The sequence below is a fragment of the Pollicipes pollicipes genome, unplaced genomic scaffold (genome assembly GCF_011947565.3).
Source record: "Pollicipes pollicipes isolate AB1234 unplaced genomic scaffold, Ppol_2.1 Scaffold_7231;HRSCAF=8579_pilon_pilon_pilon, whole genome shotgun sequence".
NCBI classification, from domain to species: Eukaryota; Metazoa; Arthropoda; class Thecostraca; order Pollicipedomorpha; family Pollicipedidae; genus Pollicipes; species Pollicipes pollicipes.
In genome coordinates, this window is record NW_023597034.1 from 24,793,369 (window position 1) to 24,923,005 (window position 129,637).

The 129,637-nt window shown below is 48.3% G+C and overlaps 6 protein-coding genes and 1 long non-coding RNA gene across 8 annotated transcripts; all 7 read right to left on the reverse strand.

Annotated features, from left to right (window-relative positions):
* Positions 1-19,613: 19,613 nt before the first annotated feature.
* On the reverse strand, positions 19,614-21,400 carry LOC119109177 (uncharacterized). Its single transcript, XR_005095405.1, has 3 exons — positions 21,312-21,400; positions 20,748-20,903; positions 19,614-19,636 (listed from the first exon to the last, which is right to left on the reverse strand). It is a non-coding gene; the product is annotated as an uncharacterized LOC119109177 (long non-coding RNA).
* Positions 21,401-37,579: 16,179 nt separating this feature from the next.
* Positions 37,580-43,330, reverse strand: LOC119109594 (peroxisomal (S)-2-hydroxy-acid oxidase GLO3). Its single transcript, XM_037233283.1, has 7 exons — positions 42,244-43,330; positions 41,153-41,288; positions 40,514-40,665; positions 39,884-40,004; positions 39,562-39,696; positions 38,758-39,233; positions 37,580-38,007 (listed from the first exon to the last, which is right to left on the reverse strand). Exons 1-7 carry the CDS (start codon positions 42,341-42,343, stop codon positions 37,943-37,945), a joined length of 1,185 nt encoding a protein of 394 aa, XP_037089178.1. The 5' UTR covers positions 42,344-43,330; the 3' UTR covers positions 37,580-37,942.
* Positions 43,331-44,278: 948 nt separating this feature from the next.
* On the reverse strand, positions 44,279-47,314 carry LOC119109884 (hydroxyacid oxidase). Its single transcript, XM_037233635.1, has 3 exons — positions 47,302-47,314; positions 45,634-46,053; positions 44,279-44,758 (listed from the first exon to the last, which is right to left on the reverse strand). The coding sequence occupies exons 1-3, from the start codon at positions 47,312-47,314 to the stop codon at positions 44,694-44,696; spliced, it is 498 nt and encodes a 165-aa protein (XP_037089530.1). The 3' UTR covers positions 44,279-44,693.
* An 11,429-nt stretch (positions 47,315-58,743) lies between these two features.
* On the reverse strand, positions 58,744-79,111 carry LOC119109886 (peroxisomal (S)-2-hydroxy-acid oxidase GLO3). Its single transcript, XM_037233636.1, has 6 exons — positions 79,098-79,111; positions 78,378-78,529; positions 61,503-61,623; positions 61,180-61,314; positions 60,450-60,925; positions 58,744-59,572 (listed from the first exon to the last, which is right to left on the reverse strand). Exons 1-6 carry the CDS (start codon positions 79,109-79,111, stop codon positions 59,508-59,510), a joined length of 963 nt encoding a protein of 320 aa, XP_037089531.1. The 3' UTR covers positions 58,744-59,507.
* Positions 79,112-84,034: 4,923 nt separating this feature from the next.
* On the reverse strand, positions 84,035-96,700 carry LOC119109595 (hydroxyacid oxidase 1). Of its 2 annotated transcripts, none has more exons than XM_037233284.1 (7): positions 96,625-96,700; positions 87,807-87,942; positions 87,287-87,438; positions 86,676-86,796; positions 86,354-86,488; positions 85,624-86,099; positions 84,035-84,754 (listed from the first exon to the last, which is right to left on the reverse strand). In XM_037233284.1, the coding sequence occupies exons 2-7, from the start codon at positions 87,938-87,940 to the stop codon at positions 84,690-84,692; spliced, it is 1,083 nt and encodes a 360-aa protein (XP_037089179.1). In that variant the 5' UTR covers positions 87,941-87,942; positions 96,625-96,700; the 3' UTR covers positions 84,035-84,689. The 2 variants fall into 2 exon arrangements, with proteins under 2 accessions (XP_037089179.1, XP_037089180.1); XM_037233285.1 differs by lacking the exon at positions 96,625-96,700 and adding an exon at positions 93,658-93,680.
* Positions 96,701-98,987: 2,287 nt separating this feature from the next.
* On the reverse strand, positions 98,988-103,765 carry LOC119109596 (hydroxyacid oxidase 1). Its single transcript, XM_037233286.1, has 7 exons — positions 103,644-103,765; positions 102,831-102,966; positions 102,327-102,478; positions 101,716-101,836; positions 101,393-101,527; positions 100,585-101,060; positions 98,988-99,621 (listed from the first exon to the last, which is right to left on the reverse strand). Exons 2-7 carry the CDS (start codon positions 102,962-102,964, stop codon positions 99,557-99,559), a joined length of 1,083 nt encoding a protein of 360 aa, XP_037089181.1. The 5' UTR covers positions 102,965-102,966; positions 103,644-103,765; the 3' UTR covers positions 98,988-99,556.
* A 4,739-nt stretch (positions 103,766-108,504) lies between these two features.
* LOC119109887 (serpin B4-like) lies at positions 108,505-110,545 on the reverse strand. Its single transcript, XM_037233637.1, has 4 exons — positions 110,515-110,545; positions 109,100-109,323; positions 108,709-108,797; positions 108,505-108,649 (listed from the first exon to the last, which is right to left on the reverse strand). The coding sequence occupies exons 1-4, from the start codon at positions 110,543-110,545 to the stop codon at positions 108,505-108,507; spliced, it is 489 nt and encodes a 162-aa protein (XP_037089532.1).
* Between the last annotated feature and the right edge of the window lie 19,092 nt (positions 110,546-129,637).

A 129,637-nucleotide genomic window follows, 5' to 3' on the forward strand; every position in this document is an offset into this window, starting at 1 on the left:
GCTGTCGTGGGGTCGAACAAATAAAAACGATGAGTTAAAAGTATAAACCCCTGTTGGATACGTGTGTTGTGCTGGCAGCTGACAACCCTAAAGTAGACCTATCGAATACTCGCCGTCGAATTCATAGCGCGAGACTTACGACTTTTCCCGGGTCGCTCCGTGCTGGGCATCTCGCTACGGACGGGCCAGATTCAGTTAGCAATATGCCATCAAGATGTGATTTGAACAACAAGGTCATGTTGGGCGATGAGCCATTTACATTGCTGGCCGATAATTCTCCCACACTGGCATCAAGGGCACGTGGTCGTACCCACCGCGCACGAATAAAATAATTATGTTTTGGACGCCTTGACTTTGCAAATCGCAGCTCAGACACGACCCAACCTTGAGCGAGACGCTGCCGTGGGGTCAAATAAACAAAACGAGTGCCCTAATCGTACAAGCGTATTGTACTGGCGGCTGGTAGCCCTATAAAACCGCTATTGAATGCACAAAGTCACACTTTTCTCGCGTATTTATGAGCATTTTTGGCGCGCCGCCGTTTGTTTCCCAAGACGTTACGAGCCGGCCAGCCGCAGTTGACGTCGCTCCGCACATGGGGTGATTTGGACAAAAAACGTCACGCAGTTGATCAAGCGATTTGCATTTTTAGCCGATAGTGCTCCCATTACAACACCGTAGTCACATGGCCGTGCCTAACGTGCACGTCTAAATGCACTTTTAATTTGACGCTGAAACTGTGCAACTCGCTGGTGCGATTTACAAACTTATAACGATCGTCTCGCTCACTTGGAATAAGGCGCCATCAAGAGCCGTCGACCGAATCAAATGGATGTCTTAATCAGACAAGTGCATTGTAATGGCAGGCAATAACTATACAGCTGCGGCATCTGACGTACGCATTCCAGCGTTTTGCGCGTGGTACAATTTTTCCGGTCCGCCTTTTGCTAGCCATAACACCACAGGCCGGCACACTGCAGTGAACATTGCGCCGTTAATGGCGAGAGGGGATTGAACAAAAAGTGTCGCGTTGGCCGATGAGCGAAATACAATTCCGGCTGATCGAGTTCCCACAGAGACATCGTGTGCCCATGCTCACTCTCGCTGCGCACAGCTTACACAAACTTTAAAATAGATGTCATATCCTTGAAAACCCTCTCTGCGCGCCAGCTTTGGGTGAGACGCTGGCGGGAGATCGAACAAATAAGATGCGTGCCGTAATCAGACAAGAGGGCTGTACCTGACGCTGATATCCCTAAAGCAGCGCTGCGGAATGCACAGAGTCTCACTCTTCGCGCACGATCATCAGTGTTTGCGGCGTCCACGTCATGCTTGCTATGACTTTACAGCCTGGCTGGCCGCATGCAGCAATGCAAAACAGTTCATGTCCTCCGAAGAGCTATTTATATGACCGGCCCGTAGTGCTCCCACAATGACATCGCATGCATGTGGTCTCCGCGCCACGCGCGACTGTAACCATTTTACAATGGACGCCCTAGCCTTTGTGAGTCGCTGCTGCAGCCGGCCGCCAGCGTTGAGCGTGCTGCCCTTTGGAAGGACGGAGGTAGACTGAATGAAATGAATGTCGTAATCGAATAAGTGTGTTGTGCTGACAGCTGATAGCCGTATGAAAGGGCGCTAGGCAAATATGGCGAACAGCGAATAGCGCTGTGAACTGCTCACTGTCGCGCTATTTGTGCGCGACTAAGTGTTTTTTCTTGGAACGCCGTAAGCTGCCACCAAGCTGCAGGGCGTCCAGGCGCAGTTATCACTGCGCAGTCTAGTGGTGGCCTGAACACACAAGATCGCGTCAGCCGATGAGCGATTTAAGTTGCCAGCCGATGGCGCTCCCCGGAGGACTGCTGTGCATGGGCTTTACCATAAGTCAGGTTGCCATCCGCTGTATGCACGGCAGTGACGTCACTTGTTTACGTCAGACATCCGGAACATCGGAAATATTCGTATAGATAATGAAGGCGCTGATAACGGAATGGCATGAAAGTGGAATGCGTACGCGCAAGAATTATACAAAATAGGACGGCCACAACATCGACATCTTTGTATCGATAGTGAGCAGACTGTTAGCGACAGGCTGATGAGGTCAGCAGGCCAGCTGCATGGGATTCGACGTCGAATATTGTTATGTGCTTTGCAGGCTTCTGCGGTTAGCTATTTCAATGAAGTCGGCGCGGGAATTAAACACGCTCATGCACGAACTGCTGCAGAGATGGGCGGCCAAGACATCGGCTGCCTTCGTGCCAATAATGGACAAACTGTTGAGAGTAAGTGCACATAGGAAGCGATACGAATGCGGAAATGTCAATAAGAAGAATGGTGATGTGTTATTTGCAAGTTGGCATGCTAAGCGGGTGAAAATGCAATCAGAGTGAAAAGCGAATGCGTTTACGAGTGAACTGTTGTAGGCAGGCGGCCCGAACTTCGGACTACCTTTTCACCAGAAACGTAAAATGCAGATTATTACTGATAGGTACATACATTCGGAATCTGATTAGTCAAAAATAAATCCAAGCATGATCATATGGTTTGCGACCTGATATTCAGGCGAACCTTAAAAAAAGAACAAAAAAATGCAATGGACTGAGAGGCTAATAGCCTACCAAGTCAAGACGCAGCGAGAATCGTCGGCCGGTTTTACCTCGGCCATGTACGGCTTTGGTGATCCGAAAGTGGCATTGCATACACATGGGGCTGCACCCACCGCGCAATCCCAAAGGTGTATTCAATCATACGGGTTGTTTTTAATCACTGTTGCGCGACTGTGTGAACTGAGATGCTGTCGTCTGGTTGACCGAATGCATGAATACGGTTGCTGGATAAATGTATCGTGTCGGACTGCTTTCGGTGTGTTCTGGGCCGAATGCTCCACGTGAAGTTTGACCTCAGCTATCAAATTAGCATGTTGTGCTTGCAGATGACACTCGTAGAGCAGCGCCATCGAATGTACACAGGCCATCTCTTCGATCGCGTTGTTGAAGGGAGCATTCCACATTTGTATGACATTTTGAACTGAAATTGCCACCTTGAGGACATTTTGATGCGTTTCACGGATATGCCCTTTTCAAGGCCCAAAGCGCTCTGGTTCTGAGTTACACGCTCGCAAAGTACGAAAAGTCTTATTTAGAGCCTATTTCAAAATCGCCTTCTGATTAATGACGCCATAGGAGCGTCATTGGATCCCCGTGATATTACAGCCTGCTTTTGTTTATGGCCAAAACAGCATGACCACTGATACAGTCGCAAAGGCGATGATGTTGCACATGTGGTACAGCCCGCGGAAGATGATTGGCTGTTGGTAGGATTTCAGTGCTGAATGCGTGTTGCGAACATAAGCGTGAACAATTTCGGGTTGTGCGACACTCGTTGTGAATGGGTCATTTTGTCTTGTTTCTAGGCCACAAGTCAATGTTAAAAGTACGGCACCCAAAAAATGGACACTCCCGAAGTTACAAAAAAGGCGCGACGGCAAATCTGTATCTTTTTCTCCTGTTGGCTATTTTCTTCTACTAACGTATTTTACAGACAACTCGGTTGGCGCCCCGTGTACCGGAGCACAGAACCTTGTACGGGTTTATGGGTTAACGCAGCGTTATGAAATTAAGGAAACATTACAGTGATGTTAGATATATATATATATATATATATATATATATATTTCTCTAAGTATTTTGCACGTACGATACGACAAATTTAAATCTTGAACAAAAAATTGTGCTTCACAAGAATAACCTCTTGACCCGCATTACCATGAACTCCTGTTGGGACTTTGTTTCGAAGGGAGGTTGCGGTGAATTCCGGTGTTGTGACTGAAGGTCTGTGCGGGAATTGCGAGAAAAACTGCAATTTCATAGTCCCGCGAGCTGTGCAAATTTCCGATCCCACTTATTTCACAAAAGAGTGTGAACCGGGGGCTCGAAGTGCGTGTGATCCCTGGTGGTGTGTGCCAGTGGCTTGTATTGGTGTTGATGTGATAGGGAGTGTGCATGCGAGGTTTGTTCTTCTGAGAGAGAACACTGTATTGGTATTCTTCAGTCTCTCTACCCCCAATAAAATGTGATATATTGTCGCCTGATATATTGATGCCTGCCTTTACCCTTACGTTTGTGTTTGAACATGCCAAAGGAATGCTGGCAAACTGAGAGAAACACTTTTATTGCAAGGGTGTACAAAGGCAAGTGCTGGTACTGATACTTTATGATGATCTTGGCAACATTGTGTACCAATTTAGGCATTACAGCATGTAATTAATCCATTACATATCATTATATCAGCAATTAATTTTGGCAGTAGGGGCTGGTGTGTGCAGCTCATTAATGGACATGCTCAGTAAAGGCTCACATGTTGCTTTGCAAAATTGTCTCTCCCTAACAAATTCTGAAAATATAAAGTTTTATTACTACTGATGCACATTGTACCGTCTTCACAAATCTTGTATGCAGGCGAGTATTGCTCCTGAGTAATCAATGTCATAGTTACTGCAACTTGCGTGGGATGCTGGGTGTTGAGAAAGGTGGAAAAGTATTGCTGTTGATGTCTTAGGACAGCACTTAATAATATGTTTATCATGAGCCTTGTGTGCACTGGCAGCTTCATCACTTCCTTGCATTTTGCCCATCCAACCATAACTACATTCACTTGTCATGTCTCCAGCTTGTGCAAGGTCAGCATGTTTGCAGTGTCATTTCACCACATGGAAAATTTTCCTTTTAGTAAAGCAGCCTGATGAATGCAGTATGTTGCATAACCATGGAAGTAAAAGATGTGCTTGCATCTTTCTCAGTGAGAAATTCTCGCCTGCGTTTTCTGAATTCCCGAAGCAGGCTGAACAAGTGATGCCACTTATTGGTTGTCTGCTTTGCTGAAGGTGATTTGTATATTGTATCGTGTGTTTTTGGTCAGTCATGTGTCAGATGGAAAGTCAATACAAGAGCGCATGCTTGACCCATCTTTTCATGCTGGAATCTATTATGAGAGCGGCATGGATTGCAGCCGAAAAACCATATTGTTGTTTATTATGTCATGCCACAGTACAGCACCGAAAACGTGTCACAATGAAGCTATCGACGAATGCCATTACCCAATGTACCACATTGTTTGAGTACTATATGTCAAGCCTATGAGACAGCAGCTTATAATTTACAAATGACCGGTAAAAAATATATTTAACAATGCCAAAGGACTGTCTACAGCAAGAATGTTGTTGCACCACAATGGTAATACCAGGATTAACTTTTAATTGCATGAACAATCCTAGGCAAAACAAAATTGGTAGCCCAACCTTACCATCTTTGCCATAGCAATAGCAATGCCTTGAAAATCAATGCTTGGCAACGTTACAAATTTATTAATTTTTGCATGACACCACATTTCCAGTTACAAACAATAAAGACAATGTTAAAATTTATTAATTTTCGCACGACACTCCACTTCCAGCAACAAACAATAAGGACAGTGACTACTGTACACATCGCATGATATCAATGTCAGAACTACAGCATTGCGCGCAACGATGGGTCGACAACAAAGTATTGCCAAAATCATCAACAGCAAAGTAGCAACAGCAGCAGCACAGCATATCGTGCTTTGACATAAATAATCTGCCATAAAAGCTGGCAATCGCTACGTTGCGTATGTCAAACTGTCCACGAAAGCTTGTCTTACGGCCAGCACCAAGGCAAAAAATTCGCTAATAACCCACCCATTAATCCGCCCCCGACACAGCCCCGCGACGAGAATGGCCGGTTGGCGTCAGCTTTCAAGTGTTTCAAGGTATTCTTTAGGTTTGGCTGCCAGATACTGCCAGGTTTTGCTGTCGTCACAAACCCATTCCATGACGCCATTAAACAATGACGTAATGGGGTCCATTTTTATCAACTTTAAAATTTTGCAACTTAGTGTCGTTTTGAACCTTGAAAGCCTACCAATGGTTACAATGAAGCATTGCCCATCATACCTGATGCCTGACTCAATATCTTCAAATGTGGAACATTCCCTTTGATTGTCAAGGTATTGTTATTGTTGTGGTAAAAATGGATACGATAAATCACTAAGCTTCTGTGTAAAACTGATGCAAGGATTATGCACAGCAGGCAAATACAGGTCAAAAATCCAGCATTAAGACACTCAACATTCCTCGACAAGTTTCGGTATGAGATTTATAACAATATATGGCGGTTTTCACAGCACACCGTACGTTATATATAAACTGCCAAAAAACTGGTGATTGCTACGTTGCGCATGTCAAAAAGTTCACCAAACTTTTCCTTCGCCCAGGAACAAGACACAAAAAATTTGAACACTGCTCACTTACCCTGCACCAGACGCAGCTGTCACCACGAAAATGGCGGCTGGCATCAGCTTTCGTGCACTTAGAGGTGTTCCTGAGGTGTGGTTACCAAATGGAAACAGATGTTGCTGTCGTCACACAGCGAGCCCATGAAGCCGTCAAACAATGACGTGATGGGACGCATTTTTAGAACTTTCAACTTTTGCTACTTAGGGTCGTTTTTGAACACTGAAAGCTTACCAACAGCCACAAGTAAGCCTTTCGCATCACATCCGATGCTTATCTCAAAATCTTCAAGTGTGAAACATTCCCGGCGGATTTCTCGGAATTGGCTACTCTCGGATTCGGTGGCGTGACTGCCAACGAGTACTTTCGCAAATGCGGTGGTAGGGGCGGCCGGGTGGGAAATGGCGGACAGATGGCTAGCATGGCCGGTGCTAGACGCCGGGACGGTTTAACCAAAGTCAACTCCCGTCGTCATTCGGACAATGGCGGTACGCAGCGGTCGTGTTCTGTGGCAGAGAGGTGGTGGTGATTTGGTTTTTCAGGGCGCGTCGGCATCGGGTCAATTTTGCGCCCACTGTGGCAGAGAGGCCGAAGAGCCTGCGGGCCCGATAGGTGTCTTCAGCAGAGCGGACACCAGACGCGGCCTGGCACGCGTCTCACCGGCAGTGAACGACTGAGTTAGGACCAGCGCACTGCTTACCGTCACAAACCAGGCAGACGTGAGCCCGTCTGCTCACGTGCCCGTTACCAGCGCCTCCGTAAGCCGGTGCAGATTCGGCGAGTTCGGCGGGGGGGGGGGAACTCAAGGATTAGGGGAAGTGGGCGCAAAAGTAAGGAGAGGAGAACGGAAAAAGGTGGCGTAGGTGACAGGGCAACTCCCAAACACCAAATTTATATATGTTCCAGTCCACAAAGTCTTCTGCATCACCTTGGTTTTGCTGTTCGAAACCGCGTGTATGACTGGCAGGTATCGGACCCTGTCGCGCCCGGCAATTTCAACTAAGTTCCCCGGCACAGGCTACTAAATGAATTCGAGTTTGTTTCTTGTTCGCGGGTGGGTACAGGGGCGGGCTTTGTAGTTGCTGACGGCGGCAGGCATGTGATACTGCGCCGGCAACAGAGAAATTCGACCGTAGGGTGTCTGCGGCGACACAATCCTATTCAAGCGAGACGATGCTGGCGGTCCCGCCCTCCGACAACTACAATGAACGCTCTTCCCGTTGCAGCAGTTGCATATACGACCACACATCAACCCTGCACACGATTCATTTACAGGATAGGCATTTAGCCATAGCTCCCAACGCAGTTGTAACTGAAGTCGACCTGGTGTTATCGCATGACCTTGGTCTAGACTGATCTTAGTGACCGGACATAATTTTTACATTACTTTTAAACTGTTATGTAGAAGGCATGTCGCCATCATTACCGACATGATGGCAGCGTTTCGCAAATTTTAAAGTGCATTTGTGAGGAACATTATGCGTATAGATAAAACGACATTAATAACTTTATTCCCCAAAGAAGACAGAGGAAAATGGAGAGATAAATATGATATTTCGGCTACATGCGTTCATCAAAAAGAATATCGGTGGCAATTTCAAATTTGTCTGCCGATTTTACTCGACGTTTCAGTTTTTTTCTTCAAATACAGCTAGCCATAGTTTTTACAGACCACCAACATGCAGGGGATCAAACAAGGAGCAATTTGCCAGTCATTTCTGTGATACAGCGCACATCTAACTGATAATTAAAATGCGCGAAAAATACCTGCATATGCAAATGAGTTCAAGTTAACGGGCATCACGCATACCACATCATTTACTTCCGCAAGCGATTTCAAGTAAACAGGCATCTTGCATCACGCATCACTTTTGCGTGCAAACGATTTCAATTAAACAGACATCGTGTATCAAGCGTCAGACAACACTGGCGCATGAGGGCGATTTTAAGCCAGCATGCGTAACACATCAAGACACTTGTCACATTTAGATAATCGTTAATGATGACTCCTGTACATTGAAGTCTGGTCGCCAAGTTCTTATAAAATAGATTCACCATTTTTCCTGTCTGGATGGTCCCGAGCTTTGAAGATACATTTGAGCTCGAAAAGGAAATGGTCCGTACCTCCTTGGATTTTAACCTTAGCGTGCTCTGTCAAGAAGATGGTCGCCGAAGAGTTATTTTTATTATCTGTTTCGTTTTTAGCATTTAGCAGGTGTTCATCACAAATGAAACGAGCAGGACGCATAGACTTCTCAACATAGGCTATATACCTCCCATGTTTTTCGCGCAGTTTACGCTTAAATTTGTAAACCACATTTCTTCGCGTGCAAACCCCCTAAAAGCTGAGGCACTGCATAAATGGCACCTATCGCACCCCGGGCACATATGCTTCGAGATAATATATTTAACCAGACAGTTCTTTAGCCCCTTATCGTTCTTCTAAGCTATCCGTAAGCGCGGTTTTAATTGTGTAAGGATATGTTGAATTTTCCAGAGCAAGTGTTCATCTATGTCATGTAGTGTTAACCCAACTTCTTTACCCAATTCGGCCTTTGCAATGGACCGTACAGAAAGGGCGTCGGCATTTGGGTACACTAGTGACGGTAGAAAAGAGGAACAATCGTACAACGTTAGAAACGGGGCTGCGATCAAGCCCACCAACTCTGGCATGATTCTGCACTGCGAATCTGCGCATCCGACTTCCACTAAACACAATATAATTCGAAATACGCTCCATATGGCTCTAAGCAACTTATCAAGCAGTGAAAAACACGGAAGGAGCATAAAAATATGGACTTAGCTCTTGGGCAATGTATATTCTCCACGACCTTTAGGTTGAACGTTGGAAGAGGTCAAAACATCTAGAGGGCATGGGGGATGCATGCTAGGAAACGGGAACACGCCCCGTCAACCGGCGGATTCTTAACACTACCTTGCACAGCTGAGCACCTGCTTTTGGAAATCAAACGTATCGTTAGGAAATCGAAACTGCGCGTACGCATAGCTTGGACGAACAAGAAGCTAAAATAAGTATAAGGTGAAATATTCTATCTCGAAGCCTAAGTGTCCGAGGGGCAATGAATGCTACTTATGCAAGCCTGGGCTTCAAGGGGTTTGCACGATAAACAGCGGGGTTTATAAAATTAACGCGCGCCCGGGTGGCCGGCACAGTACCCTTCGCTCGGGTGGGAGAGTGTGGGGGGGGGGGGGGGGGGTAATTGCATCCGCTGAGACCTCAGGAACAAGAGAGCTAGAGACGCCAAATTCACAGGGTGTGTTGACCTGTACGTGAACTCACTTACGTTGAAGTTCGAGGTTTCTAGGTCATGATCTCTGGATTAAATAAGGTCAAACGAGGTCAAGTTCCAGGTTGGTCTCCAAAGGGCCTCTGGAACCTAGATAACTGTACCAATCAAAAGATCATATGCTCATGTGAGATCAGTGGCCTTGTGTAACCTTGTGAAAGTCATGGCGACCAAGATCATACAAGACTGCTTTGAGTTTTGCAGTTGGATAAGCGACAAGATTACGCTAGGCAGTATGCTGCTAAAAATAAAGTGTTGACCTGGATCATTTCAGATCAGTGACTTATTCTGACATTTAAGAAGCCCATGGAAGGTGTAAAATGTGGTTTACATTATCAACAAATGTGAAATGAGCACCAGAAACTACCCCATACAGCAAGCCCTCGAGTAATAAAAACGGTTGGTCCTGCCCGTGGTCTGACCTTAACACCTGACCCTAGTTCAATTTCATTTGCTTATTCAATTGTTGTGTATCCTAAGGAAATATCTGAGGTGTATGGCTTCGCTTAACACTGCGTTGTTGGATCAGGCTGAACGATTCTCGAAAAAAATCGCCTTCGATGAAACCATGACCTAACTCTGACCTGCCACAGGTCAGTGGCCTTACATAGTGCATCTAAATGTTTGATGCCAGACGATCCGCTATGTAGTTGTCTACAGCTACGCAAAATCTGGCGCGGCTACGCCGCGCCATTCCGAAATCATTCTATAACAATTTTCGAGGTGGAGTCAGTTTGACCCCACTCGAGCGCGTGTCAAGTCTAAACTTTGTGAAAAAAAAACAGAGGAGTGATATCGTCGATGTCGGCGAGTCTTTTCGCGTTACTGATTTGAGATATAATAAACATCTGCGAGATGCCAATATAAAAACAGGTAATACCATTTTCGGTCGATATTTTTTGGGCAAAACACGCTCGGGTGAAATCCAGGGGGATACGGACCCTTCACCCATTTTAGAGCTCAGGCCCCTAGAGTAAGTGGAAAGAACCCGATACTAACATGATGGGCCTCTGAGCAACTGAGTGTACCCTGGCGTATGACGCCCCGGAAAAGCGTACGGACCCTTTCGGGAAAACGGGAGAAATCCGTGGAGGAAAACCTGATCGATCAAGAGTGCTCAGGCATAGAAGCAGATAGCGCCCGAACAGCGGCATTGGACACCACGAGAAAGTGCAAAGATATCAAGGGTAACGTAGAAAGCTCCCTAGCGATCAGACTGACCCGGCAAGTGGACATATAAGGTCCAGGCAACAGCGCTGTGTCTCTGCACACCGTAATCAACCCCGAAATTTCCCCAAGCAACGCCTTCTCAATCAGCAGACAATCAACTTTATCTGCTCATAAAGTCTTTAATTTTGCCAGTAACCGTTCTTGGTCGTCTGTAGGCCCAAAGACGTCCAAATGAGTTGCATGTAACGTTTTGTTAGAAAACTGCGGCCCGTAAAGCAGCTGGCCCGTCAAGAACATAGGAACATCCATTCAACTAAAAAGTAACCAAAACACAGCATGGAGAGCCTCGGAACGATCGAGTGTGCCCGAGCAGGTAACAGATAGGGGTGCCCCGACAGAAGCGCGTGGCCAGTTCCCGAGCAGGTTATTACATCGGGCCCCCGTCAAGAGCTCAGGGACCTCCATTCAAACAGAAAGTCCTCAAAACCCAATGAAGAGGGACCCCCGAAAGATAAAGTGTGTCCGAGCGTCTTAACAGATAGGGCTTCTAACAAGAGCGTACGGCTCTCCATTCAAATAGGGCTTCCCCAAGACCCAATGTAGAGGGCCCCCGAAAGATCGAGTGCATCCGAGCAGGCTATAAGATGGCCTTGACAAGAGCGTAGGTCCCTACATTGAAATACCCAATATGCTGGGCCCCTAAACAATGCAGTGTGCCGGAGCGCATGGGGCCCCGACAAGTGTGCAGGGCCCTCCACCCAAATGGAAAGTTTCCTGGACTCAGTTTCGAGGGCCCCGACCAACAGAGTGTGCATAAGCAGGTTAACAGATGAACCCCGACAAGAGCGTAGAGCCCTAAGCAAGTGACATAAAATTGGAGGCGCCCTAGACCAACGCAGAGGGCCCATGAGCAAGTGTGTCGGTAGGTAAACCGAAACCAACGTAAACGGCCCCCGAGCCACTGTGAATACCCGGGCAAGTCAACATGTGGTCCCCTGCTGTAGCCCACAGAGCCTTTCTGGCGACTGGAAAGAATCCGTGGAAGGCCTCTGATTGACAAGAGCGCCCCGACACGCTAGCAGGAAGAGCACAGAAACAGTGCAGGGCCCTCCGAGCAAACGCAAAGCAGTCATTATCGGCTGGCCATGTGAATCAGCCGTCGGTCGACATCTCCTGTTTTGTCTAGATGACGTCATTAGGGAGAATTAGCATCGCTGCCGTCCGGCCAGTAGCGCTAACCAACATGCGGCAGCCCGTGAAGATATTTGTAACCTGGCGCGAAGACTGCGAACGAATATATTCTATAACACTGTTGTAGGACTGTCAGCTGGTATTACAACATGCTTGTCGGTCGAAAGCAGCCATTTTAGCTTATTGACTCCTTGACAGCGTGTACCGTTATACCGTGTGCACACAATATCACTGTGAAAGTGCCGTCGGCAGGCAAGATTGAATCGGTCGTCGGCCTGCATGAGCTACTTTGTTTAAATGACCCCTAACGACGCATTTAGAAGTAACCGCAACCAGCAACAATTCACCAATCAGCAGCCGTAACTACCACTAAATTCGGCTGGCCGGCCTGTGGCGTGATGACCATTGTACAGCAGCCCAGGAAAATTTCTTAGAATTGCGTGCGATGACTGCGTCATTCTGTATCTCATAGCACTGTGATAAGGCTATCAGCTGGCACTGCAGCAGGTTGTCGGCCGATAGTGTCATCTTATTTGGTTGATCCCTCTCCCTGAAAGCATATCACTCAATGCTGGCGGGCCGGCCGAACTGGCGATTTGCAATACCGTGGCGTTCAATAGGCACACGCTCTGGTGGGGCTAATTTGACCTCCCCTGAGGGTTTTTCCCAAAGAACTTCCCAATGCCTCGGCGAAACCGCGCCAACCTTTGCTGAACTGTAGGAAATTTACTCTCTGACTTTTTGGTACCAATAAAAAAATCTACTTTGCAAGGTCGCTAAGCTGTGACAGGTGAAGATCAGCCTATGGCTGTTAGCAGAGGCAATCCTAGGTGTTCGTTCAATTTGATGCGACAACGAAGTTTTGCACTAAGCCGCGAAGTCATCCTTCTTTGAGATGGTTTATTTAAAAAAAACATTGGAATTTAGGATAGCTACTTATTCTAAAAACCGTCCGTCAGGTATTGCTTTCAGACAGAGGACAACACAAAACTTCCTTTAAGGCGTAGTTTCCCAAATTTCAAAAAATTCAGATTTCCCATCTCAAATTTCGTGGTCATGGAAACGTCAACAGACATCTTAGTTGGACTTGATACAGTTCGGAAAATGCTACCGACCTAAAACAGCCCCGATCAAGCTTTTGGTTTAAGGAACATGCCACTTAGCGTAAGCCATGGCGCTTATTAGAAAAAAAGACGTGAGTTGTTCAGTGCATTTGCGAGGAATGTTTTCACATAAACAAGACAGTAGCAATAGCCCTATTCCTCCGAAGAAAACCAGGAGAATGGAGATATAGATGCGTTGATACTTCGGCAACGTGCCTTTATCGAAACGAATAGCAGATGTGAATTCAAAATTGCCTGCAGATGATCCTACTCCAGTTTTTCATCCATTTTTTTATCCAGTTTTTCTTTTTTTGAAACAGCGAGCCACAGTTTCACAGTACACCGACACTCAGGAGATTGAACAGAAAAGAAAAGCAAAACATCCAAAACATCTAAAACATTTCTGCTTATCGTTGCTTTCTAACAGGCACTGACCTTAATAAACACTAGTGACATTTTGTTTTAGAGATACCTAACTAAGATACTTAAGTACCTAAGTTTAGAGACACCTAACCTTCGTTAGATGCGGTTGAATGGGGAGGTCCGAGGGCACTTCGAACACAGATTTGGAGCCTTACCTTTTTGAAATTATTGGACCCGACGGTCATGATCTAGGGACCTCAAAGTTCAACAGAGGTGATTTCACACAACAGCCTGCCTACCCTGGGAATATAGTTTCACTAGCTCTATCACTATTCAACATCTCACTGCGAGGTCAAATTACCCCCTCAGTCCTCGCATTCAACCGGTTACCCGAGCGCGTGTCAAATGAAGCTCTTGTTCGCTGCGCGTGTGACTATGTCCACACGACATCGCCGTGGAGCATTTTCCGCTGGCTTTGTACGTCGGTTGTCGGTTGTCATTCATTGTACCGTCATTTCTAAATACGGCAGTGCGGACGGTAACGTGATGTCAAATATGTGGCGGCACGGAAAAATGCTTAAAATTGCACGCAAAAGGTGCGAAAGCATGCATTTGATCGCACTGCTGTAGGGCTTTCAGCTAACTCAGCAAAATGCCTCTCGGCCGAAGGCATCCATTTCATTGGGTTGGCTCCCTAGCAACGCATCAGCGAAATCATCTGAAAAACTGCACTCGAGGCACAGCGGGCTCTTGACTATGGCTCTAGAAAACAGGCGTTGCGTTGCAATGTACATGTGGGCAATCCTATAATTGATCGGTTGCAGCCTGGAATGTACATGTGGGCGTACATCAGTTGCATGGAACTGAATAGAGGGGCATTCCACAACAAATCAACGGGCCGAAGCGTTAATTTTACACCCTTATCTCTTGGATCTTGATGAAGATGAATTACAGGGGTTGTCAGAGGTGCTGAAGACGTCTATGGCATTTTCTGGCCTGTCAGTTAAGCGGCTCGGGATTTACAGCCTCCGGCATTTCTGTGTTTGTGGTGGGATGACTTCATTCGGCGGCGATTTTATCACTACGATGAAGGAAAACCGTATAAAGCTATACGTCAAAATGATGTCAAAACCCTCCAAATTACGTGTGTGTCGTGGTTGGAATCATCACTGCACAATAAATATGTATTGTGGCATTGTGAGTATTTGCAATGCATGTAAAGTAATTTTTTTACCAAGTTTTTCTTAGTTGCACGTGAAAGAGTGTTGTTTTGACCTCATAAACCCAATACAAAAAGGTGTTTATCGGCTTGGAGAGGTTTGTAAACAATGTTTCAAGGGACTACGCCTCATTCGCGCCATCCGTCGGCAGCTGCATGCGCAGCATCTCCCACGCGTCTCCCCGCACGGGCGGCGGAAAATGAGCGCAATGTGAGAAAACACGAAACTTAACAACACGATGGCTTGCATGCGCGTGGAAGTCGACTTAGTGCGCCAGTGGATCAGTCTAACTCTCCCTAACTAATCAAAACTCTTGAGATCAAGCGACCGCTACTTCCCTCTCAACACCTGAATCTAACACGGACAAGGACAGTCTGAGCACTCCCTGGGGCTGCTGTGTGGACCTTCTGTGTCTCAATGACAGTCTGAACACTCTCTGGGGCTGTTCTGTGGACCTTCTGTGTCACAATGACAATGTTGGCCGTATCCAAGCTAAATTTGTCCTCTGCCCGAAGGACTTCTCCTTCAGTACGAAGAAACATACCGTCTGTACATTAGCCTTGCCCTGTCAGAGCCGGCATAGCTTCTCAGCAGAGCGAATACCATCGGACTGGAGGCGCCACAGGCTGGCACTGTCAGTATCCTTTCCAAGATCTCCCTCCCCCCCCCCCCCCCCCCCCACTTCGTCGCAAGCGCTCTTCTCTTCCCTTTCCTCGAGAGCTTCGTTCTCGGGTAGTCTATTTAAAGGTCATCGAAAATTTTACATTGGTGCTATGCCGTTAAGTGATGTCTGGTAACCGCAATTATGGCTTCTGACAATTTGGCCAAGAACTCATCCATTGGAAGAACAACCTTTGTTTAATTACAACGTTCAGTGCTCACACACTGGCTAAATCTGATTTTATCGGCCAAGTTTAAAATGTTCTTTGCATGCACAGTGATGGTGTTAATAAAAAATGATCGAACTCTATACTAGGCGTAGACAGTTCTCACACGCCCGTATCACGCATGATTTCCTATGAACATCCCGCGCGGCGCGACTCAGCAGGTTCTTCAAAGTGGCATCGCAGCAGCCCAAGAGATCCAATCATCAGATGCGCGCTATAACCTTAACAGCACACTCAAATCGCGTTACTGTCGTTGCTACCCATCAGCACGCAGTGTACACAGGGCAATAGTCTTAGGTTTGTATATTTTTCAGAGTACAGAGTGTTTCAGGCTTTGGAAACAATTATTTCGCGAGTATTTTGACAAATGAGTGCACTGCAAACATTGCAGAACACAGACGCCGAAAAAGCGAGGCAAATAAAAGATGCTTCGTTTTTAGTAGTCGGCACAGAGTTCATCGATATTTGTCTCGCAGGAGTAGCTGGTTAAAATAGAAATTCTGGGCTGTTGAGAGGGATTTTGAAAAATCTTGCATTATCGCTAAAATCGGGGATGTCTGGTCTCAATAAGTGAGTACAGAGAAGGTGGCGTACTCCCCTTAAACTTCGCTGTGCACTCGTTTTGTTCTTTGCAAACGGATCGCCGCAACGTCGTTGTTTGAGCGTTGCATTGATGCAAGGCGCTGCCAACACAACCGCGCGCTCCACCCGCACAACAGGGACTGGATCAACCCTCAATTAGTGGGCTTTTGTCTGACTGAGTCGTCCCATATAAGCCAGAGACGACACCACCCTCACGGGACGCCCTTGCCTTCTTCTGCTCCAACTACCCCGCCCCAACAATGCGCGTGAGGTGAGGAGGGGGGGGGGGGGGGGGTCGGGAGGAGGCGGTGCACCGCGTGGCCAGTCTTCGTGCGCCATGCATGATTCGTTGGTGCATGGACCATGTCCCCCCAAGCACATAACCACTTTTTTGTTTTCTGACTTTGAAGAATAAGCTACTCCAGTCAACATGTTAACAAGGAATATTAATATCACAAAGGAAAGTCGTTCGCACTTAACAAAAGCTAATCATGTCCTGGCTATTATTTATTATACAATGATGATTTCAAGAGTGGCGTATAGCTAATCAGGACAGTTTTCTTATCATTTTAACATACAGGTTTGTCAAAGTATCTTTCAAGCGAGTAGAAAAGATCAGTTCCCAAAGTGCTCCCAGACCTCCACATGTAACCGCCTTGGACCTAAATTCCTGTTCTCAGCAAGCGGTCACTGGTGTTGGTCCTGGGTCAGTGACCTTTTTGACCTTTACAAAGTCATGTTAACCAAAAACCTGCAAAAATGTTTTCAATTTGGAATTGGAATGAGAATCAAGGATGACGTTAGGCGGTGCGTTCCTAAAAAAGTTGCTGTGCTTCACTTTACGTCAGTGACCTATTCTGTCCCTCAGGAAGTTCATGGAAGATGTCGCTGTCGATCCCTGTTATCAAGACATTACAACTTTTCGAACAGCCCCACATGGCAAGATCTCGAACACAAAAGCGGGTTGGTTTCAACCTTGCTCTGAGCTTCATACCTGACCCAAGGTCAACGTGAATTATCTTGACGCTAAGACTTTGCAATGCTTGAGCAATGCAAGACATAATAAATAATAAACTGAATTAACATGACCTTGCATGAACTATGTACGTTATATTTGTTAGGTAAGTTGCATTCTATAACGCATTTTTCGGTCACAAGCTTTGCTCACAAAATCGACAATTTCAAATATGTACATGTTTACATCTTTTTTATAATCGGACGCGAAGAGTGTGACTGTATGTATTCAATAGGGCTGCTAAAGAGCTATTAGATTCCCGTACGTCACACTTGCCCGATTAGTCCATCCATTGTGTTTGGTCAGCCACACGACAGCGTCTCATCCAACGCTGGCTGGCCTTCCGCAACAGCGATTTGCAAAGATACGGCGACAAATTTAAGATACATTTAGTCGTGCGTGGTGCGTATAGCCGTGTGCACACAATGTCATTGTGGAAGTGTTGTGGAAGCAATATCGGCATGCTATGGAATTGGCTAATCGGCCGACATCACCATTTTTCCATTAGTTACTGTGGTCTGACCAAGGCCATATAGATACTGAGGTAGGACGCCCTAGTCTCCGTAGATGTAAAACTTCACTAGGGTCTGAGCCTGACTGCTCCTAGCATGACGGCTAGCATAAGGCGGCCATAGCTAAGTTTTTAAGCGCACGTGATATGTAATGCGAAATATATGAAAGTGCGCTTATAAGCGCACTTTGTGCATTCATTAGCTGTTCTACAGGGCTACCAGCCGCCAGCACCATACGCTTGTACGATTAGGGCATCCATTTCGTTTGTTCGGCCCCACGAGAGCGTCCCGCTCAACGCTTGGTCGTGTCTAAACCGCGATTTGAAAAATAACGGCGTCCAAAATATAAGTATTTTATTCGTGCGCGGTGGGTACGACCACGTGCCCTTGATGCCAGTGTGGGAAAATTATCGGCCGGAAATGTATCGGCCGGCTCATCGCCCAGCATGACTTTATTGTTCAGATCACATCTTGACGGCATATTGCTAACTGAATCTGGTCCGTCCGTAGCGTGATGGCCAGCATGGAGCGACCCTGGAAAAGTCGTAAATCTCGCGTTATGAATTCGACGGCGAGTATTCGATAGGTCTACTTTAGGGTTGTCAGCTGCCAGCAAAATGCACTTATCCAATAGGGGCTTATACTTTTAACTTATCGTTTTTATTTGTTCGATCCCACGACAGCGGCTCGCTCAACGCTGATGGGGGACGGTGGTTTTCAAACATACGGCGGCCAATTTGAAATGTCTTTAGTCGTGCGCACGCCGCGGGTGACGTCATGCGCACACGATGCCCTCGTCAGAGCACTATCGGCGGGCAATGTAAATCACTTATCGATCGCCATTATATTTTGCTTTCAAATCAAACAGCGTATCATATCTTGTTCTCCTGATTATCGGCAGTCCATAACCATTGACGGAAGCCTCATGCTCTCAGCTTGACATTGCGGGACACATATTAAGCCTCTTACTCTCTGTGGAGATGCTGGGAGGGGGGGGGGGGCACTTTTGAAAGTACCCTTTCTTGGGAGATGCACACATCCTATATTGTCAAAGTGCAACTCCATCGTTTTCTGTTTGCATAGAATTTGCCACCATCTTACGCCCAATGATCGTAAACCCCTAATGCAGTCCCACATTATCCCCATCTTCTGTACTACCTCTCGGTCTTGTTTATGGCCGCAGCGTGTCACCTAAACGGAGCACAAGGAGTGATAATTCTTTGGGATCAGGTTCGACAGTGAAGCTCGTCGGGGAGAAACGATGGCGGCAACTTTTCAAGCGCTGGACAGGCGCTGTGTTAGTGACCTTATCACCCAACGTGACAGCCTCGCTGCTTTCAGGGCTCCTAATGGTTCGCGGGCTCCGGTGGCGATCCGGTCCCATTCAACCCACGTACCGCTGTATGCCAGCGACCCACCCGGGGCGGCAGCGGCGAGCGCCCTCTATCTGCCAGCTTTCCGCCTGTCGGTGGCACGCGGGGCCTGTTCATCTTGCGCGACCTCAGCCCAGAGCCACCTGCCGCCGACCATCATCGCCTCTCGCATCCGCATGGAGCTTACGTACCTAAGAGCTTACTCTGCGTACAGAAATGGAGAGTTGTGCACTACCCAATTGCTGCCTGAAAATGAAACATTTTGCAGGCAGCATTTTACCAACAAACTAAATCATGATCTCGGTCACCAGATAGGGGAGTGCACTGTTGTAGTTTATTTAGTCTGCAGACGAAACTGCACAATGCCATTGGTGATGAAGACAAAACGTCTCAGTAAACTGTACTCGCCTTGAAAGCAAATTGCGCGTCGCGCAAAGCGAAAGTTTAGCCTAACTAAATATAATACCGGTGCTTCAAATGGTGACGGTATAGAGCTATCAATGTTGCTGTGTTTGTCCAGGATAAGGGCTGGCTCATTCTTCCGCAAGGTTCATGCCATCTCCGCCCATCTAGACGATGTATGTCAGGACGAAGCCCAAAATCTGAAAAGTGAAAATGACATCATGTGACCATGTTGTCATGGAAGCAACGGTGTTTGGCGGCAACGCCGTCAACATCGGCTGCGATATCTAGAGAAAAGAGCTGCGTGTTGAAGAGCTAGAGTAGGGAAACTGCGTATAGAGGAGCTAGAGGAGAGGAGATACGAAAAGAGAAGCTGGAGGAGAGAAGCTAAGCATGCCTCTGTTTCTTCAAACGTTCGGGCGAGCTTCGGTAACATCACACCCATATCAAGGGCTCAGTTGGATGATGTCGGTTGACATGTTTTGGTTACCAAGCAACATGGAAATTTGCTGTTTATTTAAAAATTATGGCTGATAATGACGGTGGTCAACAGGGCAATAGCATGTCGTACCATTACAGATCATAAATGCACCCGGATGCTATAGCCTAAGCATAAATATGAATGGTTCAGTTCGATCAGTTTGCATTTGGAAGCATTCACCGCTAAAAAATTTCATTGGTGCCTGAAGCATGTTTACTTCTATTCGAAAAATCAGATGACCGTAATCGCTATATTAAACATAAAGTTTTGTCAGCTCAGTCCTGCACAGCTTGGCGACAGATGTGTGCAAGTGCAAAAGAGAATGTGTGAACGTGCAAAATAAGTATATCGGCATTTACCATTCGGTTTTTAATCGTGAGCGCCATGTGATAACACTTCCTTGGATGACACTGTACATTTCGAAAACATGCCACATAAAGGAACTTGCTTAGCAAATGCCGTGTTTTTAGTTAAATGCTTAGGCATTGGAGCATGCTTTCTTGCTCCACATGCATCTTTTTCCCAGGAGATTTTCTTCATGTCTAATAATTTTGCAAAGTTTCATCTTAACCACGGGCCGTATAAAAAGTGAGAGCACGTAGGACGGGAGGAGGTGCTTCCACTTTGACAGTGTTTTGGTCCACAGGGTTACGAGCGGAGATAAAGTAATGGTCGCACTATTTGTACGCTCGGAATTGGCTGGAATTAACAGCTCATCACCGAAATGCCCGCGTCTAAGAAAAGTAAAGCTAAAACGACATCATGATGGAAGCGAGTCCTCTAACACGCAGAAACAACACACACTGAGATTCACACGACTCCCATCTCACCGAAAGGATGTTTGAATTCTGGACGATGAAAAAACCCATCACTTCGACACCGAATGGACGTTTAGCCTTTTGTAAGAGCACCTTCCGTCTCTTTTTAGCTTCCTGCGTCATTACTAGCCAATTCATATCCATCAGTGAGTCCGTTAGTGCAGCGTTCTGGAACAGAGGGAATACAAACCACCTCACAATGTGCAAATCTGACGATTATTTCAGGGGTTCTATGCAGGAGTATTACATGTACGGAAAATAAAAGCAAGAGAAGAAAGAAATTGAGGAATAAAAATAGAAGAGGAAGATGAATGAAAGAAGGAGATAAAAGAGAAAGGAGAGACGGAAAATGCAAGAAAGAGAGAGAGAGAAAGAGAGAGAGAGAGAGAGAGAGAGAGGGAGAGAAAGAGAGAAAGAAAGGGAGAGAGAGAAGGGGGAGACACAATAGCGTTTGAATGGCACGCAACATTTACTTGGGAATCATAGATGATGGCCCAAGATGGTTCTTCGTTCTTCAAACCAATCATGTTGAAACATTCTGAATACGCATTCACCTCAATTCATGGTTGAGCTCACCTTTTCGATCATGAAGGTGCCGTCCATAGACATCCAAACGATGCGGAAAAGGAAGAGGCTTACATAGGTGCAGGGACCCACCACCTTCGCCAACTTGCCCTCTGATGGTGGGCCGTTCGCTGCCTGCCGAAATACCGTGACGAGCCGGCCGTCATCAACAGACCCGGGGCATGACGAGCTGACAGAGACGCTTCAACGGCGCACAGTTGCAACTCTCCAGAGTCCTGAGCAGGTAGTTTACCTAAGTTGAAAAGTCACGAAGGAATTGAACCACCCTTTGTTTATTTACGTTCCGGTATGAAACGTGCTAATGGTGATTGGTACCAACATTGACCTTGCTAATGAAGGCAGCCATTCACCGCGCTGTTACGCATGCTTTGGAGGCGCTAGCTGATGACCATTGGACGGGCATGTAAAGTGCAGTAACTTATACGTAGCCTGGCGTGCTGATATCATCGAAGTGGGGCTTACAGCGATCACGTAATAGGAGGAGAGGAGAATAGCTGACATGGCAGCGGCGTGTGCTAAGAGTAACGGCACCCTGCTGATGCTGCTCATGATGACGACAAGCCTGAAAAATGGAGTGCTGCATGAATTGGAAATCGACAGATCGGATCACAGGTCGAATAGCGTGTTAAATGCAGTATCAAAAATCACAAACACGCCTGAAAATGCTAAAACCAGTCCTTGTCGCCAGATGGCACAAGACCCGCTGAGGTTCTCGATGCTCCACAGAGCCTCTCACCTGCAGACGCGCGCGTAGTGCTGGGCGGCGGCGATTAGCGGCTCCACCACGGCGCCGTCTGGAGTCGATCCGTCTGGCTGGCGAGACAGCAGCGGCCAGCGCGGTGTCCCCGGCACATCCCTCTCAGGCGTCACCTCCCACGCGTCGTGGACCCAGTCCCGCCCTGGCTGCCGGCTCTTGGTCGTCTCCGGCGTCGGTCCGTCCGTGTGGTCTCCCGACAACGGCCTGTCGCCCGCCGTCATCAGGCTGCTTGATGCCCGGACTGCTGCCGTCTTCACAGGCGCCTCCGCCACGCGCACAGCCTGGGCGCTGATGTCCACCAGCGTCCTGACGGTGGTCAGATGAAAGCTGACCGCGTTCATCCAGGTGAAGCAGCAAGTCTCGAACGTCATCACCAGACAACAGGAGAAAATCACCAGCACCATCTGCAACACGACGACAGCGGGCACAGTTAAAGGCACCTTGTCGAGATATGGCCGACATGGCTTAAGTCTTGTATGAGGCGCTCCTACCCAGATCTACCACCAAAGTAAAAATTAATTTTGATTGTACACATACGCTACGCGCACCAACCATGGCTATCTAGGCCACAAATACGACAGAAGGCGATGAGTCGCTGGCCGATGATCTCCGTTTCCACTGGTATCTAATATGCACCTTACCAATTTATCATGGAGATAGAATCGCTTTTGAACTAGGGTGGCGGTGAAAACGTCCGTCGCAAAAAGACCGTGCAGGAGTGAAGAAATCAATTCACAAAAGATGGAACTTATGATCTCGTGACTGATGATTCAGCAAAGACATCTTTTTCAAGTTGCCATGGACGTAATATCAGAACCCTCACAACACTGTTTTGTTTCTAACATCTTAGGCCATTTAAGTGAAACAGAATACATTAAAGCATCGTAAGTTCATGACAGTGTAATAAGCATACAAAATTATTAACACCAATAATTTGATGCTTCACTTTGCACTTCCCTCCACAGCACTTTTAACACAAAACAGAACAAAGGAACTCAATAAAAAAATAACACAAGAAAATTCAGCAAGCATAAAACACTCAAAAAAAACAACATTAACGAACCTTGGACTCCTACCTAGCAGCCCAACACCAAGTCAAACACAATAGACATACCTCCGGCTTTTGTTAAGATGGGGTCAGGAAAAACAAGCATTTTGTCACTGATTCTGCAAAATACCTATGCTTATTTCCATGAAAGTAGCCTAGCTATGCCTAACCTAAAGAGGCTTTACTTCATCTTATCCTGTCTAACCTGTTGGTATCACAGCAGCAGTAGTGAGGTAGCAATTCTTGCACAATTCATATTGCCACTTGCCATGCACTTAACCAACTTAACCTTACTTAGAGTAGCCCATATGTTGGACATCATCTCATCTCGTCTGTCAGCAACAGCAGTTGTAATAAAGCATGATAAAGCTAATTTTAGGCTGGTTTCAACTTGCATTTCTAGTCAGTTCATTTGTGTATGCTTGTTGACATCATAAAAAGTTGACCTTTGTCAAGGGCAATAATGGGTATACTCCACAAAGCGATCTCTCTTCTCCAAAAAAAACATAACTTTTAGATGACTATACCAGTATTGCTGCTTGTCTTTTCATCTGCAGCAAAGACATTTATTTAGGCCTGTTTATTCATATCTAATGACAAAGTTTGGAATGTTGGCTTCACATTTTAAATGGGATGGTCTGACTATTTGTTACATGGCAATATTTAGCTCATATCATAATTCCTATGCAGCTTAGAGTATCCCTGAATTAAAAGTATAGTGCATTTATACAGTACAGCCATTTGCCAGTCAGCAAACCATGACAACTGTAGAAAACATCTGGTTTAAGGCGGTCATGAGGGAACACTTTAAGTAATTTGGGGCAAATGATCACGAATATGGAACAAAACAAGCCCATTGCATGCCCTGTGACATCATAATTTGTCTTATGACAAAACTCGATGGAGTAAAACAGAAAATGGCTAACTCTGGTTACAAATCATGTGCTGAAAGCAGGTAAGGTAAGCAATTACTTGGTCCATAGGAGACTTGCTGGCTTCTTCCTGCTCCCCAAAGCAAAAAGTCAGTACCATTTGCATGGGCTGCTGGCAGAAAAAGTGATCGCACTCACCCCCCCCCCAAATATAAATATGAATCATGCCCACCAACCTACGAGATTAAAATGCGAAACAACTAGGAGGCGTGCATGATAAACATCTCCAGAGAGCAGAATTTCGCCATCAAACACCTCTGTACTACCTGCGTCAGGTCTGTCCGAAAGCTTGTATGGCAGCATTAGGATAACATTGTCAGGCAGCCTGGTGAGTAAGACAACCGAAAGGATTAGATTTATCATTATTGAGCACCCCCATGAACCAAGAAAGCTGTTAACCGAGGGTTTGACAGGTCAGAAATGGCGATAAAAATAAATTCCGTGCCTCAAATTGTCTCCTTCATTCCCTGTGAATTGTTCACTCTTGGGTACGTATCAAACATGTGTGGGCGGCTGGCGAATTAATCGAATTGATGTATGAAGTACGTACAAGTTTGCAGTTGGAGCATATTGATGAGAAATTGGTCAACATTTTAAGCAACAGATGGTACCTCTAAAGGCAATCAAAAAGAGAGGAAGAATAAAGTGGTATCACACTGGTGTGGTGCCAAGAAAAACGAATGTAGTTAAATAAATGTAAAGACTGATACTTTTCTGGCATCATTTGGTAATCAGCTGATTTGACCTAAAACCTGTTAACAGAAGTGCTCAAATAATGATATTCATCTTGAAAATTTAATTTAGAAGACAGTTCTTGAATTTTTCCCCTCTGCATTTCGGGAGTGATGCAATTTAGTGGCCACGCTTCCTCGGCAAAAAAGAAATACGCGGAGTAATGTTCTCTACCGGGCCTTGCTGGTATTTTCATCAGGCTCTGCTTTCGTGGTGTGGTGGTGAGACCAAAAGAATAAGGGATGCGTTAAAACCTTGACCATAAAAGCATTGGGCACACAGCTGCCGGTTGTGATGCATCTTGTAAACAAACCAAACTTAATGCGTGCTAGCGGCTAAAGTAGCTGGGATTCTTGGGTTTGAAGGTATCTGGCGCCCTTGCTCCGTGCATACATAGACATGATTCAGATATAAGTGAGGCAGGACATAGCCATACGTGTCAAGGCTCTGTGGAGTCTCGTTTATGCTTGGTGGTTTCAAGTGAGTTCGGTTTTGGATGACATCTGAAAACGTCAGAAAAGGAAATAAGGGTTTCGCATGCGCGATTAAACAGTATCAGGCAGCAGCGAAAAGTTCACATAAAATAAGGGGAAAAGGAGTGAAAAATTCTTCCTCATAATGTGTACGATACACTCAAAGTCGGCAATTCTAGGACACTGCTTTCTCCCAATGTCTGAATGGAGCTGAGGTAAACGATTAAGTATGATGCATATGAAAGTAAAGAAAGGCAATAAAAACATGCTACCGAAATAATAGAGTGGAAGCCAATAGAATACGCCCACGGGGAAATGTGATTGCAAAAGGACTTACAAACACACGGTTGTCTGGACTACATTGACGAGAAGTCCCACACGTCGACCTCATTTGTCCTATTGTCGGCCAAGTTGATGGAGTTCATGGTTCACCTGTCGTACCGTACGCCGCAGCTGTGACGTCACATGGCTCACCCGTCGTGCTGCCGGCAGAACACCACCAGGATTGCGATGGCCTGCAGCAGCAAGCCGTACTCGGAGCCGGCCTCGATCAGCTGCCGCAGGCTGGGTCGCTGCGTGGGCAGCAGCAGCATACCGAGCACGGCCAGGCCGAACACGACGGCCAGCGCTGCGGTCAGGCAGCGGCGCCAGCAGCGCGGCGGCCGCTGCAGTGGGCCCCAGCCGGCGACGGCCAGCGTCCGGCTGCTGAGCCAGGCGTGCAGGTGGCCAGGCTGGGCCATCGCCACAGACGGGCTGACGACAGCGGGCGAGCAGTGACGGCCGCCTGGCTGCCGCTCCCGCGCGCTGATGGCGGTGTAGTATGCAACACGCAGGGGCCTAATTTTCACCAAATCAGAAGTGCTCGAGAGCTAAGATAGAAATAATAAAAACCCATCGCTTGTCTCAATAGCGTCAAAAGTGGGTAAATTTTGAAACGGAGGCAACAAAGTTGGAAAACAATTTTGTTTTCCATTTTCCAAATTCCATTTGGCAGATAATGTGTACCCTTCACGAGGCTCTGAACAAATCCTTAAACGTAGAAAATTATCAACTTTTGGGATGCTGCTGAAACCCTAATGTTTTTTTTATAATCCACAGATATATAACTAGACTGCTACCTACATCGTTTGATATGATAAATAGCCTCTATGAGTCAAATGCAATTCAAATAAGACAAATCAGTTATCTCGATCATCTAATTTCAAGCTGCGCTTATGGAATATTTACAACATTTCGCGTTGTCCCTTAGCTGCGGAACAATGCAACGACGCAATTTCCCACAAAAATAGTCGATAAACTTGGATTAATCAGCATTGTAAATATTATCATTCTAGAGCATTTTGTCAGCGCACCTAACTTACATATCTGAAACTTTCCAAATGATTGCCTGTTTTGTCCTGTAGGTTTGTATCTCACTTCAAACTTAGTGTGGTGCCTCGTTTGGCGATCTAGCGACGGCCGGGTGGACGCACGGGAGCTCCCCGTCTCATTAGAAGAAGGATGTTGTTCGGATATCGCTAGCATTTGAAAGCGAACCAACAATCGCATTCATACTTGTAAGTGTAGCGCAAAATAGCCTGCACCTCTTGCCACCGGGTGGATGTGGTAGGTTTCTTTTCTTGAAAAGTGCATCCGTACATGTTTATCAATTAGACTATTGTAGCGGTCGACATACACGCGATCGTCAAATGTTCTTTTATGCGCCGCAATTTTAAAAGCCGACAGAATGATTAAAAAATTGCGGTACCTACACTGGTAAGGTGGATATGTTTAAACCTCATCTGTAAAAGATGAAAACAAACCCGCAATAACTATAGTCTCACTTTTTGACTGAAGAAAATTGTGTCCAGCTTCTTTTTTCCGCCATCCTTCGATGATGTTCCCGTTACGCGTTCTAGTTTCGCAGCGTTTTATTTTATCTCTAAGTTATCACTTGACTGCCCAAAAGGCAAGTGAGAAGTGTTTTTCGGTGTGCTGTCTCATCTCAGCCATGCGAGAAATTTGAAGAAAGCTTAAAGGATGACGTAAATTTTTATTTTTTTTATTTTCGCGAGAGAAGAAATCGCTACGCTTAACGCCCACACCAATCATGCCCACCGTATGACAGAGACGATAAGACCATAACTGAGCATCGTAGGTAAGCTCTCCTTTCAGACACCATTTCACTGAATTTCATTCGGCAAATCACTGCATCATTTTTAGATTTGGCGCTGAACCACAAAACCTGAAACCTGATGACGGACTGTCAGTCACCTCATCACAGTGCGCCGATAAGTAGGAACAGTAGAAACTCAGCCAAGGTACTTAATATGACATTATTTTCATGTCCATCGGCTTATATACTTCGAGTTCCACAATGACTCCCAGTAATACGAACAGCGATGCATACTAAATAGACATCAGTATTCGCAGTGCTATTGTGCTGTCAAAAATATTACTCCTATTATCTAAGCCATCTCGCCAACATTACGATAGTATTCAAACGCATTTCAAGAACTACCAAAAGTGACATTTACTTCCCAAGCACTTAGTCTGACGTCTTGCGCCTGACGTGCTGACGCACCAGGCGCTCCGGAACACAATACCGCTCTCCACTACTATGCAGGTGCACGTTGCTTTACTCTACCAACTGCTGAATGAGATGGTGAAACGGTCCCTTCCGAGTGCACCAAAACCCATCCTTGTGGAATTATAAAACCCACCCCTGCATGCATGTGCGGCGTGAAATCCCTGTCGGGGCAGACGTTCAGAAGTGCTCCCGCCATGCGTCGCACAAACTGTCAACCCCAGCTGGCTAACAAATGACATAGGATGACGTACTGTACTGCACGTTGAATGGATGGTTCGTATCAGCGGCATGCGTTTTAGCTGATACAGTTTTTATTCGACCTTTTCCTGGCATAATGGGTTCAATTACTGATCTATAACCATACAATCCATTGCCAATTGTAGCTCTCGTTAGGACTGATCCACTGGTGTTTTCCGCAAGGATTCTACCGTAGAGGTTGGAAATGACAGGGAGGGGATGAGTCACATCAATCCTTACTCATATCAGTCCACGCTATGGAAAAGGGCCAATCAGGGTGAGGGTTAAAAGCATTTACCTAAATGCACCGAGTGAAGACGTTTTGTCGAACTGATCAAAAGATCAGTGCAAACATCCCCATTTTGTAAACATGTCTTGTCTTATTTCCTTTGTGGCAATCCCAAACACCTATCATGTGTTTTTGTGTGAGTTGTGATGGCTGGTGACAAAGCTGGTAAAATTGAGGCGCCAAAGAGCGATAGAATATAGTATTTGCTTCGAACGTTGTCAAGCTAGAACTTAGCAGCAGTAGGTACATGTGCTGGCGATTGAAACATGAAAGTATCGGTAACGTTCCATTGGCATTTCATATACGCTCATCGATTACTTACCTCCATGTCAATATCTTCAATACGGAAATAGACAGTTATGACAGACAGGTTATGGTAAGCAGTGTAAATGTCAGTGCTATGTCGCTATGTCACTATTGAGCAAGAGAAGGGACGTCTTCCATATAGCATACATCTCCGTTTTAGGCGCTTTAGTCCTTTCGTGGTCTAAAATTGAGCTCTAAGATAAGGCAAAGCCTTCGTTGAAATAAACAAATGGCTGGAGTTGGTGCCTCCGAATTACTTGAAGCTCACTATTGGTCAACAGGCGTTCAAAAATTGCAACAAATAGTTTTCAATGAGTATTTAACTTCTGCTCATGTGAACCAAGATCAAGGTACTGTGATCTAGCGAAGGATGCAATTTCAGAGACATCTTGACACAGTCTCATACCATTCCTCAAGTCGCTAGTTTTCCAAATGGGACACTTACATAATTGGATTACCTAAAATATATTGGTTATCGACGTGGCAAGGCAATCCAAAAAAGTTGCGCGCAGGCACTTCCAATCCGAACCTAGAACATGACGCCATGGCCAAACGATATCACTGAAACGATTAAGGGGAGTGTTTCCCATTTGAAAAAGTGAAGCAAGCATCAGATAAAATGAAACAAGCTCACTTACAGCCATTGGTGTACTTTTGAAGTGGAAAAGAGTGCTTGAGACAGCACAATTCTTGGTTCTGTAAATATGCTCTTAATGTGTTAGGGTTTGATTACGTATGGTACCTCGCACAATATTGAATGAAGAGCGAACTGACGGGCGTAATATCTTGAAATCGGGCTGACGAACGCCAGACATGAACACCTCGGCAATTATGATTTTTGGCCTTGATTTTGTGGAATGGCAGGATTGGAATGGTGGTGCCACGATGTCATGAATTCTAAGATGACTTTAAAAAATTCTTCTCGATATACCTTTCGCCATTTTTGCAGACGTGCGGCTCAGAAACTAAAGGGGTTTAGGTCTTAACACGGGCAGGGTTGTGAAAAGCATGGAAAGGTCTTCAAAATGGCTGTTTCAGTTCAAAACCCCATATAAATGTGGAACACTGGTTTAAGAAGTCGCTGACTTTTAAACATTTGATGGAAACGTCTTGAATGGCTCGATTTCTGGGAGCAAAGTCAAAGCTTCGAAGCGCTTAACAGTGCAATTCAGTGCACTTAACTTTTCAACACAATTTGCTTTGCTCCGGGGACGTATATTTTGACAGAGACGCATCTACTATACGAATGGAATACTGGTAAGCAAAACATGTCACGTTCGTACCTACCATTTACAAATTCTCGTTTACAAATTAAGCAGATGGCTCAGGCACTGTGGGTCTTTGTACTTTCCTACGCAAGACATAATATTTAGGTAAATTGACGAAACGCCGTATGGCTTGGTAAACAAGACCTTCACTGGGTCCAAGTGAAACCTGATCAGTTGGGTTAATTCCATGCTAGATCTTGGGCTGGATCCTCAAAGAGTCCAATCAGCTAAGAAGTGCTTGTCACCGAGTGCACTCCCGAATCCAGAGCCATTAATAAGGACACGGATGTCGATTTGTATATTTTTGGGTGGGTCACTGGCCTCCCCCCAATGTTTAATCTGGCCTTCCAACGGCGAGTTTGGTCCCCCCCCCCCCCCCCCCCCCCAACCTTCTGGAACCCAAGCTCATGTGGGAAATGACAAAAAGAAGCTCGAAATTACACAACATTTAGAGACGGCTTTTAATGATAGCTTCACGGGTAAAGAAAAGAAAACTGAAATGTACGACATCAAGTCCAGTTTAGTGCCCCTTACTGAGCTAGTCACTCTTTAAAGCATCTCCGTTCGTTCCGTGTTTACTTCAGTTTTTCCCTGTTTTTTTTCCTGTACTGCCGCTGACTATCGATCTAGTTTTGTGCTTTTATGGAAGTGCCTTTAGCATCATTCAGCGATGTTCAAGGCATGTAGACCGCAGCAAGTTGCGTTGTTTTGGTACATCTTATCGGAAAATAGACACAACATGTTATGAAGTTTTTAGCGGCCTACACTTGGAGAAGACCTTGAAATATTCATGAATATTCGATGAAATTTCACGTGCATCTTCGATGAAAACAGTTGTAAAATCTGACGAACGACACCAGCCCCTACGCCGATAGCGGTAATCGTCCGACCATAGCCACCAACACAAACCGTGTGGAACATGCCTAATGGGATCGATGCACCTGCACGACGCCAGGCGGCAATCAGCGGGGATTTCCATAGCAGACATGATTAGTCACGCAAATCAACTTACACTCTGCTCCCGAAGTATTATACGTCCAACAACGTCTGAAGCCACATAACATCCGAAACCTGGCTTTCAACGATCGACGGCAAACAAGATTATAATGATGCGCAACGACACCATCTTTCGTCCGGGAATAATGCTCATTTTTTATATTTCTATAATTTGGTCAGCAACTTTTGAACGCATAGATTTCTGGGATCAGGGCTCACGCTAAGCAGCGCTTGTTGTGTGTGGTCTGACCCCTACCATCCGATCTCGCAATTCCAGATCCACGATAGAATTTGGTGGCAAAAGCGTTCCTTACCGCAATGTTCGGCACAGTTCGTCCTGATCTCTGACGTCATCTGACCTTTTTCGCGGCAGCCGTCACTGGCTGCAAGTCATGCCTGTCAAGGGCAAATAGCGAGCGAGCGCCTCCCCCCCCCCCCCCCCCCCCCTACGGTGGATGAATCGGGAGGTCGGCACCCTAGCCAGCTGAGCCATCGGGACTGACATAAAAGCAAAACAAAAAATCGTGAAATGTCCTGCTTTTTTAGCGCGTTTGACGCTAGTTCTTCTCGCTCGGCCTCACCAATCGTATGTTGCAAGACTCACTAGTGTGGTAGAATCTTAACGGTCGTGACACGCCAAAGATTCGTCACCAGATTATGCTCCAAGCTCATGTGTGGGACTTGGGGCCCATTTACCAAACAAAGGCAGAGCCGAGATCCGCGATTTTCATTGGTCGGGGCCATTCAGTCTTGTGTCAGCCAAGGGACCACGTTGCCTAACAAGGGTTCGTTATTGACAAGGAGCTCAGAATGGGCCTGGGACAGTGTTCAGACAGGGACGCGACCCGAAAGCCAGCGGCCTCGTGCGTTGGCCGAAGCCCCCTGACAATGAAAGTAGAGATAAAAGTTGACGATGTGAGTGCACGGCGCGATAATGGAAGGCGGGGCCCCGGTACCGAATGGGGGCTCTTTATTCTATTCCAGCCACGGACCCGTTATGCCAAACTGTAGTCTCTATGCCAATTATGGAACACCTATAACTTTTTTGCATAAATGAGGACCTTTGCGTCCACTTGGGAAAATATGGCCGGATCAGGAGGCCCCCGGCATCAGGTAGGCGACCAATGTATGATGTATCCCTGTCAGGGTGTCTGTTTTGGCCGGGGGATCCCAGTCCTGCGCCACCGGCATGATAGCCAGCAGGCAACCCCACTGCAACCAAATGACCCTGAAACCCCTGACCAAAAAATATAATGTACCCCTTATGGGTTTACCCATTGGGTCCCTTGCTCGCTAAAGGAAAGCAGTTTCCTTAATGTTCAAAGGAGTGGATTACAATGAAGCCAAAAATGGAAAAAAACGCAAACGAGGTGTTCATCCTTGTTTAGAATAAGCGTGTGAAACTCATTGCATAAAGCAGTTTTGGGCCTCTATGCTCACAACCTTAAGAGCAAGAACACCAATGGCCGGGGTTGCAGCTTTCATGAGACCAGGACGGCATCGGCTGTTGCGGCCAACACCGGGTGGAGAGCGCCTGGCGCCCGAGAACAGCCATCGTGAAATAATGCTGCCGAAAGTCTTTAAACCAATCCGTACCGTTCAGAAATTGAGCTGCGGCGTATATCCCACTTGAATGAATTTAAGCTAATCCTCTGATGACACATACAGCGACAGCAGCACGAAAATAGAGATTCTGCCTTTGGTTGTTCACTTCTACCATAAAAACCTTGAAACGGTTCGCTGAATGAATGCTTACCCGTCTATGTCTTAAATCTAACAATTGCACAGGTGAAATAGACCCCTGAAACATCCTCCAAACGTTCCAATTGACATCATAAAGCGTTCAAAGGTAATTCCTTCAGAAATGTTGCGCTTTCGTCGTCTGCCCGTTGGCCACCGCTCAGTGTTAGACACGGGACCGACGCGGCATGGCCTCTGGAGACTGCGACGCTGGGCACCAGTGGTGTTTGTTTATGTCAGACTTGCGAGAGCGCATGGCCAAAACCAGATTATGCAATTCTTGCCCTAGTTGATCCTGAACAAAGTTGAGCATTCTGAGACCAAAACAGGTTTATTTGACCGCAAATATACGACTTTATTTAAATCTAAGATCTACGTTTGCGATGTCTCTACACAACCCTGTCCCTGTAAAGTCCTGTAGGTACAGCCACTGAGTGTCACCGGCTTGGAAAGAGTTCACTGAAGCATTGTGAAGTGAATGGCACCGGTGTATTGTTTTCAGTTTACTGACTTAAAAATACAAACAGCATTGTATCTTTTAGTGACTTCTGCTTTTTAAAAAGGGTAGGGCTCTGTTCGAAATGAAGTGGTCCATAGCCGATGACTTCTTGTTTTGGGTTGTAGCCTTTTCTCATGGCGAGAGCTTGGTCAACCCTGTGTCCCACCCATCCCCAACCCCCCAATTACCAAGACTCTGGCTGGCTCGTCCCTGCGCTGGTACGCTCATTGGGCACCGGACATGCGAACGTAAGTATCACTGTATGAGAACTGAAAGGTCATCTCAAGTAGCAACGCTGTTACAAAATCAACCTGCACTGCGCATGACATTGGTATGGCGGGTGTTATATACATATACATTTACAAACACACACACACACACACACACACACACACACACACACACACACACACACACACACACACACACACACACACACACACACACACACACACACACACATATATATATATATATATATATATATATATATATATATATATATATATTATAAAACTGATATCAGAGCATTAGGCACGAAATCCGAGAAGATTTTGACTGTGTTCCCTCATGACGACTTCCGCAAATCTGTCCCCCCCCAATCATTTTCAGAACTCGTCTCCCATGAATAAGGAAACCCATGTATAATCATGTGTGTATCGGTGCTTGAAAGGAGTGTTCCACATTCATATGGGGATTTAACTAAAAGAGCCATATTGAACACCTCTCTGTGCCATTCACAAACCTTCAAGAGCGAGAACTTGCTTTAAGAACATCTTAAGATAAGGACGTGATATTTGACGTGTCGAATGAAGATACAATAGTGCGCGCGTGTGCTGAAACAAACCGATTTAACAATGCCGCGTTGCTGAGCATACACGGCAATGCCCGTAAAACAGGTGACGACAACTTGGAACACAGCCCGTGTTATAACATTTGTATAACCTGTATATAACATGCATTTTGATAGCAAGTGATTCGCACATTACTCTGTCTGACGCATGTACAACATGTCAGTTTAAAAATACATTCTGTTGCCTTTTCATGCGGCGTTGATTACAGAGTCGGATAAAAGTCTGCAAGATATAAGTGCGTGTTCCAAAATAAACGAACGAGGCAATATATGACAAGGTGTGTACAACCGAAACCTAAGCAAGGTACGAAGAACTGCGGATAAAACATTCCATGCAGTTATGGTAGGTCAGCTAAACGAGAAACAATTCGCCCGTTGTCGGCAAGACTGACGGAGCACAGAAAGCTAGCCATCGGGGATGAGCGGAAGCCCGCTGTGGTGGAGCACGCATGAACCTGTCGCGACCACTAATCAGCCTGCGGTAAGCTTACCATCACCGACAGACAGCAACACTGGAAACTTACGCAGGTCTAGCAGGCTGTGACATTGACAAATAGATTCGTCAGTAAACCAAACCTATCATCAGCCCGATATGGCTGCCAATTCTGCGAACAAAATCTACAAATACCCATTGGGATGAATACGAGGAAGCTTCAGCAAGGCAAGACTGCCCTTCCTGATTAGTTCAGTGGTAAAATGATCGACGTGTTATTAGAAAACCCCGTTCCGAATCCCGGCGATTGCAATGATAAAAATTGAGCTATGACGCGTACCGGGCTGCAATCCGAACACCAAACACATCCCATGAGAACCCATTAACATTTGAAGATGGCCGGATAATTAAGTGGCCGAGACATTATGCACATACCAACACACCACACGAGGACGATGGCCAAAAGATCTACTGCACCCGTAATGGTAATGCCTCATCTCAATAACGCCGTAAAAGTAGTGGATACGATAGTATGTGCTTCCCACAATGATTCATGGGTTGTCATTGCCGCAATTTCGGGTGAAATCACACAACAATAGCACTCATTTCATTTTGATATGGCAAGGTGTGTCATGTGAGACGATTATTCACCGCACTGCAGTGCCTACGGAGAACTCAGCACAGCCCTAGACAGCGCAACTCAGGCTGTTACTGCTGTTTTATCACCTGGATTTGGTGTCAAAGGGTTATCATCGAGATCTGTAACTTACGCCGCAAAAGCACATACATCAGTAAATGTCTCTAGGACATGGAGTGTCATAAATAATAACTAACCAGAGGCATCTTAAGGATATCTTATCACATTACTGTCAAAACCTATTGACTTCGCTAACGACGGTAAGCGCCGGCCTGTAACAAGGATAGCACAATGCTGACGCATCGAGACCATCCGGCTGGATCAAGGTCAGCGTTTGTTTTTCATGGTTGGTCTTTTACATACTGCTCATTGATGGGTCAAAGCAGCATATATGGCGTCTTGATATGGTAGACATATGACATTGCAATATGATGTTGCGCTACACATCAACGAGACGATAGGTTGCAGGGGGCTAGGTAGGGAATGGCAAGCGTCATAACAAGTCGGATTAAGAGTGGGGGTAGGAGTGGTGGGCGGAGTGCGAGTAGGGTTGGCTAAGTTACGTCACGTTGCGTTACGTTACGTTGCTCTTTGTTAGGCTAGGTTAGGTGAAATTAGGTGTGGCTAAATTTTGGCCCTTTTTCTGCTTTTCTTATCATGCGGTTTTCGAGGAGAAATTGCAGGTGATCCGGGCGTTCCATCTTAAGTTCCAGTTTAAACATGTTCCTAAACTATGCCACTTCGTGCAGCTCCATCTCGACTTATGGTGAAATATCGCTCATCAGGCTGCTTCAAGGATGCTTTATTTAATTATCGTTACGTTGGCCCGCATACCGCTTATAGTCCTCGATGCGCGACAGTTTAGCCACGTCGTAGCGATGGCGCTGGTGGGTCGGTAGTGTTGCATCTCTGAAGCGCTCGGACGTTTGCTATCGTAATTATGAAGGTTTCAAGGTAAGAGTATAGGTGTACGTGTCTCAGATTACTTACGATTTTTGCTGCCAGGAATATTTGCTGCTGTAGAAGACATTTCATTTACTATTATCTTTCGTAACGTATGGTGCCGACGTCTGTGCCTGCCTTGCCTGGTGCCTATGCCTTGTGTTATCATGACATGTGTCATATATTATGGCTGGTCTTTCGCCTTGCCTACCACTTCTTCTTGATGGTTTCAGAACAAGTCTTGCTCCTTTGTAAACTGTGGTGACTTTAAGTATTCAGAATGGATTTTGTGTGGCTCAGCTATAAGCAGAAGCGTTACAGTGCTAAAGATATGTTTTTCTGGCGACGAAAGTATTGAAGGTGTCATGGTAGATTTATTTATGAAGGAGTACACTTGGTATCTGGAAAAGCTATCCATTAAGTCTGTTGCTTCCTTGCTGTCACATGTTTTGCGAAACTTTTCTTTCTATGGTTGGTATTTTGCTTAACAAATATATAATTCATTTTGCATTTGCACTGAACGTACACAATTTGGAAAAATTATCATTTTGAAATCCCGCCATTTTGTTTGTAATACCCGCCAAAAGCCCTGCGGGTCTTTTAAGCCCGCATGTTGTGGGTGTGCGGGCTCAAAAGTGGAAGCTCTAGTTCGCGTTTACCAATGAGAGAGACGATAGTTTTAACACTTGTCCCAAATTTCATCGAAAGAACCTCGCGCTGTAATTTGACAACGTTATATTTCTCGGCGGTAATGATCTCCAGATTCCTAAAAACCTCCAAATTTCTAAACACATGCTTTCTAGAATCCTCAGAAACCTCTAGGAAAAAAAGCACTAAGAGGTATAAAAGCCGTGGAAAGAGACCATTCGCCACATTCCGTCTGTTCCGTCGGGGCAGAAACTATGCACCCCATCCATAATATGATGTGTTGCTTCCTTTTAAAAACTCGTCGTCAACGCCTCACCAACCATCTGTTCCATCAGTCATTTATGGTACCGATATGTTGACATTGACAATTTTCACATACCAGTGTCCTTCATCGGCGACGATGAGTATGGACATTCCGCTTTTCGGCGTATTTTCTTACTGGATAGCACTTCTAACACCACCGGCTGTCACCACGAATACATCGATCAACCTGAAGCTTCAATCGGTCCTTCTTTTGTTGCTGCCTTTTCTTTGTCACCGGTAATTTGGAGATTTACCTCAGTATCTTTCAGTTTGCCTTGACCTGAAACCTGGACGATAACAGCTTTCGCAAAATGGGGCTCACATTCGCATTAATTCATTGGGGGCTGCCACTGAGCAAAATGTCAGTAAAGTCTGAGTTCGGATTTGTTCTGCGAATGTTTTTTTCAATGTTGTGACCATTGGTCCATCTTTATTGACGAATAGAACACCATTGCACCATTCCACAGTATACATTATCGTTCCCCTTCGTGGCACCACTGTCCTGGTGTGTTTTGAAGTACGCAACAGCGTGCCTCCCATGTTCATAAAACATTGCGTAGCTTTTACATGCTGAATGTTCTGCCCTTTTCAATGCTCTTTTAGCCCGGTGTGGCACACCTGTGATCGCTCCAATTTCGCTAGAACTTTTTTCGGTTACCACTCGCCACCTCCGTGGTACCTGTAAAACACATCATTGCTAAACACGGAGAACTGCGTACCGAGCACATCCTATTGCCCACTAGCCCATATCTCTAGTCCCAGGCACCCACAACTTAGTTGACAAATAACATACCAATATCCCGTTCTGCAATATACCACATATTTCATCATCGAAGCGTCAAGGCCATTGTCGTCCCATGAATTATTTGACGGTAAGGATGTGCAGATCCCTAAAACAGACGTTAGCGTTCTGCAGATGTGGAACATCATCAGTTGGTGATGGTTCTTGGGTCTCTTGCATCACAGCTGTGAGCGTTCTGATTGCTCGAAAACGTCTTCGGTTACATCAGCCACCTTCGTAACACCTGCAAATAAAAGCAGAGTTGCAAGCACGGGCACCGTCTATGGCGCACATCCTGTCACATGCCAAGCTACCGTTTAAGTCCTAGGAAGCCCACAACTAAAGGGCCTATGTAGCCCATCGCATGTCGCTAGTCACCACAGACTATGGAGCTTACCTCACAATTGAATGGCCAGCTCCTTAATCCCATGCATGACCTACCACAGAGTCCCTTGGGTACCTCACATGGTCCTCCGTTGTGGTTTATCACAAAGCTTTCTGGTCAGCTTCCCTGTGGTCCCGCATAAAGGGTCACCAAAAAGCACCCTGGCCAGCTCCCTTCCAGTCCTGTACCACGGCCTAGTGCCCAAGCTAATGGCCAACTCCTCAACACTCCTGCGCACATCTCACCGCAGTCACATGACCAGCTACACGCCACCACTCCACTCTTGTTTATAAATCACCATCGAGTGACATGGATCGATCACCTCTAGTCCTGTATCTAGCTCACTTCACAGCTGACGGCCACTTCTTCTCCTGTTTCGAACATCACTCTTCGTCATTGGATCTGTGGCTCTTACGAGCTCCATATACCCAAAGTTCCATAGTCAGCTGCAGTCATGTGCTATAGTCCTCTGCAGAGACCCATGGCTAACTCCCCTTCATTTCTGTGCAATAGATTACCAAAGTTTCATGGCCTCCCATCCATAGCCGTGCTACAGCTCACCGCGAAGGTCCATGGTCAACTTTCCTCTAGTCCTGTGCTATAGCTTACCGCAGAGTCCCATGGCCAGTCGGAGCTCGCTTTGCAGCAGCTGCAGCGCTAGCCGTGCGCCGCGTTGTCCGTCGTGCGCAAGGCCCCAGAGCAGCGGCCGGCCCACGAACACCATGCACGCGCCCAGTGCCAGCGCCTTGAGCGCGTCGGTGCCGCGCCGCACGCCGCCGTCCATGAAGACGGGACAGCGGAGGCCGACGGCGGCCACCACCGGGCCCAGCGCGTCCACCGTCGCAATACAACCGTCCAGCTGGCGGCCGCCGTGGTTGGAGACGATGACGCCGCTGGCGCCGCGGTCGGCGGCGGCGACGGCGTCCTCTGGCGTCATCACGCCCTTGACGAGCACCGGCAGCCGAGTGACGCTGCACAGCCAGCTGAGGTCGTCCCACGTTACAGACAAGTCGAACAAGGCCTCCACGTACTCATTGTCTCCCCGATGGCATGCCTTGTCGACGTCCGATGCAAAGTTGCCCAATCTGAGAGATCCAGCAAGTCGTCATAGGACATGCAACAGCACTCAGTCAAGCATCAATGCGGACCTTTTCGCTGATCACTGTCAGGTCGTCCTTCAGTATGCGTGTTCATGACGTTATGCTTGGATGGCGGTGGTGGGAAAATTGGGTTCGTATACACTGAACAATGATTTTTTGCGTTGTTCGTCGTATGATGTGAAGGTTGGCCTTTGGTACACGGCGCTACCATCTGCTTAGTTACGTGAAGGACATTTCCCCGCCATTGACAACGTCCTCTCATTTATTCCATTCCAAGCTCCGCATTCGCGACTGTTTAAACGTCATTTATTACCTGAGGTGTGAAGGCCTCTGAAATCCGTTCCTGGCATCGGCCAGCCTTTTACCGAAAACCTGAGCGTCCACGGTGAGCACGATGGCCGAGAAGCCGGCCTGTTCCGCCCGCTGCACCATCTTCACTGTCGTCGACCTGGACGGAGGAATACTTTTAGACGGCGCCTCCTGGTTATGCAGAAACGGATGCATTGATCCGACAGCTGTATTCCAGTGAAATCTTATCATTAGTCCACTGAAGTGGTGTTGAATTGTATCGTTTGTCAAGGCCTGGTCCAGCCAGTGTAGTCAGCCAGCCAATAATCTGCCTGACACAAACAAACCTATCCTTGAGGATGTACAGCTGGAACCACTTGATGGCACGTGGCGCTGCGTCCGCCACCTCCTCTATGCTCTTGTTTGACCCGCTGCTCAGGACAAACACAGCCCCCATCTCCTCCGCCGCTGAAGAGCAATGGAATGTGAACAGGGAATCCAATCAACAGTCCTGCCGTTTGATAGCTTAAGTCTTCCTACGGGCTCCTAGGCATGGTGGCACGGTCTGTGCAAAGATTCAGTCAGTGGCTTGGACAACACATGCCTTCATTGCATGAGCATTAAAGCATTGAGCATGAGTTTAGATTATTAATGCTGTGAAACACTAGCAATGTTGGTTTCAAAGCGAGTCGATCATCTTGCGAAGAGACGAAGAAAAACCGCTTCGTCAAGAGCACGACAGTACAGCAATCCATTTTCCTAGCCATTTATTCTCACATTGCTTGCTTCCGATTCCTTAAGTTGGTGCAAGTAACGGCGGGGTCACCTCTTATTCTCACGCAACATGTGCTCAAGGCACCGGATGTTGGATCTTCCGTGCTTGGGTCAGCACGTGCTCTGGCCGGGAAGTTTGCTGGTGCCCTGAACATGTGGCACAGGTACCTCCGACTTGACGACGGTGGGCCAGCGTCACGTACCTCTGGCGGTCGCGCACTCGCCCTCGGGATGCGCCATCGCCTGCATGGCAGTCGGTGCCACGCCGATTGGCATGCTGACCTCGTGACCCAGTACCGTCTGGGTCAGGTCAATGGTGGAGATGTCCACCATGCAGCGTGGACGCAGGCGGTACCTGCGGGCAACGCAGTGTTATCCTCGAGCGATGTGATTTGTTGGCTATTGGCTAAACCAACTTTACCGATTTTTCCAGCCATGTAGCGAAATTCAGGCATGTTAACAAAGTTGAAGGTCGACATTTCATGCCGAGTTGTGGTGATCCTATTCTGAAACCTTGCTATGCCGACATACCATGCCCATAGACAAAAACTTTCCAAGTGTTCTGCATGCCATTGGAGCGACATTCCCTAGATTCCTGATCTCGTGCGGGATGTGTGATACTACTTTCGGGCGATTAATGTGAGTGCTCCATTTCTGAGTCTCATCCTGGCTCTTACTTTTGTAACGCTGTTAGTGGTCCATTTCTGAGTCTCATCCCGGATGTTACCGTTGGAACGCTGTTAGTGGTTCATTTCTGAGTCTCATCCCGTATCTTACCATTGGAACGCTGTTAGTGGCCCATTTCTCAGTCTCACATTTCCGAGTCTCACCCTGGCTCTTACCGTTGGAATGCGGCATTGTTGTCAGTCAGGGTCTGCTCTCCGTCAGCCCCGCTGTTGTAGTAGCCCAGGGCGTTCTTGTCCAGACGGGCCAATGCCGCCTGCTTAAGGTCATCAATGCAGACCACGCGAGACATGACTGCGGCAAAGCCAACAGGTAACACCAATTTTGTTTTGTCTGTGCGTGCCAATTCATTTGGCATGAGCTCAGGAAACCACATGATTGCAGAGACACCACCCATTTGTAACTGACTTTTATATCAGCGCAACATGTAAAGACGATACCGACCACACAATCTTGTTATCGTTGCAGCTTCGTAATATTCATCCGAGGCTGAGCATGCAAACCTCATCATGGGATTTGATTCGAACAGCATTTTTAAGCTAGGCACGTCCAGGTTGTTCAAGGCAGTGTTCCTGGTGACCGAAGCGCGGTAGGCAGTTTGATATTTTACTGAGTCTGTCTGAACCTTTCTCACTCTTGAGGATCAGCGTGGCGCGAAACATTGAGTACCGTTAAAATAATCATTATTTGGCACTGCAATGTCGTTTGATCACTGCCTTGTGATATATTCAAAGTCGTTAACTCAACATAATAACTTTTAACACTGACTGTTTTTAACACTGCTCTCAAATTATTCATCGTGCTCATTTAATCGGTGTAAATGCTGAACACGGTGTGACGTGACAACGATGCCAACTGTACGTGACAACGATGCAAACACCGAGTGTTATTAACACTACCATCAACTTATTAATTTTGCTCATTTATTGGGTGTAAATGCTGAACATGCTGTGGCGTGACATCGATGCGTACTGTAATCATGCCTGATAACAACTGACGGGCCTGGTAACTGGCGGGATTACGAATGATAGCGCAGGACACTTCTGTGTACATAACACGGAAACGAATGAAAAAGGAGATAGCACAGTTAGAATTGAACACCTAAACCTAGGAGTCTTCGACGTCGCTGTATCACATTTTTACAGAGTTGTAGAACGCGACACATGCGAACCACGGGGAAGACCACTGATCTGCATGAAGATGTGGGATTGTTTCCTGTAAATACATGGTGTATCCCAAGTGCCCTCACCTGCAGCGTTTCGGTGTATAAATTCACCACTGGTTGGGCGACTGTCAGACGGAGTGTGCCCCGACGGCCGCAGCGCGATGCACTGTAGAGCACCTCGCATTTCTGCAGTTTTGTTTACACTTGGCGCCGTCTTGTTTGTGGCTCTATCACGTGCGGCGCCAGCGGCGGTTTATGATCCGGTGCACCCAGGGCACAGGGAAATGTGGTCGCAGAGGCCTGGCAACTGAACTGGATCGACCTGACTTAAACTGGATCGAGGGCCGAGGATCGAGGACCAAAGATCGAGAGGAGTGGTAACCACCTAGATCAAGGTGAGCGGGGTTGTTTGATGCACACAAGGAGAAGACGTGACGTGTAACACGTTGAGTGTGCGCTGTATCTCAAGATATGTTCCGAAGGATATGCACTGTTGCGGGGCCTAGACAGATACATGCGTTTCTTGTGCTGCAGAGACCAGGAGCGTGTCCGTGCCTAAACACGTTTTCGGGTGCGGGCAATTGGACCCGACGAAGGTTATTCCGGATTCAATTTCGAAGGCCACGGCGTGGCCGCGCCAAATCGTGCTGAGCTGTAGGCAATTAAATAGCGGAGCGTTGGGCACCAAAAATTTTGGTACACCTTGTAAGGTCGCTGCTCTAGGGCAGATCTAATTCAAGCCATGGTTCAGCGAAGACAGTTTACAGCGAATTTTAAATCTAATGCAACAATGGAGTGTTAGGCGAAGCCATACAAATCTGACATAGTTTCCTACGCAACACAAAAATTGAATTAACGTTCAAAGATGAACTTATTCTTACAAAGATTCTATTTTGACTTAGCTTCACTTTAGAATGACTGGCCTTGTCAACACCAGCAAAGCGATAATTATGCACGTCCGACTGATTTGGGTGAAAATTGCATCTGGAAAATCACTTTGAAGTGCATTTCAGAACGTAAAGAAGAATTAGTTATCAATTTTGAGCAGTCGTTCACCGATCACATATCGCGGTCAGCTGTGCTTTATCCCAGTCCGCGTGTTGCCATGTGACATATTGGTAAAACATTCGCAGACTGACATCACATATGAATGAGTTTGCACGACAATAACATTAGATACTTAAAGAACATTATCTAATGCAACACGGGCATCATAATAATGGAGATGCGTCTTGGTACCTGGTGTACCAATGATAAATTGAGTCCGCAATTCTCTGGTCAGTACTCTACTTGAGCGGGGGGGGGGGATGGGAGTCAGATCACCACTGGGGAGACCGGCCCACAGGACAAGTGTATAAACTGACCTCCTGCATGACGCACAAAGGCGAATAAGGCCACGGAAATCACTACTTCAGAATGAGTTGAAGCGTAAAACAAACGACACATGATTGTTTTGTTTTCTAAACAAAAAGGAGTATTTGGTATACGCCGTGTAGGACATACCGTAATCAGGGGCGATATTATCTAATAATGCATTAAGGGAAATATGTTAAGCGGTCCCCAAACCCAGCTCGCCGACACTGGGGCCGACATTGCCAATTTTTATATACCGATTTCCCTCATTAACGACGGTAAGCATGGACGCTCTGACTTTGGCCGTCTTTGCACCCTGAATTGCATTTCAAAGATCAATGTTCTTCGTGAGTAATGTGTGGCTCAACCTACAGTTCCAGTTCGTCTTTTTTACTGTCGTCTTTTTCTATATCACCGGTACATTCGGCAGTTATCTCATTATTATTCAGTTTACATTTCCCGGGGCCTGGACGAAAATCGCTTTCAGAGCATGGAACTTACCTTCGTCATTTATTTGCCGAGGGATGCCACTAAACAAAATGTAAGTAAAATCTGAAGCCGAGCTTGCATCTTTTTGAAAATGCTTTTTCAATGTTGTGGACACTGGTCCTTATTTATTGACGAATGAAATGCCATTTCACCATTGCATAGTACACACCATCGTTCTTCCTCGCGGCACCACTGTCCAGGTGTGCTTTGAACTGCGTGACAGCATGCCGTCCATGCTCACAGCACATTCCCAAGCAATTACATGCAGGATGTTCGGCCTTTTTCAATGCTCTTTTAGCCCCATGTGATACACCTGTGATTGCTCCGATATCCCTAGAGCTTTTCCAGTTACCACTCGCCACCTCCGTGGTACCTATAAAAACACACCATTGATAAACACGGAGGACTGCGTATCGAGCACATCCTACTGCCTGCTAGTTCACAGCTCCAGTCCGAAGCATGCCACAGCTGAGCTGACAAATAGCATACCGTTATCCCGTTCTGTACCTGCCACCTTCGTGCCCAGTGGCTCATTCTGTAAAATATGATGCATGTCTTCATCACAGCGCCACAGTCCTTGTTATCTCATAAATGTGTTTGACAGTAAGGATGTGCAAATTCCTAAAATAGACGTTTGCGTGCTGCAGATGTAGAAACATCATCAGTTGGTCGTGGTTCTTGGGTCTCTTGCACTAAAGTTGTGAGTGTTCTGATTTCTCTAAAATTTCTTCGGTCACATCAGCCACCTTCGTAACACCTGTGAATGAAAACTGCATTTTTATCACTGGGCACCGTCTACGGCGCACATCCAGTTACATGCCAAACTACCGATGACGGTCCCAGGTAGCCCACAACCAAGATGCTTATGCAGCCCATCGCACGTCGCTAGTAACCACATAGAATGGAGCTTATCGCCCACTTCAATGGCCAGCACACCTCACAATTAAATGGCCAGTGCACCGCACAATTCAATGGCTAGCACTCCGCACATTTCAATGGCCAGCTTTCTAGCCCCACACGCGACTCACCACAGAGTCTCATGCATAGCTCAAGTAGTCCTGTGTTGTGGTTTATCACAGAGCCCTCTGGTCAGCTTCCCTGAGGTCCCATTCAGAACGTCGCCACAGAGGACCCTGTCCAGCTTCCTTCCAGTCCTCTACTACGGCTTATTACACCGGCTAATGGCCAGCTCTTCAACACTCCTGTGCACATCTCACCGCAGTCACGTGACCAGGTACACACTACCACTCCGCTATTGTGTGCAAACATCCACTGAGTGGCATGGATCGATAACCTACAGTCCTGTATCTAGCTCACTTCACAGCTCACAGCCACTTCCTCTCCTGTTTCGAACATAACTCTTCGCAAATTGGACCTGTGGCTCTCACGAGCTCCATATGCCCAAAGTTCCATAGTCAGCTGCATTTATGTGCTATAGTCGCCTGCAGAGTCCCATGGCTAACTCCCCTCCATTTCTGAGCGATATTTTACCAATGTCTCATGGCCAGCTCCCCTCCACCGGTGTGCCACAGCCCCTCGCAGATTAACATAGCCGGCTCTCCCGAATGCTGTGCTAAAGCTCATTACAGAGTCCCATGATGAGCTCTCCTCCAGTTCTGTGCTATAGCTTACCGCAGAGTCCCATGGCCAGTCGGAGCTCGCTGTGCAGCAGCTGCAGCGCCAGCCGTGCGCCGCGCTGTCCGTCGTGCGCCAGGCCCCAGAGCAGCGGCCGACCCACGAACACCATGCGCGCGCCCAGTGCCAGCGCCTTGAGCGCGTCGGTGCCGCGCCGCACGCCGCCGTCCATGAAGACGGGACAGCGGTGACCGACGGCGGCCACCACCGGGCCCAGCGCGTCCACCGTCGCAAGACAACCGTCCAACTGACGGCCGCCGTGGTTGGAGACGATGACGCCGCTGGCGCCGCGGTCGGCGGCGGCGACGGCGTCCTCTGGCGTCATCACGCCCTTGACGAGCACCGGCAGCCGAGTGACGCTGTACAGCCAGCAGCCAGCCAGTACAGCCGACGAGTTGGAGAAAATGTCAGCCAAACCTGTTGCACAATCCGATGTCGTTCCACCACAGCGACAAAGGCGACCGGCCCCGCCGCCCACACACCCATCATTGCAAAATGCATGGCCGTGCCTAACACGCAGCATAATGATTTTCAGGTGGGCGCCCCACGCGCCAACCTACGTACATCCCGAGTAACCAGAAGGAGGTTCTCTCGCCAATGTCTTCGGGGAACGCGTGCGCAGGATGTACGCGTCAGTGATCCATCAGTGGGCACGTGTGGATCTGTATGAATTGCGAGCCTATCCGATGCAATGTAACCAGTGTCTCCTCATCAGCCTCTGGCGCAATATCACCAGATACGAACTCTGGCGAGCATAGGAACCATGAAATGTTGCAGGGATCGGTGCAGGAGGTGTTCTCAATGACCTTCGAGGGTCGCTGTCCGCAGGACCGGGGTTGGTTATTATGACCTCTGGCCAACCCTTGGGGCTCTTTGAGCACCCTAATCGGGTTCATTATATTTGGTTTCTAAGAGCCCTTAGACTGTTTGGAAACAACGTGGAAGCACTTTATCCCTGTGCCCGTTAATACGAATAGATGATCCATCATTGACTGTTTAGAGCCCTTTCTGCCTTGCACATGACTCATTCTGGTCTGTAGAGGGGTTATTCAGATCCATAGAGCCCCTTATCGCCTTAAGTGTTCATTATCCTAGATTGGTTATATCTAGATTGGTCACTTAGCTGTAGAGGGCTCATTCTGGCATGTAGATAATTATTTATCATCGTTGAGGGATAAGTCGGCCCGAAGAAGGCACATTTTTCCCTGTAGAGGAACCTTAATGATCTGTAGAATGTCTATTACCCAATGACAAACTCTATTCTGGCATGCAAAGGGAACACCGGGGTTAAAAAACTTACGATTTACCGGATATGATTGGTGAAAAAGAAAACATTTACCAGCCAAATGCTGACAGGAAACAACTTACAACAGACAAAGGCTGTGCGCTGTCGTTGGTTGTGTTCATATGAAATACGACTGGCTGGAAAACGTAACAAGTCGTCAGTTTTCAATTTGAAGGCAATGCTTTACATTTCAAGATATTGAAGTTACTATCAGATATGATAACATCAGGTCACCTACATCTGTTGTGTCCATAAGGTAGAAAAAACCGTTACAGACATCACAATATCCCTGATAAACATGCTCCTATAAATATTGTTCTTTTGATTACGCATTGATTGAGAGCCACTAGACGGCTGTTATATTTGGCGATAGTACTCACGAACGCCAGGCATGAACGACTGGGCCATTACATTTTGCTTGGCCGATATCACGGCTTGGCTTAGTAACTGCCAGGATTTTAATGACGTTATTATGACTTTACGACTGCCAAAGTGACCTTTATATGCTTCCCCAAATTGCTCTCTTACATATTTGCCGTCTTTAAGCCAAAAAAAAAACAGAGCACTTTAGGTCTTAAGGGCATGGCCGTGAGTTGCATCAAGTGGTTTTCAAAATGGCCGCTTCAGTTCAAAACCGCATGGAAATGTTGAACACTCCCTCTAAGGCACTGTGCGGCTTTTCCAAGGACCTTCCAAAGGGAGCGTCCCTAGTAATACGGTTAAAAACCCCTGCCAATCTAGGAAGCTTGTTGTTTGTGGATACCCGAACAGTAGCTGCAGGGTTCCGCGGGGAATTTGGAGCAGCACGTATGAAGGATTCATCCGGGGCTTTCTGCCGCTGAGAGGAACAGCGGCTTTGAGAAAAAAAAATGCCAAGAAATGCTGGTGCAGGCCTCTCACGCCCATGCCGCACCTCAGACTTAGCGTCCCAACCAGAAGACAGACGTGAGATAAAACGCTATTTTTTGTCATCGTATTGTATATCGAACTAAATAAAGGTGGGTGAGGTGTTCAAAAATGTCGTTTGCATCTGCTGATACCAATGTTGCATAGGTTTCGCACTAATCAATTGGGAGCACGATGGGAAGCGCGGGTTCTGCGCCATCGACGATTATGCAAAGATAATGAAGGTCGCCAACTCTTCCAGGTGGTTTTATGATAGCGTAGCAAAACCAAAAGTGATATTGTTTTGAGGTGCTTGTAGAACAATGTCATCTCTAAATGTAGGGCTTATTAGTCCCAGGGGGGAGGGCAAAACCCTGAACAATTTTTAGTACAGAAATGTAGACGGCCGCCACGTCGAAGACACCGAGGTTTTAGGTGCACTATATTTGATGACCGCCCATCGCCAACACCGCGCTTCAACTCCTCGTGGACGCTGACAGGGAAACAACAAAACCTCGGAAATGGACAGACTAGACCTAGAACATAACAGAGCGGAAACAGACAGAACAGAGACTAAAATTAGCAATGCAAAATGAATACCAAAATAGCATGGATTGACTGACGCTAAATTAGACCTCAAGATAATCGCAAGCTAAGTGACTCAACAAACGAGAAGCGAGCACTAAATCAAACTAGAAATGCAAACGGTGCACCGACTACACCCGATCCTGTTAACCAAAAAAAAAGACATCACTTCGCAATCTTCCTTCGCAGCGCACGATCACAGCACGGCCGCAGAATGCCGACGCGGAGCTCGGCCGCAGAACACCGACGCAGAGCTCGGCCGCAGAGCCCGTCCGCATACATCTCGGCCGAAGAGCTCGGCCGCGGAGCACAGCCACGGGGCTCGGCCACGGAGCCCAGCCGCGGACATCACGGCCACAGAGCTCGGCCGCGGAGATCAGCCGCGGACAGCACAACCGCGGGCAGCGCGGCCGCAGCGACGACCCATCTGCGAACGCTAGGCAAAACACACGACATACGCAGCACACGCCACCCACAGTGCGGTGTAAGTTCCGTGTAATTGTAATAATAAAGGGGGCAGCTTCGGCTTGAGGCATGACTGGGGGACTGGGGGACTGGGAAACAGGGTTCGTGAAGTCAGTGAGCAACACTCCAATGACATGTCATGCCCATGTGCACTGTCCCGTTAACAGGACACACCAACCGGTAGCGCTACACCGGTAGGCCTGCGAAGACATTGCCAAACACGACACCAGAAAAGCACCCAGGGAGTACATTTTATCCCATATAATCCAATTGCATTTCTGCCACATTTAGCCAAACTTAAGACAATTTTAACCAACGGCTTAACTCGGACAATAGCAATCCGGTGGCCTAGAAGCTCTGTCAGAGCGCCGGGGGGCTGGCACAGGAGCAGGGGCCCTCGGAGACGCATCATGGACCAACACAGGAGCGGTCACGAGCCCATCAGGTACCAGCACAGGTGCGGTCAGTGGTCCATCTCCACCATCCAGAGCAGAAACGGGAATATCAAGCACATCAGGGGCGTGCTCACCCACACGTCTCTCCGGAACCGCAGCGGATATATCCTGCACCTCTGACAGAACAGGCATCCCTGTCGAGAGAGGCGCCGGGCCACCCACAGCAACAGCCGCGGTTACCGAATTCTCGCCGGCTGGAAATGTGCCACGAGCAAATGGCGACAAGTACGAGTCGCCCTTCGGTGACGTGCCATCTGGTGGCGGAGGTGACCGGGGTGAAGGCTGATCTCCAACCTCGTGGTCCGCAGATAACGCCGAGCCTGGAATAGTCATGTCTGGGCCTGCGACAGGCACTGAGGGGTCATCGGAACGAGGTTTCAGTCTATTGTGGTGAACAACGACAGACTTTTTCCCTCCCAACACCCTCACCCTGTAATTGAGGTCAGACAGCTTAGCCATAACCACCGCAGGCTTCCATGGCCTGACAAACTTGTAGTACTGGCCTCGCTGAGCTACACTCTTGAACAGATACACCGCGTCACCAGCCTGAAAGTGGTACATGGTCAGCTTCTTGTCGAACAATCTCTTGTTGCGCGCATGACGCTTGTTTGAGGCCTGCAGCTCAAACTTGTGGTTTGATCCGCAGTTTGATTTGACAGTTTGATCCGCTCTGTGAGTCTGGACAGATACTCAGAAATCGTGGAGCACTTGGGGACAGCAGATGGTGCCTGGATTTGCACCGCAGCTGGTAACCTAGGATTTCTGCCAAACATCAGGTAGTATGGAGAGTGTCCCAGCGAAGAATGTACCTTGGCTCTGTATCCGAGCATGAGCAGAGGCAAGTGAGCGTCCCAGTCGCCATGGTTCTCGTCCAAGTACTTTGCCAACATGTCCTGTATCGTTCGCATCATTCTCTCACACTCTGAATTCCCTCAGGATGGAAAGCAGAGCAATGCGTTTTCTCAACGCCCAGCAATCGACAAACCTCAGCAAGAAGAGTGCCAGAGAAATTTGCAGCATTGTCTGAATGAATGCGGCGGGGGCACCCGAAACGCGCGATAAATTGGTTGACAATCACATCAGCAACAGTGGCGGCAGTCATGTCGGGGACCGGAAACACTTCACACCAGCGAGTAAGATGATCACAGATCACCAGAAGATGCTTGTTCCCACCGGCCGTCGTGGGCAGGCCAAATAGAAAATCGATGGACAGTCTCAAAAGGTTCTTCGGCAAGCAATTCACCCATTGAAGCCCTTGGGCGCGGAATAGGAGTAGCTCGTGTGTTGCACTTCTCACACCGGCTGCAAGAATCTTTGATGACGGCGTCCATCCCGCACCACCAAAACTCGCGTCTCGCCGTTGACGTCAGCGACTCTGAGCCAAAATGGCCACCAGCAGGGCCGGCATGTAGGGACGTCGGTACACCGGGTATCAACTGTTTTGGGACAACCAGCTGTAGCTGGTCTTCACCACCAGCGCAAGTCCGATAGCAGCGGAAGACAACACCATCGATAAGTCTCAGACGGTGCCATTGGCGCAAAAGTGGAATCGACTCAGTGTCTACAGAAGAGGATCTTGGTCTCTTGCCCAGAGATGAATGCTTCGCAATCTCAGAAATTGCAGAATCCTGATCCTGCTCGTGTCGCAGGAAACTGTTAGACCAGGAATTCGCAGACACCGCACGCACATGTTCATCAGTCTGGGTTTCGTCGTCACACGTCATTTGGGGACATCGACTCATCACATCGGCAGGGACATTCTCAACACCAGGTCTGAACACTACCTCAAAATCAAATGCAGAAAGTATTTCAAACCATCTCGCCAAAATTCCAGTAGGGTTTTTAAATGTCAGGAGCCAACGCAAGCTGGCGTGGTCTGTGCGTAGCTCGAAACGTTTCCCGATCAAATAATGCCTGAAATGTTCCACGAACACGACACACGCCAAAAGCTCTTTGCGGGTTGTGCTGTAATTACGCTGTGATTTGCTCAGTTTCTGAGAGGCATAGGCAATCACACGGTCCTCACCGTCCTGCTCCTGAAAAAGGGTTGCCCCGATTCCCAGGTCAGATGCGTCAGTATCGAGACGGAACCTTCCCGCACCAGCCGAAAAACGCGGAAATGACACAACAGGCGCACACGACAGCGCTCGCTTCAGCATGTCAAACGCGTTTTGCGTTTCCTCAGTCCACACGAACTTTGTGTCTTTTTGGGCCAAGCGGAACAGGGGGGCAGCGATCTCAGCGAAGTTTCGTATGAACTTGCGAAAATAGGAAGCCAGCCCAAGGAAACTGCTTAGTTCCTTCTGTGTGCTCGGGCAGGGCCAGTCCTACCTTTTGGGCCTTCTCCGGTTTGGTGGACACACCATTAGCGGACACTACATGTCCCAAGAAATTTACATTTTTGGTGAAAAATGAGCATTTCTGTAGGTTCAGGGTAAGGCCAGCACTCTCAAAACGTTGCAGAACCGTGTCGAGTTTGGTAATGACGTCATCAAATCCACAGCCATGCACAATGATATCGTCAAAATAATGAACGCAGTCTCGGGGAGTCACATCTCCCAAAACGATGTCAAGAAGACGGGCACAGGTTGCAGGTGCCCCAGCCAAACCAAAAACCATGCGAGTATAACGATACGTGCCGAACGGTGTGGTAATGGTAGTTTTGTCCCTGTCTTTAGGATCCACGGCAACCTGAAAATATGCGCTGTTCATATCCAACTGGCAGAATGTGTCAGAGCCAGCCAATGCCTCAAGCGAATCATCAACTCTCGGTATGTGCTATGCTGGTACCTTTGACACGGCGTTCAGGCGGCGCAAATCAGCAACCAGTCTGTATGCACCAGATTTCTTCTTCACCAGACAAGTTGGGGACGACCATGCACCATCAGACTCCTCCAAAATACCTTGACTGACTAGCTCACGGAGCTGAGAATGCAGTTCGTCCGCCAGGTGAGGTGGAACACGCCTGGGGGGCTGACGAATGGGAGGATGGTCACCGGTATCAGTCTCATGGGTGACCAGATCCGTAAACCCGATATGACCGTCAAAGATGTCAGCGTGTCGTTCGAGTTCGAGTGGCGACTCTAACTTACTTCTCTGCTCAGGCCACAGGTCGGAACCACACTGGTCAGACCGCAGTCTGACAGTTTGCTCAGTCCTCAGCTCATCGTTCGAACAGTGTGGCTGCTCGGCAAAACCAACCTCCAGCCTGGCCAGGGCATGCTTTTTGGGAATAGTAATGGGCTCAGTCGTCACATTTCGCACAACAAATGGCACTCTGGAGCCAGCGACAGTCACGAGTGCACTGATGACCAGTAAACCATTCAGTTCATCAACGGGTTCGACGAGAGCAGGGCCATTGTAGAAACTATTCTGCAGAAAACCTTTTAAAATAACCTCAGTGCCAGGAAAGACGACTGTCAGCACTCAAAGAAACGTCGCCGATCGTCACAGCGTGAGCGGACGCTGAACGAACGGCCTCGACGGGGGTAACAAAAAGTTGTTTTGCACGCAAATCAATAACACAGGGATAATGCTGCAAAAAATCAACACCGAGCAAACAAGGCACGTCAGTGACATCAGAAACGAAAAATGGTGCGGTGCACTTAACGCCAGCAATGTCGAAAGGCACCACAGTTCGACCAAGAAGTGGGAGCTCAGAATGCGACGCAGTACGGGCCTGTACAGATGTCTTTCTCAGTGTCAGGTTCGGCATTGCATCAAACACGGACTTATGCAACACGCTGATCGAGCTACCTGTGTCAAGAAGGCACTGACAATCCACACCAGCGAGGCGCGCCGTCAGACGCATGTCATCGGTCAGTGATATCACATTCGATGGTGACTCAGACTGAGCGCCATCGGAGTTTGAGCGGTCCGGTCGCTCGGTGGTGGAACGCTTCGCTGGGGACTGCTCTCTCGGCGGCCGGACCCCAACTCGTTTCCCTGCAGAAAAGACTGCTCAGGGCATGTCTGGGGGCACATCACGGCCAAGTGGCCAACTGAGTTACATTTGAAGCACTTCCGGTTCCGCATTCTGCAGCGATCGCGGACATGATTCTGCCCACCGCAGCACAGACATAACCGCGAGCCGCGGTCTCTCTGACCGGCAGAAGTGCCACCGGGACGAGAGGCTGCCTGAACTGCGGCCTCTAAGCTCATCACCCTCCTTGTCAACACAGCCAGTTCACCGTCACAGTCGAGACGGCGGACACTCGGCTGATACTGCTCCAGATATGCCTGTGAAGCAATCAGGTTACGCACTTTAGTGATGGCGCCGTCAAAGGACGAAGTACCGTCCGCAATAACAGCGGCATGTAAGTCAGCGGGCAAGGTGGCCAGGAAATGGCTGAACATCAGTGAGCCCGTATCGGTGAGGGTAGGGAAAGCCATAGCCATCAGCTTTCTAAATCTGATGACAAACTCATCGAGACTCTCGCCCACAGTAAAGCTCAACTCACGCAAGGCGAGGTGATGCTCTGTCACGGTCTTAGCACCGAAAGCACCTCTCAACCCTGCAGCAGCCGTCTCGAAGGTGGCAGCCTGTTGAGTGGGCAAGCTATCGAATGCGTCACGAGCAATGCCAGTGAGTGACAGCGGGAAGATATTTGACATTTGCTCCCCGGTCCATTCTCGGAGCATGGCATACCGCTGAAAATCAAGAAAGCGTCTCAGCGAACCACGTCCATCAAAACTCGGCATCGTCAGACCAGCCATCTCGGATCTCAAATGCGCAGCAGGAGCCACATCAGCCGAAACGGGAGGCATAGAGTCCATGCTATCAGGAAAGCAATTCAGTCCAAAAAAAGATGAAGCAAGACTAGGTACTTAACAGACCATTGCAGCAGCGCAGGTACCCAGACAGTGTCGCCAGCAGCCCGGTATCACCTGGCAGCCATCAGTCACAGCTACTCCCGCTGCTGCGCACGGCAGAGCCGGACCGGCCGTCCGCTCAGACGCAGCGCGGCGTCCCGCGCAGGAAGCACGCACCAGACCGACCCGGCCGGAGGTCACTCGGCCGGCCGGCGGGCGAGTGGCCGCGGGCGGTTGCAGAGGCGCGCTCAGCGACCCCAGATAAGGCAGGCGTCACCGGGCAGGCGAATGAGCGCGAAAACCTCGTCGACGCGGCAGTAGCTGCGACGTGGGCCCTCCATCCTACCGCTGCCACCAGTTGTAAACGGCCGCCACGTCGAAGACACCGAGGTTTTAGGTGCACTATATTTGATGACCGCCCATAGCCAACACCGCGCTTCAACTCCTCGTGGACGCTGACAGGGAAACAACGAAACCTCGGAAATGGACAGACTAGACCTAGAACTTAACAGTGCGGAAACAGACAGAACAGAGACTGAAATAAGAATGCAAAATGAATACCAAAATAGCATGGATTGACTGACGCTAAATTAGACCTCAAGATAATCGCAAGCTAAGTGACTCAACAAACGAGAAGCGAGCACTAAATCAAACTAAAAATGCAAACGGTGCACCGACTACAGAAAAACAAAGAATTAAAAATTAGAACAAAAAAAAAACACATCGCTCAATAGGAGAAACAATACTCCCCCCCCCCCCCCCCCGCTTCAACTGAATAGAAAACCATATGCGTGTAGGCTGGTTATGTTATGTATGCCTTTATCTTATAACTTTATTAGTTTAGTTTCAGCCATCATGCATCTTTGATGGCCAGAAAACGACGCTTTGGTGCAAATGAACCCCCAAAACGAGATGTTTGGTGATTTTTCCGCATTACATTTCAGTTGTTTTTGTGTTTTTGGCACGGTGCTGTTAAAATTATATTGCGTCGGTTGCTGAAAGAATTGGCTCCCGATGACGATTAAGACGGTTCCAAATTTCGTCGGTTACAGGTAAGGCACTTTTCACCGCCGAGGCCCCATTCAGGCCTGAATAGTGTTCATTATTGACTGCACAGTGCCCATTATGACTTGTAGAAGAGCCGTTGTTGTTTGCGGAGGGTCCATTCCAGCCATGTAAGATGCATGTAGCATCTAGGGAGCCATCTAGCATGTAGAGGGCCTATTTTGACCTTAGGAATGCTTTTGACTGCGGAGAGTCCATGGTGACCTGCAGAGGCCCCATTCTAGTCTGTAGAGGGCCTATTATGGTTTGTAAAGAGGCCATCCTAGCCCGCAGAGGGCCCATTGTGACCTGTACAGATTTGAATCGAACCTGCAGTGGGTCCATTCTAAACTTTAGAAGTCCATTTCCGACTATGGAGAAACTATTTTGTCCTGCATAGCCCATTCTGAATCTTGAGGGGCCATTCTCACCTGAAGAGGCCCCATTAATGATTGCAAAAGGCATATTTTGGCTTATAGGAGGTTCACCTTCTAATCTTACAGGTTCCATTTTGACATCCAGTTTTTTATCTCCCCAACTTGAGCATGGTTTCCGCGCCCCCCCCCCCCCCCCCCCTAAAGGGAAAGTTCCACCATTGAAAATATCGAAATGATCATCAGATGCGATGAAATAAGGTCAGATTTTAGCAACAGGTAAAGACAATACGGATCACACAATCTTATGATCGTTGCAGCTTCGTAATATTCACCCGATGCTGAGCATGCAAACCTCATCATGGGACCTAGTTCGAACAGCATTTTTAAGCTAGGCACGTCCAGGTTGTTCAAGGCAGTGTTCATGGTGACTGTTGCGCGGTAAGCAAGGTCCAGTTTGATATTTTACTGAGTCTGTCTGAACCTTTCTCACTCTTGAGGATGACCGTGGCGCGAGACATTGAGTACCGTTAAAATACTCATTATCTGGCACTGCAATGTCGTTTGATCACTACCTCGTGGTATGTTCAAAGTCGTTCACTCACCATCATAACTTTTAGCACTGACTGTTCTTAACACTGCTATCAAATTATTTATCGTGCTCATTTAATCGGTGTGACGTGACAACGATGCCAACTGTGCGTGACAAGGATGCAAACACCGGGTGTTATGAACACTACTATCAAATTGTTCATTGTGCTCATTAATTGGGTGTAAATGCTGAACATGCTGTGACGTGACATCGATGCGTACTGTAATCATGCCTGATAACAACTGACGGGCCTATTAACTGGCGGGATTACGAATGATAGCACAGGACACTTCTGTGTACATAACACGGATACGAATGAAAAGGAGATAGCACAGTTACAATTCAACACCTGAACCTAACAGCCCTCATCGTTACTGTCTCACATTTTTACAGAGTTGTAGAACGCGACACATACGAACCACTGGGTAGACCACTGATCTGCATGAAGATGTGGGATTGTTTCCGGTAAATACATGGTGTGTCCCAAGTGCCCTCATCTGCAGCGTTTCGGTACATACCTTAACCTCTGGTTGGGCGACGGTCAGATGGAGCGTGCCCCGACGGCCGCAACGTGATGCACTGTAGAACACCTCGCTGTTTTGCAGCTTTGTTTACATTCAGCGCCGTATTGTTTGTGGCTCTATCACGAGCGGCACCAGTGGCGGTTTATGATCAGGTGCACCCAGGGCACAGGGACATATGGTCGCAAAGGCCTGGCAACTGAACTGGATCGACCTGACGTGAACTGGATTGAGAGCCGAGGATCGAGGACCAAAGATCGAAAGCAGTGGTAACCACCTAGATCGAGGTGAACGGGGTTGTTTGATGCACACAAGGAGAAGAGGTGACGTGTAACACGTTGAGTGTGCGCTGTAACTCATGAATATATGTTCCGAAGTGTATGCACTGCTGCGGCGCCTAGACGGATATATACGTTTCGTTAGTTGCAGAGACCAGGGGCGTGTCCGTGCCTAAACACGTTTTCGGGTGCGGGTCAATTGAACCCGCCGAAGGTTATTCCAGAAATGATCTCGAAGGCCACGGTGTAGTCGTGCCAGATCGTTCTTGGCTGTAGACAATTAAATAGCGGAGCGTTGAGCACCAAAAATGTTAATACACGTTTTAAGGTCAGTGCCCTAGTGCAGATCTAATTCAAGCCATCGTTCAGCGGAGACAGTTTACAGCGAATTGTTGAATGCAATGCAACAATGGAGTGTTAGGCGAAGCCATACATCTCTGACACAGTTTCCTATGCAACACAAAAATTGAATTAACAAGCTCTATTCAACTAGGGTCAAGTTTGAAGCTCACACCAAGGTCAAAACCAACCTGTTTTATTACTCTGGAGCTTGGTATTTGGGGTAGTGCTGATCCGATTTCAGATTAACAGATCACGAAATGCTGTTTGTTGTAATTTGTCTCAATGATAGTGGGTGGTACCTTTGACAGGTCAAATAACGTCACTACCGTCAAAATAACACTTAATGCACCTTTCCTGTTACCTCAAGAAGTCAGCATGCTTGGACTATGCGCACGACGGCGTTGAACGCCACATGCAAAATTATACCAGAGGGGCACTAATTGACATCGACGCATGTTACCTATGATTGCACGCCAGGTCAGTGTGAAAACTGTTATGGTATTAGCCTTTCCGGCTATATGGAAAACAAAAACCACATCGATATTGAAAACAGTGAAACAACGTTAGAATTCCCTTCCAAAACTGCCAGATATGTACTATTAGGGTTTTAGTCGTGTGGCCTTCAAAAAAGGACTTTTGTTTACATTTGACCTAGCTGGACCTTAGAAGGGCTGACCTTGTCAAAGCCGCCAAAGCGATAATCATGCACGTCCGATTGGTGTGGATGAGAATCGCATCTGGAAAATCTCTTTGAAATGCATTTCAGGGCATAAAGAAGAGTTAATTATCACTTTTTAACAGGCGTTCATAACGCAGTCAACTGTTCTTTATACCAGTCTACGTGTCGCCCTGTGAAAGATTGGTAAAACATCCGCAGGCTGACTTATCATATGAAAAAGTTTGCATGGCAATAACATTAGATGCCAAAAGAACGTCATTTGATGCAACACGGGCATGATAATGATAGTGATGCGTATTGGTACCTGGTGTACCAATGATAAATTGAGTCTGCATTTCTCTAATCGGTACTCTCTTTGGGGGGGGGAGGGGGTCAAATCGGCATCAGGGGGACCGGCACAGGACACGAAAGTGTATAAACTGACATCCCCGCACGACGCACAAGGGCGAATAAGGCCACGCAAATCACTACTCCAGAATGGATTTTAATGTAAAACAAACGACACATTATTGTTTTGCTTTCTAAACAAACAAAAAAGTGTTTGGGAAACGCCATGTAGAACATGCTGGAATCAGGGGCGATATTATCCCATAATGCATGAAGGGAAATATTTTAAGCGGCCCCCTAACCCAGCACGCCGACACTGGGGCTGACATTGCCAATCTGATATGCCGATATGCCGATTTCCCTCATTAACGACAGTAAGCACGGACGCTCTGACTTTGGCCGCATTTGCACCCTGAACTGCATTTCAAAGATAAACGTCTTTCATGACAATTGTGTGGCTCAACCTGTAGTTTCAGTTGGTCTTTCTTTTGTTACCGTCCTTTTATGTCACCGGAAAATTCGGGAGTTATCTCATTATTGCTCAGTTTACATTTCGCTTGGCCCTGGACGAAAAACGCTTTCGCGTGAAAAGTGAAATCTGAGGCCGCGCTTGGGGCTTTATGGAAATGCTTTTTCAGTGTTGTGAACATTGCTCCCTATTTATTGACGAATGAAATGTCATTTCCCCATTCCACCGTACCCATCATCGTTCCTCCTCGCGGCACCACTGTCAAAGTGCGTTTTAAACTACGTGACGGCATACAGTCCATGCTCACAGCACATTCTTAAGCAATTATCTACAGGGTGTTCGGCCCTTTTCAATGCTCTTTTAGCCCCAAGTGGTACACCTGTGATCGGTCTGATATCCCTAGAGCTTTTCCAGTTACCACTCGCCACCTCGGTGGTACCTATAAAAACACAGCATTGATAAACAAGGAGGACTGCGTATCGAGCACATCCTATTGTCTGATAGTTCATAGATCCAGTCCACAGCATACCACAACTGAGCTGACAAATAGCATACCGTTATCCCGTTCTGTACCTGCCACCTTCGTGCCCAGTGGCTCGGTCTGTAAAATATGATATAGGCCTTCATCGCAGCGTCACAGTCCTTGTTCTTTTATAAATTTGTTTAACAGTAAGGATGTGCAAATCCCTAAAATAGACGTTTGCGTGCTACAGATGTAGAAGCATCATCAGTTGGTCGTGGTTCTTGGGTCTCTTGCATTAAAGCTGTGAGCGTTCTGATTTCTCGAAAATTTCTTCGGTCACATCAGCCACCTTCGTAACACCTGTGAATGAAAACTGCATTTTATCACTGAGCACCGTCTATGGCGCACATCCAGTTACATGCCAAACTACCGTTGAAGTCCCAGGTAGCCCACAACCAAGATGCCTATGCAGCCCATCGCATGTCGGTAGTAACCACATTGAATGGAGCTTATCGCCCACTCCAATGGCCAGCACAGCTCACAGTTAAATGGCCAGTGCACCGCACAATTCAATGGCTAGCACTCCGCACACTTCAATGGCCAGCTTTCTAGCCCCACACGCGACTCACCACAGAGTCCCATGCATAGCTCAAGTAGTCCTGTGTTGTGGTTTATCACAGAGCCCTCTGGTCAGCTTCCCTGAGGCCCCATTCAGAACGTCGCCACAGAGAACCCTGTCCAGCTTCATTCCAGTCCTCTACTACGACTTATTACACAGACAAATGGCCAACTCCTCAACACTCCTGTGCACATCTCACCGCAGTCACATGACCAGCTACACGCTACCACTCCGCTATTGTGTGCAAATATCCACTGAGTGGCATGGATCGATAACCTACAGTCCTGTATCTAGCTCACTTCACAGCTCACAGCCACTTCCTCTCCTGTTTCGAACATAACTGCCATTGAACCTGTGGCTCCCACGAGCTCCAGATACCCAAAGTTCCATAGTCAGCTCCAGTCACGTGCTATAGTCCCCTGCAGAGTCCCACGGCTACCTCCCCTCCATTTCTGTGCGATAGATTACCAATGTCTCATGGCCAGCTCCCCTCCACCGCTGTGCTACAGCTCATCGCAGATTAACATAGCCAGCTCCCCCCCCCCCCCCCAATGCGGTGCTAAAGCTCATTACAGAGTCCCATGATGAGCTCTCCTCCAGTGCTGTGCTATAGCTCACCGCAGAGTCCCATGGCCAGTCGGAGCTCGCTGTGCAGCAGCTGCAGCACCAGCCGGGCGCCGCGCTGTCCGTCGTGCGCCAGGCCCCAGAGCAGCGGCCGACCCACGAACACCATGCGCGCGCCCAGTGCCAGCGCCTTGAGCGCGTCGGTGCCGCGCCGCACGCCGCCGTCCATGAAGACGGGACAGCGGTGACCGACGGCGGCCACCACCGGCCCCAGCGCGTCCACCGTCGCAAGACAACCGTCCAACTGACGGCCGCCGTGGTTGGAGACGATGACGCCGCTGGCGCCGCGGTCGGCGGCGGCGACGGCGTCCTCTGGCGTCATCACGCCCTTGACGAGCACCGGCAGCCGAGTGACGCTGTACAGCCAGCTGAGGTCGTCCCACGTTAGCGACGGGTCGAACAAGGCCTGCAGGTAGTCGTCGTCTCCTCGATGGGCCGCCTGGTCGGTGTCCGATGTGAAGTTGCCCACTCTGAGAGATCCAGCAAATCGCGAATGGGACGTGATACAACGCGCAGCCAAACAGCAATGCCGCCTTCACACTGACTAATGGTGACTTTTCCCGATGCTCGTCGTATGATGTGAGGGTTACGATTGATAATCGAACGGCGCTATATTGCTCCAGCTTCTCGTTGGTGTCAACGCCAATTGCCACCTATGACAAACTCCTCTTATCTATTCTACTCCGAGCTTTGTGCACGCGATTGTTGAAACGACATGTATCACCTGAGGTGGGAAGGCCTCTGAAATCCGTTCCTGGCGTCGGCTAGCTTCCTACCGAAGAGCTGAGCGTCCACGGTGAGCACGATGGCCAAGAAGCCGGCCTGCTCCGCCCGCTGCACCGTCCTCACTGTCATCGACCTGGACGGAGAAATACATTTGGACAACCCCTCCTGGATATGCAGAAACGGACGCATTTATCCGTAACCTATATTTCATTGAAAGCCTGTCACGAGTCCACTGAAGTGGCGTTGCGTGGAATCGTTGGCATGGCCGCGTCCAGCCAGCGTAAGGACAGTGTCAGCCAGCACTGCCTGACACAAACAAACCTATCCTTGAGGATGTACAGCTGGAACCACTTGATCGCACGTGGCGCTGCGTCCGCCACCTCCTCTATGCTCTTGTTGGACACGCTGCTCAGGACGAACACAGCCCCTATCTCCTCCGCCGCTGAAGAGCAATGGAATGTGAATAGGGAACCCAATCAACAGTCCTGCCGTTTGATAGCTTAAGTCTTCCTACGAGCTCCTAGGCATGGTGGCACGGTCTGTGCAAAGATTCATTCAGTGGATTGGACAACATATGCCTTCATTGCATGAGCATTGAAGCATTGAGCATGAGTTTAGATTCTAATATGCTGTGAAACACTAGCAATGTTGGTTTCGAAGCAAGTCGATCATATTGCGTAGAGACAAAGGAAAACCGCTTCGTCAAGAGCACGACAGTGCAGCAACCCAGATTCCTAGCCGTTCATTCTCACATTGCTTGCTTCCGATTCCTTAAGTTGGTGCAAGTAACGGCGGGGTCACCTCTTATTCTCACGCAACATGTGCTCAAGGCACCGGATGTTGGATCTTCCGTGCCTGGGTCAGCACGTGCTCTGGCCGGGAAGTTGGCTGGTGCCCTGGACATGTGACACTGGTACCTCCGACTTGACGACGGTGGGCCAGCGTCACGTACCTCTGGATATTTCCGGAAATCAAGGTTCAAGACAAACAGCCCTTGAGGGTTTCCGTGCCCACAGGAAGAGGTTTCTTTCGGGACTCCTCGCGATCTCCAGCCATGCTCTGAGTTTCCCGCGGGCACCTGAGCAACCAGAGAGGTATATCAGTTGCCGGAGGGTTCCTGCTCCCATCGAGGTTCATGACGTAGTCAAAGGGTCCGCCTAACGCAAGTTGCCGGTGACATCGTTATGTCGTCTTTATTTGCATTCAGTTAATGGGCCCCTGGTGTTTGACCGAAGCCCTTTACTAGTGCCATACAAAGAAAGCACACGCCAGGACCAGTCCGTAATAGGACGCGCCTCGGGTTACGGCCCCCAGTCACCCTGAGGCGACCGACCCTCGCTCAGCCGACGAGTTGGAGAAAATGTCAGCCAAGCCTGTTGCACAATCAGATGCTTTTCCAACACAGCGACAAAGGCGACCGGCCGCGCCGCCCACACATTCATCGTTGCGAGATGCATGACCACGACTAGCGCGCAACATCACGTTTTTCAAGTCTGCGCCCCACGCGCCAACTCACATATATCCAGAGCGACCAGAAGGCGGTTCTCTCGCCAATGTCTTCCAGAACGCGTGCGCAGGATGTATGCGTCAGTGATCCAACAGTGGGCACGTGAGGATCTGTATGAATTGCGAGCCTATTCGATACAATATAACCAGTGTCTTCTCATCAGCCTCTGGCGCAATATCACTAGTTACGAACTCTGGCGAACATGGGAACCATGAATTGTTCCAGCGATCGGTGCAGGAGGTGTTCTCAATGACATTCGAGGGTCCCTGTCCGCAGGACCGGGGTTTGGTTATTATGACCTCTGGCCAACCCTTGCGGCTCTTTGAGCACCTTAATCGGGTCCCTTATTTTTGGTTTCCAAGAACCCTTAGACTGTTTGGACACAACGTGGAAGCACTTTATCCATGTGCCCGTTATAACTAATAGATGATCCATCATTGCCTGTTGAGAGCCCTGAACTGCCTGATCCATCATGTTCTGCCCTGAACGTTACTCATTCTGGTCTGTAGAGGGGTTATTCAGGTCCTTAGAGTCCATTATTGTCTTACGTGTTCATCATCATAGATTGGTTGTACCTAGATTGGTCACCCAGGTTGTAGAGGGCTCATTCTGGCATGTAGATAATCATGTATCATCGTTGAGCGACAAGTCGGCCTGAAGATGGCACATTTTTCCCTGTAGAGGATCATTAATGGCCTGTAGAAGGTCTTTCACTGAATGAAAAACTCCATTCTGGCATGCAAAGGGACCACCGGGGTTAAAAGACATTTCCGATTTACCGGATATGATTGGTGAAAAGGGAAGCTGTTACTAGCCAAATGCTGACAGGAAACAGCTTACAGCAGACTAAGGCTGTGGGCTACCGGTTGTGTTCATGTCGTGAAATGCTGATTGGTTGGAAAACGTAAAAAGCTTCTTAGTTTTAATTTAAAGGGAATGCTTCACTTTCCAAGATATTGAAGTAATCATCAGATATGAAAACATCAGCTCACTTACATCTGTTGTGTACGTTAAGGTAGAAAAAACCGTTACAGACAACACAATATCTCTGACAAACATGCTCCTTGAAGTGTTGTTCTTTAATTACGCATTCATTGAGAGCCACTAGACAACCGCTATATGTTGTCAAGTCCTTGGTTCGTTGGCACACACGGTCAAACCAATCAAACGATCCGGACGCGTGCGCATTGCGCCGACTTGGCGCATCCACATTCACAGACAAGGTTGCCGTAATCGGCATATCGAACGGCAGGATTGGCTGCCCACAGGTGAAGTCACTAAACCCGAGTGCGAACACCACACCCCCTCCGGGTCGATGGGTAGGTATTGACCTTCGGGTCGACCTCTAGCCTCTCCGGGGCTCTCCGCTGACGGTTGCTTGGACGCGGCGCCACCGTCCTGGGTTGGTCCGCAAATCGCACCCTCTTTGGAGCTGGTCTTGGTGCGACGTCACTGCGTGCGGGGACCGGATCGCCCTGCGTGGCGTAAACGGGCAGGTACATACGCATGAAGCGTCGGTTCCGCCACATGGTGCGACCGCTGCGGAACTTTACCAGGTAATCCCTCATTCTCCCGGTGGCCACGACTTCTCCCATTCTGTCCCAGAGTCCTGTCTCCTTGTCCTGTACGCCCACTTTCGTACCGATTCGCATCGGGTGCAGTGGCTTTGCTCCTTTGTCATAGGTTGTAGTCGTCGCTCTCATCACACCCTCCCCCTTCCGGTCGCATTCCTCCGCAGCCTTCTGCCAAGCTTTGTCAAAGGCGCGATGGTACATGGGGACTGCCGACCGAACTGGATGCCCGTAGAGGATCTGGGTGGGTGAGCGTCCGTCCACCCGGGGAGTGTTCCGGATCTCCAGGATGCCTCGGGCGAACTCATCGGAGTCCGTGTCGCCGGCCACAGACGTCTTCTGCAGGAGTCGTTTGACCAGCTTGACTGCTGATTCCGCGTGGCCATTCGACTGGGGGTAGTGCGGACTAGATAGCACGCGCCTAACCCCCCAGCGCAAGAGGAAGTCCCTGGTGTGGTGCGCCGTGAACTGTGGGCCCCCGTCGCTTCTCAGGACGTTTGGCACACTTGTGGAGGAGAAGATCTCGCGCAGAGAGCAGACGACGGTACGGGACGTCGCTTCTCTGTTGCGGGAGACGACGATGGGCCAACCGGAGAGTCTGTCGGCGTACACGATGCACGTCTTTCCTGCGTGGTGGAAGAAGTCCGCCGACACGGACTGGAAGGCTCTCGTCGGCTTGAGGTCGGTCGTGAGCGGCTCCTTCTGCAGGCTGGGCAGTCTCCCATGACAGTAGCGACATGATGTCACGAAATTGTGGACGTCCTGGTCAATGTTAGGCCAGTACACCAACTGTCTGGTGCGCCGCATTGTCCTGTCGACGCCTTGGTGACTGTCATGAAGGCGTTCGAGCACTTCACGTCGTAGGCTGTGCGGGATGACGAGCCGTGCTCCGCAGACAAGAAGGCTGTCGTCGATGGATAGGCGCTCTCGGACGTTCCAGTAGGGATGAACCAGACTGGCGAGGTCTGCCTTGTGGTCGGGAAATCCTCGCATGACGGTCTCCGCCACCTTCTGGTATGCCTCGCCCGCGCCGGCAACTTCTTTGACCTTCTCCAGCAGAACGTCCTGGAACGGTGCAGATCCCGCTTCGTCTTCGCCGCCGTCGGTGAGGCGTGTCAGGAGGACACTGCGCGTCTGGTACGTCACGTCGTGTTCAGCTTCTTGGTCTTCAGGGCTCGGCTGATCGACGTGCGATCTTGACAGCGCGTCTGGGAGCTGATGAGTCTTTCCAGCTTTCCAGGCGGCTGTGAAGGCGTATGCCATGAGCTTCTCTCGTAGTCGTTGGAGCCTGGGGTTTTCTATCTCCGCCAGAGACTTGGTGTTGAGGATGGGCACCAGAGGTTTGTGGTCGGTGATAAGGCTGAACTCTGCCATTCCAGCCAGACAGATGTGGCACTTGCGCACGGCCCAGGTCACCGCCAGCATCTCGAGCTCCACAACAGCGTAGCGTGATTCAACCTCGGAAGAGAATCTGGAGCCACGCTGGACCAGCTTCCACTCCTCGCCGTGACGCTGCAGCAGCGCGTAGCCCAGGCCTCGGAGTCGTGATACGTCCGTGTGGACTGCGGTTGGCAGTGACGGGTCGAAGTAGGCCAGGACGGGAGGGGTGACGAGCGTTGCTTTGACGGCTTCGACCGCTGCCTGGTGCACCGATGTCCATGTCCACTGGTTCCGGGGCCTCAGCAGGTCGCGTAGAGGCTCGACTGTCCTGGCTGTGTCCGTCGAGAACGCTCCGAGCTGGTTGACCAGTCCCACGAAGCTTCTTAAGTCTGTGAGGTTTTCTGGAACGGGGAAGTCAGTGATAGCCCGCACCTTACGCTGGTCTGCTGTGTAGCCTTCAGGACTGATGACGTAGCCGCAGAAGTCCAGCGTCTGAGCGGCGAATATCACCTTCGCCGGGTTCAGAGTGATGCCGTTGCTGTCGCATCGCTGAAGAATCTGGGTCACGTGCAGAAGGTGGGTCGAGTAGTCGTCATCGTAGGCCAGGATGTCGTCGACTACCTTGCTCGTCTTCGGCAGGCCCGCCAGTGCTGCTTCTCAACGCCGTCCATACTCGTCTCCGGACGTGCAGAGGCCCATGACGGCGCGTTTGAACTTGTAGCGTCCCCAGATTGTTATAAAACACCTCAGATCCTGGTCTTCCTCTGCGATCGGGATCTGGAACTATCCTTACTTCGCGTCCAGCTTCGTGAAGTACCGGCTCCCTTGCTCGATTCCGGTGACGACATCGTGAGGCGTGGTAACTGGATGCGCTCCACGTCGAACGTAGATATTGAGTCTGGTCAGATCCACGCACATGCGCACGGAGGTCTTGCCGTGGCTTCGGTTCGCGGGCGGCTTCGGCACTGAGACCATCGGGTGACGCCACTCAGTCGGGTGTGCCACGGGCGTGATGACGTCTTGCGCGATCAGATCGTCCAGCTGATGCTTGATGTCGTCTCGCCATGCATGCGGGATGTGTCTGGCGGCTGTCACAGCGTACGGACGAGCGTCTGGCCGTAGATCGATCTGCATTGGACCACCTGACGTCTCGGGAAGTCAGGCGAGATGATGCCAACGGCGATGGAGTCATGCCATGACAGGAGGGCCGCGTCTAGGCCTGTCACAACTGTCACGGTGGTCGACGTCTGACGTCGTTCCATGGTCAACTTGCATTGGAACGTGCCGGTACACTCCAACTGATGTCCTCCAGCGGCCAGGAGACTGTCGGCCGGCTGTGTCAGCTGCGAGGAGTCGATGCCGATCCGCTCTGCTTCTTTGTTGCCGATGACGGAGACTTCGGCACCAGTGTCTGGCGTCCACAGGGGTGATCCTTCACCTCTATGATGGCTGACCAGGAGAGACACTTGAGGCGACTTCCTCGCGGTCACGCCTTGAACGCGCACGTCCTTCACATGGAGGTTGTCGGACGTCTGTCGTTCTTCGTAGTCTGACCACGTGTTGCTCCGTCTGGCCCGCTTGCAGACTGATGTGTAGTGTCCTTTGATGCCACAGGCACTACACGTCGTGTTTCTGGCTAGGCAAGAGGCCAGCTGCTCCTTGGGGTGCCATGGTCCGGCACAGTAGCCGCATCGCCTCTCGCGGCTATGCGACCAGTTGTCTCGTCGGTAGGCGTCGTCTCTCCTGTAGCTGTCATCTCTCCTGTAGTTGGCGTCCCGTCTTTTCATGCTGGATCGTCGTCCACGATTGTCTGGGCTGTCCCGTCTTTGTCGGCCGTCTGGGCTGTCCCGTCTGCCTCTGCTGTCTCTGCTCCAGCCACGGCGGTAAGCGGACACGGGGCGAGCGTGGCTCCCGCGGAGCGCTTCGCTGTTCTGTAGTGCGTTTTCACGAGCTCGACAGATGTCGACTGTCTTCTGCAGCGTCAACGACGACTCGGCGAAAAGAAGTCGCAGCGTTTTTTTTCACACCGGATGCCAGTTATGATCCCGTCCCTGAGTCTGTCGTCCATACAGTGGGCACAGAAGTCGCAGAATTCCGCCAGTTCCTTTATCGCCATCAAGTAGTCGTCGAACGGCTCTCCATCTGCTTGCGGTCTTGTGTAAAATTCCTTCCTGTCGAGAATGGCGCTTCTTTGGCTCTTGAGGCGCTTCTCCATCTTGTCCAGCAGGTCGTCTACTTCAGTAATGTCGCTCACATCCATAGAATAGCGCACGACTCGCGTCCATTCACCGTCGAGGAGTGCCAGTAGCGCTGCTCGCTGCTCTTTGATGGGGAGGGAGTCGAGGCCTGTGAGAAGACGGCAGCTTTTGTGCTTCTCTCGCCAGGACGAGAACTCTCTCAGGCTAGCGGAGGTGGCTAGCCGCGGTGCTGGGGTGGCTGACGGCGGAAGGCGAAGTCTGCTGGTCGTGGCTTGTGAAGTCTCGGCGACGGCGTCGTCTGCGGGCCCGCCCCCTTGTCTGCCCTGCAAAGCCTGAGTCACAAGATCACCCATGCGTTGTTCACGCTGGTTAGCGGCTTCGACTTGGTCTCTCAGCAGATTAGTGAGGCTCGCTACAGCAGCAGCAAAGCTATCCCCACCTGCCATCGTGTCAGAACACGGACGGCTTCACCGGGGATTGAACCCGGCCCCGCCGCGTGAGGTCCCGACGCGCTATCCACAATACTACAGACACCCTGAATTCCCCAGAGTACTTTTCAAGTCCCTTTATACTCATTTGGCTTTGACTGGCTTGACTGCAATGCTGTAATTGTGCCAAGAGGTACTTGAAGCGAAACATGCAAAACATGACATTCACATGATATCACCTTACCGACTGCGCCATGTCAAGTCCTTTGTTCGTTGACACACACGGTCAAACCAATCAAACGATCTATTCTTCTCCGGACGCGCGCGCACCGCGCCGACTTGGCGCATCCACACTCACAGACAAGGTTGCCGTAATCGGCATATCGAACGGCAGGATGGGCTGCCCACACATGACGTCACTAAACCCGAGTGCGAACACCACATATTTGACGATAGTGCTCACGAACGCCAGACATGAACGACCGGGCCATTACATTTTGCTTGGTCGAGATCACAGCGTGGCTTATTAACTGGCAGGACTTTAATGACGTTATTATGACTTCATGACTGCCAAAGTGACCTTTATATACGTCCCCGAATTGCTCCCCCACATCTTTGCGGCCTTCAAGCTAGAAAACCAGAGGCCCGTAGGTTTTAAAAAGGGCATGGCCGTAAAGTGAATCAAAAGGTCTTCAAAATGTCTGTTTCAGTTCAAAACCGCATGGAAATGTGGAACGCTCCCTTTAAGGCACTGTGCGACTTTTCCAAGGATCTTCCAAACAAAGCGCCCTAGCAATGCGGTTAAAAAAACCCTATCAATCTAGGAAGCTTGTTGTATGTGGATACCCGAACAGTAGCCTCCGGGCACCGCGGGGGAATTTGGAGCAGCACATGTGAAGGATTCATCCGGGGCTTTCTTTCGCTCAGAGGAAGAACGGCTTTGGGAAAACAAATGAAAAGCATTGCTGGTGCAGGCCTATCACGCCCATGCCGCACCTTAGACTTAGCGTCCCAACCAGAAGACAGGCCGGAGATAAAACGCAATTTTTTGTCGTCGTGTTGTACATCGAGCTAAATAAAGGAGGGTGAGGTGTTCAAAAATGTCGTTTGCATCTGCTGATACCAATGTTGCATAGGTTTCGCACTAATCAATTGGGATCATGATGGAAAGCGCGGGTTCTGCGCCATCGATGATTATGCGAAGATAGTGAAGGTCGCCGACTCTTCCAGGTGGTTTTATGATAGCGTAGCAAAACCAAAAGTGATATTGTTTTCAGGTGCTTGTAGAACAATGTTTTCGGTAAATGTAGGGCTAAAGGCATGCAGTTTTGCAAGATACGTAGCTGTGAGGAACGGTGAGTTGCAGGAAGAAAATGGCTAAGGGTGCGTTGAAAATGCACTTTGAAATGTTTTTTTCCCTGGTTTAGCAGACTTTCCGTTTCAGAGTCGGAAGCAAAGGTGTAGTTGTTCAAAAGTGGTCTGGGGAAAGCCAAAACCGTGAACAATTTGTATTATAGAAAAATAAGAAATTGAAAATGAGAGCAAAAAAAAACATCGCTCAAGAGAAGAAACAATACCGCCCCCCCCCCCCCCCCACCCGTTTCAACTGAATGGAAAACCATATGCGTATAGGCTGGTTATGTTAAATATGCCTTTGCCTTATGATTTTATTACTTTAGTCTCAACCATTACGCATTTTTGATGGCCAGGTAACGACACTTTGGTGCAATTGTAGTCCCGAAGCGAGATATTTGGTGGTTATGCCTCATTGCATTCCCGTTGTTTTTGTGTTTGTCATACAGCGCATTTAAAACTACATTGCGTCGGTTGCTGAAAGATTTGACTCCAAATGACGATTAAGACGGTTCCAAATTTCGTCGGTGACAGGAAAGTCACTTTTCATCGCCGAGGGCCCAGTCAGGCTTGAATAGTGTCCATTATTGACTGCAGAGTTCCCAGTCTGACTTGTAGATGAGCCGTTGTTGGTTGTGGAGGGTCCATTCTAGCCATGTAACATGCGTGTAGTATCTAGAGAGCCATCTAGCATAAAGAGGCCCTAATTTGACCATATAAGTGCCTTCGACTGCGGAGAGTCCATGGTGACCTGCAGAGGCCCCATTCTAGTCTGTAGAGCGCCTATTATGGTTTGCGAAAGTCCCATTCCGGCCCGTAGAGGGCCCATTGTGATCTGCAGAGATTTGACTCTAACCTGCAGTCGGTCGATTCTAGCCTTTAGAAGTCCATTACTGGCTATGGAGAAACTATTTTGTCCTGGCAGAGAGCCCATTCTTACACTTGAGGGGCCATTCTGACATGCGGAGGCCCCATTTATTATTGCAAAAGGCCTATTTGCTCTTTTAGGATGTTCATCTGCTAATCTTACAGGCTCCATTTTGGCATCCAGTTTTTATGCCATCCCCAACTTGACTATGGTTTCCGCGCACCTCCCCTTAAAGGGAAAGTTCCACCATTGAAAATACCGAACTGAGCATCAGACATGATGAAATAAGCTCATATTTTAGCAACAGGTAAAGACAATACGGACCACATAATCTTATAATCGGTGCATTTTCGTAACATTCACATTCACATTCATCCGATGCTGAGTGTGCAAACCTCATCATAGGACCTAGTTCAAACTGGACTTTTAGGCACGGAGGAAGAATCGCTTTTGAACTAGGGTGGGAGTGAAAAATTCCATCGCAAAAAGACCATGCGGGAGTGAAAAAATCAATTAAAAAAAGATGGAATTTATCAGCTCGTGACTGATGCTTCAGCAGCAAAGACATCCATTTCAAGTTGGCATGAACGTAATATTAGGAACCTGACAAAACCATTTGGTTTTTAACATCTTAAGCCATTAAAGTGAAACAGAATACATTAACACACGCTCGGGTGGGGGGTGGGGGTGGGGGTCAATTTGACCCCCGAGGGCAATTTCTAGGGACTACGTTGATTAAAGGTAAGGTATGATGGTCAGACCAAGGTCAAAACCAACCTGATTTATTACTCTAAGGCTTGCTGTATGTGACAGTTTCTGGTGCCCATTTCAAATTTATTGACAGCGGGAACCGCATTATACATCTTCAATTGACTTCTTAGAGGTCAGAACAGGCCATTGACCTAAGATGACCCGGGTCGAACGTTTTGTTTCAGGAACATTCTGCCTAGTGCAATCTTTGTCGCTTATTCAAATGTAAAACGCAGATCAGTCTTGTATCTTTTCGTCACCATGACCTTCAAAGGGTCAAACAAGGTCAATGACCTCAAATAGGCTTGTGAACTTGTCCTTAGAGACGGTTGCCCAGGTTCTGGGGGCGCTTTGGAGACAACCTGAAATATGATGTTGTTTGACCTTATTCGACCTGAAGGGCATAACCAAGGAAACTAAAGCCATAACCTGAGTGATTTCACGTATAGGTCAAGATACCCTGTGAATTTGGTGTCTCTAGCTTTCTTAGTTCCTGAGATCTCAGAGGGGGTTTGGGGTCCAATTGAACCCTTCCCCCCCCCCTCACACCTGAGGGAAGGATATCTAGCCAGGCAACGGGGAGCGTGTTAAAACATAGTCACTGCGTGACAGTATTATGAACATTACAAATTATTAGCACCAAGAATTTGAGGCTGCACTTTTCAATTCCCTTCCCCAGCACTTTTAAAGCAAAACAAATGGAAGGAGTTCAATAAACAAACTAACAAAAGACAATTAAACAAGTATAAAAAACCCAAACAAAAAAACTTTGGACTCCTACACATCAGCCCATCACCAAGTCAAATACAATCGACATACTTCTGGCTTCTGTTAAGATGGGGTCAGGGAAAACAAACATTTTGTCACTGTTTCTTACAAAGTACCAATGCCTATTTCTATGAAAGCAGCCCATGACTAACCTAAGTAGGCCTTACATCATCTCATCCTGTATAACCTGTTGGTGTCACAGCAGCAGTTGTCAGTTATTGATTCTTGCACAATTCCTATTGCCACTTGCCATGTACTTGACCAACTTATCCTAACTTAGTGTAGCCCCTATGATGAACATCATTTCAACTCACCTGTCTGTTGACAGCAACACTTGTGAAAAAGATGATATTTAAAGCTAGTTTTTGGCCGGTTCCAACTTGCATTTTTATTCAGTTCATTTGTGTATGTTTGTTGACATCAGGAAAAGCTGACAACACATAAAACACTTCAAATCACCTTGAACAACTTACTTTGATTGTCATGTTTAACCTATGTCAAGGGCAATAATGGGAATGCTCCACAAAACAATCTCTCTTCTCCAAAAATAACAACTTTTAGATGATCATGCCAATATTGCTGCTTGCCTTTTTAGCTGCAGCAAATGCATCCATTGGGGCTTGTTTATTCATATTTAATAACAAAGTTTGAGATGTTGGCTTGACATTTTAAATGGGGCGGTCTATTTGTTACATGCCAATATTAACTCATATCATAATTCCTATGCAGCTAAGTGTATCCCTGTGTTAAAAATATAGTGCATACATACAGTACAGTCATTTGCCGGTCAGCAAACCATGACAACTATAAAAACATGTGGTTGAAGCATCCATAAGGGGCCACTTTAAGAAACTTCAGGCAAGTAACCGAAAGTATGGAACAAAATAAGCTCATTGCATCCCTTGCGGCATCATAATTTGTCTTATGGAAAAAAAATTCATGCATTAAAACAAAAAATGGATTACTCTGGTTACCAGTCATGCGTTTAAAGCAGGTAGGGTAAGCAACTACTTGGTCCACAGGAGACTTACTGGCTTCTTCCTGCTCCCCCAAAAACAAAAATTCAGTACCTTTTGCATGGTCTGCTAGCAGATAGAGTCATCCGACTCACTCCCCAAACATAAATATCAATCATGCCCAGCAACCCACGAAATTAAAATGGGAAACAAGTCAGAGGTGTGCACGATAAACATCTCCAGAGGGCAGAATTTCACCATCAAATACTTCTGTATTAGCTGCGTCAGGTCTGCCCCACAGCTCTGTATGGCAGCATTAGGATAGCCTTGTCAGGTAGCCTGGTGAGTTAGACACTCGCAAGGCTTAGATTTATCATTATTGAGCACCGCCATGAACCAAGAAAACGGTTAACCTGAGGGTTTAACAGGGCAAAAATGACGGCAAAAATAAGTTCCGTGCTTCAAATTGTCTCCTTCACTCCTGCGAATTGTTCACTCTTGGGTGCATATCAGACATGATTGGGCGGCTGGCGAATTAATCCAGTTTATGTATAACATACGACAAGTTTGCTGTTGGAGCATCTTGCAAAGAAATTGGTCAAAATTTTAAGCACCAGATGGTATCTCTAAAGACAATCGAAAACAAAGGAAGAACTAAAGTGGTATCACAATGGTATAATGCCAAGAAAAAAGCAGCTAAATAAATATAAAGACTAGTACTTTTCTCACAAAATTTTGTCATCAGCTGATTTGACTTAAAACCTGTTAAAATAAGTGTCCAAATGGTGATATTCATCTCGTAAGTTTAATTGATAAGACATTTCTTGAACTTTTCACTCATGCATTTAGGGAGTGATGCAATTCAATGGTCAAGTTTCCTCAGGAAAAAAGAAGTACGTGGAGTAAGATTATCTACCAGGCCTTGCTGGTGTTTGCACCAGGCTCTACTTTCGTGGTGTGGTGGTGAGACCAAAAGGTAGGGGATGCGTGAAAACCTTGCATTTGGCGCACAGCTGCAGATTTTGATGCATTTTGTAAACAAGCTAAACTTAATGCGTGCAAGCGGCTGGGGTCGCTGGGGTTCTTGGGCATGGAGGTACCTGGCGCATTTGCTCTGTGCACATATAGACATGATTCAGATGTAGGTGAGGCAGGACATAGCCATAGGTGTCTAGGTTCTGTGAAGCCTCGTTTATGCTTGGTGGTTTTAAGTGAGCTCGGTTTTGGATGACATCTGAAAACCTCAGAAAGTGAAATAGGGGTTTTGCATGTGCGATTAGACAATGCCAGGCAGGAGTGAAAAATTCACATAAAATATGGGGAAAGGGAGTGAAAAATTCCTCCTCATAAGGTGTTGCTTTACACACAAAGTCGGCAATTCTAGGACACTGTTTTTAGGCTAGCAACGTCCATGTTCTTCAAGGCAGTGTTCATGGTGGCCGATGCGCGGTAAGCAAGGTCCTGACCTAAGACCCTGTTGTGTTGTCATTTTGTCACTTTGGAAACTTCTGGCTTAGCTACCTGTGTTGATTTGTCTTTTTGGCAGCCTTTAACGTTGTACTGCATGCGGGATATTGGGGCTCGGATGCCTTATATTTCTTTGATGTCTTTTAGTGATAGTGCTTGCACAAACTGGGTAGGTTTTCTGGACTGAGGTGTCTTATTTTTCCAGTTAATATTTTGCTGAGTCTGTGGGAACCTTTCTCACTCCTGAGGCTGAGCGCGGCGCGAAACATTGAGTACCGTTAAGATAGTCACTATTTAGCACTGCAATGTCGTTTTATCACTACCTCCTGGTATGTTGAAAGTCGTTAACGCACCAAAATAGCTTTTAACACCTGGCCGTCATTAACCTTACTATAAAATTATTAATTGTGCTCTTTTAATCGGTGTAAATGCTAAACACGGTGTGACGTGACAACGATGCCAATTGTACGTGACAACGATGCAAACTGTAGTGACAACGATGCAAACTCTGACTGTTATTAACACTTCCATCAAATTATTAATTGTGCTCATTTGTTCCGTGTAAATGCTCAACATGGTGTGACGTGTACAACGATGCCAACTGTAATCACGTCGGATAACAACTGACGGGCATAGCAACTGGTGGGATCACGGATGATAGCGCAGGACAGTTCTGGGTTCATAACAAGGAAACGAATGAAAGGAGATAGCATAGTTACAATTCAACACCTGAAACAAAAAGCCGTCATCGTTGCTCTATCACATTTCTACAGAGTTGTAGAACGCGACACATGCGAACCACTGGGTACACCACTGTTCTGCATGAAAATGTGGGCTTGCTTGCGGTAAATGCACGGTGTGTCTCAAGTGCCCTCACCTGCAGCGTCTCGGTGTATAAATTCACCACTGGTTGGAGGACGGTCAGACGGAGTGTGCCCCTATGTCCGCAGCTTGATGCACTGTAGAGCATCCTCGCTGTTCTGCAGCTTTGTTTACATTCAGCGCCGTATTGTTTGTGGCTCTATCACGAGCGGCACCAGTGGCGGTTTATGATCAGGTGCACCCAGGGCACAGGGGCATATGGTCGCAAAGGCCTGGCAACTGAACTGGGTCGACCTGACTTGAACTGGATTGAGAGCCGAGGATCGAGGACCAAAGATCGAAAGGAGTGGTAACCACCTAGATCGAGGTGAGCGGGGTTGTTTGATGCACATAAGGAGAAGAGGTGACGTGTAACATGTTGAGTGTGCTCAAGAAGAGTGTGTGCATGTTGAGTGTGCTCAAGAACTCAAGAACATATGTTCCGAAGTGTATGCACTGCTGCGGCGCCTAGACGGATATATGTGTTTCGTTGGTTGCAGAGACCAGGAGCGTGTCCGTGCCTAAACACGTTTTCGGGTGCGGGTCAAATGGACCCGCCGAAGGTTATTCCAGAATTGACCTCGAAGGCCACGGTGTAGTAGTGCCAGATCGTACTTAGCTGTAGACACTTAAATAGCGAAGCGTTGGGCACCCAACAATTCTAACACACGTTGTAAGGTTACTGCACTAGGGCAGATATAATTCAAGCCATCGTTCAGCGAAGAAAGTTTACGGCGAATTGTTAAATCCAATGCAACAACGGAGAGTTGGACGAAGCCATGCATCTCTGACATAGTTTCCTATGCTGTACAGCAATTGAATCAACACACTCCTTTCAGCCAGGGTCAAGTATGAAGCTCACACCAAGTTATTTTTTGGAACTAGTCGCAATGATAGTGAGTGGTGCCTTCGACAGGTCAAATGACGTCATTGTAGTCAAATTAACACTTAACACATCTCTCCTGTTATCTCAAGAAGTCAGCATGTTTCGACTATGCGCAAGACGACGTTGAACGTCACGTGCAAAATTATACCAGAGGGACACTAATTGACATCGACACGTGTTACATATGATTCCACGCCACGTCAATGTGAAAGCTGCTATGGTATTAGCCTTTGCGGCTATCTGGATCCTTGTCAAAGCCACCAAAGCAATAATTTTGCGCGTCCGATTGATGTGCATGAAAGATGCCTCTGGAAAATCTCATTGAAGTGCATTTCAGGGCATAAAGAAGAGTTAAGTATCACTTTTGAGCAGCCGTTCATATCGCAGTCAGCTGTTCTTTTTACCAGTCCAAGTGTTGCCATGTGAAAGATTCGGTGAAACATTCGCAGGACTGACTAAATATATGAATGAGTCTGCATGACAATAACATTAGATGCCTAAATAACATCATTTGGTGAAATACGGGCATCATCAATAATAACGATGCGTTTTGGTACCTGGTGTACGAATCATAAACTGAGTCTGCATTTGTCTGGTCAGTACTCTCTTTGAGGGGGGTGGGGGGGAGGGGGGGGGGTCAAATCACCATTGGGGAGACCGGCCTAGTACGCGAAAGTGTATAAACTGACGTCCCTGCATTACGCACAAGGGCGGATAAGGCCACGCAAATCACTACTCCAGAATGGGTTTAAGCGTAAAACAAACGACACCTTATTGTTTTGTTTTCTAAAGAAACAAAAAAGTTTGAGAAGCGCCATATAGGACATGCTGGAATCAGGGACGATGTTGTCTAATAATGCATTAAAGGAAATATTTTAAGCGGCTGTAGGCGAACTCTGTCCAGCTTCCTTCCAGTCCAGCTGAGGTCGTCCCACGTTAGCGACGGGTCGAACAAGGTCTGCAGATAGCCATTGTCCCCTCGATGGGCCGCCTGGTCGGTGACCCATATGAAGTTGCCCACTCTGAGAGATCCAGCAAATCGCAATGGGACGTGAGACAACGCGAAGCCAAACAGCAATGCCGACTTCACACCGATCAATGGTGACTTTTCCAGTGTTCGTCGTATGATGTGAGGGTTGACACTGACAATCGAACGGTGCTTTATTCCTCCAGCTTCTCGTTGCTGTCAAAGCCAATTGCCACCTATGACAAACTCCTCTTAGCTATTCCACTCCGGGCTTTGTGTTTTCGATTGTTGAAACGACATGCATCACCTGAGGTGTGAGGGCCTGTGAAATCCGTTCCTGGCGTCGGCTAGCCTCCTACCGAAGAGCTGGGAGTCCACGGTGAGCACGATGGCCGAGAAGCCGGCCTGCTCCGCCCGCTGCACCATCCTCGCTGTCATCGACCTGGACGGAGAAATACCTTTGGACAACCCCTCCTGGATATGCAGAAACTGACGTATTGATACGTCAGCTATATTTCATTGAAAACCTGTCATGAGTCCACTGAAGTGGCGTTGTGTAGAATCGATGGTCGCGTCCAGCCAGCGTAAGGACAGTGTCAGTCAGTACTGCCTGACACAAACAAACCTATCCTTGAGGATGTACAGCTGGAGCCACTTGATCGCACGTGGCGCTGCGTCCGCCGCCTCCCCTATGCTCTTGTTGGACACGCTGCTCAGGACGAACACAGCCGCCATGTCCTCCGCCGATGAAGAGCAACGGAAGGTGAACAGGGATTCCAATCAACAGTCCTGCCATTTGATAGCTTAAGTCTTCCCACGAGCTCCTAGGCATGGTGGCACGGGATGTGCAAAGATTCAGTCAGTGCCTTCGGCAACATATGCCTTCATTGCATGAGTATTGGAGCCTGATATGCTGCGGAACACTAGCCTGGCTGGTTTCGAAGCAAGTCGATCATACTGCGTAGAGACGAAGGAAAACCGCTTCGTCAAGAGCACGACAGTGCAGCAACCCATTTTCCTAGGCGTGTATCCTCACATTGCTTGCTTCCGATTCCTGAAGTTGGTGCAAGTAGCAGCGGAGTCACCTCTTCTTCCCACGAAACATGTGCTCAAGGCACCGGATGTTGGATCCTCCGTGCCTGGGTCAGCACGTGCTCTGGCCGGGAAGTTGGCTGGTGCCCTGGTCATGTGACACTGGTACCTCCGACTTGACGACGGTGGGCCAGCGTCACTTACCTCTGGCAGACGCGCACTCGCCCTCGTGATGCGCTATCGCCTGCATGGCAGTCGGTGCCACGCCGATGGGCATGCTGACCTCGTGACCCAGTACCGTGTGGGTCAGGTCAATGGTGGAGATGTCCACCATGCAGCGTGGACGCAGGCGGTTCCTGCGGGGCAACGCAGTGCTGTCCTCGAGCAATGTGATTTGTTGTCTGTTGGCTAAACCAACTTTACTGTTTTTTCCAGCCATGTAGCGAAATTCAGGCACGTTAATAAAGTTGAGGGTCGACATTTCATGTCAGAGTTTTGGTGACCCTATTCTGAAACCTTGCTGTGCCGACAGACCATGCCCACAGCCAAAAACGTTTTAACTGATTCTGCTAGTCCTTGGAACGACATTTCCTAGATTCATGTTCTCGTGCGGGATGTGTGATACTGCATTCGCACGAGTAATGTTAGTGGTGCATTTCTGAGTCTTCCGGCTCTTGCCGTTGAACGCTGTTGGTGGTCCATTTCTGAGTCCCATCGGGGCTCTTACCGTTAGAACGCGGCCTCGTTGTCACTCAGCGTCTGCTCTCCTCAGCTCTCTCGGCGGCCGGACCCCAACTCGTTTCCCTGTAGAAGACTGCTCAGGGCATGTCTGGGGGCACATCACGGCCAAGTGGCCAACTGAGTTACATTTGAAGCACTTCCGGTTCCGCATTCTGCAGCGATCGCGGACATGATTCTGCCCACCGCAGCACAGACATAACCGCGAGCCGCGGTCTCTCTGACCGGCAGAAGTGCCACCGGGACGAGAGGCTGCCTGAACTGCGGCCTCTAAGCTCATCACCCTCCTCGTCAACACAGCCAGTTCACCGTCACAGTCGAGACGGCGGACACTCGGCTGATACTGCTCCAGATATGCCTGTAAAGCAATCAGGTTACGCACTTTAGTGATGGCGCCGTCAAAGGACGAAGTACCGTCCGCAATAACAGCGGCATGTAAGTCAGCGGGCAAGGTGGCCAGGAAATGGCTGGACATCAGTGAGCCCGTATCGGTGAGGGTAGGGAAAGCCATAGCCATCAGCTTTCTAAATCTGATGACAAACTCATCGAGACTCTCGCCCACAGTAAAGCTCAACTCACGCAAGGCGAGGTGATGCTCTGTCACGGTCTTAGCACCGAGAGCACCTCTCAACCCTGCAGCAGCCGTCTCGAAGGTGGCAGCCTGTTGAGTGGGCAAGCTATCGAATGCGTCACGAGCAATGCCAGTGAGTGACAGCGGGACGCGGCAGTAGTTGCGACGTGGGCCCTCCATCCCACCTCTGCCACCAGTTGTAAACGGCCGCCACGTCGAAGACACCGAGGTTTTAGGTGCACTATATTTGATGACCGCCCATCGCCAACACCGCGCTTCAACTCCTCGTGGACGCTGACAGGGAAACAACGAAACCTCGGAAATGGACAGACTAGACCTAGAACTTAACAGAGCGGAAACAGACAGAACAGAGACTAAAATAAGAATGCAAAATGAATACCAAAATAGCATGGATTGACTGACGCTAAATTAGACCTCAAGATAATCGCAAGCTAAGTGACTCAACAAACGAGAAGTGAGCACTAAATCAAACTAGAAATGCAAACGGTGCACCGACTACAGAAAAACAAAGAATTAAAAATTAGAACAAAAAAAAACACATCGCTCAATAGGAGAAACAATACTCCCCCCCCCCCCCCGCTTCAACTGAATAGAAAACCATATGCGTGTAGGCTGGTTATGTTAGGTATGCCTTTATCTTATAACTTTATTAGTTTGGTCTCAGCCATCATGCATCTTTGATGGCCAGAAAACGACGCTTTGGTGCAAATGAACCCCCGAAACGAGATGTTTGGTGATTTTTCCGCATTACATTTCAGTTGTTTTTGTGTTTTTGGCACGGTGCTGTTAAAATTATATTGCGTCGGTTGCTGAAAGAATTGGCTCCAGATGACGATTAAGATGGTTCCAAATTTCGTCGGTTACAGGTAAGGCACTTTTCACCGCCGAGGCCCCATTCAGGCCTGAATAGTGTTCATTATTGACTGCACAGTGCCCATTATGACTTGTAGAAGAGCCGTTGTTGTTTGCGGAGGGTCCATTCCAGCCATGTAAGATGCATGTAGCATCTAGGGAGCCATCTAGCAGGTAGAGGGCCTATTTTGACCTTAGGAATGCTTTTGACTGCGGAGAGTCCATGGTGACCTGCAGAGGCCCCATTCTAGTCTGTAGAGTGCCTATTATGGTTTGTAAAGAGGCCATCCTAGCCCGTAGAGGGCCCATTGTGACCTGTACAGATTTGAATCTAACCTGCAGTGGGTCCATTCTAACCTTTAGAAGTCCATTTCCGACTATTGAGAAACTATTTTGTCCTGCATAGCCCATTCTGAATCTTGAGGGGCCATTCTCTCCTAAAGAGGCCCCATTAATGATTGCAAAAGGCATATTTTGGCTTATAGGAGGTTCACCTTCTAATCTTACAGGTTCCATTTTGACATCCAGTTTTTTATCTCCCCAACTTAAGCGTGGTTTCCGCCCCCCCCCCCCTAAAGGGAAAGTTCCACCATTGAAAATATCGAAACGATCATCAGATGCGATGAAATAAGGTCAGATTTTTGCAACAGGTAAAGACAATGCGGACCACACAATCTTATGATCGTTGCAGCTTCGTAATATTCACCCGATGCTGAGCATGCAATCCTCATCATAGGACCTAGTTCGAACAGCATTTTTAAGCTAGGCACGTCCAGGTTGTTCAAGGCAGTGTTCATGGTGACTGTTGCGCGGTAAGCAAGGTCCAGTTTGATATTTTACTGAGTCTGTCTGAACCTTTCTCACTCTTGAGGATGACCGTGGCGCGAGACATTGGGTACCGTCAAAATACTCATTATCTGGCACTGCAATGTCGTTTGATCACTACCTCGTGGTATGTTCAAAGTCGTTCACTCACCATCATAGCTTTTAGCACTGACTGTTCTTAACACTGCTATCAAATTATTTATCGTGCTCATTTAATCGGTGTGACGTGACAACGATGCCAACTGTGCGTGACAAGGATGCAAACACCGGGTGTTATGAACACTACTATCAAATTGTTCATTGTGCTCATTAATTGGGTGTAAATGCTGAACATGCTGTGACGTGACATCGATGCGTACTGTAATCATGCCTGATAACAACTGACGGGCCTATTAACTGGCGGGATTACGAATGATAGCACAGGACACTTCTGTGTACATAACACGGATACGAATGAAAAGGAGATAGCACAGTTAAGGTTCAACACCTGAACCTAACAGCCCTCATCGTTACTGTCTCACATTTTTGCAGAGTTGTAGAACGCGACACATACGAACCACTGGGTAGACCACTGATCTGCATGAAGATGTGGGATTGTTTCCGGTAAATACATGGTGTGTCCCAAGTGCCCTCATCTGCAGCGTTTCGGTACATACCTTGACCTCTGGTTGGGCGACGGTCAGATGGAGCGTGCCCCGACGGCCGCAACGTGATGCACTGTAGAACACCTCGCTGTTTTGCAGCTTTGTTTACATTCAGCGCCGTATTGTTTGTGGCTCTATCACGAGCGGCACCAGTGGCGGTTTATGATCAGGTGCACCCAGGGCACAGGGACATATGGTCGCAAAGGCCTGGCAACTGAACTGGATCGACCTGACTTGAACTGGATTGAGAGCCGAGGATCGAGGACCAAAGATCCAAAGGAGTGGTAACCACCTAGATCGAGGTGAACGGGGTTGTTTGATGCACACAAGGAGAAGAGGTGACGTGTAACACGTTGAGTGTGCGCTGTAACTCATGAATATATGTTCCGAAGTGTATGCACTGCTGCGGCGCCTAGACGGATATATGCGTTTCGTTAGTTGCAGAGACCAGGGGCGTGTCCGTGCCTAAACACGTTTTCGGGTGCGGGTCAATTGAACCCGCCGAAGGTTATTCCAGAAATGATCTCGAAGGCCACGGTGTAGTCGTGCCAGATCGTTCTTAGCTGTAGACAATTAAATAGCGGAGCGTTGAGCACCAAAAATGTTAATACACGTTTTAAGGTCAGTGCCCTAGTGCAGATCTAATTCAAGCCATCGTTCAGCGGAGACAGTTTACAGCGAATTGTTGAATCTAATGCAACAATGGAGTGTTAGGCGAAGCCATACATCTCTGATACAGTTTCCTATGCAACACAAAAATTGAATTAACAAGCTCTATTCAACTAGGGTCAAGTTTGAAGCTCACACCAAGGTCAAAACCAACCTGTTTTATTACTCTGGAGCTTGGTATTTGGGGTAGTGCTGATCCAATTTCAGATTAATAGATCACGAAATGCTGTTTGTTGTAATTTGTCTCAATGATAGTGGGTGGTACCTTTGACAGGTCAAATAACGTCACTACCGTCAAAATAACACTTAATGCACCTTTCCTGTTACCTCGAGAAGTCAGCATGCTTGGACTATACGCACGACGGCGTTGAACGCCACATGCAAAATTATACCAGAGGGGCACTAATTGACATCGACGCATGTTACCTATGATTGCACGCCAGGTCAGTGTGAAAACTGTTATGGTATTAGCCTTTCCGGCTATATGGAAAACAAAAACCACATCGATATTGAAAACAGTGAAACAACGTTAGAAATCCCTTCCAAAACTGCCAGATATGTACTATTAGGGTTTTAGTCGTGTGGCCTTCAAAAAAGGACTTTTGTTTACATTTGACCTAGCTGGACCTTAGAAGGGCTGACCTTGTCAAAGCCGCCAAAGCGATAATCATGCACGTCCGATTGGTGTGGATGAGAATCGCATCTGGAAAATCTCTTTGAAATGCATTTCAGGGCATAAAGAAGAGTTAATTATCACTTTTTAACAGGCGTTCATAACGCAGTCAACTGTTCTTTATACCAGTCTACGTGTCGCCCTGTGAAAGATTAGTAAAACATCCGCAGGCTGACTTAACATATGAAAAAGTTTGCATGGCAATAACATTAGATGCCTAAAGAACGTCATTTGATGCAACACGGGCATGATAATGATAGTGATGCGTATTGGTACCTGGTGTACCAATGATAAATTGAGTCTGCATTTCTCTAATCGGTACTCTCTTTGGGGGGGGGAGGGGGTCAAATCGGCATCAGGGGGACCGGCACAGGACACGAAAGTGTATAAACTGACATCCCCGCACGACGCACAAGGGCGAATAAGGCCACGCAAATCACTACTCCAGAATGGATTTTAATGTAAAACAAACGACACATTATTGTTTTGCTTTCTAAACAAACAAAAAAGTGTTTGGGAAACGCCATGTAGAACATGCTGGAATCAGGGGCGATATTATCCCATAATGCATGAAGGGAAATATTTTAAGCGGCCCCCTAACCCAGCACGTCCGACACTGGGGCTGACATTGCCAATTTTTATATGCCGATTTCCCTCATTAATCGACAGTAAGCATGGACGCTCTGACTTTGGCCGCATTTGCACCCTGAACTGCATTTCAAAGATAAACGTCTTTCATGACAATTGTGTGGCTCAACCTGTAGTTTCAGTTGGTCTTTCTTTTGTTACCGTCTTTTTAATGTCACAGGAAAATTCGGGAGTTATCCTCATTATTGCTCAGTTTACATTTCGCTTGGCCCTGGACGAAAAACGCTTTCGCGTGAAAAGTGAAATCTGAGGCCGCGCTTGGGGCTTTATGGAAGTGCTTTTCCAGTGTTGTGAACATTGCTCCCTATTTATTGACGAATGAAATGTCATTTCCCCATTCCACAGTACCCATCATCGTTCCTCCTCGCGGCACCACTGTCAAAGTGCGTTTTTTAACTACGTGACGGCATACAGTCCATGCTCACAACACATTCTTAAGCAATTATCTGCAGGGTGTTCGGCCCTTTTCAATGCTCTTTTAGCCCCTTGTGGTACACCTGTGATCGGTCGGATATCCCTAGAACTTTTCCAGTTACCACTCGCCACCTCCGTGGTACCTCTAAAACACAGCGTTGATAAACACGGAGGACTGCGTATCAGGCACATCCTATTGCCTGCTAGTTCATAGCTCCAGTCCACGGCATACCACAACTGGGCTGACAAAGAGCATACCATTATCCCTTTGCATACCAGCCACCCTCGTGCCCAGTGACTCGTTCTGTAAAATATGATTTAGGTCTTCATCGCAGCGTCACAGTCCTTGTTCTCTCATAAATTTGTTTAACAGCAAGGATGTGCAAATCCCTAAAATAGACGTTTGCGTGCTACAGATGTAGAAGCATCATCAGTTGGTCATGGTTCTTGGGTCTCTTGCATTAAAGCTGTGAGCGTTCTGATTTCTCGAAAATTTCTTCGGTTACATCAGCCACCTTCGTAACACCTGGGAATGAAAACTGCATTTTCATCACTGGGCACCGTCTATGGCGCACATCCAGTTACATGCCAAACTACCGATGAGGTCCCAGGTAGCCCACAACCAAGATGCTTATGCAGCCCATCGCACGTCGCTAGTAACCACATAGAATGGAGCTTATCGCCCACTTCAATGGCCAGCACACCTCACAATTAAATGGCCAGTGCACCGCACAATTCAATGGCTAGCACTCCGCACATTTCAATGGCCAGCTTTCTAGCCCCACACGCGACTCACCACAGAGTCCCATGCATAGCTCAAGTAGTCCTGTGTTGTGGTTTATCACAGAGCCCTCTGGTCAGCTTCCCTGAGGTCCCATTCAGAACGTCGCCACAGAGAACCCTGTCCAGCTTCATTCCAGTCCTCTACTACGACTTATTACACAGACAAATGGCCAACTCGTCAACACTTCCGTGCACATCTCACCGCAGTTACATGACCAGCTACACGCTACCACTCCGCTATTGTGTGCAAATATCCACTGAGTGGCATGGATCGATCACCTCCAGTCCTGTATCTAGCTCACTTCACAGCTCACAGCCACTTCCTCTCCTGTTTCGAACATAAGTGCCATTGAACCTGTGGCTCCCACGAGCTCCATATACCCAAAGTCCCATAGTCAGCTCCAGTCACGTGCTATAGTCCCCTGCAGAGTCCCATGGCTACCTCCCCTCCATTTCTGTGCGATAGATTACCAATGTCTCATGGCCAGCTCCCCTGCACCGCTCTGCTACAGCTCATCGCAGATTAACATAGCCGGCTCCCCCCAATGCGGTGCTAAAGCTCATTACAGAGTCCCGTGATGAGCTCTCCTCCAGTACCGTGCTATAGCTTACCGCAGAGTCCCATGGCCAGTCGGAGCTCGCTGTGCAGCAGCTGCAGCACCAGCCGGGCGCCGCGCTGTCCGTCGTGCGCCAGGCCCCAGAGCAGCGGCCGACCCACGAACACCATGCGCGCGCCCAGTGCCAGCGCCTTGAGTGCGTCGGTGCCGCGCCGCACGCCGCCGTCCATGAAGACGGGACAGCGGTGGCCGACGGCGGCCACCACCGGGCCCAGCGCGTCCACCGTCGCAATACAACCGTCCAGCTGGCGGCCGCCGTGGTTGGAGACGATGACGCCGCTGGCGCCGCGGTCGGCGGCGGCGACGGCGTCCTCTGGCGTCATCACGCCCTTGACAAGCACCGGCAGCCGAGTGACGCTGTACAGCCAGCTGAGGTCGTCCCACGTTAGCGACGGGTCGAACAAGGCCTGCAGGTAGTCGTCGTCTCCTCGATGGGCCGCCTGGTCGGTGTCCGATGTGAAGTTGCCCACTCTGAGAGATCCAGCAAATCGCAATGGGACGTGATACAACGCCAAGCCAAACAGCAATGCCGACTTCACACTGACTAATGGTGACTTTTTCCGATGTTCGTCGTATGATGTGAGGGTTAACATTGATAATCGAACGGCGCTATATTGCTCCAGCTTCTTGTTGGTGCCAAGGTCAACTGCCACCTCTGACAAACTCCTCTTATCTATTCCACTCCGAGCTTTGTGTACGCGATTAGTTGAAACGACATGTATCACCTGAGGTGGGAAGGCCTCTGAAATCCGTTCCTAGCGTCGGCTAGCTTCCTGCCGAAGAGCTGAGCGTCCACGGTGAGCACGATGGCCGAGAAGCCGGCCTGCTCCGCCCGCTGCACCATCCTCACTGTCATCGACCTGGACGGGGAAAACATTTGGACAACCCCTCCTGGTTATGCGGAAACGGACGCATTTATCCGTAAGCTATATTTCATTGAAAGCCTGCCATGAGTCCACTGAAGTGGCGTTGCGTGGAATCGTTGGCTTGGTCGCGTTCAGCCAGCGTAAGGACAGGGTAAGTCAGTACTGCCTGACACAAACAAACCTATCCTTGAGGATGTACAGCTGGAACCACTTGATCGCACGTGGCGCTGCGTCCGCCACCTCCTCTATGCTCTTGTTGGACACGCTGCTCAGGACGAACACAGCCCCCATCTCCTCCGCCGCTGAAGAGCAACGGAAGGTGAACAGGGAATCCAATCGACAGTCCTGTTGTTTGACAGCTTAAGTCTTCCCACGAGCTTCTAGGCATGGTCGCGCGGTATGTGGAACGATTCAGTCAGTGGCTTGGAAAACATATGCCTTCATTGCATGAACATTAGAGCCTAATATACCGTGAAACACTAGCCAGGTTGATTTCGAAGCAAGTCGATCATATTGCGTAGAGACGAAGGAAAACCGCTTCGTCAAGAACACGACAGTGCAGCAACCCAGTTTCCTAGCCGTTCATTCTCACATTGCTTGCTTCCGATTCCTTAAGTTGGTGCAAGTAACGGCGGGGTCACCTCTTATTCTCACGCAACATGTGCTCAAGGCACCGGATGTTGGATCTTCCGTGCTTGGGTCAGCACGTGCTCTGACCGGGAAGTTTGCTGGTGCCCTGGATATGTGGCACTGGTACCTCCGACTTGACGACGGTGGGCCAGCGCCACATACCTCTGGCGGTCGCGCACTCGCCCTCGGGATGCGCCATCGCCTGCATGGCAGTCGGTGCCACGCCGATGGGCATGCTGACCTCGTGACCCAGTACCGTCTGGGTCAGGTCAATGGTGGAGATGTCCACCATGCAGCGTGGACGCAGGCGGTACCTGCGGGGCAACGCAGTGTTATCCTCGAGCGATGTCAATTGTTGTCTATGGGCTAAACCAACTTTACGGATGTTTCCAGCCATGTAGCGCATTTCAGGCATGTTAACAAAGTTGAAGGTTTACCCTTCATGTCTCGAGTTTTGGTGATCCTACTCTGAAACCTTGCTATGCCGACAGATCATGCCCATAGACAAAACTGTCTAACTGATTGTGTATGTCATTGGAACGAGATTCCCTAGATTCATGTTCTCGCGGGGGATGCGTCATGCCACATTCGGACGACTAATGTCCATTTCTGATTCTCATCGCGGATCTTACCGCTAGAGGACTGTTAGTGGTCCATTTCTGAGTCTCATCCCTGATCTTACCGTTGGAACGCGGCGATGTTTTCCCTCAGCGTCTGCTCTCCGTCAGCCCCGCTGTTGTAGTAGCCCAGGGCGTTCTTGTCCAGACGGGCCAGGGCCGACTGCTTAAGGTCATCAATGCAGACCACGCGAGACATGACTGCGGCAAAGCTAACAGGTAACACCAATTTCTTTGTCTGTGCATTCCGATTCATTGGGTATGGACGCGGGAAACATAAACCACATGACTTCAGACACGACCCATTCGTCATTGACTTTTATATCAGCGTAAAGGTCAGATTCTAGACACATGGCTGCATGATGAGTTTCCTGTTTGTACTCATAAGATGATAGTTTGTCCACTGTCACCGCGACTTCTCTTTCGCGCACCCCGAAAAGTGTCTTTATGTGGAGCCATCTGGAGACAAATCGGACATCTTCCTTGAATTCCCCGCTTTGATATTCCCGGAAATCAAGGTTCAAGACAAACAGCCCTTGAGGGTTTCCGTGCCCACAGGGAGAGGTCTCTTTCGGGACTCCTCGCGATCTCCAGCCATGCTCTGAGTTTCCCGCGGGCACCTGAGCAACCAGAGAGGTATATCAGTTGCCGGAGGGTTCCTGCTCCCATCGAGGTCCATGGCGTAATCAAAGGGTCCACCTAACGCAAGTTACCGGTGACATCGTTATGTCGTCTTTATTTGCATTCAGTTAATGGGCCCCTGGTGTTTGACCGTGTCATACAAAGGAAGCACACGCCAGGACCAGTCCGTAATAGGACGCGCCTCGGGTTACGGCCCCCAGTCACCCTGAGGCGACCGACTCTCGCTCAGCCGACGAGTTGGAGAAAATGTCAGTCAAGCCTGTTGCACAATCCGATGCCGTTCCAACACAGCGACAAAGGCGACCGGCGGCGCCGCCCACACATTCATCGTTGCGAGAGGAATAACCACGACTAGCACGCAACATAATGGTGTTCAAGTCGGCGCCCCACGCGCCAACTCACGTACATCCAGAGCGACCAGAAGGCGGTCACCTCGCCAATGTCTTCCAGGAATGCGTGCGCAGGACGTATGCGTCAGTGATTCAACAGTGGGCACGTCAGGTTCTGTATGAATTGCGAGCCTATCCGATGCAATACAACCAGTGTCTTCTCATCAGCCTCTGGTGCAATATCACCAGTTACGAACTCTGGCGAGCATGGGAACCATGAATCGTTCCAGCAATCGGTGCAGGAGGCGTTCTCAATGACATTCGAGGGTCCCTGTCCGCAGGACCGGAGTTGGTTATTATGACCTCTGGCCAACCCTTGCGGCTCTTTGTGCACCTTAATCGGGTCCATTATCTTTGGCTTCCAAGAACCCTTAGACTGTTTGGAAACAACATGGAAGCAGTTTATCCCCGTGCCCGTTAAAACTAATAGATGATCCATCATTGGCTGTTGAGAGCCCATTCTGCCCTGAACGTTACTCACTCTGGTCTTTAGAGGGGTTCTTCAGGTCCATAGAGTCCATTATCGCCGTACGTGTTCATCATCATAGATTGGTTGTACCTAGATTGGTCACTTAGGTTGAAGAGGGCTCATTCTGGCATGTAGATAATCATGTATCATCGTTGAGCGACAAGTCGGCCTGAAGATGGCATATCTTTCCCTGTAGAGGGTCATTAATGATCTGTAGAAGGTATTTTACCGAATGAAAAACTCCATTCTGGCATGCAAAGGGAACACCGGGGTTAAGAGAAATTTCCTATTTACCGGATATGATTGGTGAAAAAGGGAACTGTTACTAGCAAAATGCTGGCAGGAAACAGCTAACAACAGACTAAGGCTGTGTGCTGTCGGTTGTGTTCATGTCCTGAAATGCTGACTGACTGGAAAACGTAAAAAGCTTCTTAGTTTTAATTTAAAGGGAATGCTTCACTTTCCAAGATATTGAAGTAATCATCAGATATAATAACATCAGCTCACTTACATCTGTTGTGTACGTTAAGGTAGAAAAACCGCTACAGGCAACACAATATTTCTGATAAACATGCTCCTAAAAATGTTATTCTTTGATTACGCATTCATTGAGAGCCACTAGACAACCGCTATATGTTGTCAAGTTCTTGGTTCGTTGGCACACACGGTCAAACCAATCAAACGATCTATTCTTCTCCGGACGCGTGCGCACTGCGCCGACTTGGCGCATCCACACTCACAGACAAGGTTGCCCTAATCGGCACATCGAACGGCAGGATCGGCTGCCCACACGTGACGTCACTAAACCCGAATGCGAACACCAAATATTTGGCGATAGTGCTCACGAACGCCAGACATGAACGACCGGGCCATTACATTTTGCTTGGTCGAGATCACAGCGTGGCTTATTAACTGGCAGGACTTTAATGACGTTATTATGACTTCATGACTGCCAAAGTGACCTTTATATACGTCCCCGAATTGCTCCCCCACATCTTTGCGGCCTTCAAGCTAGAAAACCAGAGGCCCGTAGGTTTTAAAAAGGGCATGGCCGTAAAGTGAATCAAAAGGTCTTCAAAATGTCTGTTTCAGTTCAAAACCGCATGGAAATGTGGAACGCTCCCTTTAAGGCACTGTGCGACTTTTCCAAGGATCTTCCAAACAAAGCGCCCTAGCAATGCGGTTAAAAAAACCCTACCAATCTAGGAAGCTTGTTTTATGGGGATACCCGAACAGTAGCCCCAGGGCACCGCGGGGGAATTTGGAGCAGCACGTGTGAAGGATTCATCCGGGGCTTTCTGCCGCTGAGAGGAACAGCGGCTTTGAAAAAAACAAATGCCAAGCATTGTTGGTGCGGGCCTCTCACGTCCATGCCACACCTTAGACTTAGCGTCCCAACCAGCGGACAGGCGTGAGAAAAAACGCTCTTTTTTGTCGTCGTGTTGTATATCGAGCTAAATAAAATTGGGTGACGTGTTCAAAAATGTCGTTTGCATCTGCTGATGCCAATGTTGCATAGGTTTCGCACTAATCAATTGGGAGCACGATGGGAAGCGCGGGTTCTGCGCCATCGATGATTATGCGAAGATAGTGAAGGTCGCCGACTCTTCCAGGTGGTTTTATGATGGCGTGACAAAACCAAAAGTGATATTGTTTTCAGGTGCTTGTAGAACAATGTTATCGCCAAATGTAGGGATAAGGGGATGCAGTTTTGCAAGATACGTAGCTGTGAGGAGCAGTGGGTTGCAGGAAGAAAATGAGTAAGCGCGCGTTGAAAATGCACTTAGAAATGTTTTTTCCCTGATTTAGCAGACTTTCTGTTTCAGCGTCGGAAGCAAAGGCTGTAGTTGTTCAAAAGTGGTTTGGGGAAAGGACAAAACCGTGAACAATTTGTATTATAGAAAAATAAGGAATTGAAAATGAGAGCAAAAAAAAACATCGCTCAAGAGAAGAAACAATCCTTCCCCCCCCCCCCCCCCGCCTCAACTGAATAGAAAACCATGTGCGTGTAGGCTGGTTATGTTAGGTATGCCTTTGTCTTATGATTTTATTACTTTAGTCTCAACCATTACGCATTTTTGATGGCCAGATAACGACGCTTTGGTGCAATTGTAGTCCCGAAGCCAGATATTTGGTGGTTATGCCTCATTGCATTTCCGTTGTTTTTGTGTTTGTCATACAGTGCATTTAAAACCACATTGCGTCGGTTGCTGAAAGATTTGACTCCAGATGACGATTAAGACGGTTTCAAATTTCGTCGGTGACAGGAAAGTCACTTTTCACCGCCGGGGGCCCAGTCAGGCTTGAATAGTGTCCATTATTGACTGCAGAGTTCCCAGTCTGACTTGTAGATGAGCCGTTGTTGGTTGTGGAGGGTCCATTCTAGCCATGTAACATGCGTGTAGTATCTAGAGAGCCATCTAGCATAAAGAGAGCCTAATTTGACCATATAAGTGCCTTCGACTGCGGAGAGTCCATGGTGACCTGCAGAGACCCCATTCTAGTCTGTAGAGCGCCTATTATGGTTTGTAAAGGTCCCATTCCGGCCCGTAGAGGGCCCATTGTGATCTGCAGAGATTTGACTCTAGCCTGCAGTCGGTCTATTCTAGCCTTTAGAAGTCCATTACTGGCTATGGAGAAAACTATTTCGTCCTGCATACAGCCCATTCTTACACTTGGGGGGCCATTCTGACATGCAGAGGCTCCATTTATTATTGCAAAAGGCCTATTTGCACTTTTAGGATGTTCACCTGCTAATCTTACAGGCCCCATTTTGGCATCCAGTTTTTTGCCCTCCCCAACTTGACTACGGTTTCCGCGTACCTCCCCTTAAAGGGAAAGTTCCACCATTGAAAATACCAAACTGAGCATCAGATATGATGAAATAAGCCCATATTTTAGCAACACGTAAAGACAATACGGACCACATAATTATAGCATCGGTGCATTTTCGTAACATTCGCCCGAGGCTGAGCGTGCAAACCTCATCATAGGACCTTGTTCAAACAGGACTTTTAGGCACGGAGGAAGAATCGCTTTTGAAATAGGGTGGGAGTGACAAATTGCATCGCAAAAAGACCATGCGGGAGTGAAAAAATCAATTAAAAAAAGATGGAACTTATCAGCTCGCGAGTGGTGCTTCAGCAGCAAAGACATCCATTTCAAGTTGGCATGAACGTAATATCAGGAACCTGGCAAAACCATTTGGTTTTTAACATCTTAGGCTATTAAAGTGAAACAGATTACATTAACACACGCTGGGGTCGGGGGGGGGGGGGGGTCAATTTGACGCCCCGAGACCAATTTCTAGGGAAGACGTTAATCTAAGGTAAGGTATGATGGTCAGACCAAGGTCGATACCAACCTGATTTATTACTCTAAGGCTTGCTGTATGGGACAGTTTCTGGTGCTCATTCCAAATTTATTGACAACGGGAACCGCATTATACATCTTCAATTAACTTCTTAGAGGTCAGAACAGGCCATTGACCTAAGATGACCCGGGTCGAACGTTTTGTTTCAGGAACATACTGCCTAGTGTAATCTTAGTCGCTTATTCAAATGTAAAACGCAGATCAGTCTTGTATCTTTTGGTCACCATGACCTTCAAAGGGTCAAACAAGGTCAATGACCTCAAATAGGCTTGTGAACTTGTCCTTAGAGACAGTTGCCCAGGTTCTGGGGGCGCTTTGGAGACAACCTGGAATATGACGTTGTTTGACTTTATTCGACCTGAAGGCCATAACCCAGGAAGCTAAAGCCATAACCTGAGTGAGTTCACGTATAGGTCAAGATACCCTGTGAATTTGGTGTCTCTAGCTTTCTTAGTTCCCGAGATCTCAGAGGGGGTTTGGGGTCCAACTGACCCCCCCCCCCCCTCACACCGGAGGGAAGGATATCTAGGCAGCCAACCGGGAGCGTGTTAAAACATAGTAATTGCATGACAGTATTATGAGCATTACAAATTATTAACACCAATAATTTGAGGCTGCACTTTTCAATTCCCTTCCACAGCACTTTTAAAACAAAACAAATGGAAGGAGTTCAATAAACAAAATAACAACAGACAATTAAACAAGTATAAAAAACCCAAACAAAAAAACTTTGGACTCCTACACATCAGCCCATCACCAAGTCAAATACAATCGACATACTTCTGGCTTCTGTTAAGATGGGGTCAGGGAAAACAAACATTTTGTCACTGTTTCTTACAAAGTACCAATGCCTATTTCTATGAAAGCAGCCCATGACTAACCTAAGTAGGCCTTACATCATCTCATCCTGTACAACTTGTTGGTATCGCAGCAGCAGTTGTCAGTTACTGATTCTTGCACAATTCCTATTGCCACTTGCCATGCACTTGACCAACTTAACCTAACTTAGAGTAGCCCCTATGATGAACATCCTTTCAACTCACGTGTCTGTTGACAGCAGCACTTGTGAAAAATATGATATTTAAAGCTAGTTTTTGGCCGGTTCCAACTTGCATTTTTATTCAGTTCATTTGTGTATGTTTGTTGACATCAGAAAAAGCTGACAACACATAAAACACTTCAAATCACCTTGAACAACTTATTTCGGTTGTCATGTTTAACCTATGTCAAGGGCAATAATGGGAATGCTCCACAAAACAATCTCTCTTCTCCAAAAATAACACAACTTTTAGATGATCGTGCCAGTATTGCTGCTTGCCTTTTCAGCTGCAGCACATGCATCCATTTGGGCTTGTTTATTCATATTTAATGACAAAGTTTGAGATGTTGGCTTGACATTTTAAATGGGGCGGTCTGTTTGTTGCATGCCAATATTTAACTCATATCATAATTGCTATGCAGCTTAGAGTGCCCCTGTGTTAAAAATGTAGTGCATTTATACAGTACAGTCATTTGCCGGTCAGCAAACCATGACAACTATAGAAAACATGTGGTTAAAGCATCCATAAGGGACCACTTTAAGAAACTTCAGGCAAGTAACCAAAAATATGAAACAAAATAAGCTCATTGCATTCCTTGTGGCATCATAATTTGTCTTGTGGAAAAACTCCATGCATTAAAAGAAAAAAATGGATGACTCTGGTTACCCATCATGCGTTGAAAGCACGACAGGTAAGCAACTACTTGGTCCACAGGAGACTTACTGGCTTCTTCCTAAAACAAAAATTCAGTACCTTTTGCATGGTCTGCTAGCAGACAGAGTCGTCCGCCTCACTCCCCAAACATCAATATCAATCATGCCCAGCAACCCACGAGATAAAAATGTGGAACAAGTAAGAGGTGTGCATGATAAACATCTCCAGAGGGCAGAATTTCACCATCAAATACTTCTGTATTAGCTGCGTCAGGTCTGTCCCAAAGCTCGGTATGGCAGCAGTAGGATAGCCTTGTCAGGTAGCCTGGTGAGTTAGACACTCGAAATGCTTAGATTTATCGTTATTGAGCACCGCCATGAACCAAGAAAACGGTTAACCGAGGGTTTAACAGGGCAAAAATGACGGCAAAAATAAGTTCCGTGCTTCAAATTGTCTCCTTCACTCCTGCGAATTGTTCACTCTTGGGTGCACATCAGACATGTTTGGGCGGCTGGCGAATTAATCCAGTTTATGTATAAAATAAACACAATTTTGCAGTTCGAGCATCCTGCAAAGAAATTGGTCAAAATTTTAAGCACCAGATGGTATCTCTAAAGACAATCGAAAACGAAGGAAGAATAAAGTGGCATCACACTGGTATACTACCAAGAAAAAGTGGCTACATAAATATAAAGACTAGTACTTTTCTCGCAAAATTTTGTCATCAGCTGATTTGACTTAAAATCTGTTAAAATAAGTGTCCAAATGGTGATATTCATCTCGTAAGTTTAATTGATAAGACATTTCTTGAACTTTTCACTCATGCATTTAGGGAGTGATGCAATTCAATTGTCAGATTTCCTCTGGAAAAAATAAGTACGTGGAGTAAGATTATCTACCAGGCCTTGCTCGTGTTTGCACCAGGATCTACTTTCATGATGTGGTGGTGAGACCAAAAAGTAGGGGATTCGTGGAAACCTTGCATTTGGCGCACAGCTGCAGATTTTGATGCATTTTGTAAACAAGCTAAACTTAATGCGTGCAAGCGGCTGGGGTCGCTGGGGTTCTTGGGCATGGAGGTACCTGGCGCACTTGCTCTGTGTATACATAGACATGATTCAGATGTAGGTGAGGCAGGACATAGCCATAGGTGTCTAGGTTCTGTGAAGCCTCGTTCATGCTTGGTGGTTTCAAGTGAGCTCGGTTTTGGATGACATCTGAAAACCTCAGAAAGTGAAATAGGGGTTTTGCATGTGCGATTAGACAATGCCAGGCAGGAGTGAAAAATTCACATAAAATATGGGGAAAAGGAGTGAAAAATTCCTCCTCATAAGGTGTTGCTTTACACACAAAATCGGCAATTCCTAGGACACTGTTTTTAGGCTAGCAACGTCCATGTTCTTCAAGGCAGTGTTTATGGTGACCGATGCGCGGTAAGCAAGGTCCTGACCTAAGACCCTGTTTGTCACTTTGGAGACTTCTGGCTTAGCTACCTGTGTTGATTTGTCTTTTTGGCAGCCTTTAACGTTGCACTGCATGCGGGATATTGGGGCTCGGATGCCTTATATTCCTTTGATGTCTTTTAGTGACAGTGCTTGCACAAACTGGGTAGGTTTTCTGGACTGAGGTGTCTTATTTTTCCAGTTAATATTTAGCTGAGTCTGTCTGAACCCTTCTCAATCCTGAGGCTGAGTGCGGCGGAAGACATTGAGTACCGTTCAGATGGTCACTATTTAGCACTGCAATGTCGTTTCATCACTACCTCCTGGTATGTTGAAAGTCGTTACCGCACCAAAATAGCTTTTAACACTGGCCGTCATTAACCTTACTATCAAATTATTCATTGTACTCTTTTAATCGGTCTAAATGCTAAACACGGCGTGACGTGACAACGATGCCAATTGTACGTGACAACGATGCCAACCGTACGTGACAACGACGCAAACACTGACTGTTATTAACATTTCTATCAAATTATTCATTGTGCTCATTTATTCCGCGTAAATGCTCAACATGATGTGACGTGACAACGATGCCAACTGTAATCACGTCTGATAACAACTGACGGGCATAGTAACTGGTGGGATTACGAATGATAGCGCAGGACAGTTCTGAATACATAACAAGGAAACGAATGAAAAGGAGATAGCACAGTTAGAATTCAACACCTGAACCTAAAAGCCGTCATCGTTGCTCTATCACATTTATGCAGAGTTGCAGAACGCGGCACATGCGAACCACTGGGTACACCACTGTTCTGCATGAAAACGTGGGCTCGCTTCCGGCAAATACATGGTGTGTCTCAGGTGTTCTCACCTGCAGCGTCTCGGTGTATAAATTTGCTACTGGTTGGGGGACGGTCAGACGGTGTGTGCCCCTATGTCCGCAGCTTGATGCACTGCAGAGCATCCTCGCTGTTCTGCCGCTTTGTTTACATTCAGCGCCGTCTTGTTTGTGGCTCTATCACGAGCGGTGCCAGTGGCGGTTTATGATCCGGTGCACCCAGGGCACAGGGACATTTGGTCGCGGAGGCCTGGCAACTGAACTGGATCAACCTGACGTGAACTGGATCGAGGGCCGAGGATCGAGGATCAAAGATCGAGAAGAGTGGTAACCACCTAGATCAAGGTGAGCTGGGTTGTTTGATGCACACAAGGAGAAGACGTGACGTGTAACACGTTGAGTGTGCGGTGTAACTCAAGAATATATGTTCCTGAAGTGTCTGCACTGCTGCGGCGCCTAGACGGATATATGCGTTTCTTGTGCTGCAGAGACCAGGAGCGTGTTCGTGCCTAAACACATGTTCGGGTGCGGGTCAATTTGACTCGCCGAAGGTTATTCCGGAATTAATCTCGAAGGACACGGCGTAGTCGTGCCAAATCGTGCTCAGCTGTATGCAATTAAATAGCGGATCGTTGGACACCCAAAATTTTAATACACCATGTAAGGTCGCTGGCCTAGGGCAGGTCTAAGTCAAGCCATGGTTCAGCGAAGACAGATTATAGCGAATTGTTAAAGCTAACGCAACAACGGAGTGTTAGACCAAGCCATACATCTCTGACACAGTTTCTTATGCAACACAAAATTGAATTAACAAGCTCTATTCATCTGAGGTCAAGTATGAAGCTCACACCAATGTCAAAACCAACTTGTTTTATTACTCTGGAGCTTGGTGATCGGGGTAGCGCTGATCCACCTTCAGATTAAACGGAGCACACAATGCTGTTTTTGTGCAATTAGTCTCAATGATAGTAAGTGGTGCCTTCGACAGGTCAAATGACGTCACTATCGTCAAAATAACACTTAATGCACCCTTTCCTGTTACCTCAAGAAGTCAGCATGCTTTGACTATGCGCATGACGGTGTTGAACGCCACATGCAAAATTATACCAGAGGGGCACTAATTGACATTGACGCATGTTACCTATGATTTCACGCCAGGTCAGTGTGAAAACTGTTATGGTATTAGACTTTGCGGTTATATGGAAAACTAAAACCACATCGATATTGAAAACAGTGAAACAACGTTAGAAATCCCTTCCAAAGCTGCCAGATATGTACTATGAAGGTTTAAGTTGTGTGGCCTTCAAAGGACTTATTTTTACGAAGACTTAAGCTTGACTTTGCTTGACATTACAAGGGCTGACCTTGTCAAAGCCACCAAAGCGATAACTATGCACGTCCGATTGGTGTGGATGAGAATCGCATCTGGAAAATCTCTGAAATGCATGTCAGGGCAGAAAGAAGAGTTAGTTATCACTTTTGAACAGCCGTTCATATCGCAGTCAACTGTTCTTTTTAACAGTCCACGCGTTGTCACGTGAAATGTTGGTAAAACATTCGCAGACTGACCTAACAAATCCATGAGTTTGCATGACAATATCATTAGATGCGTGAATAACGTCCTTTGATGACACACGGGCATCATAATAATGGTGATGCGTCTTGGTACCTGGTGTACCAATGATAAATAGAGTCTGCAGTTCTCTGATCAGTACTCTCTTTGAGTTGGGGGGAGGGGTCATATCACCATTAGGAGGACCGGCCCAGGACACGAAAGCGAATAAACTGACGTCCCTGCATGACGCATAAAGGCGAATAAGGCCGTGCAACTCACTACTCCAGAATGGGTTCAAGCGTATAACAAACGACACATTACTGTTTTGTTTTCTAAACAAAGAGAAGTGTTTGGGAAACGCCACGTAGGACATGCTGGAATCAGGGGCGATATTATCTAATAATGCATTAAGGGAAATATTTTAAGCGGCCCCCTAACCCAGCTCGCCGACGCTGAGGCTGACATTGCCAATCTTTATATATGGATTTCCCTCATTAACGACGGCAAGAATTGACGCTCTGACTCTCCCCGTATTGGCCCGCTGAATTGCATTTCAAAGATCAGCGTCTTTAATGACTAAGGTGTGGCTCAACCTGTAGTTCCAGTTTCTCTTTATTTTGTTACCGTCTTTTTCTATATCACCGGTAAATTCGTGAGTTATCTCATTATTATTGAGTTTAACTTTCCCCAAGGCCATAGGCTATAAGCGCTTTTGCAAAATGGATCTCACCTTCGTCATTTATTCGCCGAGGGTTACCACCAAGCAAAATGCAAGTAAAATCTGAAGCCGCGCTTGGATCTTTTTGGAAATGCCTTTTCAGTGTTGTGGACACTGGTCCCTATTTATTGACGAATGAAATGCCATTTCACCATTTCATAGTACACACCATCGTTCCTGCTCGCGGCACCACTGTCCAGGTGTGTTTTGAACTACGTGACAGCATGTCGTCCATGCTCACAACACATTCCTGAGCAATTACATGCAGGATGTCCGGCCCTTTTCAATGCTCTTTTAGCCCCAATGTGGTACACCTGTGATCGCTCCGATATCCCTAGAGCTTTTCCAGTTACCACTCGCCACCTCCGTGGTACCTATAAAACACAGCATTGATAAACAAGCAGGACTGCGTATCAGGCACATCCTATTGCCTGGTAGTTCACAGATCCAGTCCACAGCATACCACAACTGAGCTGACAAATAGCATACCATTATCCCGTTTTGTACCAGCGATCCTTGTGCCCAGTGGCTCGTTCTGTAAAATATGATGCATGTCTTCATCGCAGCGTCACAGTCCTTGATATCTCATAAATTTGTTTAACAGTAAGGATGTGCAAATCCCTAAAATAGACGTTTGCGTGCTGCAGATGTAGAAGCATCATCAGTTGGTCATGGTTCTTGGATCTCTTGCATTAAAGCTGTGAGCGCTCTGATTTCTCGAAAATTTCTTCGGTTACATCAGCCACCTTCGTAACACCTGCGAATGAAAACTAAATTTATATCACTGGGCACTGCCTATGTCGCATGTCCTCTACATGCCAAACTACCGTTGAAGACCCAGTTAGCCCACAACCAAGATGCTTATGCAGCTCATCGCATGTCGCTAGTAACAAATACAATGGAGCTTATCGCCCAGTTCAATGGCCAGCACACCTTACAATTCAATGGTCAGTACACCGCACAATTCAATGGCTAGCACACCGCACACTTCAATGGCCAGCTTCCTAGCCCCACACGGACCCACCACAGAGTCCCATGAATAGCTCAAGTAGTCCTGTGTTGTGGTTTATCACAGAGCTTTCTGGTCAGCTTCCCTGAGGTCCCATTCAAAACGTCGCCACAGAGAACCCTGGCCAGCTTCATTCCAGTCCTCTACTACGGCTTATTACACCGGCTAATGGCCAGCTCTTCAACACTCCTGTGCACATCTCACCGCAGTCACATGACCAGGTATACGTTACCACTCCGCTATTGTGTGCAAATATCCACTGAGTGGCATGGATCGATCACCTACAATCCTGTATCTAGCTCACTTCACAGCTGACGGCCACTTCCTCTCCTGTTTGGAACATAGCTCTTCGCCATTGGACCTGTGGACCCCACGAGCTCCAGATACCCAAAGTTCCAGTCAGCTCCAGTCACGTGCTATAGTCCCCTGCAGAGTCCCATGGCTACCTCCCCTCCATCTCTGTGTTATAGATTACCAAAATACCATGGCCAGCTCCCCTCCACCGGTGTGCTACAGCTCATCGCAGATTTACATAGCCGGTGCCCTCCAATGCTGTGCTAAAGCTCATTACAGAGTCTTATGGCCAGTTCTCCTCCAGTCCTTTGCTACGTAATATTACAGAGCCCATAACCTGCTCCCCTCCAGTCCTGTGCCATAGCTCATTACAGAGTCCCGTAATGAGCTCTCCTCCAGTCCTGTGCTATAGCTCACCGCAGAGTCCCATGGCCAGTCGGAGCTCGCTGTGCAGCAGCTGCAGCACCAGCCGGGCGCCGCGTTGTCCGTCGTGCGCAAGGCCCCAGAGCAGCGGTCGGCCCACGAACACCATGCGCGCGCCCAGTGCCAGCGCCTTGAGCGCGTCGGTGCCGCGCCGCACGCCACCGTCCATGAAGACGGGACAGCGGTGACCGACGGCGGCCACCACCGGGCCCAGCGCGTCCACCGTCGCAATACAACCGTCCAGCTGGCGGCCGCCGTGGTTGGAGACGATGACGCCGCTGGCGCCGCGGTCGGCGGCGGCGACGGCATCCTCTGGCGTCATCACACCCTTGACAAGCACCGGCAGCCGAGTGACGCTGTACAGCCAGCTGAGGTCGTCCCACGTTAGCGACGGGTCGAACAAGGTCTGCAGATAGCCATTGTCCCCTCGATGGGCCGCCTGGTCGGTGTCCGATGTGAAGTTGCCCACTCTGAGAGATCCAGCAAATCGCAATGGGACGTGAGACAACGCGAAGCCAAGCAGCAATGCCGACCTTTTTTACAGGTTGACAGTCAGTATGCTTGTTCATGACGCTATGATTCGATAACGGGGCTGGGGAAATTGAGCTGGTAAACACTGACCAAGGGTGACTTTCTTTTCGGTGTTCGTCGTACGATGTGAGGGTTATGATTGGTAATCGGACTGCGCTATATTGCTCCAGCTTCTCCTAGGTGTCAAGGTCAATTGCCACCTCTGACAAACTCCTCTTATCTATCCCACTCCGGACTTTGCATTCGCGATTGCTGAAACGATATGTATCACCTGAGGTGTGAGGGCCTCTGAAATCCGTTCCTGGCGTCGGCTAGCTTCCTACCGAAGAGCTGGGAGTCCACGGTGAGCACGATGGCCGAGAAGCCGGCATGCTCCGCCCGCTGCACCATCCTCACTGTCATCGACCTGGACGGAGAAATACTTTTAGACGGCCCCTCCTGGTTATGTGGAAACGGGCGCACTGATCCGTCAGCTATATTTTATTGAAAACCTATCATGAATCCACTGAAGTGGCGTTGCATTGTATCGTCGGCAAGGTCCCATCCAGCCAGCGTAAGGACAAGGTCAGTCAGTACTGCCTGACACAAACAAACCTATCCTTGAGGATGTACAGCTGGAACCACTTGATGGCACGTGGCGCCGCGTCTGCCACCTCCTCTATGCTCTTGTTGGACACGCTGCTCAGGACGAACACAGCCCCCATCTCCTCCGCCGCTGAAGAGCAGCAGAATGTGAGCGGGGAATCCAATCAACAGTCCTGCCGTTTGATAGCTGAAGTCTTGCTACGGGCACCTAGGCATGGTGGCACGACATGTGGAGCGGTTCAGTCAGTGGTTTCGACAACATTTGTCTTTATTGCATGAACGTTACCGCCTAACATACTATGAAACACTAGCAAGGTTGATTTCAAGGCAAAGGGATCATATTTCGCAGTGGCGAAGGAAAATCACCTCGTCAAGAGCACGCAATTATAGCAACCCAGTTTCCTAGCCGTTTATTCGCACATTGCTTGCTTCCGATTCCTTAAGTTTGTGCAAGTAACGGCAGGGTCAACTTTTATTCTCACGCAACATGTGTTCAAGTCACCGGATGTGGGATCTTCCGTGCCTAGGCCAGCACGTGCACTGACCGAAACGTTTGCTGGTGCCCTGGTCATGTGGCACTGGTACCTCCGACTTGACGACAGTGGGCCAGCGTCACATACCTCTGGCGGTCGCGCACTCGCCCTCGGGATGCGCCATCGCCTGCATGGCAGTCGGTGCCACGCCGATGGGCATGCTGACCTCGTGACCCAGTACCGTGTGGGTCAGGTCAATGGTGGAGATGTCCACCATGCAGCGTGGACGCAGGCGGTACCTGCGGGGCAACGCAGTGTTATCCTCGAGCGATGTGATTTGTTGTCTAGTGGGAAGTTGTAAGCAAACTTTAAGGGTTGTTCCATCTATTCAAAGAAATTCGGGCATGTTTTCAGAGTTGGTGGTCGACATTTCATGCGTACAGTTTTCGCGATTCTATTCTGAAATCTTGCTATGCCGACAGACCATGCCCATGGACCAACGCTCTCTAATTCTGCATGTCATTGGAAGGACATTCCCTATGTTCATGTTCTCGCGCGGAATGTGTGATACCACATTCGGACGATTAATGTTAGTGGTCCATTTCTGAGTCTGATTAGTTGTTTATTTCTGAGTGTCATCATGGAGCTTACCGTTGGAACGCGGCCTTGTTGTCCCTCAGCGTCTGCTCTCCGTCAGCCCCGCTGTTGTAGAAGCCCAGGGCGTTCTTGTCCAGACGGGCCAGGGCCGACTGCTTAAGGTCATCAATGCAGACCACGCGAGACATGACTGCGGCAAAGCTAACAGGTTAAACCACTTTTTGGTCTGTGCTTTCGGATTTATTTGTTATGAACTCGGGACACATAAACCACATGATTTCAGAGACACAACCCGTTCGTCAACGACTTGTATGAGCGTAGAAATCAGAATAGAATGACATGGTTGCATCCTCAGTTTTCTCTTTGTATTCAAAGACGATGGCTTGTCCATCGTACCCGCGGCTCCTCTTTCTTCATGGTTTCTCGTAACTCTCCGGTATGATCCAACCCCTCTCAAATTAACAAAAGAATTAGATGAGCACTTTGCGTAGTGGGTTTGTGTCCATTGCATATGACGAGCATAGCGTGTTTGGTGTCCCCTGCTACCTGCAGCCATGAACTAGGCTAAACCAGTTTATCAGATAATTTTTCCACGTGCTTGTTGCCAGACAAGAATGCGGAGGGTCTCACACGTCGTACAGAAACTCCGAGAGGGCGGGTCATGGGACGGGCTGACTACGTTCGGTTGTCAGCAGGCCTTTTTCACAGTCAGTCGTGTCAACACGCCGATATTAAGGTTCCTACCCAGCGTTTATGCATCGTGACATCAGCAGTCGACACCTTTCTTTTCCAACGCGGATTCAGCTTTTCGCACCCTGGTTCTCCTGAATTGCCGTCAGCTGCAGCGGCTCGGTGTGTAAAACTCACCACTCGTTGAGGGACGATCAGGCGTAGTGTGCCCCGACGCACGCAACGTGATGCACTGGAGAGCATGCCGCTGTTCTGCCGCTTTGTTTACATTCAGCACCGTCTTTTTGTGGCCCTATCACAAGCGGCACCAGTGGCGGTTTATGGTCCGGTGCACCCAGGGCACAGGGCCATGTTGCCGCGGAAGCCTGGCAACTGAACTGGATCGACCTGACTTGAACTGGATCGAGGGCCGAGGATCGAGGACCAAAGATAGATGAGAGCGGTAACCACCTACATCGAGTTGAGCGGGGTTGTTTGATGCACACAGAGAGAAGAGGTGACATGTGGCAAGAGGAGTTTGCGCTTTAACTCAAGGACAGATGACCCGAAAGTGTCTGCACTGCTGCGGCGCCTCGACGGATATATACGTCTCGTGACCAGTGCAGAGACCAGAAACGTAATAGTCCTTATTCAGGTGCATGGGTGGAGTCAATTTGAACCTCTGATGGTTTTTTTTTTGGGGGGGGGGAGGAATGATTCGCGAAGAGCGTGGCTTAGGCAGGCCAAATAGGCCTTAGACAATTGAAGAGCAGATCGTTGGGTATCTAAGATTATAATGTACCTCGTAAGGTTCTTGACCTAAGGGGGTCCAAGTCAAGATATAGTTCAGGAAAGACAGTTTGTGGGAAATCGTCCAATCTGATGCAGCAACGGAGTGTCAGATAAAGCTATGCATCTTTGAGATAGTTTCCTAGGCAACACGGCAATCGAATTGCCAACTTCGAACCACTTGGGATCAAGTATGAAGGTCACACAAAGGTTACGGTCAACCTGTTTTGTTACTCTGGAGCTTGATGTTTGAGGCAGTTTATGTGCTCATGTTTAGGTTCTTGATGCCAGGAACCACATGATGTATCTACTATGTCAGTCTGAAAGGTCACAGGTCGTCAGCCACCTAAAGTGGCCCAGTTTAACATTTTATTTTTAGGAACATACTGCCTAGCGCAAACCCTGACGCCGATTCAAATGCAAATTCAAAGCAGTCCTTTTGATTTGGTAACCATGGCCTTCAAAAGGTTGAACAAGGCCAGTGACCTTAAATAAACAACAGATACTTTTGCTTAGAACAAGTGTCTTGGTTCGCGGAGGCTGCATAAAAATTCCGGAGCACTTGGCCCCCAATCTGGAGTTTGATCTTTTTCAACGTTGTTTTAAGCAAAGGTATTGAATTAGGAGCCAAACAATTGACCTAATTGAGACCACGTACGGGCCAACACACCCTATAAATTTAGTATCTCCAGCTTTCTTAGTTCATGAAATTTCGGTGGATCAACTTAACCCCCACCCTAGCGAAGGATTTTCATCCGGTCATCCGGGCGCGTGTTAAAGGTGGATGGTGGGACGTTTATTCGTTGGTCACTAACGGCGACGCAAGAAGTCTGTCGGAAAACCATTTGCATCGTCCAGCGTCAATAAACACAAGTGGGTACTAACCACGTCTGGCACGAGCCTCGGGAACACTGAACCAAGAACGACGACCGGCGCGGCAAGGGATGTCAGGCGTTGCACCTGGTAACGAAACACCTCCCTCGAGGCACTGCAAGTGTCTCACAACATACGCATTGCGTTACAACATACTGTTTTTAAGTCTTTTTTCCCAGTGCACTTGGAGTCGGTTGGGCTCCGTACGTTCGCGGCCACTGCTACGCACGGCCGACCGCGCGGCTCTGCGTTTCCGCGGCTCTGCGTCCCGCGGCTCTGCGCATCCGCGACTATGCGTCTCCGCGGCTCTGCGTCTCCGCAGCTCTGCGTCTCCGCGGCTCTGCGTCTCCGCGGCTCTGCGTCTCCGCAGCTCTGCGTCTCCGCTGCACTGCGTCCCCGCGGCTCTGCGTCTCCGCGGCACTGCGTCATAGCGGCTCTGCGTCTCCGCAGCTCTGCGTCTCCGCTGCACTGCGTCCCCGCCGCTCAGCGTCTCTGCGGCACTGCGTCACCGCGGCTCTGCGTCTCCGCAGCACTGTGTCCCCGCAACCCTGCGTCTCCGCAGCTCTGCGTCCCCGCGGCCCTGCGTTTCCGCGGCTTCGCGGCTCGACAGCGCCGCAGCGAGGCCGGCAGCGGTGGTGCGGTGGGGCGAGTTGATCGAACGGGGTAGACTTCACCGACGTCACCTACTGGCTTTGAAGTGGAAAATCCAGTGGAAGCTGTCCCAGGGCCGTGGAGTCGAACTAGCTGAGGTGCCTGCCGTCCACGTGGTCAATCACGAACACCGTGACACTCGCTTGACAAGTGCCTGTGCCTACGTCTGGCGCCACCGCCGCGCGGAATGATCCCCGAAACGACAGACGACATCCCATTCTCAATAGCTGAGAAAATGCTGGTAGTCTCCGGAACATTCTGCGTCGGCCTCCACGCCCAGAGAGGAAGCCACGTCCGCCCCCCAAGACGGTCGCCTCGGCTCCGAGTCTGGCGTGCACTGGACAGCGGCACTGTCCGCCGGGTGGTGCACCAGGACGGCCACCTCCGGAGAAGGACGCGGGCAATGTTCGACATAAATATCGGCCATCACCCATCGCACTCGAGACGACGATGAGCTACGGCGACTTTCCCGCCTCCTGTGCGTACGAGCACGGCGGGATGTCACTCGTCGTACGAAGGGGAACGACAGCCAGACTCCTGTCTGCTGCGCGAACGCGCGGAACCGCCACTCGTCGTCTGGATCGAACTCGTCTACCCCTGTGTGACGTGAGAATGTGCCTGCTCCCTTCAAACCATGCAAGTGTCCCGCCTTGCCACAGCTGCGGCAGGCTGTATCGAAGGCACGGCACTGTGCCGGGTCAGCGTGCCTCGCCCGGCAGCAGCGCTGACTACGCCCCTGCCACGGCTGCGCATCGGCCGCGCGGCGAGGCCCTGCCCGGGGCGCAATCCGCGCCCTGGCACACTGCCAAATGTCCTGGCGGCCGTCAGTCGCCACAGCGAGTCGCCTTGAATGTCTGTGAAATCGATCGCGCATCCTCCGATGCTCGGCAAGTGTCAATGGTCTTGTTGTTGATGGACTTTGAGTTGATATTTTTCAGTTGAAGCTCCCCATTGGAAAATGCTGCATTCGCCCCGGTCATGCTGACAACCAAGTGCAAAATAGCGCAATTGCCAGGCACACCGCTGGCGACGTCAAGCCCTTAAACAGCAGCATTCCCCTGTTTCTGATGACATGAACGCTATCTTTAAGGCTTTAAAGGCGTAAAACTTGTCATCATTTGCGTTTTCATTCGTTGTTTTGCATAGGCCATGTGTTCTGATGGTGCGATGAGTGACGGTTGAATACTACCATGTCTCCTCATCATTGCTCAAATAAATGCTGCGTGAGCGCAGGTTTCCCAGCAAATAAAAGCGTCGTTAGCCTTGGACAGCGCCGACCGAGCGTGACGTGGACTGGACGCCCGTCAGCAGCGCCGTCGCGTGCAGCGGCTACAGTACACACAACAGGACCACGAGAAGGAGAAGGAACATCTCCATACCGTCGCGAAATCACACCCAATCAGCAGTAATGTGGTGTATTGCTTTGCACGTTGTGCGACAAAATGGTCGCATCTGTTCTGACCTGTGACACCTAGACGTGTAGGGACCTCGACAAGTACTGATCCGCCTTCAGATTAACCGGACACATAACCTTGATTTTTTTGGAAATTAGTATCATTGACAGCAAGTGGTGCTTCGGCAGGTCAAATCAAGTCATTAGGATCACAATAGCACTTTACAGGCCTCCTCGGTTATCTAAAGAAGTCAGTATGCTTTGACTTTACAGACGACGGCGTTGAGCGCCACATGCAAAATTATACCAGAGGGTCACTAACTGACATCGCCACATGTGACCTATGATTTCATGTCATGTCACTTTGAAAGATGTTGTGGTAATAGCCTGTCCGTCTATATGGAAAGCTGAAAATGACATCAATGTTGAAGACAGTGAAGCAACGGTATAAATCCCTTCCAAAGCTGTAAGAAATGTGCCACTAGGGTTTTAGCCGTATGGCCTTCAAAGAAGAAATTATTAGTACAGAGGTTTAAGTATGACTTAGCTTGACCTTAGATGAGCTGATCCTGTCAGTCACCAGAGTGATAATTATGCACGTTCGATTGATGTAGATGAAAAACGCATCTGGAAAATTTCTTTTGAAGTGCATGTCAGGACGTAAGAAGAGCTAGCTGTCACTTTTGATCATCCGATCACCGACATGGCCTTGACACATAGAGTAGAGGTCGTATACGCCGAGATCAGAACCTTACAGGTAGCAGAACATGTGCAAGATTCACGTTACCTCGACAACCAACAATCTCAAGGCCACACTCAGTTCGGAGGATACTCCAGATAAACCTTACAGCAAGGGGGGCCGGGCCCCTCTCTTTGGGTGAGAGCCTAGTATGGCTTCCATTGGTATGCTCAGCGTCATTTTTGTTCATGTTCGTGGATGAATTACAAATTTCCTTCACGTGTCAATTTTATTGGATCAACTGGGTGAACATCTTTTAAAAATTATGTCATTATAGAAAGTTTCGGATGTATCATTTTCCGACGCTAACTGACCCTATAACAAATATTTTGTTGCAGCCTTTTTCACAAATGGCAACTTATTTACCTTTCACATGATGACGGTCGTGTTACACGGTTACACTGTCCCGGCGTCTCCGCCGCTTCCCTGGCCACCCCTTACGCGAAGCTCGGTACACCCAGTCCCGCATGACGAGGGGTTGTATGCGCCCACGTTCGTACGCACCGCGCATCACACATATTTGGACGGCTCGCGTGCGCACTGTCAATGCTTGGAGATTCCTCTGGCGTCAAAGATTCAGCTTCGCAACCATCGTTGCCGCCGCCGACATCGACTCAGACGTTCTTGTCCAGCGACGCCGACACGGCCTTGGGGTGCTCGAAGGTGCCCATGAACAATATGATTTCCTTCGAGTGATCGTAGATGACGTACATGAAGGGGTGGTTACAGATGAACGTCGGAGGCTCCGCAGGCCGAGCGCTGCGGATGAGGAATAATAACGTGGCCGCCACCCTCTTCAGTTGATCTCCAGGAAGGACTTGTGTAGCGCTTTCTTGAGCGCCAGGTTGCCCGAGTCCGAGAAGCCATTCAGGTTGAAAAGGTTATCAAAGCCCAGGTCGCTCAGTTTCTGAAACCCGTGGCAGACACAGGGTCAAGGCCCTGCCGTTGGACACGAACAGGTGGTAGCACACAAGCTTAATTATGCGATCCGTCAAGCCGAACCGTCTGTTCCCATTGGGAAATCGTGATTGAGCTACACAGTTTTAGTTTAAGATTCAAGCCGTGGCTCCAGGTTGCATGGTATGCCCATGAGAAACCACCATTCTTTGATGACTGCGGGACGGTCTGCAGCCGCCCCGCAGTTATACATCCACGCGAGTCCCTTCGGCCACCAGTATGGGGCTGGCCTACCCCGCTCCGGCCTCTGACCTCCTTCATCTTGTAGCTCTCTTCGATGCGGAACTCCGGGATCTGCACATCAATTTCGATGGGCCACAACATTGCCACGCTCGAACGCAGCGTCTCGGCCGTTAGCCAAGGCAAAGTCGTGTCTAGTGCGCCCTCTATGAACGGCGGCAGTAGGATGAGCATGCTGGTCTCTTCGCCCTGGTACGGAAGCTCCAGGATTTGCGGCTGCAGGTTCTCCGACACGCCTGGCGGCAAAACAGCGGCAGATAAGATCGCCGGCAATCAGCTCCTTAAGTGGGGGTCTGGCCATAGTTATGGACGTGTAGTGTTTGTGCAGTGCAGTTTTGAGGCACGTCAAGACATAATCAATTATCTGATTTAAGTCGTCGACAGGTTTAAAAGACATACCTGAGAGACTTGTCCCACCCAAACAAAATTATATTTGATAATACTTTAGGGGTACCAGGCTCACCACTGCACCCAACCAAAACTCGTGCACAAGCTATGCAGCTTGTTGGAGGCATTGAGTCCACAAAACCAGAGACAAGGCTTGTAATGATAAGAACGGGATAAGTTAAAATGAATGATTAATTAACAGACAAGAATAGGTCGCGCATATTTTACGACACATTAAATGAACGCTTGGTTACCCGGAGGGATGTATCTTGGGCTCCGCACATTTTCTACCTACAAGGACTAACAGACAAGACGGAATAGAGTTCTGTTCTGTTCTATTCTGACGACAAATCGCTGCGTGTATCAAATGGTACGCAACACGTGAAAACGTGCAGAAATGTATTCGACATTACATATCTCACTGAAAAGTAGCGTCAACCTTTGCCATAACTTTCACTTTACCCGAAACCGTTTGCCGCACATCTAGTAACAACGCTCACCACCTCTAGCGGACCATGACATTCGCAAGACAAAAGATCTTCCTCACGGACAGGCACAACCATCTTGGACTCATTTTGTATCAAGGCCTCACATCCCCTGACCGTGTCGACGAACTAGCCCGTAATGCTAATACCGTTCACAGCTCGCTGTGCTCTGTGGCACCCCAGTTCCGATGACCTATTTTGGAAAAACGCATGTAACCTACACCCTTGTTTCGTGTGCAATAGCCTTGAGGAAAGTAGCAAGCTGGTAAGTCACTGCGAGCGTACCTCGGCTGTTTCCAGTGCAGGCCACGACAATTGTAAGTTGTGCCATGCGTTTTTTTGCCTCCCATTTTGTACTAGAGGGCTAGGGTTGCGGGTTACAGTGTGATATTATAGCGCGTTTTATGTCGTTGCGCTAAAAGGTTTTGACGTTTGCAGGTTCCTGTGCATAAACACTTTCACAATGAAGAACAAAGATCTCAATATAGACATATCAAATATACAGGACAAGAGGTTCTTGAGTAGCGTCTACTGAAGTATTTAGCTTTCATTTACCGTAGTTGAAATGTGCCTTCTGCTTCATCATCTTGACAAATGTGACCTCAGATCTGGACGCGCAGAAGAGTGCCTGCTTGATTTTGCTTGGCTTGAACTGCGATTGCCACGTGCCCTTGAAGTACGCCGCAATTTACCTGCGAAGTAGAAGGTGTAAACAGCTGTGCAGAAGGAAGATAATCAGGCCATTCAATAACGACCAGAATCCCGTCACGTTTATGCGTCGTGACACAACGTTACGTTATCATAGCCCGTGATTGATTAAGAAACACACCACTCAAGCCAGTCGAACAGGTACTGTCCATGAAATTCGCAAAAGACTAATTATCATTCTCATCGCGTTTGGAGGCCATGCGAACTCTTCGCAACGTGAGTTCAGTCTTCATGCTTATCGATTGATAGATGCTCCCCCATCTTACCCACACCAACCGCTCCCACCATTTCCAAAAATATTCTTGCCATCGTCAACGAAATATTTCACATTTTAAGATGTTGGAGCTAATACCAGATATGATGGAGTAACAGCGCTTTTATTTCGTAGTACACTCTTAAGTGGAAAGGACTGCTCTCGACACCCCAACTGTTCTGTGTAAAAGTATGCCCCTCATCAGGTCATTTTTTTATTGTGTCTTTGCACAGTGCACGACAGTGATTAAAAGCCGATTAACGGCTATTTTATCTGTAAATCGTGTTCACGAACACCAGATATGAACGACTCGACTCGTTATATTTCTATGGGCCTTAGTCGTCGCATGGCTAAGAAAATGGCAGGATTTGAATAACGTTATTATGTCGTCATAGATGCCTTTGTGACCTTGACATAATCACCCCGAAATAGTCTGCGTATCTTCGCGGGCGTGTAGCTCTAGAACTACGAATTTTAGATCTTAGGAAGGGCAGGGCTGTGACCTGCACCGAATTATCTTCAAAACGGCTATTTCATTTCGAAACCCCATACAAAGTGTAACACTCCCTTTCATCGTGGCATATAACATCACTGTCGTCGTATGCGACTGACTGATTCCCAACCCGGCTCGTTGTGTTTAAAGATACGGAGTCGGCTGTTCTTTCTCAAATACCGGCCAAAAAAACAAGGGTCGCGATCCGGGCGGTCTCTTTAGCCACGTGACTTGCACGTCAACACCGCAGTTCAGAGTAAACGACCACCGGGGGTTTTCCAAAGCGGAGGCGGCCAGTGCGGCGTACCAAGCATACAGACCCACACATCAACGTAGTTCGGACAGGACAGGCCAGGCCAGGCCAGGCCAGGACAGGAAAGGACAGGACAGAACAGGGCGGGGCAGAGCAAGGTGGGACAGGGCACGGCACGGCACGGCACGTCACGACACGGCAGGACAGGGCAGCATACGGATAGAATAGAGTGGGTGAGTGCGTGATGTGACGAAGCGAAGCAAGCAAACACTGCAACGAACCGAAAACTTGAAAAGCCACCTTGTGGATGAATTTTGAGCATTCACATACATCATCGAAACATGGAGTATCGAGAGTGAAAAGGCCTTGCCGTCCTGAGTCAGTGCCACTTCTGAGTCGCCGCGCAACATCGACTTCCGCGCCGCCAGGATTACGCTTTTCAATCCCTGATTTTGTGAGAAGTCCGCTCCCAACTGTGAATGCTTTGCTTAAACTCGGCAGCAGTTAATAATGTACCGTTCTGTTTTATCATGTCGTCCAGATCCATTATGGGGGACTGGTACTGTATTTTCCTGGTCACATGACTCTGTTGCACTAAACCAAATGCCCCACATCCTAAATTTCTGTGACCCTTTAACTCAGTCCACTGCCTTCAACTCATTTCTTAATCGTCCTAGACACATAAGTTTGTTTTTGCTCAACCGCAGCTTAAGTCCCAATTCGGTCTTAACACGCACTCCGGTAGCCGGCTGAATTCCACGCGCTCTGGAAGGGGCTCAGTTGGGCCCCGCAGAGATCTAAAAAACTGACTGCGGTAGAGACACTAAATTTACAGAGTAGATTAGCCTTATGCGAACTCACTTGTGTAAAAAGTTCCTATGTCCTAAAAAGTTCCTAGGTCCACAAGTAGCATGAAATCAAATAAGGTCAGATTCAAGATCAGTTTTCAAAGTGCTCCCAGACCTCCACATACAACAGCCTTGGACCTAGATACCTGTTCTCAGCATACGGTCACTGGTGTTTGTCCTGGGTCAGTGACCTTTTTGACCTTTACAAAGTCATATTGACCAAAAACCTGCAAAGCCTCTTTCAATTTTGAAATGGAATGAGAATCAAGAATGACGTTAGGCGGTGTGTTCCTAAAAAAGTCGTTCTGGGTCACTTCAGGTCAGTAGGTGTACTCTAACTAAAGAGTAATTGTACTTTTTCCCACAAGATGTTCATGGAAGATGTCGCTGTCGGTCCCGGTTATCAAGACATTTAAACTATTCGACAGGAACAACCCCATATAACAAGTCTCCAACACAAAAGCGGGTTGGTTTCAACCTCGGTCTGACCTTCATATCTGACCCAAGGTCAACGTAAGTTACGAAACGTAAGTTGCATTCTATAATGCATTTTCATTCACAAGCTTAGCTCACAGAACCAAAAATGTCAAATATGTACCTGTTTGCATTTTCTTTTTTAATCGGACGCGAAGAGTGTGACTGTATGTATTCAATAGGGCTGCTAAAGGGCCATCAGACTTCCGTGCATCACACTTGTCCGATTAGTCCATCCGTTGTGCTTGGCCAACCACACGACAGCGTCTCATCTAACGCTGGCTGACCTTCCGCAACAGCGATTTGCAAAGATTCGGCGACAAATTTAAGATGCAGTTAGTCGTGCGCGGTGCGTATAGCTGTGTGCACACAATGTCATTGTGGAAGTATTGCGGAAGCAATATCGGCATGCTATGGAATTCGCTAATCGGCCGACACGACCATTTTTCCATTAGTTTCTGTGGCCTGACCAAGGCCATACAGATACTAAGGAAGAATGCCCTAGTCTCCGTAGATGCGGAGCCTGACTGGGGTCTGAGCCTGACCGCTCGTAGCATGATGGCTAGCATAAGGTGGCGTTTAGATAAGTTTGTAAGCGCACGTGAAGAGAAAGCCTGTGTACTTAAGATGGCGCTGCTCTACGAGAGTCATCTGCAAGCATAACATGCGAATTTGATAGTTGAGGTCAAGCTTTATGTGGAGCATTCGGCCCAGAGCACACCCAAAACAGTTCAACACAATACATTTATCCAGCAACCGTATTCATTCATTCGGTCAGCCATACGACAGCATCTCAGTTCACGCAGTCGCGCAACAGTGATTTTTTTAAAAATCCGTATGATTGAATTCTCCTTTGGGCTTGCGCTGTGGGTGCAGCACCATGTGTATGCAATGCCACTTTCTGATCACCAAGGCCGTACATGGCCGAGGTAAAACCGGCCGACGATTCTTGCTGCGTCTTGACTTGGTACACTTTTAGCCTCTCAGTCCATTGCATTTTTTTAAAGGTTCGGCTGAATATCAGTTCGCAAAGCATATGATCATGCTTAGCTTCATTTCTAACTTATCAGACTCTGAATCTATGTACCTATCAGTAATAATCTGCATGCTACGTTTCTGGTGAAAAGGTAGTCTGAAGTTCGGGCCTCCGGCCTACAACAGTTCACTTGTAAACGCATTCGCTTTTCACTCTGATTGCATTTCACCCGCTTAGCATGCCAACTTGCAATTAACACATCACCATTCTTCTTACTGACATTTCCGCATCCGGATCGCTCGCTATATGCACTTACCCTCAACAGTTTGTCCATCATCGATACGAGGGCAGCCGATGTCTAGGCCGCCCATCTCTGCAGCAGTTCGTGCTTTTGCGGTTTTTTCATTTCCGCGTGTTTCATTTCCGCGCCGATTTCGTTGAAATGGTTAACCGCAGAAGCCTGCAAAGCACATAATAATATTCGACGTCGGATTCCATGCAGCTGATCTGCTGGTCTCATGAGCCTGTCGCTAACAATCTGCTCAATATCGATACGAAGAGGTCGATGTTGTGGCCGTCCTATTTTGTATAATTCTTGCGTGTACGCATTCCACTTTCATGCCATTCCGTTATCGGTGTCTTCATTATCTATACGTTCCGATGTTCCGGCTGTCCGACGTAAACAAGTGACGTCACTGCCGTGCATACAGCGGGTGGACAACCGTACTTATGGTAAAGCCCATGCACGCAGTCCTCCGGGGAGCCGCCATCGGCTGGCACAAACCTCTGCTTTGTTGTCTGCTCGTATTCGGTGACCACCGAATCTTGTATGTTCCGCCATAGGCCTCCACTAGACTGCGCAATCGATATTAAAGTCCCTCCTTCAAAATGGTTGCAGTCGTGTGTGGCGTGGAGACCACGTGCACACTATGTCATTGTGGGAGCACTACCGGCCGGCCATATAAATATGTGTTCGGAGGACATGAACTGTTTTGCATTTCTGCATGCGGCCAGCCAGCCTGTAAAATCATATCAAGCGTGACGCGGACGCCGCAAACACTGATAATCGCGCGCGAAGAGTGAGGCTCTGTGCATTCCGCAGCGCTGCTTTAGGGATATCAGCGTCAAGTACAGCTCTCCTGTCTGATTAGGGTACACATTTTATTTGTTCGATCTCCCGCAGCATCCCACCCAAAGCTGGTGCGCAGCGAGGGTTTTCAAAGATGTGACATATATTTTAAAGTTTTTTTGTAAGCTGTGCGCGGCGAGAGTGAGCACGGGCACACGATGTCACTGTGGGAAATCGATCAGCCGGAAATGTATTTCGCTCATCGGCGAACGCGACACTTTTTCTTCAACCCCCTCTCGCCCTTAACGGCGCAATGTTCACTGCTGCATGCCGGCCTGAGGCGCTATGGCTAGCAAAAGGCTGCCCGGGAAAAATCGTACCACGCGCAAAACGTTGGAATGCGTACGTTAGATACCGCAGCTGTATAGTTATTACCTGCCATTACAATGAACTTGTCCGATTAAGATATCCATTTTATTCGGTCGACCGCTCTTGGCGGAGTCTACAGTGTTCAGACAGGGACGCGACCCGAAAGCCAGCGGCCTCCTGTGTTGGCCGAAGCCCTCTGACAATGAAAGTAGAGATAAAAGTTGACGATGTGAGTGCACAGCGCGATAATGGAATGCCCTTTGTCAGACGGGGCCCCGGGACCGAATGGGGGGCTCTTTATCCTATTTCAGCCACGGACCCGTTATGCCGAACTGTAGTCCCTATGCCAATTATGGAACACCTATGACTATAAGAACTTTTTGCATCAATGAGGGCCCTTGCGTCCACTTGGAAACAAATGGCCGGATCCGGGGGCCCCCGGCATCAGGTAGGCGACCAATGTATGATGCATCCCTGTCAGGGTTTCTGTTTTGGCCATGGGAGCCCTGCGCCAGCCGGTATCATAGCCAGCAGGAACCCCACACTGCAACCAAATGACCCTGAAGCCCCTGACCAAAAAATATAATGTACCCCCTATGGGTTTAATCATTGGGTCCCTTGCCCACTGAACGAAAGAAGTTTCCTTAATGTTCAAAGGGGTGGATCACAATGAAGTCAAAAATGAAAAAACATCACAAACGAGGTGTCCATCATTGTTTAGAATAAGCATGTAAAACTCATTGCATAAAACAGTTTTGGGCCTGTGTGCTCACAACCTTAAGAGCAAGAACACCAATGGCCGGGGTTGCAGCTTCCATGAGACCAGGACGGCGTTGGCTATTGCGGCCAACACCGGGTGGCAAGCGCCTGGCGCCCGAGAACAGCCATCGTGAAATAATGCTGCTGAAAGTCTTAAAACCAATCCGTACCGTTCAGAAATTGAACTACGGCGTATATCCCAGTTGAATGATTTTGAGCTCTGATGACACATACAGCGGCAGCAGCACGAAAATAGAGATTCTGCCTTTGGTTGTTTACTTCTACCATAAAAACCTTGAAACGCTTCCCTGAGTGAATGCTTATCCGTCTATGTCATAAATCTAAAAATTGTACAGGTGAAGTGGACTCCTGGAACATCCTCCAAGCGCTCCAATTGACATCATAAAGCGTTCAAAGGTACTTCCTTCAGAAATGTTGCGCTTTCGTCGTCTGCCCGTTGGCCACCGCCCAATGTTAGACACGAGACCGACGCGGCACGGCCTCCGGAGACTGCAACGCTGGGCACTAGGGGTGCTTGTTTATGTCAGATTTACGAGCGCGCATGGCCAAAACCAGGTTAGGCAATTCTTGCCCTAGTTGATCCTGAACAAAGTTGAGCATTCTGAGACCAAAACAGGTTTATTTGACCGCAAATATACGACTTTAGTTAAATCTAAGACCTACGTTTACGATGTCCCTATACAACCCTGTCCCTGTAAAGTCCTGTAGGTACAGCCACTGAGTGCCACTGGCTTGGAAAGGGTTCACTGAAGCATTGTAAAGTGAATGGCACCGGTGTATTGTTTTCAGCTTATTGACGTCAAAATACAAGCAGCATTGTATCTATTGGTGACTTCTGCTTTTTAAAAAGGGCAGGACTCTGCCCGAAATGAAATGGGCCGTACCCGATGACTTCTTTTTTTGGGTTAAAGCCTTTACCCAGGGAGAGAACTTGGTCAACCCTGTGTCCCACCCACCCCCCACCCCCCAATTACCAAGACTCTGGCTGGCTCGTCTCTGCGCTGGTATGCTCATTGGGCACCGGACATGTGAACGTAAGTATCACTGTATGAAAACTGAAAGGCCATCTCAAGTAGCTCTTGTAGCTCTTTTGTGCAATTGCACAAAGTGCAACAACAAATACACTTGAGCAAAAAAAAGGTGCAATTGGGTGATATGGAGTTCCCGTCCTTGGAGCCCGCGTTTGACCTTAAAGGGTGACCTTGAGAGGTCAGGACTTTTTGACGGACGCTAGCTCTTTTTGTGGTAAATGTTCTAATCTTTGTAAGTTAAAAATCGGCCGGTAATTTTTGGTTGATATGAAGCTGAAGCTGAAGTTGATATGGCCTGAAATCCTCTAGTTTATAAGCTACACGCCCACGAAAATGCGCAGGCTATTTCGTACACGCTATTTGAAGGTCATGCAGGCACGCATAAGCCATAGAAGCACAATTTAAAGGAACATTTCACAGTTGAAGATCTTGAAGCAAGTATCAGGTATGATCAAACAAACCCACTTAAACTGTTGGCATGCATCTTAAGTGGAAAAGACTTCTCTAGACAGCACCGTTTTCTGTTTCGTGAAGATATTTCTCAATGCGTCATGATTTGATTACCTTGCGTACCTTGCACGACAATGGTTGAGAGCCAAATAACGGCTGCTATATCTGGAAATCACGCTCACGAACACTCACGAAATACATATGAACGCCTCGACAATTGTATTTTTGGCTTTGATCGCCGCTAGGCTTATAGACTGGCAGAATTTGAGTGGCGTTATTATGACGTGATGAATGCCGAGGTGACGTTGAAATACTCTCCCCCCATATACTTTTCACCATTTTCGCGGGCGTATTGCTCAGAAACTAGTGGGGCTTAGGTCTTAAAAAAGAGAGGATTGTGAACAGCACCGATAGGTCTTCAAGATAGCTTTTTTAGTTCAAAACCTCGTATAAACGTGAAACACCCCCTTCAACTCCTATCATTCCATTGGCCATGTGACGTTCAAGACCGAGACAAAGATAATCGTCGAGCCGTTCACATTTGGCGTTTGTGATGACCATTTCCAGACGTAATGGGCGTAAATTGGCTCTCAATCGACGTTGAGCGGGATGTGCAAGTTTCAATCACGAAGTAGGTTTTGTGCTACACAATAAGTTGAACATGGGCGCCGGGGTCTCAGAAAAGGAATTGCCACTGGGGGGGGGGGGGGGGGCAATCCAAAAAATTATCATAGCCTCCATCCCTCATTAAGCAAACCTCTCAGTCGATTTCGCTGATTTTTAAGATGGCACCAACCGGAAAATCAATGCAACAACTATGGGTGGAGCTTTTCCAAAAATGTTGGTGAGGCCCAGGCCCCGCCAAAAGCATAACAGGAGATTCCGTCCCCAGAAGAATCGTCCAAATCAATGATGAAGTGAAATAACTTCGAAGCTCTCTCCATTTCAGGTTATTTTATCCGGAACTGTCAGCTGAACACAAACGAGACGCGTTTGCTGAGTTTCAATTATCTCCACGGTGTACAGTTGTTCTACTTCTTCCGCAAACACTGGAGAACCGCGACAAGTTTTCGTCACGTAGTAATCGATCCGAATACAATGAAAGCCTGCACGATGCATCTCACTTAACTCATTTTCAGCAATGCGGCTTCACGTCTTGACGTCAATTCATGGTAATGGATGCATGCAGCCTTGGGACATCGGACGCCAATGCCATCTTACTCAGGCTCCGAAGCTTCTAGGAAAAAGATGGATGTCGTGTATCAGGTTTCAATATTTCCAAGTTGTTTTACAACCTCACTGCAATTGACTCATGACCTGTTTGGACTCGCTTCCTTAATGGTTGAACACGCAGTTTTACCCAGGACGGTTTGCTTTATGTACCTCCTGTGGCAGCGCATCATAACATTTGAACTGCTGACAATTGGATGACAATAACGCAAATCATGCCAAGAGTGACATCAAAGCTGGAAACATTCGAAGGAAAAGTCAAAAGTAGGTCATTCACATGTATTGCAGGCGGCCATGGTCAGACTGCAACCAGACAGCTCCTATGACGCCACAGTTCGCTGACACGCGTGCTCCCAACGTGACCCAGTGCACTTAACAGCGATCCCTCGGAGTGGAAGGACCTCTTAGCAAATCCACGCTGCTTGTATTTCTCCGGGTCCGGGTGATGGTTGCACCTGTCTTTATTTGCCAGGAAGGCTGCTATCGCCGGACGCGGGTCAAACCTCGTGGTGCCCAAGCAGTTGGTACTGATGACAAGTCGGTCGTTCACCGTTGACAGACGCATGCCCAGGCGATGGCTGCTGCGCAGTTTTGTAGTGCGACACGGCACGCCCGGTGCCCATGCTGTGCGGAGTGACGCAGAGGAGCGACGACAAGAGTTGCTTGCAGACGCCTTTAGCGCTTTTCGTCATCGCCACCAGCTTATCTGTCATGCCAGGAGGCCGGTCTCTGGCGTCGCTGATCTTGCGCCACTGGTCACAGGCATCTCCTGTGAACTGGGCCACGCCCTCTCTGCCAAACAGCCCGGATGCCAAGCTGCGACCTGCAGCGATGAACTGTTTCGCTGACCTGGACTCAATCATAGCGACCACGTCCTGCACAACTTGCCCATGCTCGACATCGAGCCTGTCGCCAAAGAACTTCGTCGCGGCCTGGACGATCTCATTACGCACAACTTCAGGTGTTCTCTTCATCAAAACGAGGCTGTTGTGTGCTAAAACGGCTGGTTTGTCTGCAGCTGGGACGAACTTTTCCTCCTGTCCACCAGGCAGAGACTCCTCTTCCACTAACTCCAGCTGCAGCAGCGCAGCATTGCGAGCCTCCAGCACATCTGGTAACACGAGGTCCCTGCGTTTGAATTTGTCTGCATGTGGCAGAAAATTCCGCAGATGTCGGCCATGACGCTCGTCACACGGACAGCGCAGCCGCCTGCGGGCCATCTCTTGATAAAGCCCTCACCTTCAGCCTTCTCTTTCTTGATGCATTTTGCTGCTGTCTCCTGCCATACTTCTCTACAGGCCGTTAGGTTCGTCAGGACAGCATTGATTGACGACAGCAGGTGCTCGGCGAAAGGGACCTCGAGGTGCTGGGGGAAAGTGACCATCTTCTCGCTGTTCTCGCGAAGCATTTTGTTACTGGACTTCGATGTTCGGAATTGCGTTATTAAAGCACACAGGCCCGTCTTCCAGTGCAGGATCTCCGATACCGTCTTCTCCACACTCGAGAGAGCTGGGTCACCCTTGTGACACACGCACCAGGTGGTGACCAGGTCACGTCCCAGCAGGTCATTGAGCCTTTTCCAGAGACCACTGCTGCGACCCGTGTTGGCGCTCTCTCCGTCCGTGGTCAAGCCAACCAGTTTGTCGAGAGGTCAGATCCAGTCCTTCAACAGCGGTTTTGACCGCCTCTAGTAGACCTTCTGTGCCATCTTCTTCCGGTTCCACCACGCTTAGGATGTAGGTCTGCAGCTCAGCGTCAGCATCGACCACTCTGGCAGTGACGAATTTGTTGTCTTGCTACTAACGGTCCATACTTCCGTCGACCTGTAGGCTATACACAACGTCAGCGGCCATCTTGGCGCCGGTCTTTGCCCGCTCTAACTTGGCGACGACGCTGAGCATCTCCCGGTACATATCCGGATATCTGTAGTAAGGAACTGCAGGAGGTGGCTCTGTTGGGTGCAGGTCCACTTCCCAACCACCCTCGCTTATAGCTGTCCAGGCTCACTGCTCGTGCAGCGCTGCGAGTGAGTGGGCTGACCACGACCAAGCGGCCAGAGTCTCGTGCAGGCTATCGTTGTAAACAGCAACGGCGAGATCCAGAAGCGTTGTGGTGACACCAGCGGCAGTTCTCTTGAGGATGGACGTCCACGGGTGTTGTGAGCTTCCGCTATTCCACTACTGCTCCAGGTTTTTTCGTATCCACAATAACAGCATGAGATTTTCCGTGCATGTGATCTACCACGCCCATCAGTTTCTCCTTGCTATCCACTCTGACGCCGCTGGCTATGTAAACCCACCCGTTTACCGAAGCATTGGCTGCCACCACCTCGTGCTCTGCGCAGATGGTGCCCACCATCACAGCCCGCTCCCTGCCGCTTATCTGCTGGTTTTCTTGCACAAGGCAGTCGAAGGCGTTCAATAACCACTGAACGTTCAGTTTGGCTCGCTTGTACCTCTTGTCAGCTGTCGCACTGCACTGGCTCGTTTCCGCTGGAGTGGCAGGGTGCGTCTCCGAAGCAGTAGGGTAGATCGTCGAAGCAGCGAGGAGCGCTCCAGGAGAGGCGGGTTGGGTATACCGGGTGGAATCTGGGAGCAGGGAAGTTGCAAGGACTGGAACTGACCAACGAAGAGGAGGGAATTCTCACCAAAGGGCACAAGGATAGTAAGACCGACATTTTCTGACTGCATGTATCAAGTTACCAGCCTTTGGTTTCTGATATTATTTTCGGAGATATCATGGCGGTGGCAGTAATGCAAATACTGAGCAAGTGGTTTCCTCCTTTGTGGGGAGTTTGAGGTCCAATCGTGTGTCGCGTCGTGTTTAGACAAACATCCTGATAAGATAGCACGACAACGCTCGTATACATTCTACATAAGCGTCAGGTTTTCAGGGCATAAATATCTCGCCGCGGGTCATTTACACCAGGGTTATCACCAAACGAGTCACTAAACATGATAACGCGTTTCGCACGCTATCTTCAGTCTTAGATCAATGGGATATGTTTCGCACTGTATTAATTCAAAAGGTGCATTTTATGGCAGCTTACAGCAAAATGACGCGAAGCGCACCTTTGTGAGCTATTTACTGTCCTGCAATGCGCCTAACATCAGTGAGATGTAAACTAAAAATGCAGCCCTCTCAAGCTTCAACAGGTCATAGCTAAATTCATGTAGCCTGCTGCTGCTGATATATAACCAACAGTATGCCCCCAAAATTTACCGCCATCATATCGTCAGAGGACCGCGACCTTAGGTCAGGCCACGACGGTATGGGTACATGTAAAACACAGCCTGTTAATTGGCATAATTGGCAGTTTGTTAGACTGCAAGGCAAAAATGGACGCTTGATTCTAATTCTCGGTCAAGATAGCCTTTACTGACAATGAAGATCAAATAGAGGTCATCACGGGTCTTCCGAGGTCAGTGACCTGTTTTAACCTCAGGTGTGCGCGAAATATCTTTTGGTCGTAAATGGGCCGTTGTGGTACATAGGGACAATGTTAAAAAGCAAACTAAGGCATTAAATTAGATGCTAGATGAACATAAGAACTTCCCTCATGCATGCCGTGGGCAGCAAAAGTAGCACTGGGGACCGGAGGTCGTACAAGTGCAAGACAGTTAAAATGCATCTATTGACCTCTCACAGTGATCCCTGGACGTGCTCTTACCTGAAAAAAAAAACATTATGTTACAATGTCCTTGTTAAAACACTGAATTATTCGATTCTGAGCGTTTGAAATTCCGACCTCACTTGACTTCAAGCTTGGCCCTTGCGTCACCTAAAATGACACTCGGTGCTTTGTTACCTCCTCACCTTGGTGCTTTGTTACCTCGCATAGTCATACATATAATTCAGCCACAAAAGTTTGGTCACGAGCAAAAAGAAAGAAAATATGTTGTCCATGTCCATGTGGGCCATTTTGGAGTAATCATATACTTGACCTGACCCAAGTGAAGAGTTATGAATTGTTTCACTTTACCGCTCATAGCCTCAAGACTCAGTGTTTACCGTTTAACCTCAGTTTCTCCGGGTGAGAATATGACATGTGTTCATTTAATCCCGCTCACGTATACTGATCTATTCGTGACCTGTGGTGACCTCAACATTGACCCGGGTAACAAGAACACGTGCTTTCGCCTTATATCGTCAATACTTTTCTGCAGGTGCCTTTTTTCCATGTCATCGATGGGGGCCGAGGTCACGGGGAAAGGGGGCGGAAATCCGCCCCTTCTCCGGCCGGGCGAAGGGCCATCTGAGGCCTGGCGGGGACGTGTTTGTTAATGATCACTGGAATCAAATCTCGGTAGCGCTTTGCTGCTGGTTCAGCTGATGATTTGATCGGGAACGTAACATTTACCCAGGAACAGATAATGGGTGGTGATCACATATCAGGAAAAATGGTTTACAACAAATGCTTTGATGGGTAGAAACGTAAAACAATAGAAACAAAATGTTGTCCTAACTATGTTGTCCTTACTGACATATGACTGACCAAAAACACACGATACAATACACAAATCATTTTCAGCAAAGCAGACAACCAATAAGCGGCATCACTTGCTCACCCTGTTTCGGGAATCCAGAAAACGCAGGTGAGAAAAATGCAAGCACATCTTTCACTTCCATGGTCATGCAGCATGCTGCAATCATCAAGCTGCTTTACTAAAAAATAACAGGAAAAATTTACATGTGGTGAAATGACACTGCAAACATGCTGACCTTGCACAAGCTGGAGACATGACAAGTAAATGTAGTTATGGTTGGATGGACAAAGTGCAAGGAAGTAATGAAGCTGCCAGTGCACACAAGGCTCATGATAAAAATATTATTAAGTGCTGTCCAAGACACCAACAGCAATACTTTTCCACCTTTCTCAGCACCCGGCATACCACCCAAGTTGCAGTAACTATGACATTGCTTACCCAGGAGCAATGCTCGCCTGCATACAAGATTCGTGAAGACGTTGCGACGCGTATCAGTAATAATAAGAGCTTTATATTTTCAGAACTCTTTAGGGAGACACGATTTTGCAAAGCCATATAACTTGAGCCTATACTGAGCATGTCCATCAATGAGCTGCACGCACCAGCCCATTCCTTTGCCATGTTCAAACACAAACATAAAGGTAGAGGCAGGTATCAATATATCTCATTTAACTGAGAGTCAGCATAAGCAAACGATACCAAAACAATGTTCTCGCTCAGTACAAAACTCGCACGCACACTCCCCATCACATTAAGATCAATACAAGGCACTGGCGCACACCAACAGTGATCACTCACATTTCAGGCACCGATTCACACTCTTTTGACAAATAAGTGCGATCTCACACTTGCACAGCTCGCGGGACTATCAAATTGCAGGTTTTCTCGCAATTTCCGCACAGATTTTCAGTCATAACATAACACCGTGACCCTCTTAAAAACAAAGTCCTGTGTGCAGGCTCTATTCACGATTGATTGTTTGGGTTTGCATGGATTAGAGCGCTTTCGACCAGAAATAATCATTTGCAGCGCTATGGGATGAAGGAAAGTGGTTAACGGTGGGGCAGACGTGCATGCGCCTGGGGGGCCAAACACCGAGTTTTGATTCGCGCATGTGCGCTGGGTACCCGGTCGGGGGTCCTCCTTCCCACGGAGCTCCCCGCCCACTCGCAGCTGATGCATGCAGCCTGCCCCGGACAAGCGGGGTGTCGCGAGGATGTAGGATGAAGCAAGGCAGGATAAGAGGGACGCATGTCTATTCATGAATCACGTTTTGCGCTAGATGATATGAGTAGTTGATCATGATTGCTAGTTATTGCAGATATGACATTTGTAATCGAACAATGAAGGAGTAACGCCATAATTGAGTATTTGAACACAAGTACACATCCGAAACTCATTAATATCCAAGAACACAATGGGAAAGGCAAAAAATACGAGCACAGTATTTGGCTCAGCCGTTACAGCGGTGTTCGGTATTAAGCAGCATATTTACTGCATAGAGAAGTTGTATCATCGAGAGCGGTCTTTTTCACTTAAGAGTGCAAAGACAGTCACAACTTACAGGTGAGCTTATTTCATCATAACTGATGCCTGCTCCAATGCCTTCAAATTTGAATCATGAAAGGGTGGGTCACGACCTTCCTGTCTCTTCCCTGCTCTTACGCCCGTCCGTGCTCCATTCATTTCAGAAAGCTCACATGACCGTTCAAATATACTGAGCAAAACAGCACCCTCCCACTCTCCCTCCCCCTCCACTCATTTTCCTCCGCGACCCCACAACAGCTACGCAGACCGCAGACCAAACGCGTCTTCTGCGTTTCATTACCCCGCCCCTCGCAGCTCCCGCCCCAGGGCATGGAAACCGAGCCGCCGCGCCAGCCGTTTGCCCTGCAGTCAGCTGGCGCCAGCCGCGTGTGGCCGCGGAGACGGCAGTTCCAATAGCCGTGCCCGCTGGGGTTGGAGGCGTGCCGCGCGTCTCTCTTACCTCGCCTTGGCCTTGTGTGTGGGGGCCCGGCAGCTCCTGGAGGAGCGGGGGAGGAGGTCCGTGGAGGTATCGGAGGTGTGCGGAAATATGAGTGGTGTGTTTGTGTAGCGTGTCTGTGTGCACAAGACCAACCGGACACGGTGCGCACGCGCGTGCGGTTGGCGTCCGTTGATCTCCAATGCCCCTGACGGTGGGACGCGGACTAGGACCTGCACGTCTGACACAGCTACAGCTCCCCGGCGTCTGGGCGGCGGAGAAACAGGTGAGACACCTCATCTGCGGCATGCGGGGCTTTGGGGACGATGAGCAGGGGTGCACGTGGGCAGGGTAGGACCCTAGCACAATGGGATTCTTAAGTGCTTCACCTTTTTTAGAAGAATAAAAATCTCCACCGCGAGCGTTTATGCGCAGTACGAAACGGGCACAACCAGCTCGCGTTAGCAGGATTGCCCAACTTGGAAATCATATAACCCAAACAACATCTTTAGCACCAAAAATGATGAGCAGGCGAATCAGCATTATTCTTTGTCGTTTTCGATCATTGCTACTCACAATGCTCGCATAAGCAACCCCTATCATCTTCATAGAAATTGTCGTCTGACAATATAATTTCGGCAACAAACCAGTAATGTGTTTTTAACACGCAGGCAGCAACGGTACGGTACACGGTTCGGTACGGTACACATACGTCTATTAGCGTAGTGCACCTCACACACTAGTCCGGATAACACATCGTGCTGACAGTGTCGGTGGAGCTGCAAGACTTCAGTCCGATGAATAACACCCATGCATTGCCGTGAGATGTTACTATCATGTGCGGACGGACTGCAGTAGCGCCCTCTTCAAGTAGTGCACCTCTTGCATAATTGGAATTGGCGAGACCTAAAACGGCTTCGACATCCAGACATAGTCTACCGAGATAATATGCCAGTAGAAATCCTAAGGAAACGGACCACGCCGCGGAATTCGAAGGACTGAAGCAAAGCCAGCGTGTTCGGTACGGCACATATACGTCCATTACCGTATATTGTGCTGTACCGGAACATCCAAACCGTACCAAACTGACATCCAAAGACATGCTCTACTGAGAGAATATGCTAACAACAATGCCAAAGTAATAAGCCAAGCCCCGGGAAACCGAAGGCCGAAGTAAATCCCACGTTTTCAGTACGGTACATGTGCTGTAATTGGCGCAGTGCACCGCATACACGGGTCCGGATAATGCAATTCACACTTGCTAGAAATAAATACGTCGTGCGGACAATGTCGGTTCAGTTACAACACTTCGGTTCAATGAATAAAACCCATGCATTGTCGTGAGATGTTGCCATCATGTGCGGACGAACTGCAGTAGCACCCTCTTAAAGTAGTGCACCTCTTGTATAATACCGATTGGCGAGACCTAAAAACCGCTCTGATGTGCAAAGACATACCCTGCCGAGATAATATGCCGACACGAACCCCAAGGAAAGAAGCCAACCCTGGAAAGCGAGGACCGAAGGAAAGGCAACGCTTTCGGTACGGTACATATACGTTTATTCGTACGGGGCACCTGAAACAAGAGTCCTTATCATGCCATTCACACTAAGTAGAAATAAACACATTGTGCCGACAATGTCGGTTGAGCTGCAATACTTTGGTTCCATGAATAAGACCTCATGCGCTGTCGTGAGATGTCACCATCAGTGAGCGGATGGACTGCAGTAGCACCTTAAAGTAGTGCACCTTTTTATAACTCCAATCGGCGAGACCTAAAAACCGCTTTGACATCCAAAGATATACTCTACCGAAATATTGTGTCAACAGCAATTCCAAGGTAGGGGGGGGCGGACCAAGCCCCGGAAACCGAAGGCCGAAGCGAGACCAACGTTTTCGGTACGTTACATACATGTTTATAAGCGCAGCGCACCTTATACATGAGAGTACTATCTCTGTAGAGAATGTTCTTGGATGCCAGAGGCGCTTTCAGGTTTCGCCAACTGGCATCACGCAAGAGGTACACTACTTTAAGGGGCTGCTTCTATCGGTCAGTCCGCGCAACATGATGGTGATATCTCACGGCAATGCTGAGTCTTGTTCATTGAACCGAGTACGACATTGTCGCCACGACGTGTTTACTTCTAGTAAGTGTGAATCGAACTATAAGGACTGGTGTTCTCAAGTGCTGGGCGCCAATAAACGTATATGTGCCGTACCGAAACGCCGACTTTGCTTCGTTTTCGGTTTGCGTGGCTTGGCCTATTTACTTTGGGGTTGCTGTCGGCATATTATCTCGGTGGAGCCTGTATTTGGATGTCAGAGCGGTTTTTAGGCCTCGCCAATTGGAATTATGTTAAGAGGTGTCACTACTTGAAGAGGGTGCTACTGCAGTTCGTCGCACATGATGTTAACAATCTCACGGCAAAGCATGAGCCTTATTCATGGACTGAAGTTATGCAGTTCCACCGACATTGTCAGCACGGTAGTGTTAAGTTCCAATAAGTGTGAATCGCATTATCCGGACATCGTATGTGAGGTGCGCTACGCTAATAGACGTATATGTACCGTACCGAAAACGCTTGGCCTTGCTCAGTCTTATTTTCCCGGGGCTTGGTTCCGTTTCTTTAGGATTGCTGTTGGCCTATTATCTCGGCAGAGTATATCTCTGGATGTCAGAGCGATTTCAGGCCTCGCTCGTTGGAATTGTACAAGAGGTGCACTACTTTAAGAGGGTGCTACGACAGTTCCCTCCGCACGACATGGTGGCGGCATCTCACGGCAACGGAGTATTCATATTAATTGAACCCAAGTGTTATAGCTTAAGCGACATTGTCCGTCACGATCTGTTTGGTTCTAATGAGTGCGAATCGCATTATCCGGACTCGTGTATGAGGGTGTACTAATAGACGTTAATGTACCGCGCCGAAAACGTTGGCTTGGCTTCAGTGTTGAGTTCCCGTGACTTGGTCCGTTTTTTTTAATATCTGCTGGAAATGCTTCGGTTCAAACCGACATTGTTGGCTCTTTTTCTGTGTTGTCCGTTTGGAAATGTCAATTTAAGTTTCACAACTGGAAATGAATTAGGAGTGCAATAATAAAGTCAAAAGTAGAAAGAAGTGCAATGATAAGGTAAGAGTGTAGGAGCCTTTCTGGTCCTGCGCGCGATGAGCCGTAAGTTATCAAATATTTGATAAAAGTTTTCAAAATTATGTTACGCCACGAAGGCTCAGCGCACCAACAGATAATTCGAGACACGAATGTGCAGAACTGGGATACTATTCTCGGTTTCTCGTGTCCGCGATTTGGTGCTTATATTGCCCTTTAAGTATGTGTTATAAATCGTCTGCTGTCTGCATGTTAAAAAATCACATTACTGGTTTGTTTGCCGAAATTATAATAGTGTCAGATGGTAATTTCTTGAAGATGATAGGCGCTCGTGCGAGCATTGTGAGTAGCAATGGTCGAAACGACGAAATAAATAATGTCCAATTGCTTACGCATCATTTTTGGTGCTAAAGATGTTGTTTAGGTTTTATGATTTCCAAGTTGGGCAATTCTGCTAACGCGAGCTGGTTGTGCCCATTTCGTTGCTGCGCGTAAAACGCTCGCGGTGGAGATTTTTCTTCTTCTAAAAAGGTGAAGTACTTGAAGAATTCCGCACAAATGGGCGAGGGCTACTTCACTCGCGAGGGATGCGAGAATCAGACGTGCGGCGTCGGCGTTCACTAACCTATCATAACGACTCAGACATGCGCGTGATCGCCCTCGCTGTCAGAAGTGTGGACACGGCAGGGACTAAACGGCAGGGACTGATCGACCAACGTCATGTGTAGTATGCGCCATGCTTACGAGGCGTGCGCAACGTACATACGCACACATGCCATCAGCAACATGTAAGGAAATCCTGACGTCAAGATCCGCATATTATGTGCTTGGCATGTATCGGTTTAATACTTGCCGTTCCAATGTCATTGCATAAATTTAGCACTTAGGTCGCCCTGTGTGACAGCCATCCCAGGGCCCCCGTTCTTGATGGGGAAATGCTTCCAGATGCTCCGCCTTTTCAGGTAACAACCTGTGACGTTCCCACAGCTACGTCATCTACGCCACGGGGAACGCTTTAAGTAGCTCCTAAACATGGCGGCTGGTAAATCAGCGGTGCAGGGTATACATTGGTACCTAATGTTGGAAGAAATCATTGCACGTCATTCGTCATGTGTAATGGCGGAACATCGTATATAATCGTAAAACAGGTAGATTGATGCTCCTACCTTCGAATTTTAATAACTAC

Excerpts from the sequence above, each read along its gene's own strand:
- LOC119109884 (XM_037233635.1), bottom strand. Across the intron at positions 44,759-45,633 it reads ACTGGCCATGGGACTCTGCG|GTGTTACGAAGGTGGCTGAT; the intron begins GTAAGCTATAGC and ends TTTCATTCACAG.
- LOC119109887 (XM_037233637.1), bottom strand. The coding sequence starts at position 110,545 with ATGATGAAGCAGAAGGCACATTTCAACTACG. Across the intron at positions 108,798-109,099 it reads AGAGCTACAAGATGAAGGAG|AAACTGAGCGACCTGGGCTT; the intron begins GTCAGAGGCCGG and ends CACGGGTTTCAG. Across the intron at positions 108,650-108,708 it reads CTCAAGAAAGCGCTACACAA|CGCTCGGCCTGCGGAGCCTC; the intron begins GTCCTTCCTGGA and ends CCTCATCCGCAG.
- LOC119109596 (XM_037233286.1), bottom strand. The coding sequence starts at position 102,964 with ATGTCTCGCGTGGTCTGCATTGATGACCTTAAGCAGTCGGCCCTGGCC. Across the intron at positions 101,528-101,715 it reads CTGTACATCCTCAAGGATAG|GTCGATGACAGTGAGGATGG; the intron begins GTTTGTTTGTGT and ends TTCTCCGTCCAG. Across the intron at positions 101,061-101,392 it reads CAGAGGCCCTCACACCTCAG|AGTGGGCAACTTCACATCGG; the intron begins GTGATACATATC and ends TGGATCTCTCAG.
- LOC119109594 (XM_037233283.1), bottom strand. The coding sequence starts at position 42,343 with ATGCGAGGTGCTCTACAGTGCATCGCGCTGCGGCCGTCGGGGCACACT. Across the intron at positions 40,005-40,513 it reads CGAGTGCGCGACCGCCAGAG|CGGCGGAGGAGATGGGGGCT; the intron begins GTACGTGACGCT and ends ATTGCTCTTCAG. Across the intron at positions 39,697-39,883 it reads CTGTACATCCTCAAGGATAG|GTCGACGACAGTGAAGATGG; the intron begins GTTTGTTTGTGT and ends TCCTCCGTCCAG.
- LOC119109595 (XM_037233284.1), bottom strand. The coding sequence starts at position 87,940 with ATGTCTCGCGTGGTCTGCATTGATGACCTTAAGCAGTCGGCCCTGGCC. Across the intron at positions 87,439-87,806 it reads AACATCGCCGCGTTCCAACG|GTACCGCCTGCGTCCACGCT; the intron begins GTAAGATCAGGG and ends GTTGCCCCGCAG. Across the intron at positions 84,755-85,623 it reads ACTGGCCATGGGACTCTGCG|GTGTTACGAAGGTGGCTGAT; the intron begins GTAAGCTATAGC and ends TTTCATTCCCAG.
- LOC119109886 (XM_037233636.1), bottom strand. Across the intron at positions 61,315-61,502 it reads CTGTACATCCTCAAGGATAG|GTCGATGACAGTGAGGACGG; the intron begins GTTTGTTTGTGT and ends TTCTCCGTCCAG. Across the intron at positions 60,926-61,179 it reads CAGAGGCCTTCCCACCTCAG|AGTGGGCAACTTCACATCGG; the intron begins GTGATACATGTC and ends TGGATCTCTCAG.